Below are 144,179 nucleotides of genomic sequence, written 5' to 3'. Positions count from 1 at the left end.
CCTTGTTGATGCCGTATGTTATCATTTGCTTATATTGGTTCAAATTTGAAATCTTCGATTGTTTTGTTCCTCTCTCGCCTATCCTGTTAAATCTTGCCCATAATAAGTCGTTAACTTTATCGTTTTCCATTTCTCATCTTAATTATCATGATTTCTTGTTTTCTTTTAAAAAATATAAAAATATATATTCAATTTCGTAGCATGTCTTGAATTTAGCTTATCATGTTACTCTTGGAAGCCATTGTTTAATATCACAAGTACATTAGTCGCAACTACAGTTTTTTTGTTTCATATAGTTTTTCTACTGTTTACTATAGATCCTCTTCCCATTTCAATTTAATTAAAGGACGATAAGTTAATATCAAGTTGTCATATTTTCATTTCATTTTGTGATATTGACGTAATCCATAAAATAATTTGGGTTTGTTGAAGTTTTGTCACCAGTAGTTAAGTTTAAATATCATCCCTGCCCCTCTAAGTTGTATCAATTGAGCCTTATTTTTCACTTTAAGACTAAATATAAAATGATCTTAATGTTATCTTATGTTCATCCTTCATAACAATATTAGTTGGATACTAATGTTTTCTTATTCTTTCCATTGCATGTGAAACCGTTTGAGTCCAATTGAACTCCTATCATCTTCCTTTGCTTTTAGAGAGAGTCAGAAAGGCTCAAATTCCATTTATTGAGTCGACTAGTTGTGAAAATCGATGTACAGATCTCGAAGGGGAAAAAGGCAAAGTGGAAGAGTTAAAGAAGTTGGGACAAGAGGCCTACTTTATTTATTTTTATTATTTTTTGTTGTTTTTGGGTCTAAGCTTTTGTCATCATTGTATTATTATTTTTCTAGAATTTAGGACATGTACAAAATTGAATGGGCTTAAGTCCCAGAAATAAATGGTCCAAATATCGGTCCAGGCGAACAGAAACCGGATTTGGACCCCAACTCTCTCTCTCTCTCTCTCTCTCTCTCTCTCTCTTATTTTGTTGGTTATTTATTTGTTATCAATTTTCATTATTTTTGGGTTACAAATTCAAAATACCCGCAAGACGCCACTTTGTTTTAATGACTTAATAAAATCAAGTAAATAACTTAAATAAATTTTACAAATTAAAATTTACTTAGATAGTAAAATTCGTACTTCACTTCCAAACAACTCTAAATTACTTTTATCTCAAAATATTAGTCATACATTTTGACCAAACAAGTTAGTTATTGGACAATCGCCAGTTAGTGAGTATTTTAGGTGTCGTAAAAACCTTCCTAAAATATAAATAAGAATCTCGAACCTCCTTTTAAGGTTTTCATTAGATGCCTCATTTAATCTATTAAAAACTAAGTTTTCTTGATTTTTTTTAAAAATTAAGTGGCGACTCTAAACCAAGTCTCTAAAAAATAAAATATTTTCCATTTTGAATAAAACAAGTATCCTCTCCCTCGGAATGATGACTTGTTTGATCAACTCCAAGGGGCAAGCTACTTTTCCCAAATTTACTTGAGTACGGGATATGACCAACTTCGGGTGAGAGAAAAAGATATTCCCAAAACGTCCTTTAAAACAATATATGGTCATTATGAGTTTAGAATAATGTCTTTTGGGTTGATTAATGCCCTAACGACATTTATGGACCGAATGAATAGGGTGTTCCAAAGTCACCTAGATTCTTTCGTGATTAATTTCATATATGACATTTTGGTATATCCAAAGAATGAGGGTGAACATATGGACCATTTGAGAGTGTGTTACAAGTCTTGAAGGAAAACCAACTATTTTCAAGGTATAACAAATGTGAGTTTTGGTTAAGGTCAGTGGAGTTTCTTGGTCATGTCTTCTATAGTGATGGTGCAGAGGTTGATCCATAGAAAAATGATGAAGTTAGAAATTAGCCAAGACCTTTGGCTCCAACAAATATAAGAAGTTTCTTGGGTGTAGCCGGATACTATAGGAGGTTTATGGATAGTTTTGCGTCCACTGCATCTCCTTTTACTACTTTGACCCAAAAGAATGTGAAGTTTGAGTGGTCGGAGGCTTGTGAAAGAAACTTCTAAATCTTAAAAGATAGGCTTACCACTGCTCTGGTGTTGACTTTACCAAAAGGTACCAAGGGTTTTGTGGTATACTATGATGCATCCCGAGTGGATTGGCTTGTATCCTTAAGATTATAGCCTATGCCTCTAGGCAACTTAAGGTTTATGAGAAGAACTACCCAACTCATGATCTTGAGTTAGCAGCCGTGGTGTTTGCATTGAAAATATTGAGGCATTACCTATATGGTGTTCATGTTGATGTATATACCGACCTATATAATCTTCAATATCTTTTTACTCAAAAGGAGTTAAATCTCTGACAATGAAGGTAGTTGGAATTGTTGAAGGATTATGACATGTGTGTTCTCTACCACCCCAGCAAGGCCAACGTGGTTGTGGATGCTCTAAGTCGTATGACCATGGATAGTGTGTCTTATGTTGAAGAGGACAACAAAAGACTTAGTGAAAGATGTCCATAGATTGTCTCGTTTGGGTGTTTGATTGGAATATTCTCCTAATAGTGGTTTTATGGTCCATTATAACTATGAATTGTCTTTGGTGGTTGAGGTGAAGTCTAAGAAATACTTTCATCTATCATTTATGGAGTTAAAGGAATCAGTTCTTGGTAAGATTAATGAGTCCTTCTTCTTAGGGGGATATGGTGTTTTATGGTACCAAGGGAGGTAGTGTGCCAAATGTGGATGATTTGAGAAATCAAATCCTAGAGAAAGCTCGTGGTTCCCGTTATTCGATTCATCTTGGTTTTACTAAGATGCATCAGAACGTAGAGAAGTATTTTGGTGGGATGCGTTGAAAAGTGACATCGAGGAATTTGTTGCAAAATGTCCCAATTGCCAACAAATGAAAGTTGAGCACCAAAAGTTGGGTGGCTTACTTCAAGAAAATGCAATATCCCTATCGGAAGTTGTAAGACATTAATATGTACTTCTTAATAGTTTTGTCTCAAAAAAAAAGTAAAATGACTTCATACGGGTGATTCTGGATAGGTTGATGAAATTCGCTCACTTTATCCCTGTTAAGTCTACTTATTCGCCAAAAGAGTATGCAAGGATCAATATCCATGAGATTGTGATTCTTCATGGGATCCTTTTATCCATTATTTTATATAGAGGTGATCAATTTACATCTGGATTCTGGGGTCATTCCAAAAAGGGTTTGGTACTCAAGTGAAGTTGAATACTATTTTTCATCCCAATTTATGGTCAAGATGATCATGTTATTCAAAGCCTTAAGGATATGCTTAAAGCTTGGGTAATTGATTTCAAGGGAAGTTCGGATGAAAACTTGCCTTTGGTTGAGTTCTCTTATAAAAGTAGTTACCATTAAGTTATATCTATGGCTCCTTTCGAAGCTTTGTATGGTAGGAAATGTTGATCTCCGGTTGGTTGGTTTGAATTTGGAGAGTCTTCACTCTTTGGTCTCGAATTGATATATAGGACTTTGGGGAAATTTCACATCATAAGGAACCGATTGAAAACAAAATATACCCGATAAAAGTTTTATGCCGACAATAGGTGAAGGGACATAGAATTTGAAAAAGGTGAGAAGGTGTATTTAAAATTTTTACCTATGAAAGGGGTGATGAGATTTGGGAAGAAAGGGAAGTTAAGTCCTCGTTACGTGGGTCCTTATAAAATTTTACAAAGGGTTGGCAATGTTGCATACGAGTTGAGATTACCTAATAAGCTAGCTTCAATTCACCCAGTATTCCATGTCTCCATGCCTAAGAAGTGCATTGGTGACCCCAAGTACATTCTTCCTATTGAAGGTCTAGATGTGGATGAGAATCTCTCCTACGAAGAGGTTTCGGTGGAAATCCTAGATCGACAAGTGAAGAAGTTGAGGGACAAAAAGGTCACTTCCGTAAAGGTGTTGTGGAAGAACCACCTAGTTGAGGGAGCAACATGAAAGGTTGAGGCCGACATGAAGTCTTGTTATCCTCATCTCTTTGCTAATTAAGATTATTTGTTCCTATTAATAATTAAAATAATAAAAAATTGAATTTGACTTGTTTTGCAAAGATGCGCATAAAATGGTAAAAGTTTTTGCCAAAATGAATTCTCAAGGAAAGATGCTCTTTTGTTTGATTTGCAATTATTTGTGTATTTGGTATGTTTTTGCCTTAATGAAATGATATTTAGCATGTTGATGTGTTGAAGTGAGTTTTAGCATAAGTGATTCTATATGTGTTGTTTAACTCATGTTGTTGTTGAGAAGGAAATTCCTCATGTTGTGATATTGAGCTCTCATATATGGTAATTGGTATTTTGAGTTACTATGTGTACATCCCATGTTGTTATGCTGATTTGAGTTGTAACTCATGTTTATGTTATATTGTTGTAGTTGGGCTGCTATTATTGAGTCTATCCTTTCTGTATAAAATATTTTAGTGTCATTCGGGGACGAATGTTCTTGGGGGGGTACTGTAACACTCCGAAAGTCCAAGACCTAATCTAGAGCCTCACATTATTATCTAAGGTTTGTAACACTGTTTTAAGGTAAAAATATAATGGTTATAATTCATTTATTTTGTTTTACAGTCAAGACGTCAAGAAACGTTCTTGAAGTCTGGAGACTAGTGAGAGAGGTGCTAGTGTGCCTTAGCCTATTTCACAAGGTTTTAGGAGTCGGATTTTGATGAAATTTGGTGGAAGGTGTCAAACATATATTAGATTATTTTTAGGGTTGAAACGTCTGGGTACGACTCCCCAAGTACCATCCTAAGGGTCCTTGAGGAGGACCCTTCTATTTTGGCCAAAAAGTTGTCACTAGGCAGTGTCTACCCTAAGATTGCAGGACACGAGAGTTAGGTGGAATGAAGGAGCGCCGATGCCTCCGTTGTTGGAAACTTAGACACTTCTACAAAAGTGGCAAAAAACGTGGTCTTTGAACTTAACTAAGGATGTGGAGGACGGTGGGGGACAAGGTTGTCGACTGACCTATGGCCTGTAGGTTGGGATCTTGTATGTCAGGCCTGCATTCACTGTTATGTTTTAAGGGAGTCAATTAATTAGTTAATATTTAGGGGTTTAATTCGGGGTTAAGGTGTGGTTAATTAAGTTAGTTAAGTGGCTATATAACCTACCCTAAGTCTAAACCCAACTTAACACCCCACAATTCCCATACCCCAATTGTTATTCCTTCTCTCTACTTTCTCTCTCCCAAAGAAGACTTCATACAAGACCAAGGTCTAAGGATTCAAGGGCTTCAAGAAGATAACTTTTCTTTATAGATCTTCAAGGGATATCAAGGTATGGGAACCTTTTAACTTTGAAATTCCTTTAGCCAAAAGGTTCTTTCAAAATTGATTTCAAAAAGATGAATTCTATATGGGTTTCTTTCTAATCCGAAATTGATCTTTTTAATTGCATTGTTCTTGATTCATAATGATTATTATGATTATATTATGATGTATTTTTTTTATTATAGTAGTTCTTGATGTTTAACCTAGTGTGTTGAATAGATCATGAATTGACCGAAATTCCCTAACCCTAGGTGATGAACTCATGTTGAATTGATTAGCATTGATGAAATTGTCTTAGTTATAGTGTTAATTACTATTGAATTATGTAATTACACCTATTGATGGATGACTTAGATTGGTTGAGGGTAATACCAATGATTATAACTTCTGAGGAGAAACTGGTAAGACTTTGTGATCTTGACCCTTTACTTCAATTGTGATGGCATTGGCGATAAAATTCAATTGAAGCATGTCTTGTGATTGGATTAATTAGTTGTGGGTATGATTATGAAATTGAATGTCTTGATTATGTGATTGTTAGATTATGCTTAAGATGTAATGATATAAGGTTTGTTATGAATTGCCTATGTGCCTTATTATAATATGATGATGATAATGTGGTGATCTCACATAAAAGGTTGTATTGAAATGATATTCTCATAAAATTCCTAATGAGATAATAATTATGAATATATAAGGGGTTATTCTCCTATGGTCTAATCTAAGTTATGCTTTTTAAAAGATGATCTAAAGACATTTTAAAAAGGGACTCTAGCTTAGCACTGAGTGAACTAGTATTGAGGAGTGTCCCTTTTCAATGTGGGAAGGTAGGTTCACTATTATAGTCCTGAGAATGGAAACTATAATGAAATATGCATAAACAGGTTCCAAGCATATCTCCTAGTTCTTGCACTATGTTTCTCCTATAGGAATACTAGCTAGTAGATCCACCTAGAATGTTATTTTAATGTTTTGTAGTTCCTTGACAAGTAGTCCACCTTCTTTCGGTGTAGGATTTCATGACACCGATTCCATATTTAGCTCTTGTGGTCTATGTCGGCTAAGGAAAGTGTTTCCGAAAGTAAAATGAATTGAAGAAGTGAATACTAACTAGGGTGACTTGAGGGGTTAACTTAGTCGAGGTAAGGGTATGAGACTCTTCCTATACATTGCACTAGTTGGCGTTGAGGGAGTTTCTAGAAGGTTGTTCTTATGTCTATAAAGTAAATGATTATGTATATTTTGAGTCTACATATTGATGATCCTATATGATGTTAGTTTCATGTATGAACATGCTATTGGGCTATATTGTTAAATATGATGATGACTACTCTTGATGCTATGTTTTGTGAGTTTAGACATTCCTTGTGGTCCTTTGTCGGGTTTACTTTGTTGAGTAAGGTTATGTGTCTTTACTTTGTCAGTGCACTTATGGACTTGATGATGGGTTATGAGTAAGGGTCTTGTATATGTTCTAATGTTATGAACTCTTATATATGCTTCATTGTTATAATATGATGTTGGAGTTGTATTGATTATGTACTAAACGATACTATTAAACATGTTGACTTGGTTATACTTGATGATGTTGGTCTTGTGTTGTATATGGCTTTGACTTAAGGAATATATGATTTGTATAAGGTTTTTCAAAGTAATTTTACACTGTTTTGAACAAATGTCCCATTTTAGCATGATTGCAAATGTTTTATGTGCATGTTTCCATACTTAGTACAAGAATGTACTAACCCATATTTCTAAGTTTCTACAATTATGTAGGTTCCGTCCATTGAGATTCTAGAGGACCATTGAAGAAAACTTGGACTCTCATTCTCCAAATTTGGTAGGACCTCACCTTCCGAGGATGATGTCACTATATACCTATTGGATGTTTTTATAGTCTTAAAGACAAATTAGTTCATTCTCTTTCATTTGAAGACTATTATTGTATATGCCTATATGTGGCTTTTGTTATAATGAAGAAAGGGATCTGCCCGAATGTTGTACTCGATTTATATGGTTTAAATGTGAGACAATTTCCTATTAGAATTTTTTATATATTATTTATGTGAAATAAAAGTAGAAGCCTATGTAATGTTTTCTATGTGAGAAGTTTATATAAACTCCCTATATATATGATGTGTAAGCGAGAGGTCTATGTAAACCTCACTTGTAGACGTAGATGAAAAGTTTTAAATTTTCTGTAATTTAACCTATGATATGCAATGACGAATGCTAAGAGGATAGTCTTAGTCCTCTCTGAGGACGACAACACTGGTTACGTCTAGGAGGTTCTCCCCATATGTGACATATTATCAACTAAATAATAACACTAATTCACATGTAGATGAACTCTCAAAAGTAAGTGAAAGTAAATAAGACTTCCAAATATTTACAATAATAAATCTTCATCATGATCTTGTTATTGTGATTCGTTTTCTTCGATGATATCATCAGCTACAATAACATCGGTGCCAGTAACATCCAGATCATTTCTTTTCCAATTTATGAAGTCTTCATCATCCACAAATCTATGCGAGAAATCATTACAAGCCTCTTGTTGAAAGGTCTCTTCGTCAATAGCACCTCCAGTAAAGTAACTAGAATGATCATTCAAAACAATTGACCAATTGGGATGAAGATTGTCCTTCACATTAAAATTTGTTCTACTTGAGATGCAAGTACAAATGGTACATTTGTAGCTAATTTTAACTAATTTTCTCTTAGTTTTAACACTAACATAATCATGTTTATATATTTTCACTCCATTTCCAGTATTATTGACATCCCACTAATCACACTTAAACAAAATAATCTGCTTACCTCCGAAATATTGAAGTTCTACTATTTCTGTTAAAACATCATAGTAATTGATATTTTTACCATTCACCACTCCTCTTACTAAAGCACCACTATTTTCCGTCCTCGTATTTTTCTTGAGTAATTTAGTGTAAAATTCAAAACCATTTATTTCATACCACTTAAAGCTTTGAAATCCATCAAAAGGACTTCTAGCTACAGAATAAATTCACTGCTTGCAAGTGAAGTTTCTTCTTTGAGAATTTGGACAACTTATACAAAGAATCAATTAATCAATAATAATAAATAATAATTGCTAATTTAATATATTATGAAGTAAAAAATACTCTATGGAAAAACCAATCATCAAAGTTCATGCTCTTATTGCTCTGCTCATATTCAATGTTATACAAATAAATCTTAATTATATAAAAACTAAATGTCCCGTTCACTATTACTTTATACTAGAAGAGGTTATGAAAATGTTAGGTAATGAAAATCTACTATCAAAAACTAAAGAATCAGAATTTTCCATGGAAAGATTAAAAAACTATTTTTGCAAATGCACAACATGATAACTTAGAATAATGTTAAACAAAAAAATAATTAATGAATTTTAGTTCGAGGTAACTCTTAAAAATAACTGTACGAAATGAGGGAAAGCTAACAAAACGTACCGTAGATATGGTTGAACTTCTTCACAATTTCTCAAGGCATAAAGATGAACTTGTTTTAGATCAAATTGTTCAAGATTTGTTGATGTATCTCTTAATAAAGGAGAACCCTAGCACTGATAGTCCATTGTATTTATTAAAATGATCAACTTCATAATTCTTGTCCATTCGATTATGCTATTTTGCACTTCCATGTAAATACGTTGAGCAAAGTATTATACATTCTTCAACAATATGACATTCTCTTATACACCCTTTTGGATTATTTTTATTACACACATAACATTTCAATATGCGTAAAAATCAGCATGATATAACATATCCCTTAAACTTCTTTCTAACATGATAAATTAACAAGCAACATAAAATTAAATCAAATTATATATTTTAAACAGACAACTCAATAGGATACATCCACCTATTTTGTACAAGTCCGATAATCTTAGCCTCTCTTGAAAGATGAATGACTAAATGAATCATAACGTTAAAAATACTGGTAGAAATATTTTTTTCTAATTTGCTCAGTGTTATTGGAATTTGAGCTGAAAGTTGATCCAACACATCAACCCTTAGTGTTTTCGAACACAATTCTTTGAAAAAAATATTTAACTCGGTGATAGCATCATAGAAATTGCTTGGCACGACTCCACAAATTGCAAGAAAAAGTAGTTGTTCCAATAAAATATGTGAATCCTCACTCTTTCATCTATTAATTTTACGATCTTCTGACTTCACACACCGTGATATATTGGAATAATAACTATTTGGAAGCTTAATCACTTTCAAGAACTTGCATACTTTAGACTTATCATCTCGTGATAAAGAATAAATGTTGCTGGGTAGTACCATCTTCCATCTCTATAAGTTGGATGCAAATCTTTTCTTATACCCATTTTCTTCAAATCGCGACAAGCATTAAAATTATCTTTTGTTCTTCCTTCAATATCTAGTAATGTCTCCACAATATTGTCAGACACATTTTTTTCAATATGCATTACATACAAATTATTGCATATTAAATTATTTATCCAATAAGGAAGCCTAAAAAAAGCATTTTTTTCTCCGATTATGTATGCATTTACTTTTTTTGTACTTTCTTTCTTTCTGGGTCTGACCAAATTTTATGTCTCCCAAAGCAAGTAGTTGACGTACCGCATCATCTCCCGAATAGAATAGTTGGAGCAGGTTTTCTTTCAACTTGTCCATTGAAATCACGTTTATTATGCCACCACTTAATAATTAGATGCTAAAAACCTCCGACCACCCATGTAAGATAACGTACGACCATACTTCAATCAAGTAGATGGAGTATCTTTGTTGCATGAAGGACAAGCCAAAAGCTCCCCTTGTGCTCCATCCAGACAAGTTTGCATAAGATAGAAAATCATTGATAGTCCATAAGAGTGCTGCTCGCATACAAAAGTTCTCTTTTCTTTAAGCATCAAATGTATCGACTCCATAATATCATAATTCTCTCAACTCATCTATCAATGGTTCTTAGTACACGTCAATATCATTTTCAGGGGCTTTGGGACCAGGTATCAACAAAGACAAGTAGCAATAGGGTTGTTTCATGCACATCTAAGGGGATAAGTTATATACAGTAATAATCACTTGCCAAGTCCTATGAGAAACACTTAAGTTACCAAAAGGATTTACCCCATCAGATGCAAATCAAAGTCTAACATTACGCATTTCATTCAAAAATAACATACGATAATTTTAACTAGCATGTATCTTTTCATACCGAAGACCTAAATTTTTATCACTTTTTTTACTCCATAGAATGACTCTGGTGAAGTTTTACCAGAAGGAAGTGCTCGTTTGATCAATTTCAATATGCTACCAGTTTTTTTATCACTCAAACCACGAAAGCATTTGATTTGGAAGAATTCCACAATTAGTGATAACTTAAAGAATGTATCACAACCTCGATAAAGTTGTTGTGAAGCATCTTCCAATAATTTGATTTGGAAGTTGGTTCTGAAGCATCACCTTGTTGAAACTTTAATCCACTGGAACCATTCATTATTTCGGACCAGCAACATCATAATTCATTTCATAACATATCATCATCTCGCTCTTTTCTTTTCTTTTGAGATCTTTCACCTTTCTCTTTTTCTTCTCCGCCTTTTTCATCCTGATTAATAATTTTCTTTTTTGGTGCAAATTTTCCATGTTGAAGCCAACGTGTGTATGCTTTGACTATCCCAAAAAGTATTAAATCTTCCTTTACTTCATCTTTAGATCTATTGGAAACATTATTGCATTGAGTACATGCACAAGGAATTTTACCTTCTACTTTGGAGTTTTGAAAGGAAAATTGAAAAAAAATCAACTCGTTTTAAGTAAACATCACTCTACGTGTCAGTACAACGCATCCAAGTGTTATCCATTTTTAAATTTCCTAGAAAGAAACAAACAGATAAACATAGTGTTAGCATAAAAATCTCCCATAACAGGAAAAAAAAACAATAGAATGAAGAGGGGCAGAAGGTGACGATATATTATTAAGTTTTAGTTGAGTTCATTTCCCATTTCTTAGGTGATATAGGTTGTTTTCACTAAATCTACTCTTGAAATAACTAAATAACATTCATACTATTGTTGCACTTAATGTCAAAGTTAATAGGAGAAAGCCTTTCTTGATAAGTTTATATAATGACCCCTCATATTAATTTTTAAAAAGAACCATAAAATTATAATTTTGCCCCTCTCGATAGTTGTCTCACGTCATTTATGATAAGTCGGTGAAGTTGGTTTGGAGATTTTGAACTATTTGATAACTATAGTTATTTAATTGACATGTATTTATTGAATAGTTTCTCTTAATGTATTTGGTGGTTAATGGATCAAACTCTTATTTTATTCCCTTATTTTATTTAATGGCTTTCCCACTTGGCCCATGCATTAAGAAAATAAATTAATGAAAGCAGGGTTAGTATTTTTATAGATCATATGAAATTGTTATGGGTTAAGTTGTGATTCTCTACGACGTCAAAAGGAAACGAAGGGCTTGCAGGTAGCTGATTTCTCATTTTTCCATATGCCTGGTACATTAGATTTCTCCACTTAGTTTCAATTTCTAGGTTATATGTTAAATTATTATTTTATTATGGAGTGAGGAGCTATTGTTATGCATATATATTAGTAATTACTATTATTATATTAATTTACTGTTAGTATGATTGTTGATTGGATATGTCATTCATACTTTAAACACACGGGATGGCTTGATAATTGAATCACTATTGTATTGTGCGATTTTATTTTAGGATAAAATACAAGAGATAAAACTTGTAGCTAAATTAATTGAAAATAATAATAATAATAATAATAATAATAATAATAATAATAATAATAATAATAATAATAATGTCGGACTTTGAACTAATGTGGCTGCCACAATATTTTGGTGGTTTCTACGAATAAAGCAAACAATATTTGATGGAAAATTGTTTTAATAATCATGGAGTAATCATATAAAAACGATTAGGTGATGAGGGGAAAGTTGGGAATTGTCAGAATTAACACTTTCTCTTATGTCGACAATAACTAATTCCCAGGCTTAGCGTGAATTTGATGTTTAAGATTTTCAGCACCAATACACTATGACTCATATTTTGATATATTGAGGCTTAACCCTAAGCTTAAAATTTGGAGGAAATTGAATGATTTGACATGTTAATTGGCATCAAGGTTTAAGAACTTGATTATAAATTTGGAGTGAGCTTTTGTGTCAAGGGTAAACGCATAGTAATATAAGTGTTGTTAGTTTCGAAATCTTACTGTGGTCATTTATTTTAATAGATTGCTTTGAGTTGGAAATTGACCGAAAGGGGAAGAATCAACTTTAAAAGTGAATAGATTAAATGAGGCAAGTGGATTTCTAAACTCTTGCTAAGTATATGGAATGTGTTTATTTCATTGTGGTATATGTTTGGGAGTAACGGGATTGGTGATGAGTTGACTTGTCCACATTGATTAATTCTAATGATTAAATAAAAGGGATAAAAAAAGGCAATGTGATTAATTATTTATGTGTGATGTGTTCAGAAAGGTTTGTTGGCTTGTTGAATCATTGTTCATGTCATTTCATGTTTGTGTAGTTGTGAACTGTGCAATGTTATGAAAATGGTCATCTTCTCATTATTTATGTGAACATGTCATTTGCATTATTCTGAGACATAGTTGTGAAAGTGTTATGTGCATTGAGAAAGAATGATAACTTAAAAAGGATGTACCATTACGAGGGATGTATCGCGCGCTGCGATGGATACTTTATTTCGAGGGACGTATCGCGCGCCACGATGGTGACTATTATCGAGGGTTGTGTCGTGCGGCGCGACAGATGCATGGACAGATATGTTCCCCATGGGTCCCGGACTGAGAGACAGTGGGTGTGTATCACTAGGTCAGACATGCATCATTATACTTGACATTGCATTCCATTACATTGCACATACTTATCATTAGTGAACTTGATATTGTGTTTTGCTGATCTAGTGATTGCCTTTTTTCGAACTTGTGATTGTTGAATATTGAGCTTGTTACTGAGGATATATAATTTGTTCAAGTGTTGTTGTTGAGGATATGTAATTTGTTGAAGTGTGTTATTGAGGATATGTAAATTTTTGGAAATTTTGCTATTGAGGATATCTAATTTGTTTAATTGTTGTCATTGAGGATACGTAATTTGTTAAAGTGTTTTTGTGGAGGATATGTAATTTGTTAACGTGTTCTTGTGGAGGATATGTAATTTTTCTAAATATTTTTGTTGGGTTACGTTCTATGTAAACTGTGAGCTATTAGGTTGGGCTGATGTTTATGCAGGTTGTAGTTGTGGAGGTTCGGTTGGGGTGGTAGGAGTACCCGTATTTCATCCCCTTAGCTTGTGTTTAGAGATTTACTTGCTGAGTACCGTGTGGTTTGGTACTCACCCCTTGCTTCTACAATTTTTTTGTAGGTTACTAGCCCGGACCTTTATGATATATTCTCTTCTTTTTTGACGCTTCCTGGAGATTTTGTGAGGTAGTTGTTGGTCATCTAAGCATCCCTCCTTGCTCTTTTTTATGATTATATACTACTCTAGAAACAATATCATATGAGACTTATATTTTCTTTTGATCCAATTGTAATACTTTAGAGGCTTGTACACATGACGACCAGGTTTTGGGGTATAATGTAAGTTGAAAGTAAATTTTTCGCATTTTTATTGTAATAGTTGAGTTTTAGGCTTACTTGTCTTGGTGAGATAAGACGAGTGTCATCACGTCTATTTTTGGGTCGTGACAAAATGGTATCAGAGCCCCAGTTTCATAGGCCTCACGTGTGTACAAGTCGAGTCTAAATAGAGTCTCGAGGATTGGTACGGAGACTTTATACTTATCTTCGAGAGGCTATGGTGACTTTTACAAAATATCTTCACTTCTTGGATGTCTATCGTGCGTACTTGGTCCATTTTGATTGTTATATCTTCACTCCATTCACTCATATCTATGTGATGACTCATGCGTAATTCCTTTTGTGAATAGTTGACGTGTTGTGCATTGATTTGATATTAGATCTTGTATTAAGGTGGAAATGATATATATGAAATGAATGTGTGATCATATTTGAAAGGGTTTACTAAGGTTAATTATCATAGTAAAATAATAATAATAAACACATTACTTATCTGGTATAAGCAATATATGGAGTGGTTTGACAATTAGAAGTTAAATGTTTGAAGAATTAAATATAATAAATAGTGTAACCTTGTAAAATACAGTTGATATAGTTGTCATACCATTAATGGGTTGTAATTATGTTGCACCAATTCAGGTCAGAATCCCTTTTGTTGTTTCACAGATTGAGTCTATACCAAACAAGGTCATGATACGACTATTGCAATGGTACTGATAAGTACTTGGTCAAAATTGTGGTGTGTCTTGCTTTTCTTATCGAAATGCCCTACGAAAGAATACATATATCTTGGGCTTGATATGGAGGGGATTTGATAATACTTTAAAGTTATTCGATAGGTGAAAGTCTGTGGGCTATTTAGATACAATTATCTCGATAGGTATGATATGTTCTACTGGTGAATCTAACGAACTTTTACAATGTTGTACTAGTGGCATATGAAAACGAATATGTTGATTTTCTAGTGTTAACACAAACTACTTCAGGAGTTATCAATTGTATCACATTCTCATATAATAAGATTCGATGTTACCTTCAAATTTGAGAGACCGACTAGCTTGTTACTACAGAAGAATGAGTTAAGCTTTATTTATAAGTAAAATCTTAGTGGTGGATCTTATGTATGATATTAATGTGTGTGTAGGTCATGAAGTGTATCCTTAGGATTCTAAATGAGCAGTGGTGATTTTATCATAAGCTCCAATTGAGTGAATTGAACTTATATGTAAAGGAAGTCCCAACGAGTTTACTTGGGTGAAGGCAATTGAAAATTTTATTAAGAAAATGTGTATAAACTTAAGTTAGTCTGTCGAATATGATTGATATAGTTAGGTTTGAGATTTCATGTCGATGACAAGGTTGACTTTGTGGTGTTGACAAGGGCTGACTTGTCATAGTGATAATCAAATTTTATATTGAATTGTGATTAGGATGCAGCTATATGACATGTTTTGTTGGTCAAAAGACTTTTGTAGTATAATGGTGACTTTAGAGCGTCAAAGTTATGGTTTACTACTATTTTGTGAATAGCATGTTTGTATGGTAATTTTTATGAGGAGTTAGGATGTCACTCAAATAGAATTGGAAGGGCTTGAGCCATAATCACATAAATTAGCAGGATGTAGTTTAATCTTCGGATTGAGGTGAGAGCAAGTATAGTTTCTCTTATTGCTAAGGCTAAAAAGGTATCTTAAAAAGGATTGAGATTTGGGTTCAGAGACACGTGATTTTATTTGTTTTGCTCTACTTATGATAATAGTGTCACAGATTCATCATATTGGTTAAAAGCTATTGGATAAAATTTGAGAAAGAAGTTTACATACGTTCAGCTCGAGTATGACGATAAATTTTTCTTTTCCTGTGTAATTTTTATTTGTGTAATAAGTACAATTGACTTTAAGTGAAAAATATGATAAGGTCGATGGAGATGATATCAATGATAAGCTAAATATGTGGATTCGAAAAAAAATCTTCAATGTATGATCTAATGTTGATAAATGATGAGATTGTGTTACATAGTTGGGAAAAAATCATTTTTTTAATTGTGACTCTATGTTCAGGTTGTATATTTTTTCAAGGGATGAATTAGTAAGGTAAGAATGATCGATTGTACTGAATATTGACTATTTGGAAGGACTTGTACATGATTTGAGTTATATAGTCTATCATTTTAATTTTCAAAGGACCTAAAGAAGGGTTTAATATAAAGATTGTATTTAGAGGATAAGGTCAAGAATTTTTTGCCAAAGAATAAGATTGGTAAGCGAGTTAACACATAAAACAAGAGTGAGTCTGGTGTGTTCAAGCATTCAAGGTATTTTTAATGTTGTGTCATTGGAAGAATTTCAGAAAGAGAAGGAATAAGACCTCTCCGTATAAGCCTCTGATTTATAGTTCGAGGATATATTTTTTTGCCTATGAGTAGAGATATGATTGTGAGATTTGAATTAGTTCGGTACAGACTTAAAATAAATTTATCATTGATTTTTTTAAACATTGAATTTTAATTTTGGTGACAAACAATGATGTGTGAAAGATTCTATTGAATTATATTTTTAAATTGTTAATGAGGACTTGGAGGGGACTGAAAATATTTTGTTGATGGAACTGCACATCTATTGTGATGTGATAAATAGATACGTGATGGATAGGGATACTCATAGTATATAGAAATTGAGGTGACCAAAGATCTCTTTAACTGTTGACATAAGGTAAATGATGATATGAATGATAGTTGAAAAACGGTATGTGAAAGTTCGTGTGAATTTAATATTCATGTGTGTGATTCAATTATTTTATCTTGATGTAAAAGTACTTTTAGAATTAAAAATTTTACTATCAGTCTTGGGTGCGACCCATATCTATCGTGTAATGCTTAAATAGAAAGAAAGGGAGCCATGTTTTTAAATTTTTTAGAGGCTAAAATGTGTGTGCCAAGAAGACTTTGATACTAGCGACAATTTGAGAGTAAGGTAAATGGTTGGTGTATTTATGATGTTTGTTAGTATTAAAAGTTTTATCTTCAATGGAGAGTTGTGAAAAGTAGGTGGGGTTTTATGAATTGAGTATTTGGAATATTATAACGGGTGTTGTACTGGTTGATTGTCGGTGACAAAAAAAATGAAGGAAATAGAGTTAGATAAATGAAAATGGTTGATATGGGCACTATGGAAGGAGTATCTAGAGTTATTCGACTTTGATTTTGCATACTCTTATGATCAACTACTTCATTTTAAACGTGGTTTAGAGTATGATCAACTTTCTATGTTCATGCGTGTTTTCGCTATCATAGGTGAGTTCCTAGTGGTGGATCAGATGTACCGATCCTGCGATTGTTCTTTTGATATGGTGACATACTTGGGCAGTGATCATATTAGATATGACATATTGGTGTTTTCTTGAAGTAGTTGAAGTATTCTAGTTATTTCACACTCATAATTTTGCTTATGAAAACTTATAGAAGAGTTACCTTAGTAGTTATAGTTGTACGATAGTTTTAATATTCATATCATCATCGAGGTCACATTCTCACTAGGTGTTATTGGATATGGGTACCATTGGATCTAGTTTTACCAAACTTTTTAAGGTTTTCTACGACCATATCTACTGATATGTTATTAGATTTCTTGTATGGTAGATTGTACAGCTTGTTAGGTGGTTACTTGATCTTATTCTTCTTTGGGTTAGATAAGTTTTATTCTCCCTTGATAATTATCCGATGACTAAAGATTAATTTTGATTAACTTATGCTCATAAAAAGATTATGTACTGAAAAAAGGGAATTTTGATAAGATCAGTGATGATTTGTGCATTATTAGCATGTAGTGTGGTGATAACTCTTAATTTTAGATAAACCAAATTATCATTTGACAATTCAATTCTTAATAGTTGATCAGGATGGAATGGTCTTAAGGAGAACGTCATCACTTCAAGAGAAACTCTAGAAGATCATAATTCAGGATTTTGGTAATATCGGTTATTCTTTTTTCTTCTTTATGTTCGAGGATGAACATGGTTTTTAGTGGTGGATAATATAATGACCCGTCACACTAATTTTGAAAAAGAATCGTAAAATTATAATTTTGCCCCTCTTGATAGTTGTCTCGGGTCATTTATGATCGGTCCGTGAAGTTGGTTTGGAGATTTTGAACTATTTGATAACTATAGTTATTTAATTGACATATATTTATTAAATAGTTTCTGTTAATGTATTTGGTGGTTAATGGATCAAACCCTTATTTTATTCCCTTATTTTATTTAATGGCTTTTCCACTTGGCCCATGTATTAAAAAAAATTAAAGAAAGTAGGGTTAGTATTTTTATTGATCATATGAAATTGATATGGGTTAAATTGTGATTCTCTGCGACGTCAAAAGAAAATGAAGGGTTTGCAGGTAGCTGATTTCCCATTTTTCTATATGTATGGTACATTATTTTTCTCCACTTAGTTTCAATTTCTAGGTTACCTGTTAAATTATTATTTAATTATGGAATGAGGAGCTATTGTTATGCATATATATTAGTTATTACTATTATTATACTAATTTACTGTTAGTATGATTGTTGATTGGTTATATCATTCATACTTTAAACACACGGGATGGCTTGATAATTGAATCATTATTGTATTGTGCGATTTTATTTTAGGATAAAATAGAAGAGATAAAAATTGTAGCTAAATTAATTGAAAATAATAATAATAATAATGTCGGACTTTGAACTCATGTGGCTGCCACAATATTTTGGTGGTTTCTGCGAATAAAGCAAACAATATTTGATGGAAAATTGTTATAATAGTCACAGATTAATCATATAAAAACGATTAGTTGATGAGGAGAAAGTTAGGAATTGTCAGAATTGACACTTTCTCTTATGCGGGCAATAACTAATTCCCAAGCTTAGCGTAAATTTGATGTTTAAGATTTTCAGCACCAATACACTATGACTCATATTTTGATATATTGAGGCTTAACCCTAAGCTTAAAATTTGGAGGAAATTGAATGATTTGACATGTTAATTGGCATCAAGGTTTAAGAACTTGATTATAAATTTGGAGTGAGTTTTTGGGTCAAGGGTAAACACATAGTAATATAAGTGTTGTTAGTTTCGAAATCTTACCGTGGTCATTTATTTTAATAGATTGCTTTGAGTTGGAAATTCAACGAAAGGGGAAGAATCAAGTTTCAGAGTGAATAGATTGAATGACACAAGTGGATTTCTAAACTCTTGTTAAGTGTATGGAATGTGTGTATTTCCTTGTGGTATATGTTTGGGAGTAACGGGATTGGTGATGAGTTGACTTGTCCACATTGATTAATTCTAATGATGAAATAAAAGGGATAACAAAAGGCAATGTGATTAATTATTTATGTGTGATGTGTTGAGAAAGGTTTGATGGCTTGTTGAATCATTGTTGATGTGATTTCATGTTTGTGTGGTTGTGAACTGTGCAATGTTATGAAAATGGTCATCTCCTTATTATTTATGTGAACATGTCATTTGCATTATTCTGCGACATGGTTGTGAAAGTGTTATGTGCATTGAGAAAGAATGATAACTTAAAGAGGATGTACCATTTCAAGAGACGTATCACGCGCCGTGATGGATACTATATTTCAAGGGACGTATCACGCACCGCGATGGTTACTATTATCAAGGGTCGTGTCTTGCGGCGCGACAGATGCATGGACAGATATGTCCCCCATGGGTTCCGGACTGAGAGACAGCGGGTGTGTTATCACTAGGTCAGACATGCATCATTATACTTGACATTACATTCCATTACATTGCACATACTTATCATTAGTGAACTTGATATTGTGTTTTGCTGATCTAGTGATTGCCTTTTTGCAGAACTTGTGATTCTTGAATACTGAGCTTATTATTGAGGATATATAATTTGTTGAAGTGTTGTTGTTGAGGATATGTTATTTGTTGAAGTGTGTTATTGAGGATATGTAAATTTTTGGAAATGTTGCTATTGAGGATATCTTATTTGTTTAATTGTTGTTGTTGAGGATATGTAGTTTGTTAAAGTGTTGTTGTGGAGGATATGTAATTTGTTAAAGTGTTCTTGTGGAGGATATGTAATTTGTCTAAATATTTTTGTTGAGTTACGTTCTATGTAAACTGTGAGCTGTTAGGTTGGGGTGATGTTTATGCAGGTTGTAGTTGTGGAGGTTCGGTTGGGGGTGGTAGGAGTACCGTATTTCATCCTCTTAGCTTGTGTTTAGAGGTTTACTTGCTGAGTACCGTGTGGTTTGGTACTCTCCCCTTGCTTCTACAATTTATTTGTGGGTTACTAGCCCGGACTTTTATGATATATTCTCTTCTTTTCCGAGACTTCCTGGAGATTTTGTGAGGTAGTTATTGGTCATCTCAGCATCCCTCCTTACTCTTGTTTATGATTTTGTTTCACTCTAGAAACAATATCCTAGAGACTTATATTTTCTTTTGATCAAATTATAATACTTTAGAGGCTTGTACACGTGACAACCATGTTTTGGGGTATAATGTAAGTTGATAGTAAATTTTCCACATTTTTATTGTAATAGTTGAGTTTTAGGCTGGTGGGATAAGACGAGTGTCATCACGTCCATTTTTGAATCGTGACAGTTTAGGTGTATGAATGTGATATTAAGTAGACTTGGAAATGATCCTTTTCTCGTAATTCTACATGAAGTAGTGTAACAACCCTTAATATGTAAACCTAGAGGGACTAATATTTTATCATTAATGAATTTGAGTGGACACTGTTAATTGTTGTCAACTGATTTGAGTGTTTTGTGTTTGGTTGGTGCTCGTAGAATAGCCTAGAGTTTGTCTCAATTAGACATAAAGCAAGATCAAATAAAGATAGACGAAGCAACATGAGGACATAATTAAGAACATAAAAAAGATAACAAGGAACAACTGTCAAATTCATTCCCGATAGCAGTAGCCTTGGCTATTCCATTTTTATTGGGTATCATTGTACCATTTTTTACTGCTGCATTTACAGCAAATTAAAAGGTGAGACTGACAGTTATGCTTAGGATTAACAATTATGAAAAAAGTCGTTCAAAAACCACTAGCAACATATTTTATGCAAAAAAAAAAAACAAATAAGTCAAACAGTAAAAGACACCAAATCAACATTTGGAAATAACATTGCAAGATACGAGTCCAGAGCATGATATAAACAAGTTGTCCCACATATTATATACTCCGTTCATACTTTTTTTACTTGGTCATAATTTGACTTGATATACCATTCGCGAAAAAACAAGATATTTGTTACACTCAATTATAGTAGATGAGAGTGTAATCTCGATTCAAATAAAGAATTTGGCTGAGATAAACTATCAAATAAAAGTTCTTCTCATTCTTAACATTTCCTCTATGGTCCATTAATAAATAATCGATTTTAAAATATGATGAGAAAACAAGTTAAAGTAAATTTTGCAGTAAAAGAATTTTAGATAGACGGAGAGGAAATAAAATTACCCTTGATGTGATGATGCAGGAGGAAATGAGAATAAGTTTGAACTTGAACTTCGAAAGACAAATTGAAGACATGAAGGCTCACTTGAGCTTTGTGATTTGAATTTTGAGAGAGATGCAGTGTAAACTTTGTCTCTCAAATTTAGGGATTTAGAGAATTTTTTTTCATAAAAAGGGAAGAAATAACTAATAAGGTCTATATTCTATCAAAATAAAGTAGATATAGTTGTGTCTTATTTAGAATATTTTACATTTCACACTATTATATGTACATTTTGTCATTCACCTATTAAATGTACATATATATGTCAAAGTTGTACAACATACACTTTGGTTCCCAATATATGTGTATATATAATTACATTGTTTTTTCTTTTATTTTTTACTTAAAAAATATACAAAAAAAATCATGTTTTACCTTTAATATTAATTACTTATTTCTAAAAAAATCAAGCCCTAAACATCGATTAATAAATATATATATTTTTATAAAATAGTCATACCGATAATTTTTTTAATAAATGTGAAACGTTCAATGTGAATAAGTACATAATCCAAAGGAAATAATATGTGTAATTTCCTTTTGTTCAAATTTCATAATTATCAAATTAATTAAATAATATATCAATTGATAATAAAGATAACTAAAATATTATTTATTATTGATTTTTCAAAAAGTGTGAGCACAATTGAGGTGAGATATTTTATATGATACACGATTAATGTAAATCTTGGGGTGCTATATTTTTTTTCCAAATCTTTTCTATCGAACAATACATTTATATAACTAATTCAATAAGAGATGTTATACATTCTATCTTAAATTTGATTGATTAATTATATCAAATTTAAATAAAATCAACTTCTCTAATTCCACCACAAACTTCATCTTGACAAGTGCTTTGAGAATTGGTACTTGATTAGAACTTGTTGTATCAAAGCAACATATTTTGGTGTAATAATAGGTGTTCATTGTTAAATTTAATTCATTTTTAAAAATAAATATATTTGTAAGTTTCAAATAGTGAAAAAAGTCTGAAATATATTTGAATTTTGATTGAAATTGTTGTAACAATAATAAACTTTGGAAAAGACCTTTTACCCTCTACACTATTTAATAGTGTATCTTAAAGGTATATATGTGTCTACGTAGAAATCATAAATATTTTATAATTATAGTAGTAATGCGTCCACGTCGGAACATATATACCTTTAAGATACATTATTAAATAGCACAGGAGGTAAAACATCCTCCATAATATTTTGTTTCGTAACAACGTATTCGACCAAAGTTGGAATATTTTTTTTTTACTCTTTTCCCTTTCAAATATAAATATTATTACATTAATATCATGATTAATTCTTATCTTTGTATTGTCAATATATTTGAGAATTTGGCTGTGCAATTTATTCACTTTTTGATAGTTGAACTTTGAAAAACACATTTGACTATAAAATTTTGGAATCTAACTTGAAGTTGAGTTGTAGAATTTCCAAAACTTAAAAACAAAAAAAATACGTTTTCATTTTTTCCCCATTGTTCGGCCAATTTTTGGGCGAGTCATTATGTTCTAAATAGAAAAAAATCACTTTGCATTTATGACCAACACAAAATATTTATTCACTTTAAAAATGATTATAATTTTTTCAAATTTAACAATAAAACATGATCAAACGCACGCTAAAAACTACTAAAAAAAAGTTTTAGTGACAAACAATTATTGTAACTAAATAGAAAAATGTCATTAATTATATTTCTCATTGAATTGATAACAAAGTTCTCTTAACTAAGAGAAACAAAGCTTTGGACATGATAAAGTCCTAGCTAATTAAAATAATTTACACATCAATTTTAGATTTTAAATAACATTAATCGAATAAGTGATGAAACTTTTTATTATTATTATAGTTATTTGGAGGGAAATCATGATACACAGTAAATTCCCTATCATATACTATAAATAATGTTGTCATATATATTTTTGGAAGAAACAACACAAAATTAATTTTAGAAAAATCAAAATAGAAGTAAAAATATTACAATCCAAACTTTTTCCCTCTCATTATTTCATGCCTAAATAGCACTTTCTTTTCCTATTTTAATATAAGCCAAAGTTTAATAAAACTAGCGCCCAAAAGGAAGTAAAATCACCCTAACATCACTTATTCTCTGTATTTAAATACATATTCTAACTTCTTCTTTTGGTTTTGTGACATTTTACAGTAAGTACTTCTTCTTCTTGTCTTCTTCTTTTCTTTTCTTTTTTTTCGTTTTTGTTTTTTTTTTTTTTAATTTCTGTCACTTTTTGAATCTATTTTTTTCACTTTTTAAATTTTATGTGTATAATTTTTTAATCAAAGAATGATACATTAGCAAAACACTTATTCTTGATTGGTTATATTGTTTATATATGAATTCTTTATTTATTAATATGTATCCATATATTGATTTTGAGTTACATGTTTTTTGTTTTTATAATTTTTATCAAAATTGATTATTAAATATATTTTTATATCTTACAGATACTTGTTTGCAACGGTCTTCGAAAAAAAAAAAGTTTCTTGATTGATAATGATGATGTGAAACTTGTGGAACTTCGTAAGAGTTCTAAAACAATATCGATAAAAAAATCCCACCAAACAACATGTTGAGGAACTTGTTTATAACGGTAGTCGAGGGTGGAGCTACAACCATTGATGGGTGTGTAGATGAACACCCTTTATTGAAAAAATATATTGTATATAGAGGCCAAATCAATGAAATTGTAAATATATACATAAGTTTGCACACACTTGACGTAAGTAGAGCCTCTAGCTCAGTAATAAAGATTGAGTTAGAAGCTTTGAGGCCCGAGGTTGATTTAGAAGGTTCAATTCTTGATGGCTTTAAGTTTATAACATCACTTTTTATTCGTCAAAACTCACTAAATATATTGTGGGTTACATTTTAAAATTTTGCAAATCCTTCATTGATAGAATCGGTAATTCTTCTACAAGAATATAAAAATTGGTGTTTTGATGATAGACAAGAAATGCAAACAATTGTAGTAGCAAATTGACGTAGACAAGCATTGGAATTAATTGTCATAGCCAAAATTAATATATTGAAGATACAAGTTGATACAAATAAGGAAACTTTAATATATTTTATTAAGGAAGAAAGTTGTATATAAAAAGGATTGTACAATAAAAGGTAAAATCAGTACTCCTTGTTTATACAATTACAATTTCCTTACCTTATTTGATAAGGATTCATGGCAGGAGAAAACTCTATAAGAAGAGGTCAAACGCAGATGAAGAAATCATGACTTCACATAGAGAGAAAAGTGAGAATTATTCATCAAGTAAAAGTCTTCAAGATCGATAGGTTTGCTGAGTTCAAGAAGTTCTTAAGTTAGAAAGTCTTGAACGTGTAAAACTATTTTCTTGTTTCATTGTTGAGTGTTAGTTACGATTCTTTGTACAAGAAGTGGGTTTGACTTCTTGCAGAGTTGAGCCTTGGTGAGGTTTGTAACAAAAGGTGGGTTTGGCCTTTTGGAGAGTAGAAGTAGTCGATTATAGTTAATCGAGAGTCGTTGTAGTGGTGAGGTTTTTGATTATTTAGTTGTAATCATAAAATCATCTAGTTGCATTAATAAAACGGGGTTTTTCCTTCCTTGATTGAGGAAGGTTTTTAATATAACAAGTGTTTGTGTTCTAACTTAAAACCAACTTACAAGAACCTGGTTCTTGTTCTAGGGGATAGGTTTCTTCATTTGGTATCAGAGCAGGTCTTTTCGATAAAAGATTCACACATTGAAAAGACTCAATGGAAACACCATCACCCCACAAGAAGGAGCTTCACAAACATGACAACCACTATTCAATGGCAAATACTATGGATTGTGGAAAAATCGTATGATGGATCATCTTATTGGCGAAAATCCTGCTCTATGGGGAGTAATTCTAGATAGACCAACTATACCAATGAAAACTGCAACTGATGGAATCACCAAAATTCCAAAGGAAAGAAAAGAATAGAATGCTGAAGACAAGCTCGCAATGCAAAACAATGCCAAAGCCAAGAAAATTCTGATCTGTGGTATAGGACCAGACGAATACAATCGAATCTTGTCTTGTCAAGATGCCAAAGCCATATGGGAAACACTACAAACCGTTCATGAAGGAACAACACAAGTCAAGATGTCCAAAATTGATAGCTTAAATAGACAATATGAACTATTTAGAATAGCACAAGGAGAGGCCATACAAGACATGCATACCAGGTTCACTTCAATCTTCAATGAGATGTACTCCTTGGGAGAGATAGTTTCCAATGGAAAGGCAGTAAGGAAACTCTTGAGTGTCCTTCCTTAAACTTGGGAAAGCAAAGTCAAGGCTATCACTGAAGCCCGCGACCTAGATACACTGGTCATGGATGAGTTAATTGGTAATCTCATCACATATGAACTCAAGAAAAACCAAGAAAAGGAAATTGGAGGAAAGAGGAAGGAAAGGAATCTGTATCTAAAGGCAACTGCATCATCAGATGATTTTGAGGATGAAAGTATTTCCCTTATAACCACAAGGTTCACCAGAATGCTAAAAAGAGGACAGAAATTTCAAAAGAAAACTCCTCAAAAATCCAATGAAAACACTAAAGACCAGGTCTGTCATAAGTGTGGAAGTCCGGATCACTTCATCAATTTTTGTCCACTTTGGGCTTTAGAGCAGAAAAAGACAAACTCTGAGAAAGGAAAAGACATCAAGAAAGATAAGTTTGTTCCCTCAAACAGAAGAATAACAACTCAAGAGGCAGAGATCTCAATGAAAAGGGCCTTTGCAACAATGGAGAATTCATCTGATGAAGAATCTGAGGTTGATGAGATAGAAAACAAATCCCTTCTTGCACTAGATCAAGAAAATGATTATGACTATCTTGCTCTAGTAGCAGTGGAAACCAAGGAAGAAAAGGAAACCTGGAGATCAAAAGAAATCATGTTAGCACTCATGGATAGATCAGATTCTGAAGAAGACAAAGAAGAAGAAGAAATGAATGAAAAAGGTTATTCTTCATCACATACAAGATAATCTAAACTCATATTCAAAAAGGGAGCTAGAATCTTTACTCTACACTCTCATTGATGCATATAAAACCATACATTCAAAAAAGTAATTGATAATGGAAGACTATGCATCACTAAGAGAAGAAAACAAGACGCTTGAAAAGCAAAATCCTCATATATTATCCAAAAATACTGAGTTAAGGAAAAACCTAGACTTGGTAAGTAAAAAGAATGAAGAACTAACCAAAGAGCTTCTTATGACTAAAACTGAGGCTGAAAATGGAATGAGATGGACCAGGTCCTCCATATTTCTTGACAACATTCATAAGAATCGTACATCTGAGAGACATGGAATAGGATTTGATAGAACTAGCTCTCAAGTAAAAAATCCCAACATAGATTGTCTATGCATGCCCTGTGGGCTGGTACGACATAAAAGTTATGATTGTTAAAGAAAACTAATTGCTCATAACAAAAACTTAAAATCTCTGAGAAAGCCTCATCATGAGAAAACCAATGAACAAAAACAAACCCTACAGTCAACTCTCTTTCCAGATGGGCCAGAAAAAATCTTATTCATCCATTCTTTAAGCATAAATCAAAGTGGATCTGGGTACCAAAATCTAACCCCCGAAATTAAGCTGCAGGGATCAGTGAGAAGGAAGCAACAACAGTGGTACTTGGATAATGCATGTTCCAGACACATGACTTGAGATAAAAGGAGCTTCCTCTCACTCAAAAACATCAAAGGTGGAAACGTCGCCTTTGGTAATGTAAAAAGTGGGGAAATTCAGGGAATTGGAAAGGTTGGGTCCATGGATACTCATGCAATTGAAAACACATACTATGTAAATGGCCTACAACATTATCTATTGAGTGTATCCCAAATATTTGATAAAGGAAACAATGTTCTCTTTACAGAAAAAGAATGCAGAGTAAAAAATTCAGTGACTGGGAACCTGGTTATACTAGGTAAGAGACACAAGAATGTGTACAATGCCAAGATTGTTGACTCTAAGGAAGATACTCTTAAATGTCTAAGTGCAGTTTCTGATTGCTCCATGCTCTGGCACAAAAGAATGGGACACATTAGCATGACAAAAATAAATAAACTCATATCTAAAGACCTGATTAGGGGACTGCCAACCAAAAGATTCAGGGACAACCAAGTATGTGGAACCTGCATTCAAGGAAAACAGGTTAGATCATCCTTCAAACCAAAGTTGACAGTCAGTACTACCAAGCAACTAGAACTGGTTCACATGGATTTGTGTGGACCAATGTGTATACAAAGTAGAGGTGAGAAAAGATATGTGTTTGTAATAGTTGATAATTATTCAAGATTCACTTGGACATTGTTTCTTGCAACAAAGAATAAAATATTCACTATGTTTGAAATCTTTGCAAAGCTGGTTCAGAAAAAATTCAACAAAGAAATAATTAGCATCAGATCTAATCATGTACTGGAGTTTAAAAACTCACTATTCCTACAATTTTGTATTACAAATGGGATTGAGCATATCTTTTCAGCACCTAGAACACCACAACAAAATGGTGTAGTTGAGAGGAAAAATAGAACACTGGAAGATATTGCAAGAACAATGTTAATCTCAAGAAAACTTCCAAAATCCTATTGGGCTGAAGCAGTAAACACAGGATGCTATCTAATAAATAGATGTATGATCAAATCAGCGTCAAACAAAACACCATATGAGCTGCTAAAAAGAAGAAAACCAAATTTAGCACATCTTAGGGCCATTGGGTGTGTATGCTTTATACACTACAATGATAAAGGAAATTTAGGAAAATTTGATGCCAAGAGTGATGAAGGAATTTTTCTGGGCTATTCGTCACAAAGCAAAGCCTACAAGGTACTCAACAAAAGAACAAACCGTGTTGAAGAAAGTGTTCATGTTGTCTTTAATGAAAATAATAGTAAAGTTGAAGGAAATTCAGAGGATGAACAAAATGAAGGAACCTGCTCCAAGTCATCAGAACAAAAAATATGGGAAGAAGAATCCATACCCTCTCATAAAACACCTGAAATAGAAGATAAGTCTACTAATGAAACTGGTCCTTCTGCATCTCAAGAGACAGTAAACATCCAAACTCACAGCTGGGAACATCAAAGCTATCATCCTTTACAAAACATTCTTACTCCAATTAACTCAGGCATCTCAACAAGATCCAAATTACGTAGCATGTGTGCCTTCTCTGCCTATGTATCCCTGATTGAGCCAAAAAAATATGAAGGAAGCACTATTAGACTCTCATTGGATTAGTGCTATGCAAGAAGAACTTAATCAGTTTGAAAGAAGCAGAGTATGGAACCTGGTTCCAAAACCTCAAAACAGAACCGTAATAGGAACAAGGTGGGTGTTTAGAAATAAGATCGATGAACAAGGTCAAATCGTACGCAACAAAGCTAGGCTGGTTGTACACGGATATAACCAAGAGAAGGGATAGACTACGATTAAACTCTTGCACCCGTAGCAAGAATTGAGGCAATCAGAATATTGATTACATATGTTGCTCACATAAAATTTAAACTCTATCAAATGGATGTCAAAAGCGCCTTCTTAAATGTTTATCTGCAAGAAGAGGTGTATGTAAAACAACCCCCACGTTTTGAGAATACCAAGTATCCTGATCATGTATACAAACTAGACAAAGCACTCTATGGGCTAAAGCAAGTACCTACAGCATGGTATGATCGATTGTCCACTTTTCTTCTCATATATGGATATACAAGAGGAAAAATTGATAATACACTGTTTCTTCGAAAACAAGGTGAAGATCTGTTCATATTCCAAGTATATGTAGATGATATCATATTTGGAGGAACTAATGACTCACTAGGAGTAGGATTTGCTCAACTAATGAATAGTAAATTTGAGATGAGTATGATAGGAGAACTAAACTTCTTTTTAGGACTCCAAATCAAACAAACTCCAGTTGGAACATCAATTCATCAACAAAAATACATCAAGGAATTACTGAAGAAAAATGATATGAATGAAGCTAAGTCAAATGACACATCTATTGGGACAACAACAAAACTTGATAGAGATGAGCCAGGTTCACCAGTAAATGACACTAGATATAGAGGTATGATTGGATCACTCATATACCTTACTGCCAGTAGACCTGATATAGTGTTTAGTGTTGGTCTATGCGCACGCTTTCAGTCCTGTCCTAAGGAATCACATCTAAAATTTGTCAAAAGAATCTTGAGATATTTAAAAGGCACAATGAACTTGGTTCTCTGGTATACAACTAGTGACTCTTTTGATCTAAAAGGATTTGCTGACGCAGATTATGCAGGACATATGGTAGATAGAAAAAGTACCTCTGGGATGGAACAAATGTCTAACATCTTGGGCAACTAGAAAACAATATTCAGTTGCTTTATCCACTGCTGAGGCTGAGTATGTAGCAGCTGCTTCTTGTTGTGCCCAACTTCTTTGGATAAAACAGCAGCTTAAAGATTTTGGTATAAAAACAGGTTGTACTCCCATTCTTTGTGATAATACAAGTGTTATGAATATGGCCAAAAACTCAGTTCAACACAAATGCACCAAACATATAGATGTTAGACATCACTTCTTTCGTGATAATGTTGAAAAATGAAACATAGTAATAACGTTCTGCAAAACTGAGGATCAAGTTGCTGATATTTTAACCAAAGTACTCGGAAGAGAATCATTTCAGAAAAATTGACTTGCGTTAGGGCTCATCTTTTTAGACTGATTTCTGTCTAACCAAGTTCACAGGATATAAGAACAAGGTCCAGTCTGGTTGGTTCTACAACTGCTTTACACTAAGCAAGGAAAATCAGCAGTCAAAAATTAAAAAAAAAGGGAAAAAATATTTCTTCTTCTCTCTCCTATGACACTTCTCTGAAAAGCAAGTGCAACCATCAAAGCACACGTCTCTTCGATGTCAATCACTCATAATTACTAAAACTCCTCGAATATAACATCAAATCCGTTCCCAATTAATCACTTTCTCCAAACAATCAACCAACTCTTTCTCCTCTTCCATTTTTAAGAAAAATCCTCTCCATCACCATGTTTGATCCTCTTGCAGCTTACTCAGATGATGAAAATCCATCTTACAGTGCATCTTCTCAGGGGGGAGAGAACCCCATCATTGATACAATACTTGCCCAGGGGGGAGAAAATTAACCCACAACCAAACCATCTACACCCCCCCCAAATCAGATTAGTCTACAACTCCACCACCACCAGTTACAGAAACACCTCCACCAACAGTAGCAGAGTCTCTACCACCACCAACTACAAAAACATCTCCACCACTAGTCGCAGAGTCACCACCACCACCTGTCATAGATTCACCATTACCACCAAACCCAGAAACGCCCATAACCACTATCCCAAAAAATCCCTCTTCTTCCCCATCTCACAAAACCACCCCTTAAAATCTACCACCATCTCCACATTCTTTAAATAATGATGACATCCTTCTAAGCACATTTCACCCTAAAAAACCAAGACGGCCAAAAAAACACATTGCAGTCAAACAAATTCCTCCGCACAGGCCAATAACTCGGAGTGTGAATGTAGTCAAACCAACTGATGGTGCAACATCCAGTGTGAAACGTTGTTGTCTGGGTAAGTCTCTTGTTCACTCATCTATCACTCCAATGGTTCTTGATTGTGAATCTGATGATGTATCTGAGGGTAAAAATTTTGAAACCTCTCAGTCGAAGTCAAAATCTGCAAAAAGAAATGCGGATAAATTTCTCAAAGTTGGAAAAAAAATATTTTCAAACCAAAACAGTGCTTAGGAGTAGAACTTTTATCCTGATATTCTATCAATGGTCATAGTCAAGCAGGTCTGTGAGTTATTACGGTTTCAGGGGTGGGAGGAGCTATTTCTTGAACCTAATCTGATTTATGAACAAGAAGTAGTAGATTTTTACACAAATCTAACAATCTTGGAAGGGGATGTAGTATCTTCTAGTGTGAAGGGAGTTGAGATTGTTTTTGATGCAACTAAACTTGGGGAAATTTTACATATACAATCTATTGGTATTAATGAGTATCATTGGGCTTTTGAAGAACATTCTAACCTTCCAGGTAAGTTTTCTCAAGGTAGAGTCAATTCTAGGGCCCAGACTGTGTTAAAGGGTATTATGAGATCAGTTCATAAGCTTCTCTTTGAGATAGTGCATAAGAAAATATTGCCCAGGGGTCACCATCGTAACAAAGCTTCCATAAGGTACATAGGAATTATGAATGCTCTTGAATGTAAAGAACGTATTGACTAGGCCACACTGATCATTAAACACTTTGCTAGAATTGTTGATCCTAAACTAGGTTCTCATCAATTAGCATTTGGGAATCTTTTAACTAGAGTGTTTGATGCATTTGAAATACCATTGGGAGAAGGTAGGGTTTTGACTCGTGCAGGTATGTTTACTCAAACCATTCTTGCTGATTGTGGTATTCCTATGGAGTCGGAGAAGGTCTCTAATGCTTCTCCACGTACATCTGGTCTTATTGCTAAATTACTCAGGGAACTCAAAGTGGCAGAAGAAAAGTATGCCACTCTTGAATTGGAAAACCAGAATTTACATGCTCAGCTTCATACTTCAAATTCTCAGATTCACAGGTTGAAAGATCAGTTGGTGCAACAGCAGCTTGCTAACAATGCAAGGGTTGACAGAGTACAAGATATGCTTGCTTCTGCCTCCACCAAGCCTAGTCAATCTTCAACTTGAAAAGCATCTTGTTTGCACCTGGTTCTTTTGATTACTTAACACTGTCTTGTTAATCTTCTTTTTGTTGCCAGAACATTTTATTTTGCACAACTGGCTGAGCATCAATTGTTGTTGTGGATTTTATCTGGTTTTGTTTAGCTGTTATTGGACTCTTTTTTGATTTGTCAAAAGGGGGAAGATTATTTGCATCATACAGATTTGTCTTCATCAAAAAGGGGGAATATCATAGAATCGGTAATTCTACTACAAAAATATAAAAATTAGTATTTTGATGATATAAGAAATGCAAACAATTGTAGTAGCAAATTGACACAGCCAAGCATTGGAATTAATTGTCACTACCAAAATTAATATATTGAAGATACAAGTTGATACAAATAAGGAAACCTTAATATATTTTATTAAGGAAGTAAGAAGAGGTCAAACGCAGATGAAGAATTCACGACTTCACATAGAGAGAAAACTGAGAATTATTCATCAAGTAAAAGTCTTCAAGATTAATAGGTTTGTTGAGTTCAAGAAGTTCTTGAGTTAGAAAGTCTTGAACGTGTTAAATTATTTTCTTGTTTCATTGTTGAGTGTTAGTTACGATTCTTTGTACAAGAAGTGTGTTTGGCTTCTTGTAGAGTTGAGCTTTGGTGAGGTTTGTAACAAAAGGTGGATTTGGCCTTTTGGAGAGTAGAAGTAGTCAATTATAGTTAATCGAGAGTCGTTGTAGTGGTGAGGTTTTTGATTATTGAGTTGTAATCATAAAATCATCTAGTTGAATTAATAAAACGGGGTTTTTCCTTCCTTGATTGAGGAAGGTTTTTAATTTAACAAGTGTTTGTGTTCTAACTTAAAACCAACTTACAAGAACCTGGTTCTTGTTCTAGGGGATAGGTTTCTTCATTCATAAAATATTTGGCTTTGCCATTCAGGATAGTATAACTTTCTATAATATTAACTTTTTATTTTTTTTCAATTACAGAAATTTACAAAATCATATAGAGCTAACTCGTGTTTAATAATTTCGTAGGAAGCATGGACACTCACGTTGATATAGAAATTCGCTATAATTATAGTGTTTATTTTAAAGGTCCCAACATTGTGATAAAAAAATGTAGAGAGCCTACACAATTCATAAAAATAATCAACTTATGGAAATGAAAAAAATTATCTGTAGAATTTGATGAGAATAATCAAGCTATTGGTGAGAATGCAACTAAATTTATTTGGTTTTTGGGACAAACAGTTAGAAGCCGAAGCTGACCTTTAAAAGTAGATGGTTGAAAAGAAATTGAGGACAATAAGATTGACCACATATGGGATATCATATTGGTAAGAATAAATTAATAATTTTATAATTTTGTTTAAGTTTTTAAAATTTAATATCTATAAGAATATATTATCGTAAATTATATTTAATATATTTTTGTAGGAAAAATTTACTTTAATGTGTTTGAGGACAGAAAATATGCAATCATTGGTCATATGAGTGATCTTTATAGAGACTATAGACACAAAATGAAAAGTAAGTATTTTGATTCAAAAGCATCTTATCAACTTTACTTGCGAAATAAGCCTAAGCGTGTTACAGCCGAAGACTGGAAATATTTGGTTAATCTTTGGAGTGATGCTGATTTCCAGGTATGATGTATTTGATTAAAAAAATTGTTTTATTAGAGAAATGGTTTTATTTTATCAATTAAATAAAGGAATGTTTAATATTTTTTTAAAACTTCATTCAGAAGAGATGTATGCAAAATAAATCGAGTAAATAAAAACGTTCCTTACTTCCATATATTTGGAACCCAAAGTTATGCAAGACTTAGACATGAAATGGTACACAAAATATATTTAGAATTAACTTAGAAGAATTTATTGTATCTAATTAATTTAAATAACATTAATGATTGTTAATTTTATAGGCAAAGGACGGGAGAACTCCTTCCTGTGCTGAAGTTTCATGGAATTTCACAATTAAAAAATAGGAAAACAAGTAGATTCTTTACAACAAGATGTCGTGGTAATTTTAATATGTTAACTTTCCTCTTTATTTGATTAATAATTATTTATTTTCATATACTTTTGACTGTACGATCAATTTGACCAATTAAAAAAGCAACAATAAAATAGAGAAATATCTCTAAATGATGATGATATGTTTTAAAAATGTACTTGGGGCGGAAAAAAGTTGATATCTTCACGCATATGGCCCTAGAAAAAATATTAGTGAATATTTTGGTGGTAGACCAACAAAATTATAATTCAAAACAATTAGAATCAGCAAGAAAAGAATCAAACGAGCATTTGGAAGAAGTCAAAAGAGAAGCTAAGGAACAAATTGAAGAAATGAAGAAAGAAACAGATAACAAATTAGAAGAGTTGAGTAAAAGGTGGGAAAAGAAATTTCAAATGATGATTGAAGCTCAAGGTCAACAATCAAATGATACTTTTAGCATAAAAATGTTCTTTTTTTTTTTTATAGTTTTTCATATCATTGATTTAGTAAATATGTGAATTATTTTTTGAAAAAATCATATTAATAACTAAATTATATATTTATTGCGTCGTTTTCTTATGTAATATATTGACGAGACAAATAACTATTATGTCTTGTAAAAAAATTATGTGTTTGAATAAAATGATGTTTCACTATTTTGAATAACATTTTTGAATCTTTATTAAGTCTTTTCTCCATGTATTGTATTTATTATACAATATATTTCACACATTTCTAATATAAATTTCATGTTAAATTAGCAACTACATTGTATGAATTTGTAGAAATGAATATTATTTTAGGTTGAAAAATATATATAATTGCCACAAAAATATCTTGTGAAGAATATATAATTGCAAATAAAATATTTTAGAATTTTCAGCTACAACTTATATCTTGTGACAATGAAGTGTTAAATTTTAGTTATGAAATTTTAAATCTGTAGCTATATCTATACTCCTATAATTGCCATGTATAGAGAACTTGGCTAAAATAATTACTTTTTAATAACAAATAAATTGGTACAATGCAACCCCTTATGGCAATTTTACAAATATATATATAAAATTATTTATCATGGCACAAGAATAAAATAATTAGCTATAAGTATACTTTTTCGTGGAAGAAGTTTGTATCCATTGAGGCTATAAATAATTTTATTTTGTAGTTATAAGTATAAAATCTTAGTTACGAACCATTTAAGTTTGTAGCTAACTATTAGTCACGCTACATCTTGCTACACATGCTACAAAACAAAAATGTAGCTAAAGTGTTTAGCTATGCAAACTTTTATATTTAGCTACAATGTATTTTGTAGCTTAAAGTACGTTTTCTTATAGTGAGTGGGTTTTGACCTTGAGACTCAATCAATTAGCATGTCATTAGCTTCATAGTAATTACCCTTTGGATGATAGACAATGATTGGGTAGCATATTAAATACCCTAAATTCGATTGTTTAAGTATAAATGTCAGTTCCGACCTAGGGTTTAATGCTTTATACAAATCATGGGTAGAAAATTTTATGAAATCGAAACCATATGAATGATGAACTAACATATGATATGTTAAAATGCATGTATAGACTTAATTATTTTTAGAATTGGTCCCGGAATAAAATCAGAAGTTGAATTAAAAGACGCCTGAAATTTGGCACCTTCCTTAGTTACGAGACCTCGTCTATGGTCCGTCTTTCAGTCGACGGACCATCGATGGGGTCCATAGTTTTCCACGCCCACAAGTAAGAGCAAGTTTCAAACGAAGGATGTGGACTACGGTCTGTCGATTAATCGATGGTCCGTTCTACATATATGTTGCTTCTATCTGAGGGTAGGTTTCTGAACCTATCCAATAGACAAAAGGGTCCATGGACCGTAGATCAGTCAACGGACCGTCAATGGTGCCCGTCACCCTAAATTGCTACCTAAAGTATTTTTTACTTATTTTTAGTGTGTCGTAAGTTATTTGGTGCTAATAAATGCTTCACAGGTACAATGAAACCTAAGAAGAAAGTGGTCTATACCAAAGGGGTAAATCCAAGTCGTTCGCCCCGTCGTATCAATTAATTGATGAATACACCGACACAGAGAAGGACCCAGCCTTTGTTCCTCCGGTAAATCAAACCCCAGCAGCATCATCCTAAGTCACTAGGGGCACCCCCCCAAGAAGGTGAACGTTGACGTAGTCACTGCCTCCCGGTCTGATGAGGAGCGCACACTGATTGGTTCACCAACCGGGGCTGCTTCAAGTATCGAAGGGGGCTCAACATCCGGATCCGAGTTTTCCATGATCAAGGTCAACCCAGTCTTCAGGGTCCAAGTCAGCCACTGCATCCTGATCCATCTCTCATGTAGCCATCAGATCAGGAGAAAAGGAATAACATGCATCGTTTGATGAGGCCAGTAGCTCAAGAGCTGCACCTACACACCACACAGATGACCCTACTCTGGTAGCAGAGGAACCAAATAGGTGGTGTATTAACTAGGAATGGCAAATCTACAGTACGATGATAAACGAAAAGTGGATGATGACCCAACTAATAGGTGAGGAACTTCGAGTCCTCACATGGAGTCTACATACAGTGCCAGAGGTGCACCGACTTTTAATCTCCACAAGTGCGATTATATGTCTTGGGACTTGGGCACATATAGCGAGAAGATTGTGCGGTATTTCTATGCTTCGTATGAAGCCACTCTCCTAGAATCCATCAAAAGCAGGCAAAACACTCCAAACAGGACCCTCTCACTTCTACACTAGTCCAAAGTTGTTGGGTAGACATCTCTCAAGCCACCATCAGCTGATATTTATATGGCCCCCACCACTGGTATAGAGTCGACTTATAATTCTTTTTAGTTTGATTACCGGTGGGACATTGTTTGGGGTGTTGATTTTTAGAGGAGTGTCGAGAAGTGAGGCGGTGAAAATGTGGTTGGACCAATATATAGCAGCAGATAGTGAGCAAACTGACTGGGGCATAGCACCCTAAGTAGGCATCCGGATGACCCCACTGAATTTTGTGGACCAATTTTTGTGTCTTCTAGTACAAAACAGAAAGTCACCTACACAGGCTGACAACGTACTCACATGGGAGATGACAATCATGGTGGCAGCGCTGGTAGTAGGGCTAGAGATTTACTTCTCCCAGATGATGTCGGCAAAGATACACGAGAGGGCGTTTAAGACCTCCACTAATTAACCCTTTCCGTGATTAATCTTTCAGATATACCGGGATGCTGGAGTTCCTATATGGCACTGTGATATAATTCTCTATCCGATTGGGATAGGTCTCATCAAGTATGAGGATAATGTGGCAGCACTCCGCAGAAGGCCCCGATTCGAGGTTCCCCCATTTGGAGAGAATTTTGCAAACACGGTGGAGCAGGCCCAAGGGGATGACCCTTCCATACCATAACATGCCGACCCCACTCCAACCTCTTCTACTCATGCAGCCAGCAGGGCCCCCGACTCGTTCAGATCCACATCACCAGCTGAAGCAGCAATCTCTCTAGCTAAAGTCCAGAAGCTAGAGGCGCAGATGGCCACCCTGCTCCATCATATTTAGTTGTGGATGCAAAAGTCTATAACGAAGGCAGAGGAATGCATAGAGAAGCGTGGGACCGAGCAAAAAAAGTAACAACTTCATGCCGTTCACAAATGCCTTGATGAATTTGAGTTGCGTGTTATAACATGACTAGCCCACTCCACTGATCTCACTACCATTCAGACTGAGCTGGCAAGCCTGCAGCTGATGCTGATGTTTTTTCCATCTTGGATTTGCCGGGGACTGAGCTGGAGTATGCCTCACAGATCTAGCCAAATATATAAAACACGAACCCCGTGTTCCCGGCAAGAGACAACGTTCTAGCCGCACTACTAAAGCGGAGATGAGGCTCGTGCAATAAAAAATGAGTGGGAGGAGCTAGAACAGGCTAGGAGGGTGCATGAGTTAGATTTAGGGGTATCAAGTTCCGTGCCCGTGAGAGGAGAAAGAAGAACTACTATATTGATAGAGTGGTGGATGGCACTATTGATGGTTTCATCCTGAGAGATGTAGGCACTACTAATGGTGACTCTATTGCTGATCTTGCGAGCTCTGGAAAACTGTACCCACCCATTTTTTGATAGGTTTTCAGCGTTATGCGCAACAGGTTTGTTTTACCTATCATCATGATGTTTATGATTTATTGTTCATTGGGGACAATTTCATTCTTTTTTTGCTGGGGTGGGACAAATGGAATGTAAGTGATAGGGTGAAGTATGAGTATCCCAACTCATGGTCCTCTCTTAGGTTTTCTTGCTTGTGTTCTTTTTGCCCAAGAGATTGCTTAAATTTCTGTTGAACTGAAGCATGATGGTTAGTAAAAAATGATACCCCGTCAAATTTTAGTGCTTGCATTTATAGGTTCAGATAAGTGTAATGTGTTGGCTCTAAACATGTCATGAAAAGGCACCAACTGCATGACCTTCAAGTAAAACTTGAACTGGGAATTTTGATAATCTGATAGACAATGATGTGCCAAGTGAGTGTGAGGATATTTGAGTGTTCAACAATTGTGCCTAACTAGAACTTGTTTGGTTAGTCCTGCTAATCTAGAAGCTAGCAAGTGACCATAGGCACTTGTTTGAAATAGCAAACATCTAGCCTAAAAGAGGTTGGCCAAATGAAATAAATGTACCTTTTGATCCAAATATGTTGAGCCTGTAATAGGCTATTTTTCTTTTCTTTCGCCAACTCACCTTCCCAGCGTATAATGTTTTGGCACTAGTCCCTCCTAGGACATGTGCACCTCGACTTAGTCCAAAAGCCTAAATTAAGGATGGCTAATGCAAAAAGTCATCTCACTTTGGCCCTAACCCAACTCAAGTATTGTGCACCTCAATTCATGGAAAAGTGAGTTGGGGGTGGCTATTATGAGAGAAGACCCAAAAATGGGTGTGAATAAAGTTGGATGTTAAAAATAAAAGCATAAGTAAGAGAAGGATGTGACTTGGTTAAAATGAAAGAACAGTTGAAAAAGAAAGGAAAAGACATAGTTTTCGAAGAAAAAGATATAAAAACTGAAAGTCACATCTAGAAGGGAAATAAGGCAAAAGAAATAAGAGAAAAGAAATAGGGGGTCAAGAACATTAAAAAGAGGTGGAAATCTTAGTGGTAATGTCAAGGATGGAAGATAGTCACTAAATGTACTATAATGTATCACATCCGACCCTGTGCCTACATTACAAACCAAGAAAGTACTAAAGTGATCCTAGAGTCTAGTTTGGTGAACCCAAGAAGCAAAGATAAGGCAAAGCCTATGGCGTGGAGCACTAACTGTATTTGAACTCATTTTCCAAGCACGAGTGTTGAAATAGATCCTTGTACCCAAAATGTAAAATAACTTTGTATAAACTAACGATTTTGTTTGAAGTGAGGGCAATAGTTATATTATGAGAGAATTGGTACCTTGGTGAGAAGAAAACCAATAAAGGTGTTTGTTGCATTGTGAATTCATGTCAAGATGTGATCCACATGATTTAGCTTACCGAGACTAGATGTTCAGGCAGAAAAAGGAGAAGACAACTAAAAAAAGTATAGAAACAGACCTACGGAGGCAATCGATGGACCATCGTTCAATCGACGCTCCTTAGGTAAAGGTCATAGAAGAGCAAACCAAGCATTGGAAGAAATCAGGAAAGTTTGACCAAGTGTGGAATCACGGTTGGCATCGACCGTACTGGCGAACCATAGTTTGTGAATGTGAGGGTTCCAATACATTATATTTAAAGAATCTAAGTGTGGACTAATGGAGGAGCATCGACGGACTGTAGATGGAAGGATAGACCGTGTTGTTGGTCCGTCGTTTGATTTAGAAGGGTTCCATCCAGAGAGAAAAATATTTCTACGTCCTTGCTGACAGAAGTAATCCACGGACCGTCGATCAGCCGATGGACTGTAAGTTTTCTTGTCGATTAAATCCGTGTTCCTGAACAAAACATTCCTTATTTGAATTTATTTTTCATTAAGACTTTGTTTTCTATAAATACGGAAAAAATCCTCATTTTTAGGGTTAGCTACTATTACTTTTGTTCTAATTCTTGTTTTGGGAATTTCTGTTGGCAACCTTACCAATTTATAGGTTTCCAAAGTTTATTTAAAGATTTTGATTTGAAATTTAAGTTGGATTTATGGATTAACAATTCCACTTACGTAAGTTCATAATTCTTTCCTCTACAAACGTAAAAATGGGTTCTTGCTAATATGGTTAACTAAATCCACAACTATGGTTGCGGGAACCATGACGGATGAACAAAATATAACTAGTACTTAAGAGATTCTTGAATAGTGTTTTTGTATGCATTGATAATTCTTTCGCTTAGAAGTCTTTTTAACGAGTGCACGCGTTAAAACTTGCCTTGTTGCTACTTGCTGGACCAAGGATGTAGTTAATGAGAAAAGAATTCTGAACATAGATTTAGTATGATATTATCTAATAGGCTAGTGTCGATTGCTGCAAAGTAATAACTAAGTTATACATCGATTATGATGTCTGATATGAGGTAATTATAAGGGTTGATAAATTATACACACTTAGTCGGACCAAGGTGTGGGGTGAAATTCTCTAGATATCGGATCAAGGATTTAGAGATAACTAAGTTATCGCTTTGCATGTAATACGCTAGGAAATGATTGCTATTACTAGGAATATCGCGTTATGAACTTATGGGAAACACACACACCTTAATTACTTTCTCATCTTGATAACAATCAAAGTTTCCTTTTGCTTACTTGATAATCACACAATTGAAGCAATTTGTTTCACAAACACCCCCCTTTACTTACTTGTTTTGGAAATACCTTGACTAAAAATATATAATCGTGGGTTAAAGATAATTCTAAATCATATTTCTCAATGGATCGACCCCAACCTACTAGTTGGGTTCTTTACTTGATAATGATCGCGTATGAGGGAGGTGTAATTTGAGCGTATCAAATAGATAGTTATAAATTGTTAGCTCATGAATCTTTTCCATTTTTCATTTTAAATGTTTAAAGACTTTAATTGTCTCTTTTAGCCAGTTGAATGTTTCCTTTATAACATTCTAAGTTCAGTACATGACTTTATCTCTTGAGTTATTTTATATGTTGAGTAAAGTCTTTCGCTGAGTTGTAAGTTAGGCCAAGGGTTTGCTTGGGGCAAACAGTGGTTCTCAATTGAAAGTCCCGCCCAGGTTTATCATGATCTGAGAGAAACCCCTAGTCGTAACCGCGTACTCGACTTCAAAAAGGTCTTATACAAACCTCATTGATCATTCATTGCATACGATACTTAAAATAAGGATGAATTTAAAACTTTCTTCACACGAAGAATATTTTCATTAATTAGCAAGGTGAATACTTCTAAAACATTAGAATATGTCTCATAATCATCTAATAGTTTAGAGTTTAACATAGGGACTAACCTCATACAAAAGTTAAACAAAGTGCCATGACCAGGGAGCACCCCGTAGAAGTTACCAGCGTGGTCGACCTTTCGGAGGTCTTGGACAAGCCTCTTAACATTCATCCATCACATTGTCATAGAAATTTAGCGAAAAATTTAAATCTTTTCAGAGCATAGCATAAAGCTAAAACACCATTTCATTTAATAATCATAAGTACATAGAAAAAATAGGGATACTCGCCCCTTGAAAACATAAATGAATAATCTATACTATTACGTGAAATTAAATCACATCTTGACATGAAAGTCCTTGAACCATAAGGACACACTTGAACTTGGAAATAGCTATCCAAGCTCTTCATTCTAGAAAAGATCCTCTAGCCATCACCACCTACACTTTGTGTAAAAGATTAAGAAGAATGGTATAAGTACAAGAATGCAATAAGTATGATAACCATGCAAAAACATGCTTTCAAGAGGACATTTAGTTAGAAATCATGCATCATGTCTTTTAGTAACGCATGAGCATTTAACACAATAAGCATAATATAGTTCACATTATGGGCTAATTGAAATATTAAGGAAATCATGGGTTATTCATGGAATTATATTGAAAATCATGTCAAAAACATTTATTAACCATATATCCATCATTATAATGACTTTGAAAACAATTTGACAATGAACCCATGTTAGATTGAAATTTAGGAATTTTAATCATAGAATCTCTTTGGTAAACCTTTGAAAGAACTCCTTGGATGAAAGGTTAACTTAGGGTAAAGGGTAAACATACCTTAATAGAAAAATATCCACGAAAATTTTGAGAAGAACCCACTCGGAATCCATCCCCTAGCTTGATCTTGAGTTTAGTCTTCAATGGAGGTTCTAGCGAGAGTTTATAAAGGTTTGATTTGAAGAATGAATTGTAAATAGGGTTTACATTTTTAACTAACTTATAATACCCAAAAATAGGTAAACAACCATACATGGTTTAATTGGAACGTGGGGTGAATTTTCCAATTCACTCCTTGGATGGCCGTGTCTAGACAGAAAGTTCCAGGTCCAAACAACGGCCCCAATGACGGAACATAGATGGAATGACAAGGCCGTTCTACACTCCATTGTTTGTGAATGAGACTCTCTCATTTTGAAGATAAGATCCCTCGTCTATGTGTGGAGACATTCCCCTATTTGACGGGGCATCAATCACACCACTAGTCGTCGATCATGGTTGTAGTTTGAGACTGTCTTGGCAAAATTTTGCCAATCTTTGTGTCCTTCTCAATCAATCCTAAATACAAACATATAGATGTAAGGGTCCTCTCCTATCATTTTATACACCAAACAACACGTAAAACATGCAAAGACACACTAGCACATACACACAACTAGTTTCCAAACATCTTGGTCATTCCTTGACATTTGACTACCAAACATCTTCAAACGAACTATAAAAGTTGTGAAACACTTTATTGACATGTTATTAAATCTTAAATCATATGTGAGACTATAGATTAACCTAGTTTATTTTAAGGGTCCTTATACAAAGACTAAAAAGACATAAAAAGGAACATGTGGGTTCTTGTCCTCGAATCTAATAGGATTCACCACAAAATCCATAGCATACCAAAACTTCAATACTTACACTTTAGTCAAAAATAATAAAAGAAGGGATTAGCACAATTAAGCACTAAGTATGGGAGACATGCAAAGATATGCAAAAAGGGACATTCAGTATAGAAACATTATATCATGAAATTTTGATTAAACTTTTTGTCATAAGAGTTGAAAAGTCATAATACAAGTCAACATTCACATATAAGACATATTTGATACGCTCAAATTATACTTACCTAAAGAAGTATAAACGGTCGTATCAAGTAAAGAATCCAATTGTTAGGTTGGGGTCGATCCCACGAGGATAATGGTTTAGACTTAACTTCAGTCTACGATTAAGTCTATTTAGTCAAGTACTTTCCAAAAATAATTAACTAAAAGAGGGGTTTAGTGTAACAAAATATTTAACTATTTCTAAGTTAGACTAATAGCAAGTTTATAAATTTGGTGTTTATCAAGTGATGAGAGAAACAAGGGTGTAAGTGTTCCCTATAGGTTCATAACGCGGTAATCCTTGCTATAACAATCTTTTCCTAGTATCTTGCATGCAAAGTTGTAAGTTATGTATACCTAATTTCTTGGTCCGGCAACTAGAGAATTTCAATTCGTGCCTTGGTCCGGCTACGTGTGTCTACTTTACTAAACCTTACCTTTACTTCATATTAATCATCATATTCGATGTATGGCTAAGTTACTACTTTGAACCAATTGAAACTAGCCTATTAGATAGTGTATACTAAATCTATGTTGATAATTCTTTTCCTATCAACAATCTCCTTGGTCCGGAAATTATAAATAGGACAAGTTCTAACGCGTGCACTTGTTAAAAAGACTTCGAAACGGAAAAATTATCAATACATGCAATACCCTATTCTAGAATTGTTATTTAGGAAGTTTTAGCTTGTTAATTACCATGGTTCCCATAACCCTAGTTGTAGATTTAGTTACCCATGCTAAGAATTACACAATTCATAATTGTTAAACAAGAAATCATGTGCTTACTTTAATAAGTTTGAAAAAAACCCAGAAATATCGCTTGAATTCACTAAAATATTGAAAGAAATGATTCCGGAAAATTAAAGTGTTTCCCAAAAACAAAAGTTTAACTTCCAATAACACAAATTTGAAAAATTGTAAAGAGTCTAACCTTAAAAACGAGGGGTCTTCCCTATTTATAATGATAATGTCCTAAAATAAAAAAGGGTTCTAAATAAGGAAATATCTATTGACAGCTTCCGTCTATCCATACTTTAATTTCCATCAACGGACCAGCAGCATGGTCCGTCAGTAGACCTACGGTCCATCAATGGCCTCCGTTCCTCCATACTTTGTACGTCGATGTCCCCCGATTGACAATGTCAAGCATATTAAGACACATTAGGTTCATATATCAATTAAACCATCATTTGGTCAATCCTAGGGCATCAATTAGTGAAATTTCAATCCTACAATCTAAAGTACTAAAAAGCCCTAAGTCGGAAAAACTAGAAAACTCATAACACCATTCATAAAGACATTAACACCCCTAACCCATTCACTTTCCATCATACTAAGGGACTAGGGACCCAAGCAATATTTTAATCATGCAATTTCGTCCTAAGTCAAGACCTACATACAGATTTCATCAATTTGGTATGCTTACATTTAGGTGTCCAAACAAAGAAAATGAAATCAGAAGTAGATGAGATGAACATACTTGTGTACTGTAGTGGATTGAATGAGGAGATGACTTTGTGCACAAAACAATATCAAGCCCACATTTGAACACCGAACGGAAGGAGTACAAAAGAATAGGGGTAGTTGGGAGAGAAAAGTTTTGGGATTGAGGGGAATTTTGGGGAAGATGGGTAATCAGGAAATGAGTAGTGAGAAATAGAATTGTGAGTGAGTGGGGGAGTTGAAGGAAAATGGAGACGGAAACAGTTGGGAAAAGGATTAGAAAGGGTGGGAGGTAGCTAAAAAGTTTTAAAAATCAATAAATAGCCGGTCGGGTTATTGGGTTTGGGGAACTAATGATTCCCCATCGACGGACCATAAGTCCATCGACGGTCCGTCAACTGTTTCGTCGACTGTGTCCTAACTTAGGAAAAATTAAAAATCATACCTGGGATCCACGGACGCCATCGACGGTCCGTCGGTTGGTCCGTAGATCAGTACACCAGACCAATTTCTATAGATTTCTGGTGATTTGAGCCCTGCATATTGAACACCCAATAAGCTAATCTTTTTGTGTTTTCTGGACACTTTTTAGACACGGACCCTAGCTTACTATCTAGCCAACACTTCTAAAAGAAAGTCAAGGAAAACTCATATACGACATGAAGTAAAAACATAAATAATGCAACTACTCCTATATAATAAAAAAAACCTATTGTTGGGTAGACGATACATATTGGGTTGCCTCCCAATCAGCTCTTGATTTAACATCGCGGCACGACGTAAGACTCTTGATTGCTCAGACTTCATCAAAATGTTATGCCTCAACCACTTCATTTGCATTTTCCACATGCCCGAGGTATATTTTGATTCTTTGTCCATTCACCTTGAACCTTACACTCTCTTTGTTCTCCAACTCAACCGCACCATGTGGAAAGACTTGAGTGATCAAGAATGGACTAGTTCATGTCGACTTGAGTTTGCCCAGAAAAAAATGCAACCTAGAGTTGAATAAAAGCATCAAATCCCCAACCACAAAGTCGCGCTTCTCAATTTTTTTGGTCATGTTACTTCTTCATCTTTTCTTTGTATAGGGATGAACTTTCATATGCCTTCAAGTGAAACTCATCAAGCCCATTTAACCCTTTCAACCTCTACTCCGCTGCTTCATTCCAATCAATCTTCAGTTTCTTCATTTCCCACATGGCCTTATACTCTAACTCAACCTGAAAGTGACAAGCCTTCCCATATACAAGTTGGTAAGGAGACATACCTATGGAAGTTTTTATGTTTTTCGGTAGGCCCAAAGATCATCATCAAGCCTCATTGACCAATCCGTTCTACTGGCATTCACTATTTTCGCTACAATCTGCTTGATTTCTCTGTTTGACACCTCAACTTGCATACTAGTCTGAGGATGGTAAGGGGTGGCCTCATTGTGGCGAACCCCATATTTCTCTGATAACCCTTTGGTCAACTTGTTGCAAAAGTGGGATCCCCCATCACTAATAATGGCCATTGGGGTTCAAAATCTGGAAAATATGTTCTTTTTCAAGAACGCGGTGACACTCTTTCCTTCATTATTTGCAAGTGCTATGGCTTTCACCTATGTGGACACATATTCAACCGCCACAAGAATGTACTTCATACTATTAGAACTCCCAAAAGGGCCCATGAAGTCAATGCCCCACATATCAAAAAACTCAATTACAAGAATGGGAATATAAAGGAAGCGCTTGCCTTCTAGAAATACCTCCATCTCTTAACACCTATTACATGCCTTGTCAAAATCATGAGCATCTTGGTGGATGGTTGTCCAATAGTAGACACATTGCAAGATTTTATGGGCAGTCCGGATACCACTACGATGTCCACCCACAAGTGAGGAGTGACATGCCTCCAAAACACTCAACATCTCAACTTCCGGCACACAGCGGTGAATAAGACTATCATCACAACTCCTATATAAATATGGCTCATCCAAAATGATTTTTTCACATCATACATGAAATTTTTCCTTTGATGAAAGGACAAGTCCGATGGGTCGATATCACTAGCCAAGTTATTCACAAAATTGGCGAACCATGAGATCAAGTCTTGAGACGCGGTATTATCAGGAGAAGTATTATCAATTTCAACCTTTTCACCTAATTCTCGCATAGCTTCATCTTCTAATCTGGACAAGCGATCGGAAACTTGATTTTAGATCCCTTTTCTATCCTTCACTTCAAAGTCAAACTCTTGCAACAGTAATTGCCATCTAATCAACCTCGGTTTCACATCCTTCTTTGCCATCAAATATTTCAAGGTAGAATGATCAGTATGCACTATAAATTTCGTGTCAAGCAAATAGGACCGAAATTTTTCAAAAGAAAATACCCCCGCAAGTAGCTCTTATTCAATCACAGTATAATTCTTCTGAGCTTCATTAAGAGCGTTACTATCATAATAAATGGGGTGAAGGATTTTATCCCTTCTTTTTCCCAATACTACACAAAGAGCAACTCCACTAGCATCACACATAACCTCAAATGGTTTGCTCCAATCCAGACACCAACTCTCCTTCAACTCTCTAAATGCTTTCAGATAGGATTCATCAAAATAAAATTTACACTCTTTTTCAAGTAACTTGCAAAGAGGATGTGCAATTTTTGAAAAATCCTTGATGAACCTCCGGTGGAAACCCGCATGCCCAAGGAAACTCCTCACATATTTTACAGAGATGGGTGGAGGAAGTCTCTCTATCACCTCGACTTTAGCTCGATCAACCTCTATACCCTTATCTGAGATGCGATGGCCCAATACAATACCCTCTTTCACCATAAAGTTAAACGTTTTGCAATTTAGAAGGTTGCAATATTCAAATCTTTTGAGAACTTCGAACAAGTGATTCAAACAATGATCAAACGAGTCACCAACAACAGAAAAATAGTTCATAAATACCTCAATGGTGTCCTCCACCATATTGGAGAATATGACATCATACATCTCAGAAAATTAGTTGGTGCATTACACAACCCGAAGGGCATCCTCTTGAAAGTGAAAGTTTCATAAGGACAAGTAAAAGTGGTTTTCTCTTGATCTTCCGGTGCAATAGAGATTTGGTATTAACCCGAATAACCATCAAAAAAACAATACCACCCCTTTCCTTCAAGCCTATACAACATCTGATCCATGAAAGGAATAGAAGAATGGTCCTTCTCAGTCCATGTATTCAATTTCCGGTAATTCGTACACACTCTCCATTCGGTCACCGTCCTCATTGGAACAAGCTCATTTTTCTCATTAGGGACCATAGTCACTCCCCCTTTCTTGGGCACACATTGAACAGTGCATACCTAACTACTATCACCGATCGAATATATGACTCCGGGATCAAACCACTTAATAATTTCCTTCTTCACTACCTCTTGTATAGGTGGACTTAAACATCTCTGGTGCTCTATACTTCGCTTATGATCGGGTATGAGTTGGATTTTGTGTGAACAAATACCGAGTGGAATCCCAATAATGACCGCAATAGTCCAACCAATGGCTTGTTTGAACCTCTTCAACACCTCTATAAGACACTCCACTTGCTCCACATTCAAATCCGATGCAATGATTACCAGCAAAATGTTACATTTTCCCAAGAAAACATACCTCAAATGAGGTGGTAGAGCCTTAAGCTCCAATTTTGGGCCTCCTCAATATATGGTTTCGCTGGGGAAGATTCGCGATGTTTTATATCTAAATTCAATTTCTTTGGCTTTAACCGAACATCACCTCGATTAAGTGCCGCAAAAAATGACCCATACTCTTCGATACAATCACTCTCAAAATTCATGATCACTGCCGCTAGTGCCTCACCATCATGACTCTCTTCTATTTGTACCTCGAATGAACTCTAAACCTTATAGGATATCACAGATACCGATTGGAGCTCACTATTCTGCCTCATGGACCTACAAATGTTGAAATACACTTTTTCATTGTTCAACCGGAACTTCATCTGCGCTTTATCCATATAAACTAAGGCACGACCGGTAACAAAGAACTTCCTCCCAAGAAGAATAGGCACCTCAAAGTCCACCTCACAATCAAGAATCACATAATCGTACAGAAAAATAAATGAATCCACTTTCACTAGCACATCATGGAGTATCCCGATAGGCTTCTTCACCGTTCGGTCGGCCATCAGTAGCCGCATCGGAGTGGGCTTTGGGTCACACAAACCTAACTTCTTGTAAATAGAGAGAGAAATGAGATTTATACTTGCCCCAAGATCGCATAATGTTTTATCAAAGTCCAACAAATCGATTGTACATGGAATAGTGAAACCACCCGAATCTTCTTTCTTTTGCACAAAAGACCTTGTAGCAACAGCATTAAAGTTTTGCATCCGATCATCATCCTCAAACCTAACTGATATCTTCTTAGTGACCATATCTTTCATGAACTTGGCGTAACCACACATTTGTTCAAGAGCTTCCATCAAAGAGACATTGATGGAAATTTGTTTCAACATACTAATAAAATGTCGGTATTTACCATCCTCAGTGTTTTTCACCAATCTTTGCGGAAATGGAAGTGGTGGTCTAGGAATGGGATTCACTTTGTGGGCTTTCTCGGCTTATTTCCCCAATTTATGTACAAACTCACCACTAACTTTCTCTACCTCATTATCTCCTCTCTTCTCATCTTCAACGCCAGACGGCATAGGTTGATTCATGGTCTGCTTACCCCCTCGAGTAGTGACTACCATAAAATGTCCATCATTTTTCGGATTCTGGACAGTATTGCTAGGAAGAGTATCCGATTGGCATGGGTTCACAGTAGAAGACAATTGGGTCATTTGCAACTCAAGATACTTGATTGAGATTGCATGTGCATCCATCTTTTGCCCAATATTTGCTAAATCACCTGTCAACTCTTTGGTGTGCTCATCACTAGCATAAACCTCCTCGTCATCTTTTGCAACATGTCTTCAACTCGCTCCATACTACCTCCACCATCCCTAGGAGCAACTTCCCAATTTTGAGGTGGGGCATAGGGCCCACTCCGATCGTTTTTGTTACAATAGTTACACCGATTCAAGTTGTTGTCGTGGTTGTAATTGCCATATCGAACATAGTGACCCTCTTGGTTATAATTTCCATAGTTCTGACCTCAATTTCTCTAACCTTGGAGCCAATTATCCTGATTGGAGCCTTAGGCGTTCGGCCAGAAACCCCCCGTCTGCTTATTCACTTCATAAGAATTTTCTTCATAGTAGTACTCATCAACCAGTATTGGTGGTTTAGCAAAATAGTTTACCGCATTTACCTTTTCTGCACCCCCGGTGACATGTTTTAACACCAACCCAAGCTCAGTTCTCATTTGAGTCATCTCTTCATGAATATCATATGCGGCTGGGCTGTGTGAAACTTGCACTACAAAAGTGTTTCTCCCAGTATCCTATTTCCTAATGCTCCAAGCTTTATTATTTCGAGAGATTTTCTCTAACTTCTCAGCGATCTTTGCGTAAGTACACTCTCTATAAGAACCACCCACAATCGTATCAAGCACCACTTTATCATATCATATTGCCCCCGATAGAAGTACTCTTTCAGTGACTCATCATCAATGCGGTGGTTTGGGACACTTCTCAAGAATGAGGTGAACCTATCCCAAGAACTGCTTACTAACTCTCTTGGTAATGCCACAAAGTTGTTCACCTTATCTTTGTGGTTTACCTTCTTAGACATCGTATAGTAACGTGCTAAGAGCATATTCCTCAATTGGTTCCAAGTATAGATCAAGTTATACAAAATCTGAGTAAACCATATAGCAGCCTCTCCCGTCAATGATAGAGGGAGCACACTTAAACCAATGACATCAATGTCCAAGTCAGGTATCCCTACACAAATCTTACACACGGACCTCAGTTTTGGCAATGTGAGTATGTGGGTCCTCATATGGAAGCACAGAAAACAATCCTCTAGCTTTGAGCATCTGCATCAAGCTACTAGCTACCACGAAAGCATGACCATGTGGTATAGAAGGTAGAACAAGTGTCCCGTCAGAGTCAGTGATGTTAACATTTCCCCTATAGTACTCTTGAGGGCGTGGGTCATGAGGTTTCCCCCTCGATTACCTTCACCAAGGTTATCAACAATTACATGATTATGAGCATCAACCAGCGGAAGTTGAGGGTTGATCTCATCATCGATATAAGTGGGATTGTTTTGAATATTCATTCCGCGTAGTGTACAATTTAGTTCCGGATCAAGTGAAATTATTAGTTATCCTCGACTATGTGTGCTTGTCATATACTAAATCTAGACCTGCGAGAGACAAAAACAAAAATAAAAAGTAAAATAAGGAAATTGTTGACCAAAATTCAGTAATATGCTTAAAGTTAATCTAAAAGTCACTCTCCCTGACAGCGGCGCCAAAATTTGATATGCTCAAATTATACATCCCTAAAGAAGTATAAGTGGTCGTATCAAGTAAAGAACCCAATTGTTAGGTTGGGGTCGATCCCATGAGGAAAATGGTTTAGACTTAACTTCATTCTACGATTACATCTATTTAATCAAGTCCTTTCCAAAAACAATTAACTACAAGGGGGGTTTTGTGTAACAAAAATATTTAATTATTTCTAAATAAGACTAATAGAAATTTTATAACTTTGTGTTTATCAAGTTATGAAAGAAATACGGTGTAAGTGTTCCTCATAGGTTCATAACGCGGTAATCCTATCTATAACAATTCTTTCCTAGTATCTTGCATGCAAAGTGGTAAGTTATGTATCCTTAGATCCTTGGTTCAGCAACTAGATAATTTCACTATGTTTCTTGGTCTGGCTACGTGTGTCTACTTTACTAAACCTTACCTTTACCTCATATTAAGCATCATATTCAAATGTATGGCTTAGTTACTACTTTGCACCAATTGAAAATAGCCTATTCGATAGTGTATACTAAATCTATGTTGATAAATTCTTTTCCTATCACTTACCTCCATGGTTCGGCAAGTAGAAATAAGGAAAGTTTTAACGCGTGCACTCGTTAAAAATATTTCTAAATGAAAGAATTATCAATACATGCAAGACCCTATTCTGGAATTGTTATTTAGTTAATTTAACCTTCTTAATTACCCATGGTTCCCACAACCCTAGTTGTGGATTTAGTTACCCATACTAAAAATTACACAATTCATAATTGTTAAACAAGAAATCATGCGCTTACTTTAGCATGTTTGAAGAAAATCCAGAAATATCACTTGGATTCACTAAAATATTGAAAGAAACAATTCCAAAAAATTAAAGTGTTTCCCGAAAACCAAAGTTTAACTTACAATAACACAAATTTCGAATATACTAAAGAGTCTAACCACAAAAATGAGTTTTTTTTCCTATTTTTGATAATAAAGTCCTAAGATAAAAAGGAGATCTAAACAAGGAAAAATCTGTCCATAATGCATCTTCAGTTGACGACCCAATTGACAGTCCATCGATGGAACGATGGAGCGTCGACAGCTTCCGTCGGTCCATACTTCAAATCTTTTTCAACCTCCACTTTTCAACACTCTCTTACAATCGACAACCACCAGCACGGTCCGTCAATAGACCTACAGTCTGTCGATGGCCTCCGTTCCTCCATACTTAGTGGTTTCTTCAAGTCGGGTAGTGGACTACTTTCTATCACAGCCAACAATTTGCCAACACGGTCCGTCGATCAGTCGACGGACCGTCGATCCTTCCGTAGCCCCACACTTGGTCAAAATTCCCTGATTTGATTTCATCTTCATGAACCCCTAGTCGACGATCATCACCTACGGAGTGTCACTGAGTCGACGGACCATCAGTGTCTCTGTAGGTCATCACTTCTGCACTGATTTCAGCACAATCTTCAGCATTTCCATTCTGGACAATTTTCTGCAAACACAGATAAAAATGCATTAAAACTCCTACAAAAAGGTGTAAGACACACACTAAACTTAAGGAAAAAGCATTGAAAGTACCATAAAACCATGGGACATCAATATTCAACTAGCATCAATATATAATACTTGATTCCATATTAATCAAGTAACCTTTTCATCATTTAGACCCTCTACCTAGGGCTACTCTAATACCAACTTAAGTAAGACATGAAAGGGCTGCACATACAACATTTTCAAGCACAACATTGTGTTTCTCAAATCCACCCTAGGTAAGAACCTCTCTATTTGAATATACTATCATTAATTTTCAAGCACAACTAAGTGTTTCTCAAATCCACTCGAGGTAAGAACCTCTCTGTTTTAATAAACTATCATTAGGAAAACATTCTTTACTTAAAGTCATTTAGGATTCAATTATACAATTAGGGGACGTCAGAAAATGGTCTTTAAAGACCTAAGGAACTCACTTTAGCATCTTCAAGAGCTACTCGTGCCATATGTATATAGCATTCCATAATACTATCTACACATCCTAAACATAACCAATAACTATAGTGTAAATCCCACATGATGGGAATAGACATTAACCAACATACACCATACTAGCTAGGTATGGAATCCAGAGTTTACCCTACTCCGTTGAGAGTGTTCTACTTGTCAAGGGTATAACTAGGACACATCCCATGTTGGCACATGGTTTAAGTGATATCAAAATACTTCTTTGTACTCTAGTCTCACACTCAAGTAGAGCTACTATCTTAAGCATATCCACTCGGAGCTTTGTCTTAGTTCACATAGAGTAATTTCATTCACATATATGTATTAGAGAGGATTTCATTTTTAGGCCTGCCAACTCATAATACCTTTACCAAGAAGAGAACCACAGAGTATCTACCGATCAAGGTTCATAAGGATAGCTCATTGACTTCTGTTGAAGGGGTGACATAGGGCTACCAGTTCAAGACTCATCATTAAACCTTCTTAGAAAGGCTGGCATAGGCCTACCAAGTCTTTACAATTACTAAGGTTTCTAGACGCATCATAAAAGGGCATCATGCTTAGGTCTACCGGTTCAACACATAGCCGAAAATGCCTCATTTATCATTCATAGGATAGCTCCAACTTTAGGTCTACCGATCCTAAAAATTCATCCATTCATTTATTTCTCAAGAATAAGATGCCTAAGCTTACCAAGTAAGGAGATCACATTCAACATAACTTTCATGCATCAAGGAGGAGGCACCTAAGTCTACCAAGTCCAAGAGTTCATAGTTAAGAAAATGTCAAGTATCAAGAAGAGGAACCTTAGTCTACCAAATCAAGACACAACATCACTATATAAAGATTCTTAATAATCTATCATATTCACATATGACATTTAGAGATCTCATGCCTTTCATCACGGCTCACTCACTTTATACAATATCACCTTCACATTATATTCACATCATTCATATGATAACTTTCAGATTATACAACTATCTATACAATAACATGATGACATCCCTTCAATTCACCACATAGTACCTTTAAGGTCATGTTCACAATAAAGGACAAGAAGTAAACACCTTCATCATAACTGGATTAAACCATACTATAGGAATTCTATATCAATTCTACGCTTAACAATGACCTTAGATCAACTTATCATTCTCCAAAGTCAAAATCATCATCATTCAATTCCAAACAATTCTATCATCACAAAAAGACTTATCTCTAAATTTCCCACCAGTCCATAATTCACAACTCATCCATATACAAATAATTTATCATCAATAGGTATAGATAAAAGCAAGAATCAAGAATATAATTCAATCTAAGTATAATCCATCAATTTCCAAACATATCATAAAAACCACTTCTTAAGACAAATTTAGGAATTTAGGGAAGATCATGGGTTTATGGAGTTCTCATCTTAAAAACATCAATATTAATGTATATAATAGTTTCATGTAAGAACCCATGAGTTTGATTGAATAAATGGCTTTTTCATAATCTTTGAAATCTCTTTTGAAATTGGCTCTAGGGTGATAGATAACCCTAGATAAAGAAATAAAATACCTTATTAGATGACTCCACACGAAAATTGAAGAAGAAATCCTTTGAAATCCACAACCCTAGCTTGAGCTTGAGCTTGACCTTCAATGGTGTTCTAGAGAAAACTTTAGTGAGGGAAGGGTTTTGATTTTTGAATAATGAAATCTAATTGGGGGTTTAAATATTTGAACCAACTTAAAATACCTAAACATGCATAAAACAACCAAACATATATTTAATTATCAAAGGCTGGATTTTACTAACGAACTTTGGCTTGGCCAAACAAAGACAACAATTGCAGGCATGGATTTACGACCACCACCTACAGACCGTAGGTGGTGTGACATAGCATGATGCCCCTCCATCAAAGTTTAATAAAGATTCAACATGGAGCCTTGATCCCTAGACTAAGGCAGGACTTATGGAGTAGGACCTACTGTTCGTAGCTTGAGCTACTGTAAGTATTGGTCATAGTTCACCCTATTTTGCAGCTTTTGGGATTTAACTTAGGGTCTCCCTCAAGGACCCTTAGGGTGGTCCTTAGGGATTCGTACTCGAACATTCAAACTTTATACATGACCATATAGGTACCAGGGTCAGTTACACTAGTTTTAGACACAAAACAACACATTCATTTCAACAACACACATTAGAACACAATAGCACACAAAAGGTGAGTTTTCAAACGTTTTGGTCGTTCCTTGACGTTTGACGTTGAACACAACCAGACTGAATTATAAACTCATTTTATAATTAAATCAAAAATTTAAAAACTCATAAAACTCATGTGAAGCTCTAGTTCATACTATTTTATTTTTAGGGTTATTATATAATCCCCCACTTGGGTACAATTCATCCTAAAATGACACTTAAAACACAAAAGTAAGAACCAAAGTAAACAACCCACATTCATACATACAATATCATATACAATTCACATAGTTAAGAGGAACATAAACTCCACATGAAAAGTCTCATTCATCTTCATGCAATTCAAGAAAGTAGGAACACTCCCACCAACTCCTTATGCATTATCTTTACCATTTTCTCATTTCTTTGGAGGAACTTCCTTATCCAAGTCACATCATGCTCATTTAAACATAATTATCATGAAAATTTCTCATCAAAGCACAATTATACAACATTTTCAATAAGACATATTCAAGAAATTTTCTCATAAAGGCTTTACATGCAGCTTTTCAATAATACAATAGGAATGTTCAACAAACAACTCATGAAACATCAAGGCAACTCATTATAGATGCATATCAACATGGGGAACATAAATTTCCTTTTTGAAAACTCATCTCTCCTTTAACAAGAATTCAACTTAAACATGCACAACATAAGGACACCATATGGAAACTCTTTTTTTCAAACAAGATTCCAAACATGAACCAAGATACTAAAAACTCTTTATTATAGGATTAAGTAACCACGTAAGGAAAAGATAAAGATATTTCACTCTCAATAACATTACTACTACAGATATCATCCCCCACTTTGGGTAAAACAAACTAAGGTTAACATGACAAGGGAAACTCATTAAACAAGTCTTGCTCAACTCAATCTTACCAACACCACTCAATTTCTTATATAAGTCCACCACACCAGGTCTAAACTCCTCAACTCACTATGCCTCTTAAAATACAAATATCAATCAAACCTAATTCATGAATACAAAAGACTCTCAAAATGCCTCACCATCGCGCCATAATATCCCCCGCTTAGGAGAAACTCATACTAGCTTTTCCAAACATCATCTCCACCCATTCTAAGTCGGATCAAGACAACATTAAACATTTCAACTCATCAAACCTATATATTTCTAACACCATATTTCATCATCTCTTTCAACCTACCTCAAAATACAACACATCTAAGTCGGGTTCTACCAAAAATACACACCATCATAAGGAAACTCATTCAACTTAAAGTCAACATTTAATCGTGCATCTCTCACCTAACAAGTTACAAAGCCATAGTTCGCACCACAACCAATTATTCTCTCCCTCAACCCCTTCCAACACAAACTTTACAAGGGGATCACACTAAATGTACCATCACATAAGGAACAAAGAAAGACAATATAGAGTAAAACACTTAGGCATGACTAAAATAATATTAATAAGTGAAACTTTCTTAGTACACAATAGTCTCTTATTCATAATGTGGAGCACTTCACATTATGAACAAGAATATATTAGATATGGTTTTGAGAAAACCTAAGACCATGTTAAAAACTATATGCTCTTATACCATGTTTTTCATAATTTGAGAGCAACCCCTAGACGTAATCGGCGTACTTGACCTCGAAAAGGTCTTGTACAAGCTTAAAGGATGATTTTTCATGCGATATTTAAAAATAAAAAAGAATCGACAATTTTCTTCACACACGAAGAATATTTTTATTAATAACCAAGTGGAAGACTTCTAAAACTTAACAATATGTCTCATAACCATCTCATACTTTAGAGTACAACGTAAGGTTTAAGCCTATACACAACTTAAACAAAGACCAAAAAGGCGTCAAAGAATCATGTGGGGTTTTGTTCTCGAATCTATGAGAACTCACAATACTTCATCTTCAATCACTGTAGGAACCTAATAAACATCCACAATTAGGCAATAAATATGGAAGCCATGCAATAAGGGACATTTAGCAGGGAAACATGCTTTCATAACAATGTTATAATACCTTTATCATAAGAGTTTAAGAGGCATAATACAACTAAACATTCACACATAAGACATTCAACTAGCATCAATATATATTACTCAATTCCATATTCATCAAATAACCTTTTAATCATTTAGACCCTCTACCTAAGGCTACTCAATACCCATTTAAGTAAGACATGAAAAGGCCTCCTATAGAACCTTTTCAAGCACACCCAAGTGTTCTGCAAAGCCACCCTAGGTAAGAACTTTTCTATTTCAATATACTATCATTAGGACAACATTATTTACTTAAGTCATTTAGGAGTCAGTTATACAATTAGGGGACTTAAGATAATGGTCTTTAAAGACCTAGGTAACTCACTTTATAATATTTAAGGCCTACTCGTGCGAAGTGTAAATAGTATCCCATACTACTACCTACACGTAATAGAACCTATCCAATAACTAGAGTGACCACATGATGGGAATAAGCATTAACCGACATAGACTACAATAGCTAGGCTTGAATCCGCAGCCTACCCTACTCCATGAAGGGTGTTTTACTTGCGAAGGGTAGAACTAGGACACATCCTATGTAGGCACATGGTTAGGGGAAACATAAAGACTTCTTTGTACTCTAGTCTCATACTCAAGTAGAGCAACTATCTGAAGCATATCCAGCCGGTTCTTTGCCTTATTTCCCATAGAGTGATTTCATTCACAAATATGTATTATAGAGGGTGTCATTCTTAGTCTTGCCGACTCATAATACCTTTACTAAGAAGGGCATCATAAAGGATCTACCGACCAAGTTTCATACGAATAGCTAATTGAATTCTCTTGAAGGACTTCCATAGGGATACCGGTTCAAGAATCATCATTAACCTTCTTAGAAAGGGTTCGATAGGACTACAATTCATGGATATATAATTACTTAGGTTTCTAGACTCTTTATAAAAGGGCACCACGCTTAGGTCTACCGGTTCAAGACATAGCCTAAAATGCCTCATTTATCATTCATGGAAGGGCACAAACTTTAGGTCTACGATCCTAAACATTAATCTATTCAATCATTTCTCAAGAAAATGATGCCTAAGCTTACCAAGTCAAGAGAACACGTTCAACATAACTTTCATGCATCAAGGAGAAGGCTAAGAAACTATTATGTGTCAAGAAGAGGCACCTAAGTCTACCAAATCAAGACATAACATCACCATATAAAGATTCTTCATAATCTATCATCTGCACATAGAGAGATTATACCTTTCATCGCCATTCACTCACATTACATAAGATCACCTTCACATTATACTCACATCATTCATATGATCATTTTCACCTTATACAACCATCTATACAATAACATGATAACCTTTCAATTCACCACATAGTGCCTTCAAGGCCATATTCACAAGAAAAGACAAGAATTAAGCATATTTACCATAAGTGGATCAAAACATACAATAGATATTCTATATCAATTCTGCACTTAACAGTGAGATTACATCAACTTACCATTCTCCAAATCTATAATCATCATCATTAAATCCCCAATAATTTTGTCATCACAAAACGACTTAACCCTAATTTGCCCACAAGGCCATAATTCCCAACTCATCCATATACTAACAATTTTTCATCAATAGGTAAATATAACAATAAGAATAAACTATACAATTCAATCTTAGCACAATTCCAGCAATTTCCAAACATAATAAAAAAAACTAAACCCTTAAGAACAATTTAGGAATTTAGGGAAGATCATGGGTTCATGGAGTTTTCATCTTAAAAGCATTAACTAATCATCAATAGTAACGTATATTGTTATTTGAAATCGTTTCATGAAAGAAGTCAAGAGTTTGAGTGAAAAAAAGGCTTTTTCATAATCTTTGAAATTGGCTCTAGGGTGATAGATAACCCTAGATAAAGAACTCCTATACCTTATTAGATGAATTCATGTGAAAATTTAAAAAGAAATCCTTTGAAATCCACAACCCTGGCTTAAACTTGACCTTCAATGGTGTTTTAGAGAGAAATTTAGGGAGGGGAGGGTTTAGAATTTTTTATTTTTGAAGAATGAAATCTAATTGAGAGTTTAAATTTTTTAACCAACTTAAAATACCTATAAATGTATAAAATAACTGACCTTATATTTAACTAGCCAAGGGTTGAATTTACGAAACCACTCTTGGCTTGGCCGAACCAAGAAAAAAATTGTTGGCACAAACTTACGCCCACCACCTATAGATCATAGCTTTAGCTACTGGCCATAAGTCTTGGCCGTAGTTCACCCCATTTGGAAGCTTATGGGGTTTAACTTAGGGTCCTCCTCGAGGACCATTATGGTGGTCTTTGGAGAGTCGTACTTGGACGTTTAAACCTTAAACATGCCCATATAGGTACTAGGGTCACTTCCACTAGTTTTTGACACCAAACAAAACACTCATTTTAACAACACAAATTAGAATACAAAAGCACAGAAAAGGCTAGTTTTCGAACGTCTTGGTCGTTCCTTCACGTTTTACCTCAATTACAACTGCAATGACTCATAAACTCATTTTATCATTAATCAAAACGTTAGAAACTAATAAAACTCATGTGAAGGTCTAGTTCATTTTTAGGATTGTTACAAGGGTGCAGGCTTGAGACGTGATAAACTTAGTATCAGAGTAAAGAGTTCAAAATTCCAAAGAAGTCTATGAAGTTGTGCTCGTAGTTATCAGTGTTATAATTTAGAAACTATCTAACTTCTTTCATACTCTTTTTGTGCGATATAGTTTATCTTTAAAAAGTTCTTATAATTTATGCTTGTGTGTATCTTTAAGATCATGCATGTATGAAGAGTTTTCAAAGGTCGTTTTGCTAGGAGGAATGTCAAGGAACAAGGAGTACCTAATGCACCAGAATCGCAACCCCAAACAGAGGTCATCAATGTTGAGTTCTATGAAGCTATCAAGATGTTGAGCCAAGTTGTGACAAATAATGTTTGGCAAAAAAAGAGAGAAATGATAGGGAGTGGCTGATGCTTCAAGGATTCATGAGTTTTTAAGGATGAATCCTCAAAACTTCACTAGTTCAAGTGTCAATGAGGATCCGAAAAATTTTATGGAAGAGTTGTAGAAGGTATTTGAGGGGATGCATGTTGTTGATGTTGAGAGAGTGGAATTAGTTGTATACCAATGGAAAAGAGTTTCTAGGATCTTCTTTGAAAAATAGAAGAAGGGTAGACCTTCAGGTGCATTGATTTTAAGTTGGGTTGTTCGAGAGTTACTTCATGATGCAATTGTAAGGTCCCTCAAAATGAATTAATGTATCTAGAGACTCACATGTGCCTAACAACGTCTAATAACATGGTAATTAAGTTTTTTATAGTGTGTATACTTGATTTGAGTGATTTCGAGGTCAAACGTCTAAGAACGTTCGAGACGTTCGAAAGTTAGTCCTTAGACGTGCTAGTGTGTTCTAGTGGGCCTGGGTATGTTTTACATGTTATTTGATGCTAAAATTGATAGGGAAGGTCCTTATTATGTTAATTATCGTACTTAGGTTCGAAATGTCTTGGCACAACTCCCTAAGGACCACCCAAGGGGTCTTTGAGAAGGACCCAAACACTGCCTAGACACTATCTTGGAATGTCAAACGATAAGTTGCCATCTACAGACCGTACCCCAGTCTACGCCCCGTAAATAGGGTCGTTACTCCACATTTAGTTTTGGGAGCTTAAGACTCCAAAATGCAGTATATCTCACCATCTACGGAAGTGCAGTACGGCGCCTGCGTTCAAAAGACAGTCTGTCAGTCTGCATATAGGTTGAGCCTACGATTTTTGTTACAATGTATGTAGACACGTAATTTTTGACCGAATCTACGTTTTTTACCCTTTTTAGAGCTTAAATATTTTTTTATAAATATTTTGAGTTTTATCTTATTTTATTAAGTTTATTTTTAAAAGATATGAAAACCACAAAACTAGAATCACACTTTAAGGTATATTTTTATTTATTCATTCAAAGTTTTATTAAATTAGTAATTTTAATTTTTATTTAATCTAGCTATTTAATTTTTATTAATTATTATTATTATTATTTTATAACAAAAGAAAAATAACAAAAAGAAAGTAACCTACCCATTATCCCAACCCCACTTCACCATTTCTCTCCACTCACCCCACACCCCACTCCACTAATTCAACTCTTCCATGTACATATACACACATTTTACATAAATATATATACATTAATAATGGGAGGGAGAAGAAGAAGAAAAAGTAGTACAAAGGAAAAGAGAAGAAGAAATTTTAGAAATCCAAAGAGAAAAAAAATCAGCAAAAGGGAGGAATAAAAAAGAATCAGCAAAAGAGAGGAAAAGAAAACAAAAAAGAAAATTTTTTACCCTTTTTTTTCCTAAGGAACACACGCACAAAAGAAAAAACTCAAAAATAGTGGAATTCGAGGCTTCAAATTCGTGGTCCTTATCGAGGTCTTTTCTTTGTGAATTAATTTTCACAAAAGGTAACTCTTAATCTTTATTACATTATTTGGTTTCAGAATCATGCAAGATATGATTTCAATGATATAAAGTGTTTTAAATTTATGTATGCTTAATATTTACATTATTACATGAAATAGATTGAGATTTTATATTATTAAATTTAGAGTAAAATCTATATAACGTGTATTTATTCTTGCTTGCTTTAAAGTTTCCTTTTTTATCTTGTTCTTCATTAAAATTTGAAGCTTAATATTCTACGGTATGCAGTTAGTAATAATTATATGAAATTTAGTTCTTATTTTTTAAGTTACTTTTTCACTTTGTATATTTAATAAAACTGTATTTATTTATCTATTTAAAAGAGAAGAATAAAAATAAAATTAAAATAAATCAAACCTACACTATCTTTACATTTCTTTTAATGCGAAATTTTTTTAAAAAATCAATTAATTTATTCATGTTGAAAGAATAAAAAATAAAAATTTATATAAAAGGAAAAGACGTAAAAGAAATTTATAAAACATAAAAGTATAAAAATAAGTAGGAGAAAATATAAAAGAAAAATAACGTAAAGTATAAGAAGAAAGAGAAAAAAAATTAAAAAAATGAAAAACAATATTAAAGTGACCCAAAACGTACAAAGTAAATAAATAAATAAAATTGATATTAATTACTGGGTTCTTTTCATTTTAATGACTAAAATAAGAAAAAGTAAAAAATTATATGAAAAGGTGTATTATTTTAATTTATTTTTTATCTTATGTTCTTAATAATATATTGTTCATTTCTTTTTAAAAAAATAAAACTAAGATAATGTATAATTTAGGCTTATGATAATGATAATACTGATAAAATATTAAGATCCAAAAAACATTAAACTACTTTTATTCTTTAAATACAAACAAATAAACTACATACTAATAAAATATGACAATTTTACAAAGTAATTTAAAATAAATCAAAAAAGCGGGACATAAGTAAATTGTTAGGTAATAAACATAATATATTCAAAATTAAGTCAAGTCATATAAAAGTCAATAAAGCGACCGTGCTATAACCATGGGACTCGAGAGGTGCCTAATACCTTCCTTTCGGTCAATAGAATTCCTTATCCGAATTTCTGGTTCGCAAACCAAACAAAGAGTCATTTCCTTTTGATTAGGAATTAAACAAAAAGGTGACTTGGAACACCGTAACTCAATTCCAAGTGGTGACTCTGAAAAAATTAAAATAATCTCTTAATTAATAACGTCACTTAAATTGAAAAAACTCTTATGCCGCAGCGTAAAAAAGGGGTGTGACAATGTGTTGTCTACTTAAGGGGTAAATGGGAAATTAACCCCACGTCCTAAATAGACCCTAGTCAGTACTTTATCTATTTTAGGGTATATTAAGTTATTTCAAAAGATCAAAACCCCAATTCTAAGTCATACTTTAAAATTAGACTTTCCCTCTCAAAACAAATTCTCTCTAGAAACCTCCATTAGATATGAAGCTCAAGAATAGCTCACAGATTGGATTTCCATGGAGTCTTCATCAAGTTTCTGTGGATTTCTCATCTAATGAGTTATGGTAATACTTTATCCTTAATAGTTCATTCATCTAAGGAGTTCCTTCCAATGTTTTCAAAGAGATTTCATGATCAAATTGTCCATCTTGTCTAGCCATGGGTTCTTTCTCAAAATAATTTCAAAAGAATAATTATTATGAATTGATGATTATCTAATGTTTATAATTTTGATTTCAATCCAAATACATGATGAACTCGTGTTTCTCCCAATTTCTCAATTTAGACTATAATGTCGGTAATGTGATCTTGAACCAATGATGATTGAATTATTGATAACATTTATTTTATTGTACCTTTAGCTATTGTTTTGTGTGTGAATTGTTGATGAATTATGGTAATTGATCAATTATGATAAAGGCATAGAGAATTGCTAAAATTTCCCTACTTCTTCTACTTTTCTAAAGAATCGATAGTTGAACTAGCCTTGAATGGCATTGTGTGGTATGGTCTACTTATAGTGGCGGGGTTAACTTTCTTATTGTTCTCTATATTTTTTGAACATGGAATTGAATAAAGCTTATGAAATTTTAAGTATGGTTATGAGGATCATACAAAGTGAATTTTTTGCCTAGTCTTTCAATCAAGTATTATGTGATAGGTGTTGATGGTGTATTCTACATCAAAAGGGAGTTGTGAGGGTATGGTATGGTTTTTGTGCTGCCAATGATGAAGTGCTTATGGTGAATGACCCCTACCTATATACCCCTATATAAATGTTTAATCCTAGCCAATGTTAGGAGTCTTGGATGCAATAATGAAGGCGTCTTCTCTCCTATGCTATGATGTGGGGTGTGGTCTATGCATGAATATGTATTGTGGTCTTAAGAGCGTGGCTGCCTCAAGTATATGTTGATATCCATTATGTTATCATGTTGTCCAATGTACAAACAATTCATGCATGTCTATAAGTAGCATACATTCATGGTGTCTAATGAAAGGAATTCTCATATGTACTTATGTCTATTACTATGCATGTTAACTCTATATATATGTGTGTGTGTGTGTGTGTGTGTGTATTGGTTAAAATATGAACATGAAAGTATATGATATGATAAAGTATGCATATATGTAGTGTCTAAATGTAGTGTGTGAAATGTTTCCTCATATATACACGCACATGAATGCATAAATCAAGTATGTATGATATTCTTGTAAAGTAGGGTCTTTTGAAAGGTTTTTTCAATTGTACTCTAAACTAGACTATGTTTGAATATGCTATGTCGATGTGAAAGATTTTCTCACATGATTTAAGTTGATAAAAGGACAATTCTTATATATGACCTATGAGTTAAGAATATGAGAGGTAAATACTCCTAAAACCTATTTTTGTGAGATAATGTTAATAAGGCTTTTCAATAAAGGGAAATTAACTTAACACCGAGTGAACTTGATAAATGAGAGCTGCCCCTTCCTAATGAGGAAGGCTTGTTCACAAAATGTCCTCATGAGGTGGAAACTTTAATGCCTAAGGGCATAGAGAGGGTTTCAATAAACATATCCTAGTTCCTTAACTTTGTTGTCCCCATAGGACCTAGAAAGTGGATCCACCTAAAATGCAAGAATGATGTTAATGTTCTACCTTAGCAAGTAGAGCACCACATATATACATACATACATACATACATATATATATATATATATATACATATACATATATACATATACATATACATATACATATATATACATATACATATGTATATATATATATGTATTCATATATATATATATATACATATACATATGTATATATGTATATGTATTCATATATATATATATACATATATATATATATATATGTATATATATATATATGTGTATATATATATATATATATATATATGTATATATATATATATGTATATATATATATATGTATATATATATATATATGAAGTGATGATTCTAACATATGATGTACTATGAAATTTTTAAATTTTCTGCTAAATTTACCTATGGAAATGCAATGAAAGATGACTATGGTCTTGTATAAGACCTCCGAGAGGTCAAGTACATTATGTTACTTCTAGGGAGTGAATCTCAATTGTGAAAAACATGGTATAAGAGCTAGAGGTTATAAGACTGGTTTTAGGGTCCAAAAGTCTCATATTGCCACGTCTAGTAGAGTCTTGTTCATCGATGGTGAGTCATGATACATCTATGAGCAAGAGGCCATTGGACTATAGAGTTTCACTTTTTTCACTACTCTTGTGTCGTGCCATATAACTTAACTCTACATGATCTTCTTGTCTTAAGTTTTCTTGTTCGATGATCTTTTACACTTGTTTGGATCATTGTTATCTATTGTAGTTTTTTGTATCCTTACTATACCTACAATGTTTGTTTTGCTTGTTCCTTAAAATATATTTTATTATATTATAAATTTCATTGTTACGTAACAATGAAAACTCCTATTTTATGAAACAACCAATTTGGTGTGTTTACTTAATTTCTTTTTCTAATTATATATTTAATAGTATATCAAAATACTATTTTACCCTTATGTTAATTATCTAAATCTAATTAAACTTCCTACCCTAGAATAATTAAGGATATTTTAGTAAATTTATGAATTACAATACAGTATGATACGATCAAACCAAACAATTAAAATGTTATTAAATAATAACAAATAATACAGTCTAACCAAACATTATATCTATCATACAATATTGTACAATAGAGTACAACACAATACAATACATTATGAAACAATGGGTAACAATGATCAAAAAAAGTGTCAGATGTGATTGCTTGGATTAGATGGTATCTCTATGCTTGAGGGGAAAAAAGGTGAATTTGATGCTTATCTTTGTTTTATGGTTTGATGAGTATGTGTGAAGGTGAATTTTGAATCTATGTTGATGTGATGCCATTTATGGCTATATATGTGAATTATGTGAAATGATATGTTATGTGAGAATTTATGTCATGATATTGTTATAACTTGTTAATGGTTGTTATAGTTGAATGGAGTTCCCTTGGAATTATAGATTGTTATAGGATTTGATATATGATGATAATGTAATGCTATGGTTTAGGCTTGAAATGCTTTGATTGAATGTGATAAATAGCTAAAGATGCATATTGTGTTTATATATGTATAATGGTTCAAATGTTGCCCTTTTATATGTGTGATTCCTTCTAGTTGCCTTGTGTGGTTTGGAGTCTTTTGTGTTGGCTTGATCCTAGAAGGTAAGGTAGTGTGATTACCTTGTAAGATTATTGTAGAGTATGCTAGTTAATGGGAGAACCCTTATGACTAGGTGGCTAGTTTTCCTTATGAGCCGATTCTAAGGGTGGGGAAAACGGGAAGAAAAGGTTTTGTTTCATAGGTTGAAATTATGTTTTGGGCCTAAGGTTGACTTAGAGGGTAGTATTTATCCCTTAAAACCTTAAAGAGAAGGAGAGAATTGATGTTGACTTACTTTGAGGTGGTTAGTGACTTTTAAGATTGACCATTTGAGGAAGTGCTTAGGTTGTACCTTGGTGTGGTTGGTTAGACCTTTCCTCCAAAGTTGATGATGTGGGTTGAAATGACCTAGAAGTTACCTTTCTTAGTGTTAAAAGAAAAGAAACAGATCTTTATGGCAAAGTTTCCTCTATTGATTCCCCTAATGTTTTCATGACCATTGGTATTCATGGTGTAATTAAAGCCTTATGTGGTTGGGTAGCATGACCTAACTTGATTGTCATGAGTTTCCTTTAGGTGTTAGACCTTGAAGAATGATGGTTCATGGGTGTTACCTCTTGAAGGTTAAGATAAATCCTTCTAAAATGAGTCATCCTTATGCATCTCGATATGATAATTGTGCATTATTTTCCATGAGATAATGTAAAAGGCATGCTTAATGACACTATTGAGGTTTGGTTTTTTAGACCACAATGAGAATTTGAGTCTCTTAAAAATGTGTGACCTTTATGACTTGAGATGTATTAATGCAGGCTCATTCTTGAGAGGTGATAGTATGTCTAGACAATGTTCTTCTGTGTGCCTATAAATGCAAGAATTCCCCAGATTGGTGCATGTTATGAAAATAAATTCCATGCTAAAACTTGAAATTTATGTGAAATGACTTCCTATTGTTGTTATGTGTTGATGTGAATTACCAAGTTGAATTCATTAGGAAGAGAGTATGAGCACGCCTTGGTTAAAAGTGGCGAAGTCTCTTTAAAATGAATTGACCTTTGTGCATTGCTTGTTTTTGAACTCATATAACATCTCTGTATGCTTAGGACAAGGAAATTTCACCTTAAATATAACAAAACATGGTAATGTTAAGTATGGCCATAATGGTACTATGACTAAATGATAAATATCCTTGTTGGTCTACATTACTTGTGATCTATGTGCATTTAGTGTGAGTTACTTGTTTGCTTCGTTAGTGATGTTGAATCGTATGTGTGACTTAAAGGTTGTTGCATGTTGAACTCTTAAAGAAATAAGATGTAAAGACCATGTCATGATTAGGAGAATGATGTTCCTCCTATGAATATGAGAAGTACCTATATACTTGATGCATTAAGGAGTGAGTGAATAGAGGTTTTACTTGCTTGTTTTGCCTTGAGTGCATGATGGTATGAAGTTGGTGTTCTTTGTAAGTTTGGTGTATTGACTGCTATGTGATGATATGTAGAGTGTTTTGAGTTGCTCTATGGGTCATTGAGTCCTTGTATGTGTTTGAAATATCCCAAGTTTCATTCGAGGACGAATGTTTCCAAGTGGGGGATATTTTAAGGTCCCTCAAAATGCATTAAGGTATCTATAGCTTCACATGTCCCTAAATAAGTTTAATAACATATTAATTAAGTGTTTTACAATATGTAGACTTGATTTGAAGTGGTTGGAGGACAAACGTCCAAGAACATCTAAGACGTTCGAAAGCTAGTCCTTTGACGTGCTAGTGTTCTGGTGTGCCTTGGTATGTTTTACATGTTGTTTGATTCCCAAATTGATAGGGAAGGTCCCTAATATATTCGTGTTCGTATTTAGGTTTTAAACATACGGGAAAAACTCCCTAGGAACCACCTAAGGGTTCCTTGAAGAGGACCCAAACACTGCCTAAATACTGCCTTGGCAGTGTCAATCCACGAGCTGCCATCTACAGACCGCACCTCAGTCTACACCCTGTCAATGGGGGCCGTTGTTCCACACTTATTGTGGGAGATTAAGCCCCCAAAATGGATTTTTTTCACCATTTACGGAAGTGCAGTACCATACTGTCGTTCAAAAGACGGTCAGTCAGTCTGCATATAGGTTGAGCCTGCAATTTTGGTTGTAGCGTGTTGTCTACTGAAGGGGTGAATCTAAATAGACCCTATTCAGTTATTTTATCTATTTTAGGGTATATTAAGTTAGTTAAAAAGATCAAAAAACCCTATTCTAAGTCATTCTTACAAAGTAGACTTTCCCTCTCAAATAAACTCTCTTTAGAAACCTCAATTGGATATGAAGCTCAAGAACATCATGGAGTTTGGATTTCCATATATTCTTCATCAAGTTTTTGTGTATTTCTCATATAATGAGGTACGGTAATCATGTATCCTTAGTTATCCATTCATCTAAGGATTTCCTTCCAATGTTTTCAAAGAGATTTCATGATCAAATTGTCCATCTTTCAATCTAGACATGGGTTCTTTCTCAAAACAATTTCAAAAGATATGATTATGATTAATTGATGATTATATATTGTTTATAATGTTAATTTCAGTCCATTTTTATGATGAATCCATGTTCCTCCCAATTTCTTAATTTAGACTATAATGTAGATAATGTGATCTTGAACCAATGATGATTGAGTTATGGATTTTGTTTATGTTATTGTAACTTTAGATACTATTTTGTATGTGAATTATTGATGAATTATGGGTATTGATCAATGATGATCAACACATTCTTCTACCTTTTTTATAGAATTCATAGTTGAATTAGCCTTGAATGGCATTGTGTGGTATGGTCCACTAATTGTGCGGTGTTTAGTTTCTTGTAGTTCTCTATACGTGTTGATCATGTACATGAAGGAAATCTTATTAATTTTGAAATATGGTTATGATGATCATACAAGGTGAATTATAAGCCTAGTCTTTCAATCTAGTATTATGTGCTAGGTGTTGGTGGTGTCTTCTAAATTTGAATGGAGTTGCTAGGGCTAGGTATGATATTTATGCTGCCAATGATGACGTGATGATGGTGAATGACCCCCTACCGATGTATCCCTATAAGATTGTGTGATCTTATCCAATGTTAGGAGTCTTGGATGCAATGTTGAAGGCATCTTGTCTCCTATGCTATGATATGGTGTGGCCTATGCATGAATGTGCATTGTGGTCTTGAGAGGGTGGCTGCCTCAAGGATATGTTTATAGTCATTATGTGATCAGGTTGTTAAATGTACACACACACTTCATGTATGTTTATAAGTAGTATACGTCATGGTGTCTAATGAAAGGAATTCTCATATGCACTAATGTCTACTACTATGCGTGTAAAGTCTATAATCCATGAAAGTATGATAATGTATCTTAACTAGGATGACTTGATAGGTGAACTAGTATGGGTAAGCGTATGGGACTTTGCCTATACATTGAACATGTCTACCTTGATAGAATAGCTCCTAGGGTGATTACCTTATGTTATGAATATGAATACATGGTTAAGCTATGAACGTGAAAGTATATGATATGATGAAGTGTGCATATGTGTAGTGTCTAAAGGTAGCATGTGAAATGCTTCCTCATAGATGAACATGTACACACACATGAATGAATAAATGAGGTATGTACGATATTCTAGTAAAGTAGGGTCTTTTGAAAGGTGTTCTCAGTTGTACTCTAAACTAGACTATGCTTGAATATTCTATGTCCATGTGAAAGGTTTTCTCACATAATTTAGGTTGATGGAAGGATAATTCTCATCTATAACCTATGATCTAATAATATGAGGGGTTAATACTCCTAAAGCATATTTTTATGAGATAATATTAATAAAGGCTTTTCACTAAAGGGAACTTAGCTTAGCACCGAGTGAACTTGACAAATGAGAGGTGCCTCTTCCTAATGAGGAAGGCTTGTTCACTAAATGTCCTCATGAGGTGAAAACCATAATGCCTAAGCGCATAAAGAGACTTTCAATATACATCTCCTAGTTCCTTAACTATGTTGCCTCTATAGGACATAGCAAGTGGATCCACCTAAAATGCTCAAACGATGCTAATGTCTACCTTGGCAAGTAGAGCACCTCCTTTCAGTGTGGGGTTCCATGACACCAGATTTCACGTTTAACTCACATGGCCTTGTTGTCGGTTAAAGCTAGTATTTCCCTATAGTAAAATTGAAAATGGACGTAATGTAATGGACCCTAACTAGGATAACATTAAGTAAGTTTCTTAGTGTAAGTGAGGGTACAGGACTTTACCTATGCATTGCACAAGTAGTTGTTGAAGGGAGTTCTAGGGATGTGTTCTATATGTATAAGTCCTTTATGCATGATATTATGTTATTGACTTACTTTTATTATAATATGAATAGTATGAGTCCTATTGTGTCTATATGATGAGGTCTTACTTTAGATACATAATATTGGTCTTATTGACTATATGATAAAGGTCATACCTTGAATATGCATGAGGTTGGTCTTACTTGCTATATGATGAAGGTCCTACTTATGCATGTAGTTGACTATAGTTGTAATTTTTATGTATGCAGTAGATGTTGATACTGTCATATTACTGACTCTTCTACGATAGAAAAAAAATATATTATTACTTTATTACAATATTTTGTTATTGTTACTATTTATAAAAGTCTAGGAAGGAGGTAGGTGGTCATTAACATGCTTGCTTCTTAGACATGGACAATTTGACATATTGTTCTTCTTTTTTCTTGTAATAAATAAAAATTTAATTGAATTTCATCACCAAAAAAAATTTGCAAAAAATGATAGACAAAAGTGATGGATTGCGTTAATTTTTTTTTTGTAAAAATCGATGAAAAATCGAAAAGTCGGGTTAGTCACTTTTTTGCTTAACATTTATAGACTGCATCATTTTTTTAAAAAAAATATTTTCTTGAATAATGCGACTTCATTTTTAATAATATGTTAGGGGTCAAAACTGATTTGGTCAGTTTTCACAATCCTAAATACGCTTAGGGGTCGTTTGGTAGGCCGTATTATAATAAATAATCCATGTATTATGTGTGTATTATTTAGTACTATGTTTGGTAGGAATTTGGTCCTATGTATAACTAATTCATATTTAGTTATACATCCTACGTGGTATTATAGGATGTATTATTAATACCTTACAATTTGAAGATGTAATACTATGAGATAAGTCTATGTAAAGACAAAAATATCCCTCAAATCATTTTAATTATTTTCTTGACTTTATGTTTTATATTTTTACTAATAATTTGCTTAAATAAATTAGCTTACAAAATATTTAGAGAGAGTTGTTTGCTACTAAATAAATTCAATATAAATTAATACAATATTTAAAATAAGAGATGTTTAACATTCATTAATTAAAAAGGTAAATATATCACCACATAATGTTTGCGATCTTAATTGAATATATATATATATATATATATATATATATATATATATATATATATATTTGCATTTTGAACAATTTATAAAATTTATGATGAATTTAATAATTTAAGTGAAAAAAGGCAAATATGACAACAAAATTGTTCTCCTCATAGCTAGATAGAAGGGCCTAAAAGATAATGTTGTCCGACAATTATTTACCTTAACCAATTACATAGCAATTTAAGGATATAATTGGAAAAAACTTTTTATAAAGTATTAATCCAAACATAAGATAAGGTGAAAAACAATGAACCAAACACTTGATAAAAATAAATCATGCATTACTAATCTCCGCACTATTAGTCCCTACATTACTATCCCAGCATTACAAAGCCATGCATTATTAATTTTTGTACTAAATGACCCCTTAGAATTTTGAAAAGAGTTCAAGACCATAAAAGAGGAAAGGTTCAAGACGTTCGTCAAGGTTCTTGAGATTTGTTGAGGAATTTCGCCAAAGGTTGATCCCTAAGAGGTATGTAAACTCTCATAGTGTTGGGTTCATTCACCCACACATCAATCATGTGATTTTAAATCCGTAATTTCTTTCTTGAGGTTGGATGACTTGAGTTCTTGATCGTGTATCATTAATAATGAGTTTGATGAGTTCTTGAGATGAATTTTAGGAGTTTGAGGGTTGTTTTTTAGTAGATTTTTGTGTACTTAACGTAAGAATTCGAATCTAAGTGAGCTAGGAAGAAACTATTCGATTCTAGGTGAATTAGTGTAAAAACTAAAAGGAAAAATATTTGTTGGAATGTTTTGGGAGGGGCTAGGGGCAGCACACCTCAAATGCACCAAGGGAGATAAGGCGACGCTCCACATTTGAGTCTCTGCAGTTTAGGGGTTGGTGCCTCTTTCCAGCACTACTCCAGGGTCGCCTCCCTCCACCATGTTTCTGTTGTTTGTAAGTTCTTTTGAAGTATACCTTTACTCCCTTCTAACTTTTACTACTCTAGATTACATTTAAACTTTGGAAATTCCTCCATAACATGAATCATTATCACATCCCAAGCCTACATCCTACGAAAATTGTTTATCCCAAACGAACCTTTGGCCTAGCATACAACTTAGTGAAAGACTTTACTCGTTTAAAATAGATCAAGAGATAAACTAATATACTGAACTCAGAATATTATAAATGAAACATTCAATTGACTAAAGAGGCAACTCAAATCTTTAAGCATTTAAAACTGAAAATGGAAAAGACTCACGAACTAACAATATCTAACTATCTACGAAGCCTCCAATAACTATGATGGACGTCAAGACAAGAACCACGATATCCTAAGAAAAATAGAATGATAAAGAAAATAAAAGGGATCCTCTGAAAGCAATGAGACTAACAAACAACTATGAAGCTCAACTTGATCAATGAAGTGCTGGATGTTGATCCTGATTACCTATATCTGCATCATAGAAGATGCAAGCAAAATGATGTCAGTACATGAAATGTATGAGCATGTGAGGAAAATTCTAAAACAAGACATAATCTTGAAAGGGAACTAAATAAACTTACCTCGTCTAAACTCAACTCGACCCATTTAAGTATAAATATGTAATAAAGATGCAGTATAAAAAAACATTAAAACATGTAGATAACAACTTAGTGTATTGAATAACACAATAGTAACTTAGTTTTGTATATAAAAATACAAGTAACTTTGTGAGAGATTCTCTAACCGGCAACCATCACGCTGAACTATGTAATGATACAACTCTTGCCTCACGCTGCCAGACCTTCCTACACTATGCCGGAGTATAAAAACTTCTACTAAGTGGATCATCTAGGTTATACTTAAATCATTAAGGAATCACCTAAAATTATGACCCTTTGTACTCATGTTGTCTACACGGTTTATGAAGACTATGAGTTATCTGAACTCAACCCTATATCAGTGCTCAATACTACTCCCAAAAACGTAACTAGCTCATATGTTTAAAAACATAACTTCTCTGTGGTTTGAGATTATTACTCAAAGCTCTTTCTTTTAAAGAGATAGTACTCAGATCTACTCATGAAACCTACTTTAGAAATTGATGGTTTCTCATCTTAAATGTGAAAACATTTACTCTTTCAAATACTTAGTTCCCATATAATCTTTCAAAGAAATGAACTCGGCTCTACTCTTCCTGAAACTCAATGTTTAATTCTTAAAACAAGTTTTAAAACAATTGTAAAAGACTTTTGAAATGTCTCGAAGAACTCTTCAAATACTTGGCTCTTAACTCTACATTGGATTTGAATTATGAATTCAAGGCTACGATTGGTGATACGAAAGATATCATGATGATTAAGGTTGTTTTTAGATAGTTAATCATGAGAAACGGTAAAATCTGTCACGCAGAGCTGAATTTCAATAAGTGGTCGCAAAATAATTTTGAAACAATCGATTCAGCGTCCTCTCCGAGTCGTGAAAATTTTTTTCATTAGGGGATTAGTCTATGACGCAAATTTGCGTGCAAAATTCTGGTGGACTTTTTCCTTCCTATTTTCTAACCCAAGTTCACCTAGAATTGAATGGTTTTTTTCCAATCACTTAGAATCAAATATTTTTTTCTCCAATAACTTAAAATCAAATACCTAACAATAGTACACAAGAATATACTTAAAGACAACCTTAAAACTCATACGATTATCTCAATAACTCATCAAAAACCGCAACAATCAAGCTTATGAAAGAAATCGCAATGAACTCAACAAGAACTCAAATCCTTTACTTTCAAGAATGAATTATGCTAAAATAATCATGATTAGCATGTGAGTGAAAAAACCTAACACTATGTGAACTCACATACCTCTTAGGATCAAATCCTTGGCCAAATAACCTTCGAATTTGCATAAAAACTACAAGAATGCCTTGAATTTTCTCCTTTTATCCTCTTCGTGAACTCTTCTGAATACCTTAAGTGTATATCACGAACTCTTCTCAATACCTTAAGTATATATTTGTTTAGAAAATTGAACCAAATCAGTTTAGATCCCTAATTCATTACTTAAAGAAAATTAACCTGATTGGTTAAGGGAAAAATCAAAATACCCCTCATAAATTTGGGTATCTTTTCTTATCTGGACAACCCAACTTCAAATAGTCATATCTCCCTTATACGAGCTAAAAAATTAGCACTTAGTGGATTTGGAAAGAGGATTCCAAGACCTTTAATTTTATATCTTATTGTCCATCTAAGTCCTCATGTGCTGAAAGTTATGCTCGTTCTTAGTTGACCCAAAAATAATACTTAGCGTAACTTGCTATTTTCAAAAATAGTTCTTTCTAATTTTAGTTTTTTATAGGGCGGGATGTTATAAAATATCCATTTTGGAACATTCTTCCTCGAATGAGATTACTCTAAATAGAACTAAGGGTGGTGACATCTAACACCCAATTGTAACACCCAACATCCAAATCTAACACATTCAATATATCAATTAAGTAATACTACGAAGAGAATTATTACCTTGATGTGGAATTTATCTAGGCTCAAAGATATGTAGGTATCTATTCTTCATATCTTCCTCAGCCTCCCATGTGGCTTTCTTAATAAAATGATTCCTCCGTAGGACCTTAACCGCTGCTACCTTATTGGTCTCAACTTACAAACTTAACGATCTAGAATCTGAAGAGGATAAAATGAATCTTCTCATAAGATAAGTTATCCTTAATACCAATATCTTCGGTGCGTATAATAAGTGACGGATCGCCTATACACTTCTTCAACATAGAAATGTAACACTAGATTAACTGCTGCTAACTCTTGCGGTAGCTCCAACTAATAAGCTATATTACAAACCTTATTGGATATTTTGTAAGGACCAATATATCAGGGACTAAGCTTTCCTTTTTAACAAACCGCATGAAACCTTTCATGGGTGAAACCTCCAAGTACACCCAATTATCTACTTCAAACTCTAAGTCTCTTCTTCTAACATCAGTGTAGGATTTCTGATGACTCTTCATTGTTTTCGAACTCTCTTGAATAACTTGCACTTTATCTATAGGTTGATGAACTAAGTCGGGTCTTATCAACCCAACATCAACAACCTTGAACCATCCAATTGGATATGCATTTTCTACCATAAAGAACCTCATTAGAAGTCATCTGGATGCTACAATGATAATAATTGTTGTAAGCAAACTCAATGAGAGGTAACTGATCATCCCAATTACCTTTGAAATCAATCACACAACCCCTTAACATATCTCCTAAAGTCCTAATTGTGAGCTCTACTTGAAACATCTTGAGGATGAAAAAAAGTACTCATGTTCACCTTCGAACCCAAACCTTTTTGGAAAGACTTCCAGAATTCTGCAATAAATTGTGCACCTATATCTAAAATAATTGACACTAGGAATATATGAAGTCTTTCTACCTCTTGAAGATATAATTTGGCATAGTCATCGCCTGAATGGGTGGTCTTTACCGTCAAAAAGTGAGTTGATTTTTTCATTCGATCAACAGTCACCCAAATATAATCATGTTGCTTGTGATACAACAACTAGCCAGTAATAAAATCCATATTGATCATCTCCCACTTCCATTCCGAAATTTCTGTATTTTGAACCATACCACCAGGCCTTTTGTGCTCTACCTTAACTTGTTGAAAATCTAGGCATTTAGCAACAAACTCTGCAATACACTTTTTAATGCTTCTCCACCAATAGACTTCTCTCATGTCACGATACATCTTTTTGGAACCCGGATGGATAGAACATTTGGAGCTACGATCTTCCTCCATAATACTCTATTGGAGTTCATCCACCTTTGGTACACACAACCTACAAATACACCATCTCCCCATTGTTCAAGAGCCATTACTTTTTGCTTATGAACATTTGCCTTCAATTCAAGCAAAACAGGATCTTTGTCTTGTTTCTCTTTCACTTAAGACACAAATGACGATTCAACCCCATTCATCACCGCTACTCCACCATCATTGGAATCCAATAAGTGGACTCAAAAATGTGCAAGTCGGGGTGCACATTCTTGGCTAATTATTTCTTTTATTCCTCAACAAGGGTGGTGCTAACCATAGACAATCTGCTCGAAGCATCAACAACAATATTAGCCTTACCTGGATTATATAGACTTCTTATGTCATAATTTGGGAGTAGTTCTAAACACCTACTCTATATGAGATTAAGCTCTTTCTGACTGAAACATATTGAAGACTCTTGTGATCGGTAATCACATCCACATGAACACCATAAAAGTAGTGATGCCATATTTTTAAAGCTAACAACATAACAACTAACTCTAAATCATAGGTAGGGTAAATTTTCTCGTGAACCTTAAGTTGTGTTGAGGCATAAGTTGTAACCTTGACATTAAACGTTGATACACAACCAGTTCAACTCTAGACGCATCACACAATATACCGCAAAATCTTGCATACCTTCTGGTAAAGTCAATATTGGGGCATAGTCAACCACTTTTTTAATTACTTAGCCAAATCGGGGTGAAATGGATGAGAACCCCTTGATCAACCTTCTATAATATCCACTTAACCCTAAGAAACTCATAATAATTGTTTGGAGATGTGGGTCTAGGCCAATTCTGTACTACCTCTATTGTCTGACTATCAACTCAAATTCCATCACTAGAAACAATGTGACGTAAGAATACCATGGATTAAAGCCAAAACTCACTTAGGAAATTTAGCATATAAAATTCTCTATCTTTGAGAGATTGGAAAACTACTCTGAGATGACTAGCATGATCTTCCTCATTCATGAAATAGATTAGAATGTAATCAATGAATACGATAACAAACATATCTAAATAAGGTTTGAGTTCTCTATTCATAAAGTCCATGAATGTTGCACGCACATTAGTCAAACCAAGCGATATGATCAAAACCTCATAATGACCATAACGGTTCCTTAATATTGTCTTAGAAATGTCACTTTCCCTTAGTCTCAACTGGTGATAGCCTCATCTGAGGTCTATCTTAGGAAAACAAGTGGCTCCTTGAAGTTTATTGAAGAGATCATCAATTCTCAGAAGAGGATAATCATTATTGATAGTAACCTTGTTCAACTGATGAAAATCTTTGTACATTCTAAGAGAACCATCTTTCTTTCTCACGAATAAGATCAGGTGCCCCAACGCGAGACACTTGATCAAATAAAACCCTTATCAAAGAGATCTTTCAACTCAGTTGGAGAAATTTTATATGGAGAAATAGAGATATGACAAATATATGGAAGAATATCTATACCAAAGTCTATTTCTCTCTCAAGAAAAACCCTAGGAAGATCATCTAGAAAGAATTCTGGAAACTCTCTTACTACTGGAATTGTGTGAATAGGCGGTGTATTAACACTAAAGTCAATAACTCAAACTAAGTGGTAGACACAACCACTGGAAACTAACTTTCTCGCCTTAAGGTACCTAATAAAACGACCCTTAGGCACTACTGAACTACTCTTCCACTCAATAACTATCAACTATGGCATAATAGGCATGAAGCCAGTCCATACCAAGAAAAAACATTAAATCTACCATGTCTAACTCAACTAAGTCAGCAATAGTGTTTTTTTCATTGACGTAGATGGTACAATCACACTAGACTTTCTCAGCTAAAATAGACTCACTTACAAATTTAAAAATACTGAATGACTCAAGAGATTTCTCAAGAAGAACATCAAAATTCATAGAAGCATAAGGAATCACAAAATATGGACTCACTCTTGGATATAGCAAAGTGTAATCAAAATTAAAGACTTTGATCATACTAGTGACAACATCTAGGGAATCCTTTTTCTTTTGGAATAGCAAACGGTTTTCTCCTCCGCCTGCCCTTGAATTGGCCCCTTTAGATGATGTTATGTCTTATGGAGCAACTAAATAAGATTGGGCCCTATTTCCCCCATTTCCATTACCTTGCCCGTTCTTAGGGAATTCTTTCATAAAGTGACAGTTCTGACCACATTTGAAGACACCATTAGAGATATCACGATACACCCTTGAGTGGTTCCTATCACACTTAGCACATGTAGGAGTCCCAAAACCCTATTGTACAAAACTACCTTAAGATTTTGCATGTTTAGCTATGAAATATTGTGAATTCTAATTGTTGAACTCACCTCTGTTCCTTGGTATAGGTGCACTAGTAGATGATGGAGTATGTCCCTTTTGCTTATATTTGAAAGATAACCGGTTGGCATTACTCTTCTGTTGTTCGGGATTATTTCATTCTTAGATTTTTTTTCTTTTGGAACTATTCTTATCTCTCAGCTTATCTTCCTCAACCTGTCGCACATGGATCATCAAACTTTCTATGTTCATATACCCAATTAGCATAGTTGCGTTGTCCTCATTACTTGACAAACAAGACAACCTAGCAACAAATAGACTCATCATACTCCTCATGTCAACAACTATATCTCGAGAAAAATGGGAAAGTTGGGTGAACTTAAGTCTATACTCATGCACACTCATGGACTCCTTCTTAAGAGTGAGGAATTCTCTTACCTTTGCCTCTCTTAGATCACTGGAAAGAAACGTTGTCACGGCCTGGGAGAACCCCATAGAAGTAACATGGCATACTTGACCTCTGGAGGTCTTATACAAGCCCATATTTATCTTTGATTGCATTTCATAGGTAAATTTAGCGGAAAATTCAAAACTTTCATAGAACATCATATACTATAATCATCACTTCATATATATATATATATATATATATATGTGTGTGTATATATATATATATATATATATAAAAGTCATAATACAAACTTAGACTCTAAGTCTCTTTTGTCATCTTAGACTCAACATCTAGAGGGAAGAATAGGGACACGACCCTTACCAACATATAACAATAACAAAACTATTACATAACTTTAAATAAGAACTTTGACATAAGCAATCCTTGAATCTTAAGGAATCCTTTTTCTTGAGCTTGTGAAACATCTATCAAGCCTTTCACTTTAGAGACATCCTTTAAGCATCCATAACATACACTTTGTGTAAAAAGGTGAAGAAGAATGGTGTTAGTAAAAGAATGCACTAAGTATGACAATCATGTAAAACATGCATTTAAAGAAGACATTTTCTTAGAAAACCATGCATCATGACGTTTAGTAAAACTTTATAAAATCTCGATGCAATAAGTACAACATAGCTCATATACTTCACATAGGCATGGACGCTATTCATAACATCACACCATGTAACATTTATTGCATTTAAAGCACATCAATCATATTCATATCATTGACTTCCTTTAGCTTAATTCATTAACCCCTAAGTAATCCTCAAGTAACAATTGGTGCAATGCATGAATAGTGTCTCATTACACTATCCAAACTAAACTGTCACCAAGGTGAACATTCACATAACTTTTATTTACATCAAACACATATGCATATACATAGAGGCATAGCATATCATGACAATACAATCTTCACATATACCTCAACATAATGTATCAACCTCATATAAGATACATTCCAAGACAACATGCAAGGCAAGTCTTCCAACATAATCATAGCAAGGCAATAGTCAACACAACGTACTTGGACTTCATTTCATAAAGACATCATAAGACCTTACTCATAATCTCAATCTAAGCCTACTAGTGCAATGTATATGAAAAGTCTCATAACCTCACACATCTCAATTTTTCCTCGATTTCTATTTTTGGCCGAATAGATTTATAAAATTCTAATTTTAGCTTTAATTAATGGGTTGATGATGTTTGAATGTAGTGTAGTTGAGTATTGAAATTTAATTCACTGTCCAACAACAACGTGGTTTTCCTCTGTCCCCAAAAATTTTTTATTAGTGCTTGTGTGTTCCTCAATATTCAATTTTATTTGTTGTGTTTTGAAGAGATTATCACCATGGATTCATCACCATTGATGATCTTCAACTTGAGCTTGAGAGATTGAACTTGAGAGCAGATTGTGAGGAGAAAAAATGTATATTGTATTGATTGTGAATTAGTTAAAAATGAATACAATGTGAACCTATATATAGACCTTGATTAACAACCCAACTAACTTCTAACTAACTATTGGAAACTAACAACTTGAAACTTGTAACTAACTATCAACTAACTACTTGATTTCTTACTAACAAAACTAACAGAAAGCTAATGTAATTAATGTTATATTCTCATCACCCCCCCCCCCCCTCCCCCCTTAAGTTGGAGGTGATGCAAACACAGACAACTTGTGCAATAAAGAATTGTGTTTAACTCTAGTTAAAGCTTTGGTGAGGATGTCTGCCAACTGTGAATCTGTGGATATGTGATGAAGTGTGATTAACCCTTGATGAAGCTTAGTCCTTACAAAATGGCAATCAATCTCAATATGTTTTGTTCTTTCATGAAAAACTGGATTCTTGGCAATGTGAACTGCTGTTTGGCTATCATAATGAACATGTATTGGTAGAGAACACTGCACATCCAACTCATTCAGCAACCTCTCTAACCATACCAGCTCTCCCACAACCTGTCTTATTGCCCTGTATTCAGCTTCAGAAGATGACAATGATACTGTTGCCTGCTTCTTGGATTTCCAGCTGATAGGACTATCTCCCATAAGAACTAGGTAACCACTAACAGATCTCCTTGATTCAAGGCAAGCAGCCCAATCAGAATCACAGTATGCAATCACAGTAAGATTAGCCTTGTTTGAAATAAAAATGCCCATAGTTGGATCTTGTTTCAAGTACCTTAGCACATGGTAGGATGCTTTCAAATGTGGTTCCCTGGGTGATTGCATGAACTGACTCAAGTGTTGTACACTATAGGATATATCCATTCTAGTGTTAGTTAGGAAGTTGAGTTTGCCAATCAACTTCCTATATTGAGAAGGATCAGTTAACAACTCACCATCAGTGGCCTTCAATTTTTCAGTTGAATCAAGTGGTGATGAAGTAGTTTTGCAACTCAACATATCAAAATCTTTCAGAAGATCAGAGGTGAACTTCCTCTGAGAAACAATAACACCATCATGTCTATACAATATTTCTAGGCCTAACAAGTAGTGTAATTTTCCCAAATCCTTTATTTTGAATTGGTCATGCAGGAAGCTCTTTAAAGAGTTGATTTCATCAACATTGTTTCCAGTCATGATTAGATCATCCACGTATATAGCAACAAATACCAAGGAACTCCCCTTCTTCTTGTAGAATAAGGAATTGTCACTGTCTGAATGCTGATACCCCCTTGAACACAGACTGTCTGCTAGCTTCTCATACCATTGCCTACTTGTCTGCTTTAGCCCATACAAAGATTTCTTTAATATGCACACCATGTTATCACATCTTGTTGTAAGACCTTGTGGAGGTACCATGTAGACTTCCTCATGTAAATCACCATGCAGAAATGCATTATTCACATCTAGTTGATACAAGTTCCAACCTTTCTTAACAGCCAATGAGATCAGTGTTCTAACATTAGTCATCTTCACCACAGGTGAAAATGTCTCATTGTAATCTACTCCAGCTTGTTGTGTATAGCCTTTTACTACCAGTCTTGCCTTGAACCTTTCTATACTTCCATCATCCTTATGCTTTATTTTGTATATCCATTTACAACCAATGGCCTTTTTTTTCATCAGGTAACATGACCATTTCCCAAGTATCATTAGCATGTAAGGCTTTAAATTCATGTGTCATGGCTTGCTGCCAAGCAGGGTGCAATATTTCCTCTTCAAATGTATTAGGTTCACATTCATGTGAAATAGCTGTGACTAGTTGCTGGCTATCAGAACAGAGACTGTTGAAGCATACATGGTTATTGTGAGAGACAAAAGTATTGAGGGAATTTAATTTAGGTAGGGTATAGGTATAATCCTTTAGATAACTAGGAGTGTTTGTTGTTCTGGAAGTTCTTCTAGGTTCTTGTGGTTCTTGTGTTGTAGAATCAGCAAATGTTGTTTCATGCATGTTAGTAATATTGGTTACTTGATTTTTAGTGACTTCATGTGGTGTAAGATTGTCCAGCATCTCATCAGTAGCAAATATGTTTATTTTTCCAGGACTACAAGGCATGTTAACAGAATGAGTAAGCATTTTTAAAAACAGAACTGAAACTAGAGTCATCATCAGGAACATGAACAAAAGGAAACATTCTTTCATGGAAAACAACATCTCTGTATGAACTTTCTTTGTTGCTAGATTTAAGACTTTGTATCCTTTTGTATTGAATGGATAAGCAACAAAAACATGAGGAATGGTTCTTGGTTAAAATTTATCCTTGTGAGTTTTCAAAACAGTTGGAAAACAAAGGCAACCAAAACTCTTTAGATGAGAATAGGTAGGTTGTTTAAGGTATAATATCTCATATGGAGATTTGTTTTGGAGAAGTTTAGTTGGCAATCTATTTATTATATATGTGGTAGTCAATACACATTCTCCCCAGTATCTCAAGGGCAACTTTGATTGAAACAATAGTGCTCTTGTTGTTTCAAGTAAGTACTTATGTTTCCTTTCTACCACCCCATTTTGTTGAGGTGTATATGGACAGGTCTTTTGGTGTATAATGCCTTTGGTCCGAAAGAAATGCACAGCTTCAGATGAGGTAAACTCTAAACCATTTTCTGATCTTATGGCCTTCAACTTGGTTTGAAACTGGTTTTCTATGAGAGACACAAAAGCTTTGATGGTTTGAAGGGCATTACTTTTGCACCTTAGTAATTGTGTCCAAGTAGACCTACTGTAGTCATCAACCATAGTAAGAAAATAATGGTAACCATCATGAGTAGGAATGTGATATGGTCCCCACAAGTCAACATGTAGTAATTCAAAAATTTTGGTAGTTATGGATGTACTTTCTGGAAACGGCATCCTAGTTTGCCTAGCCATAGGGCATATATTGCATGTAAAAGGTTGTTTAGGAGAAAAGTTTACAGGTATGGATGTTATATTCCTCATCTTTACAAAGGGTACATGTCCTAATCTAGCATGCCATAGAAGTTCATCATCATTGTATGTGTGACTAGAGACATCAGCAAATGAAAGACATTTATCATTAGAATGAGAAGAAGCCATAGTCTTACAATCTGCTTTATTTGCAGTAGAAATTTGAGATTGTCTTACAGAAGATACATTGTGAAACTTTGAGACAAGATGACAATTAGAATGAGATGACTTTTCTTCAGCAGACTTGCAGCAATTGTGACATTTTTGACACAAGAAATATAGACCATTCTTGGCCTTACCAAGCTCCAGAGGGCTCTTCAGAGAAGGGCCATGCAATAAGCAATAAAATTTATCAAAACTGATGACTCCATTAAGTTGTAGTGCTAAACAATGAATAGAAATGAGATTAAACTTAAAGCTAGGTACAAACAGCACTTTGCTTAGAGTTAACACTGGATTTAAACAAGCATCACCAACTTGAGTCACTTTAACCTTGTAACCATTTGGAAGTGATATTAAGAAAGGGTATGGAAGAGTTCTAATATTTGTGAGTGTGGTTCTATCATAAGTCATATGATGTGATGCTCCTGAATCTATTATCCAAGAGTCAGCAGTCAGCTTAACACATTCACAAGAAAGATCACCTATATCATTTATAGAGGAGTAACAAACAAGTATACCTGCCAAGCTCACAGCCCCATTCATCATGCTGTTTGAATTATCAGAATTAGAAACACCATTTCCAGTTTGTATACTTCCCAAGATGTTGAGTAATTGTTCATACTGATCTTTGGACAGATTTATTGGCATCAGATTTCCCATTTGAGTCTCTTCCTCAGATTGTTGTGCATTCAAATCAGAAGCACACATGTTTGCTGTAGAACTTGTTCCTTTTCCCTTTTAAAACTTTGGATTGGATGGATATCCATGAAGTTTATAACATCTATCTCTCGTGTGTCCTGACTTCTTGCAATAATCACATACTAAGGTGGACCTGTTGATACTTGAATTTCCTCTGGACATATTGTTACCAGAACTAGATCAAGCCCCTTTAGATGAACTGTAATTTGTTCTGAATCCCTTGTAACCTGCATTATTATTGTATTGTCCATAAGCATTGAGAGAAGTAGAATCCAAGGCTGTATGATTATGAGGCTTTACTTCTCTTTGCTTTTCCTCTTGGCACAGAATAGCAAAAGCTTGAGCCATGCTAGGAAGAGTGTTCATCATGAGAATACTACCTCTAACAGTAGTATACATTTCATTTAACCCCATTAAAAAATGTATCAATCTTCTATCTTGCTCAGCCTTTTGCAACTTTGTCTTTCCTCCACAAGAACACACACATGTGCATTGAGAAATAATGTCAACTGTGTTCATCTCCTCCCACAGCTTTTTCATTGTTGTGTAGTACTTGGTGATGTCTAAAGTACCTTGAACAAGCTCATTTATCTCCTTCTGTAACTGATACAATTTACATCCATTTGTTTGATCATATCTTTCCTCTAATTCTGCCCATAACTCATTGGCATTATTCACATATTGCAGGCTGCCACGCAACTCTGGAGACAAGGAATTCAAGATCCAAGATGTGACCATATCATCACATCTTTCCCACTGCATGAAGTTAGGATCAGTAGATATAGGCTTCACAATTGCTCCATTAATAAAACCTGTTTTGCTTTTAACTGATAATGCTCCGAGGACTGCTCTTCGCCAAGATCTATAACCAGTACCATCGAAAACTCCAGGTAACAATGATGATCCAGCATTCTCTGAAGGATGCAGATAAAAAGGACTTGAAAAATCCAAAAGAGATGTGGTTGAACTAGAAGCAACATCTCCAGCTTGAGTGCCAGTCATTGTGTTTGAATATCTGTGAGAAATCTAACACGAAAACAATCTAGAACTTTCTAATTTCCAGCTATGTATGTGTCTCCTCGATCAGAAAGAAAGAAGAAGAAGAAACCAAAAAGAATTCACAACATAATCAATTAATCGAATCAGTTGATAACAACAACAAAAATAGCTCACAGTTCGACTTCGAAATATGAACAATTAGACTCCCTCGCTCTGATACCATGAAGAGATTATCACCATGGATTCATCACCATTGATGATCTTCAACTTGAGCTTGAGAGATTGAACTTGAGAGCAGATTGTGAGGAGAAAAAATGTATATTGTATTGATTGTGAATTAGTTAAAAATGAATACAATGTGAATCTATATATAGACCTTGATTAATAACCCAACTAACTTCTAACTAACTATTGGAAACTAACAACTTGAAACTTGTAACTAACTATCAACTAACTACTTGATTTCTTACTAACAGAACTAACAGAAAGCTAATGTTATTGATGCTATATTCTCATCATGTTTTTGAGTTACTTTTATGCTTTACTCACCAAGTACAACTTCAATAAATAAACTTCTATGAGACAACTCCTTATGTTGAATCAGTTGTTTGATTCGACATATCATTTTTTGCAAGTGTTATGAAATGCATACTATATGTTTGGTTAAATGCATAAATGTGCTGTTAATTAGGACATGAATGTTTACTACCTGTTCGGTAAAATGCATGAATGAAGAGCTTTAGTTGTGAAATGAATGTTCCTTTAGTGATCGATGTATTATGTGTTTTGCAGTTTATGAAAAAAAATTTAGTTATCCTATAGCTCATGTAAAACATCCTTATATAAAAAATAGGAATAATGCACAAGTTCTCTTAACCTATGCCCGAAATTCCAGAGACACACTTATACTATACTAAGGTCCTATTGCTTCCTGAACATATTTTATAACTAATTTTCTACCCCTTTTCGGCTCACATGGCACAACCTTGTGGGCCTAATGTTGGTTGACTTTTTTTTCAAGCTAGTGCCACATAAGCCGAAAAGGGGTAGAAAATTACTTATAAAATAAGTTCAAGAGGTAACAGAACCTTAGTATAGTATAAGTGTGTCTCTGGAATTTTGGGAATATGTTGAGGGGTACTTGTGTATTTTATCTAAAAAATAACTACAACTAATACAATTGGGAGCTGAATATCTAATTGCATATGTCCCAATCTAACATTTCGCTTGAATACCTTACACGTAACATTCACCATGCACTAATACAGAACTATCATCGAAAATGTATACTTTCATTGCAAAGATATGTGTTACCAGTCATTAGTCTCTTATTATTTGTTTAGTGATTTTGTTTTGAATTGGTTATTTATTAATTGAACTGATAAATGTTGGACCTTTCTCTGAAGGTTACAGATAATCATGTCTTCACTGGTAGTTTTCCTCATGAAAAACAGAACTGCTCTTAGCACTTAGATTAGTGTATTTTCTCATATTTAACTACCTCTTGGGCTATAGTTGTCTGGTATCTATACTTTATTGCTTTTTTTTTTGCATTTTATTGTCTTTTTGATGAGTAGCTTTCTAGCTATATGTATCTATTCGCCGTGCTAGCATATACCTTCACAGATGGCGAGAGAAAACTTTAGATAAGAATTTATATAAATTATGATGAGGAAAACAGACTGTTTATTATATTGGTTCCTCTTATTTATGTTCAACCATCTTTCTTTTATTGTTTATAAATATATAAACCATTTTTATTCTTTTAGCAAGGAAAAGGGGCATGCAACTTCCTCAAACACCAATTCAAATTTTATTACATCGTGCAAATTATTGAGGAAATTGTTTTGTAAAAAATGACTGTCATTTGAGTTTGTTAATAATATATAATTATAAGCTGGGTATTTATAAATTGTAGAAACGGTTTTAAATATTAAATAAAAGTTAAAAGAAAAACTTAATATTCTTTTTGAATTTTTATTAAATAGAGATTTAGTTAAAATTTAAATATATAATTAAAATTTAAAATTCTATCTGAACGTACACTTTATTGCTATGAAAAAAATTGTAATCGACGCAGACTGACCCATATCAATTTTGGAACTTCAAGACCCTTAAAAACTAGTAATCATATTTCATAATAAACAATAAATTATTCTTTTATTTAATTAGAAAAAATAATCCAAACATATATATCCAAAAAGAGCTGAGAAAATGACACGCTTTACTTAATTATTAAGAAAGTTAAACGTAACCAATGAAGAAACAAAATATAAAACTTCCAAATATATGATTGTCTCTTCCAAATATTATTAAATATCTAACATTTAGAGACAACTGACATTTGTTCAGAACAATTTGTACCCACATGAACCATCAAATAGTATATTTACAACTTTTGATAGTACGTACCGCAAAAAAATTATTAATTTCTCCTAACTTTGCCTTAAAAATTAAGCTTTCTTTTAAGACTTAAAAATATTTATGTTATGCTATAATTTCTTTTATCATTTAGTTTACCTTTTGTTATTATTTTTTATTTCTGTAAAATTATACATGTTCTTTTTTATATTTATACAGTCAATTTTTTATGAGAACATAAATACTATTTTTGAGATTAAAAAAAAAAGCGAGACATGTTGATTGAATTTTTTTTTTTTGTACAAAGCGGTACTTATTTATTGATATATATTATGCATTCAAACAAGATCGGTGCTCCGAAATACTATAGTAGCATAATTAATACTATTTGATATTACGGAAGATATGCATAACAAGGCTAGTTATTTTTTTACCTATTCTTAAGATATAACAATACGATTTTTTGAAAAATTATTTATATATACACTTAAAATTTTGATTTAAATTGATATATATTGTACTTTTGGACACTTCAAAATAACAAAACAATGCCTAGTTAAAATTGTCGTAATCTCATTCGTTGCATCAGTTTGATTCCCCGCATGAGGATTTTTATTTTTTATGTGATTATTTTACCTTGTTGGAGTTAAAAAGATGAATAAACATGAGTAACTTTAATATAAATATTCAATAATTTTTGTGGTAAATAAGGTCAATCTTATCTTGAGTGACCCAATTACGAATCTCTCCTTCAATAAGGATTTTTTTCAATAAAAATTGACTTATTTCTACTTATATTTCGTTTAGTAAATTTTTACAAAAATTGATGGAGATAAAGAAAAATTTAATTCATCCACTTATATTTGGCTTAGTGAATGGTTAATAGAGTTTTCTTAGTAATGAAAGTATATTAAAAATGACTTACAAAATCAAATGTATGATGAGTTTTTAAATAGTTGTACAGTGTCTTGTGTAAGAAAATAAAATATTTTATACTATTTCTTATGAATCTATTATAAAAATGTTTCAGGATATAAAATTCTGTGGAGTACAAAGGTGATAATATCTTTAAATTATGTTTTCAATGTGATATAAAATATTCTTATATTTAATTAAATATTAATTAACTTGATTGTTTGTTTTGGTAATTTAAATCATCGTTGAAATGGTTCAAGTTTCAAATATTAAATTAAATTATTTGTGTGAAATTTTAAATTTATAAATCAAAAAATTAATAAATTTTAAGTGTTTTGTGTTATAAAATCAAGAATATAAGAAGAAGACAAGAGAAGTAGATGTAGGAGAAGACTTTCTTCTTATTCAAGTATATGTAAATTTCATATGTATATATTACAATAGTGAATGAACAACCCTATTTATAGAGTGAGAAATCACTTCAAAGGTCATCATATTAAGTATCATAATAAATAGATACATTCTTATCCAAAAAGGTTCATGTAACCTAGTGAATATGAATAATTGTTCATGTACTAACTTTATGAATTATCTACTTATTTAATAGATTTATAAAATTTTGAATTTTTTCTTAAATCATTTGATTCTTTTCAAATACTAAACTAAACTAATTATGTAAAATTTTTAAAATTTTAAATGAAACCAAACGAGGAGTTTGTATCCACATGATCCATCAAATTACACTTTCCTTAGTTATTAAGAAAGTTGAAGGTAACCAATGAAAAAACAAAAATATAAACTTCCAAACGATTGTCTCTCTCAAACACATTAAAATATTTAGAGTTCTCTAAACAACTGCCACTTGTTCAAAGTTCAAACAGTTTGTATCCACATGATCCATCAAATATAATATTTACAACTTTCGATTGTACGTACATGCATTGGCATATTGCGTAATGTGTAAAAAATTATTTATTTCTCCTCACTTTGCCTTGAAAAATTGAGCCTCTAAACAATAATTTTCTTTATCAATAGTGTATATATTAAGTGTTCGAACCGTTTCCTATTTGTTGAAAAATAATTTTTTTCTAAAAAAAAATTAAATCGTTGTTTATTGAAATCATAATTTTCAAATTGTTCATCCGTGTTTCAAAGGATAGTGAAGAAATGGAATAAGCCTATAGGGAAAGTGCTAAACTGCTGTTTTTATATTAATTTAATTGAAATTAAACTGATTGTTTTGTTAGTATATCTACTTAAATGAACAATTTTATTAATTTTTAATTTAAAAGTTTACACAAATTTTAAAATTTTAATCTAAGTTAAAGAAGAAATCGTTGTTGTTGTTGTTGTTGTTGTTGTTGTTGTTGTTGTTGTTGTTGTTGTTGTTGTTGTTGTTGTTGTTGTTGTTATTTTAAGTATTTTTATCAGTAAAAATAGAAAATGTAAATCATAGGTTATGCTTTATTAAAAGCTGAAATGCACAACTATCCCCTCAACCAATACCCGAAATTCCAGAGACATACTTATATTATACTAAGGTTCTGTTATCCCCTGAACTTATTTTATATGTAATTTTCTACTCCTTTTCGGCCTACGTGGCACTAGCTTGAAAAAATAAGTCAACCATCGTCGAGCTCACAAGATAGTACCATGTAGTCTGAAAAGGGATAAAAAATTATCTATAAAATAAGCTCAGATGGATAATAAGACCTTAATATAATATAAGTGTGTCTTTGAAATTTCGAACATAAATTAAAAATTATTTATACATTATTCCTTATTAAAACCGAAAAGGGTCCAAAATACTTCTATCCTTTGAAAAATGAATTATAAGTACCCTCCTTTCACCTTTGAGTTCAGAAATATCCTTAATATTTATTTTTTGAATCAAACTTATTCCTCAAACTAATAGAACTTAAGTCAAGTTTTGACTCTTTTAAAAGAGTTGCGTGGCACTTTCAATTGTTCCACAAATTTTAATTTCATATTAATTATATAAAATTCACAACGACCCAACCTACTGACCCAATCAAAGAAATCGGGTTTTGCATCTCTTTGAGTGTTTTCTTCTTCCTTCAATTTATTGACTCATTAAAAAAATACATCATAAATATTGAACTGTTAAACACTAAATTGTTGAATCCTACCACTACGTAACCAACATACAAAAGCAATTTTGTGTCGTTAATAACTCAAAATCACCATAAAAGATAGTCATTGCCATAACATTTGACCGGACTAATTCATAAAAAATCATCAAAATTAATTATTTTTAATTTCTTACAGAATATTATAATAACTCAAACATCATAATATAATTATATACACAGTTGCTTTCATGAATACAGTAACCATCAAAAAGTTCAACTTCAAATTGTTTAAAGCCTTACGAGAAGAGTTTTATTTACCTTAAAATGGGTCAGCGGAATGATATTTTTCTTTTTGCACTTATAAGAAAAATATTTAAAAAATGTTATAGAGAAATGGCTTCACAATTTATTCAAAATTCTTACTAATAATATCCCTTTGTTACCGTCCCCCTCCTGCATTTCACATTTCTTAATTTCTATTGTTTTTTCGAGAGAATCCAAGAACTTTTTAACCTCTGAAATGGGTTGGGTTCTAAAAGTTGGATGGGTGGCTTTTTATATAACTATTTATAATAACTTGAAACGTTATTATTTTTGAAATTTTTACAAAATTATCGTTTTATCCATCTTGGTAGTTATCCCGAATTATTTTTGATTCGTTCAAAAAGTTAATTTGAGAATTTTACACTATTTGATAACTTCAATTATTAGTTTGATGGTATTTATTAAATAATTAATTTTTATTAATGGGTGGTTAATGGGCAAATTTGTAATTTTATTTAATACCCTAGGTTTAACTCTTTTATTAAAATAAGTTACAGAAATTTAGTAATTTTCTATCATAACACAAATAAGAGCCGCATGATACAAAACCGTTTGGGATAGCACGCGATCTTTCGTCTACAGGTAAAACTAATTCAAAGTTTAAAAAAAAAATTAATTTATGATAGTGCGTTGAGATCGTCCGCACAGACAAGTGGAGATAGTCCGTGTCGGTATATGGACCTCGCGAGTCCCCCATGGGTCATGAACTCTCAATGTATTTTCGAGGAGTATTATGTATATACGGTTGAGAGAGAAATTGATATTCTGAGGCATATCACTTCATGGTGTTATATTGCATTGGATCCCATTACATCCTTCATTCTTAATGTTTATGTGTTTTATTGGTGGTTGGAAAGTACTTGATATTTGATTACCTCTATTTGACGAAATTGATCTTGTTTGTTACTGATATTGTGAGTGCCTTTTTTGTGAAATTTGTGATTGTTGAATATTGAGTTTGTAGTTGAGGATGTGCAAATTTGTTAAAATAATTTTGATGAGTTGGCTGCTATGAAAACTGTGAATTGTTAGGTTGGGCTGAATTTTATGCAGGTTGTAGTTGTGGAGGTTCGATTGGTGTGTAAGGAGTACGTGTATTTTATCCACTTAGATTGTGTTTAGAAGTTTACTTGTTGGGTACCATGTTGTTTGGTACTCATCCCTTGCTACTACAATTTTTTTTGTAGGTTACTAGCCCGGACTTTGTGATAGGTTCCGTTCTCCTTGTCTAAGTCTTCTTGTGGAGAATTGTGAGTAGCTGCTTATTATCACATCAAACTTTCTTACTCCTATTTATGATCTTGTTCTATTCTAGAAACATGTTCATTTGAGACTAATATTTCTTTTTAATCAATTGTAATACTTTAAGAGGCTTGTACACGTGATAACCAGATTTTGGGTGTGTTTTGAATTGATTCTGAAATTTATTCATTTATTGTAATGGTTGAGTTTTATGCTGACTAGTCTTGTTGGGATAATATGAGTGTCATCACGTCCATTTTTTAATTGTGACAACATGGTATCAAAGCCCAAGATTCATAGGTCTCACGTGTGTAGAAGCTGAGTCTAAGTAGAGTCTCAAGGATCGATACGTAGACATCTTTACTTATCTTCCAGAGGCTATGGTGACTTTCAGGAAAAATCTTCACTTTTTGAATCTCTATTGTGCGTCCTTGGTCTAATTTTTTTTTCTTATCACTTCATTCTACTCTCTCGATGTTATTTGATGACTCGTGTGTGGTTCCTTATGTGAGTAGTTGATGTCGTGTATGATTTTAATGTTAAATATGATATTAAGACGAAAGTAATGTACTTATGGAAAATATGTGTGGTTAGATTTAGAATCAACAATTTGAAAGGGTTGTGTAAGGTTAGTTACCCTAGTAAAAAAAATAGTATTTGTGTGGTTCGATAATTGGAAGTGGACGAATTAAATTGATAGCAAGATAATGAACAATGCAACTTGAGTAAATATATTTAGTAAAGTTGTGATAACATGTATGAATTTCGTAGCGAATGAGGAGAATGATGTTGGACCAATTTAGTTAAGAATCACTATTGCAGTTTCATAAATCGGGTGAATGTTAAGAAGGATCATAGAACGACTACTACAATAGTATTGATGCTTACTTGTGTAGAGTTATAAAGTGTCTTACTCATATTATTGAGCTGATCTACAAAGGGATGCATGTCGCTTTAGACGAGAGACCAAGCAAATTTGGTAGTTTATGTTAGTTACTTTATGGGCAGAAATGTGTAGGCTATTTGGGTTCAATCTTCTCGGTAGGTAAGATGTGTTCTAGTGGTGGATCTAACGAACTTTCATGATGTGATACTAGTGGTATATGAAAACGGATACATTGATTGTTAAAGCGTGAATATAAAATACTTAAGGAATTATCAACTGTACCACATGATCGTATAACGAGATTCAATATTGCATTCATACTCATTTGAGAAAACAACTAGCTTTTTCACCACGGACAAATAAGTTAAGCATTGTTTGTAAAGGGAATCTTAGTGGTGGATCCTTGGTATAGTATAAATATATTTAGGTTGTGAAGTGTATTCCAAAGGTTTTAGATGAGGGCTGGTGATTTCATCATAAGGTCCAAGAAAGTGGATCAATATTGAATGACCATTTTATGGGTAAAGAGAGTCCTAAAGAGTATACTTATGTGAAGGCAATTGAGAATTTTTGTAAGAAAGTATGCATGGAATTAGGTTAATCCTTTTAATATGATTGGTATAACTGGGTTTAAGGTGTCATATGGATGAAAAGGTTGACTTTTTGGTGATGGCAAGGGCTAACAAAGAATAACGCTAATAAAATTTTGTGATCGATTGTGAATGAGATGCAACTATATGATGAGGATTGATGGTTAAACGAATTTTGTATTGTAATGAAAACTTGAAAGTATTTAAGGTTGTGGCTTAATACTAATTGGTGAGTAGCTTAGTTGCATGAAAAGTTGTAGGGGGTGCTGAGACACCACGAGAATAGAATTGAAATGAACTAGAGTCATAAATGAAAAGAGTTGGTGGGAGATAGTTTAGCCTTTGAAAAGAGGCGATGACCACAAGGATAGTTACTCAGATTGTAAGAGACAAAGATATATCTTCAGAAGATTGAGAATTGAGTTTAGATATACGTGATCTCACCCATTTTGCTCTGGTATGGTAATATATAGTATCATAGGATCATCAGATTGGTTAAAGCTATTGGATAAAACTTGAGAAATGAGTATACAGACGTTAAGCTTGAGTATGATTATCAGGTATTTTGTGGTTTTGAGTTTGATAATGAGTATGGTAGAATTTTCTTTTGAAATATATGATAAGGTCGATGGAGAGGTGATCAATGATAAACTAAGATACACGAATTCATAAAAATCTTTAAGGTATGAGCTAATGCTAATAGATAAAGGGATTGGGTTACACGGTTAAATTCAAAATTCAAGTTTTTCATTGTGAGCCTAGGTTGGTGGTAGTGTGTTGTCAAGTTATGAATTAGTAAGGTAAGAAGTGATCGATCACATTGAGTATAACGTAATTGGAAGGACTTGTATATGTTATGAGTCATAAAGTGTATTATTTTGTTTTTCAAAGGACCTAAGGAAGGGTTTCATATAAAGTTTTTATTTAGAGGATAAAGTAAAAATGTAAAGGGCTTTGGCAAAGAATAAGATTGATAAATTAGTTAGTGAAAAGAATAAAGGTTGATATATTGAAGAGTTTAATCTATTTGATATTTTTATCATGGGAATAATTTAAGAGACGTGAAGGAATAAGACCTCTCATATAGATTCTTGGTTCGAACTTAAAGGATGTATGAATTTTCATATAAGTTTTAATATGACTATTGTTGTGAATTAGATTGGTATAGACTTATTAGAGATTTATCAACAATTTTTATAAAGATTGGGTTTTGATTTGGGCGAAAAATAGCAATGTTGTATAAGATTATGTGTTCTTATGTGGAGCTAAATTGTTTAAATTATATAGGTAACTTATTGATGTTCAGCGGTGTGAACCTACAATTTTACATGATAAATGAGGATTTAGGGGATTGAAACTACCTTGTTTATCAGACGATACAGGTTGTTATGATGTGTTACATAGGCAATTGATAGTGAGTACAGGTGAAGAGCTAGCTTATAGTATACCGAATTATTCGAGTGATCAAGAATATTTCTTTGAGTTTTGACATGAGGTGCATGATGGTTGAAAAATGACATGTGAAAGTTTGTGTGACGTTGACATTAGGTGTGATTAAGTTATTGTACCTCGATGGGAAAGTACTTAGATTTGAAATTAGTGCTATCAATCTTAGTTTTGACTCATATCTGTCATGTAATGCTTATATATATATATATATAAAGGAGCCATATTTTGAAATTTTTAGAGTATACAATGTGTTTGCTAAAAAGACTTTGATACTAGTGACAGTTTGAGTGTAAGGTAAATGGTTGGTGTAGTTATGATGTTTTTTTTATATTAAGAGTGTTAGTTTCAACGAAGTATGGGGAGAAGTATGTGGAGTTTCATGAATCGAGTATTTTTTAGGTTGTGATGGGGGATGAGACTGGTTGATTGTGGGTGATTAAACATCGAGAGATGGAGTCAGATGAATGGAATTCTATTTATATGGGCCCTATGAAAGGAATATCTTGTTTTATTCGACTTTGCTTTTGTATATTCTTATGTAACCACCTTCTTCGTATTGGGAACTATTTGGAGTATGATTCCCTACTTATATTACGCGTGTTTCCACATCTATGGGTGAATTCTTAGTGGTGGATTGGATGAAACGATCCTCTTATGTTTCTTGATATGATGAGATCCTTGGGCAGAATTGATCATTTCGGTTGAGTTTTATTTGGAATTTGAAGTATATAAGTAGTTTTACACGTACAACCTTGCTTATGAGAACCTATATAAGACGTATGACGATTTACAATTGTCTAAGAGTGTTGATGGAGGTTCTGTTAGCTTAGGTGTATCTCTAGCTATGTGGTTGCTTGATCGTGTTGTTTTTGGGTTAGGTAAGTTTTATTCTCCCTTGATTAGTACTTGATGTCTAGAAGATCATTTCTCAGGCTTTTGGCAACGTCGGTATCCTTTCTTCTTCTTTCTTATGTTCGAGAACGAACAAGATTTTTGGTGGTGGATAGTGTAATGACTTGAAACGTCATTTTTTTGAAATTTTTACAAAATTATCGTTTTACCCATCTCGATAGTTGTTCCGAATTATTTTTGATCCGTTCAAAAAGTTGATTTGAGAATTTTACACTATTTGATAACTTCGTTATTCAGTTTGATGGTATTTATTAAATAATTAATTTTTATTAATGTCGAGAATCTTTCCGAGCGTCTGTCTTCGCGGGGCGATTGGAAAAGAAAGGAGTATTTCATTCTTTTACTGCCTTCCATTCCACTATTCTGATCGAATTAATTGTTCTTTCGAACAACCAAGTCATAATGAGATTAAAAATCAATGCTTCCTTGGCCGTGTGGAACATGAATTAGCGTTATATCATTCATTAATGGGCAAATTTGTAATTTTAATTAATACCCTAAGTTTAACTCTTTTATTAAAATAAGTTACAGAAAATTTAGTAATTTTCGATCATAACACAAATAAAAGCCGCATGATACAAAATCGTCCGGGATAGCATGCAATCTTTCGTCTACAGGTAAAACTAATTCAAAGTTTCAATTATTTTTTTTGATAAATATTGTTAGTGGGGAGGGAATTATTAATTATTATTAGTAAAAATTTAAGGAATCTCATAGTGTAATTCAATAATTACACTCTGTCCCGATAAATTTAGTATTTACTAAAAATCCCTTAAAATTTTTGTGCCGTGATACATTAGACTCTAGTAATACATGGTAAATGATACATGGTAAGTTTAAACTGTTAAGAAAAAAATGGGGAAAATGGTACATTTAAACTTGTTAACTAAAATAGCTTAATTTACGATAACAGATCATTAATCAGGATTAAATTAGCACGTAATTGGATATTAATTTCAAATTTTGTAAATCAAAGATTATATCATCTATTTTGAATACATTTTTTCTGAACAATCTGTTAAACTTTGAACTGCAGTAATTTTATTGTTGTTATTGTGGATGTTTCATGATGAATACATCAATTTTGATGAGACATTATGATACACAACAAATTTATGTATCAATGCATCGTCTAAAACACTATACACACTGATTCAAAATGTATCAGCAAGCACACTTGATGGATTCAAAATGTATCAATGCATCATCTAAAACACTATACACACTTGATGGATTCAAAATGTATCAGGGAGCACACTGGTTCAAAATGTATCAGCAAGCACGCTTGATGGCGCAATTATTGAAATTAATCACTGATACATGATAAAAAATTTCAAAAACCCTTGATACATAGTAAATCATATGATACACGTCTAATTCATGTATCAAATCATAGACTAAACATTATAATCCACTTAGTAGTTATGTATTACACCTATTGTCTGATATATGATAATAATTTTCATAATTTTTTGATACATATTGGATTCCTTAAAAATTTTACTAATTTCAACAATAATTTTCAAAATAAGAATAAAAATACAAACCCGAAACAATGTAGGCCTGACAACAATATTTGCTGCTTCTTTTTTCTTTTTTTGTTGTATTTTGACAACCTTTGATTTTGATGTTTCGCCAAAGTCTTTGTTTGAATCTTTCTGAAGATTCATAGGATCATGCAAAGAGTTTTTTCTATTTTCTTTTCAATTTTCATCGTCGGTATCATATATCCTTCTATTAATCAACGGATCCATTAATATGATGTAATAGAACAATTAACCAAAACCAAAAAAGGAAGAAAAGAAGAAATGATGATGGAATAATAAGAAAAAGAAGAAACCAATAACAGATGTTGGGTTGAGAAGAAGAAAGACGATGATGGAGTAAGAAGAATTGAAGACGTGATGGAGTAAGAAGAACAATAAGAACGGGAGAGAAATTGTGCAGTTTTTTGAAATTTCAAATTTTTTGAATTTTGAAATTCAAAATTTCAAAATTGGGTGTTTTAATTAAAATTAATAATTCAAAATCCAAAAACTGATTTAGAAGATTGAGTATTTTAGTGGAGAAAAAATAGGCATTATATTGGGGGATTGTGTATTATAGGAGAGAGAATGTTATGTATCTATACACTTCTACTAAAATTAAAAAAAAATTATGTAATATTTAAAAAAAGAAGGAAAAATTAGAGAATATAAAACTTATAGTTGTGTATTTAAGTTATTTTTCCTTATTAATATTACATTATATAGTGGGTATGTATAGCCATTTGACATTATTGGTTTGCTGCTATGCAGCATTACAATTTTAAATTGTTAAGTTTTAATTATTACAAATATTTTTCAATATTTTGGGTGGCTAATGAGGGATAGAAGTGATTATCTGCAATAGGCAGATTGCTACATATTTCGTGTGTTTAGCCATTGATTTTCTTGGTTAATGAACTTTGCTTTAATTTCGATTCTTATAAATAGTTATCATATTAGGATTATTGTTATATGAATTATATATTAATTGTACTTTATTACATTAATATTATTAGATTTATGAATATTGGAGAAATTAAGGTTTAATCCTAGACTTGAAATTTAGCAAATATGAGTACTGACATATTAATTGACATCAAAATTAAAACATTGATTATGGATTTGGATAAATTTATGTGTTCGGCTAGCATATGGCTGTTGTTATTTTAAAATCTTATCGTGATTTTATATTTGAACAGATTGCATTTATTAGGAAGTCCAATGAAAGGAGGAGACTCAAGTCCCGAGAGTGATTGTTCGACTATTGGAGGCAAGTGGATTTCTAAACTCTTGCTAAGTGTATGAAATGTGTGTATTTCCTTGTGGTATATGTTTAGGAGTAATAAGACTTGGTTATGGATTGACTTGTCCACATTGATTAATTCTAATGATAAAAAGGGTATAAAAGACAATGTGATTATTTGTTTGTATGTGATGTATTGAGAATGGTACGAGTACTGGTATTATAATGGGAAGATTTATTACCATAGAATGCGGATTGAAATCAAGAATGCCAAAACATATGACATTTAACTGATATATTATTGATTTAATTATTATGTATGATTGTGTTCTTTACTGAACTCATATAATTGTGATAATCGATGTGAATATATGTCATAGCGACATTTGATTTATTGATATTTTGCATCATTTACTTTATTTGATATCACATTGTGCACATGCATTGACATGAGATTGGGTATGAGTAAAAGTCTAACACGTAGAGATCATTCATGTTGTTGATCTAGTTATGATTATTTGGGCATGTGGAGATCATCCGTGCGATAGAAAAGTTATGATTATGATTTGGGCACGTGGTGATCGTTCGTGCGAAATTTGTTTGATTTATGATAGTGCATTAAGATCGTCCGCACAGACACGCGAAAATCGTCCGTGTCGGTATATGGACCTCGCGAGTCCCCCATGGGTCATGAACTCTCGATGTATTTCCAAGGAGTATTATGTATATAGGGTTGAGAGAGAAATTGGTATTCTGAGGCATATCACTTCATGGTGTCATATTGCATTGCATCTCACGACATCCTTCATTCTTAATGTTTATGTGTTTTATTGGTGGTTAGAAAGTACTTGATATTTGATTACCTCTATTTAACGAACTTGATCTTGTTTGTTGCTGATATTGTGAGTGTTTTTTTTGTGAAAGTTGTGATTGTTGAAAATTGAATTTGTAGTTGAGGATGTGCAAATTTGTTAAAATGATTTTGATGAGGTGGGTGCTATGAAAATTGTGAACTGTTAGGTTGGGCTGAATTTTATGTAGGTTGTAGTTGTGGAGGTTCGGTTGGTGTCTAAGGAGTACCCGTATTTTATCCCCTTAGCTTGTGTTTAGAAGTTTACTTGCTGGGTACCCTGTAGTTTGATACTCATCCCTTGCTACTACAATTTTTTTTGTAGGTTACTAGCCCGGACTTTGTGATATTTTCTCTTCTCCTTGTCTAAAGCTTCGTGTGGAGAATTGCGAGGTAGCCTCTTATTATCTCATCAGACCTTCTTACTCCTATTTATGATCTTGTTCTATTCTAGAAACAAGTTCATTTGAGACTAGCGTTTCTTTTGAATCCTCTATAATACTTCAGAGGCTTGTAAACGTGACAACTAGATTTTGGGGGTGTTTTGATTTGAAATTTCTGCATTTTACTATAATTGTTGAGTTTTAGGCTAACTTGTCTTGGTGGGATAAGATGAGTGTCATCACGTCCATTTTTGGATCGTGACACTATTTGGAAATAAATTCGTGGACAGTAAAACAATATCACGTGGCTCTTTTTAAAGGCGTCAAAACTTAACCTTATTTTTATTAGTTTGAGGGGTAAGTTTGATTCAAAAATTAAACATTAAGGGGTCATTTGGTTTTATGAACCATTTCTCAAAGGATAGGAGTATTTGTTTATTAAAATGTAATTATTTAAAATTCAAATAAGAAAAAAGATCAAAGATAAAACTTAAAACATTAAATAATAGTAAAATAATAAAAGAAACTTCCCTACAATGCGTTTTTTTAAAATAGATAAAAAAAATTTAAAAAAAATCTAATTGAAATTTTTTTGAATTTGTTTAGAAGTGGGAAATTAATATGATGTTTTGAAACTCCTTAGTGGGATGATTAAAAATGAAGATGATTAGCAAATTTAAATTGCTAATTACTTTAAACGATTTTTAAAAAAAAAGTGAAAAGGGCCTAAAATATCCTTGAAGTATTGAAAATGTTATAAAATTACCCTTCATCCGCCTATTGGATCCAAATACCCTTTTCACCCAGCTATTGGCTCTAAAATACCCTTGTCATCCACCTTTGTGTTCAAAATTGATCATTTATTTAATGGTTTCAAATTTAAACTATTTAAATATTTTTAAAATGCTTGACGCTCAATTATTGGATAATATTTAATTTATTAATATAATTTATAAACCAACTCACTACCCACCCATTAGTAATTAAGCTCCACCCAATTAATATAGCATTTCTAATGTCAAAATCGCCCTAAACACTACTAAAGCACAAAGAAATTACCGATTTCTGAAAATGACATTCAAAATTATTTGAGTCCGAATTGAAACCCTAATTAAATTTAGATTGAGCTGTTTGTTTAGTAGGACACTTCCAATAGCATCCTTTTTCAAGTTTGAATTCAAAATTTATAATTAGAGGTAAAGAGGTAGCACATCTCGAATTAATTCATGCACTTTTTAAATATAATTTTATAAATTTTTGTTTTTTCTTTTAAATATTAATAGTTTAATATATTGTTTTAAAAAAATTATATGTTATGTAACATCACATAATTGAGGCGAATGAATAATTAAAATGAACATAGTCAAACTTTTAAGTTTGTCGATAATTTTTATTTAGACGCTTGAATTATAATATGTTTTTGACTGAGGACTTGAAAGTATAATAATGTACTTTTATAGGCATTTTCGCCTCAAATTTTTAAAAAAATTCATTGGTAGTAGTTTTCATATTGTGCATGAGTAATGAGGCGGGTTTGTTAATTGGGTATGGTTTAATTAGTAATGGGTGGGTAGTAGATTGGTTAAAAAATTATATTAATAAGTTAAATTATAACAAATAGTTGAGGGCCGTGTATAATATTTAATAGTTTAAATTTAAAATCATTAAATAAGTGATTAATTTTCAACCCAAAGGTGGATGAGAAGAGTATTTTGGAGGCTGGAGCCAATAAGTGGATGAGAAGGGTATTTTGAAGTCAATAGATGGATGGAAAATAATTTATACCATTACTGATACTTCAAGTGTATTTTAGGCCCTTTTTCATAAAAAAAAAATTAGAAAGTGTCCACAGTTAAATTAACTCTTTTCTATTATTTCAATTTTTTAATTTAAAATATATTTATCCCTTATGTTTAATTTAAAATTTGAATTTCAAAACAAAAGTAACTTACCTTATCCCTATCAAAATAACCAAGACATCTTCCAAAAAAACTACTTCCCACAATTCAATCAATCTACTTTTTCATAAAAATCTATTATTTACAAAACTTTTCTTTTTTATGATGAGGTTGCTACTTGAGTTTAAGTGATTTCTTGGTTATGTAACTGAGGAGTGTCATTCATATTGATATAAAGGTAAATATTTTCAGTTAAATAGGGATGTAATTTAATTTCTTCATATATATCTTTTTATAATTTTATATAATTGTAGTTATTTTTTGAATTATGAATATGAAGGTGAACAATGAATTATGAAAAAATTGTAAGGAGTATATTAGGATAAATTTTAGGATAAATTACTTAAATACACACTTTTATTTTTGATAATTTTCATTATTCCCTACTATTTTAAAATATCTCCAAAATCCCTTCTTTTCCTTTCAAATCCCATTGTTCTAGAGACATTAAGTTTCACATTCAAGCACACGTTTCTATTCCTAAATTCACTCCCTTAATCCCTCCCTATTTCACTCCCTTTAACCTCTTCCTATTTTCACTCCCTCAATCTTTACTTCCTTCATTTTTTTAATTTTCAGATTTATTCTCTCTCCATAAGATTTTTCAAGAATCAAGTAAGTTTTCGCTTCACAATTTTTTTCGAAGAACTACCAGATCTCCCCCATTTCCACATTTTTACAAAATATATAAGGAAAAAGTGAAAGAGATGATATATCCTCATTGCTCCTTACAACATCATCGTTTCCAGTGATCGTCTTTTGCTGATGAAATCATTTTCCATTGTTGACAGTGTGACAAAGATACAGAAGTTTGTATAGAGCAAAGTAAAAGTGTAGGGGGATTTCTTCGTCATTTATTTCTTTTTGCTTTCAACAAATCCATTGTTGATTTATTTTTTTTGTACTTCATCCTTTATAATACATATGATTTCATATTTAATATATCTAGTTGATTTTGTTTCTTAAACTAATGTATAATACCTTCATTGATTTTTAATGTAACTCGTTGTTTAATCGATGTACTGATACATGTATTAGATATGTATCACATGTTATAATGTTTAGTCAATGCACTGATACATGTAGTATATATGTATCACATGTTTTTCATGTAGTATGAATTTTCTGAAAACTGATATCATGTATCAATAAGGTATTAGTTGTTTAGTTGATGTACTGATACATGTTTTGAAAATTGTTATAATGTATCATTCACTAAGTTTAATAACTGCGTCATCAACTATGCTTGATAATACATATAGAATCAGTGTGTATAGTGTTTTGTCGATGTAGTGATACATGTATTAGATATGTACCACATGTTATAATGTTTAGTCAATGCACTGATACATGTAGTAGATATGTATCAACAACGATAGAAAACGAAATTGAATCTCCAACAACGATTCCGTTGATTTTGTAACTTTCATACTGCAATTCGTTCACCTAAATTCCGGAATGTCTCATCAAAATTGAAGTATTCATCTTGAAAAATCCACAGTAACAACAATAAAATTACTGTAGTTCGAAATTTAACAGATTATTCATAAAAATGTATTCAAACTAGATGATATAATCTTTGATTTTCAAAATTTGAAATTAATATCCAATTACGTGCTGAATTTATGTTGATTAATGATCTGTTACCGTAAAATAGGTTGTTTTAGTTACAACATTAAATTTATCGTTTTTTCCCCATTTTTTTCTCAACTGTTTAAACTTACCGTGTATCATTTACCATGTATCACTATAGTCTAAAGTATCACGGCACAATAAATTTAAGGGATTTTTTGTAAATATTAAATTTATCGGGACAGAGCGTAATTATTGAATTACACTATGGGATTCCTTAAATTTTTACTAAATTTTATGAAGAAGTTTAACAAATTTTTTTTAATTAAACTGATATTCTTTTACTCACTTTGAATTTATTTGGATAATTTCACAATTTTTTTGTTGATTTTCTACATTATTGTATAGAATGAGAAAAATATTGAAAAACATCAAGTTAATTTAGTTATTTTTGTTGTTTGCTATTCCAACGTTTTATCTTAATGGTGATAGTTAAGAAGAATTTTATTTGAAAGTCCTATTTTTAAATAAAAAGATCCAAAAAATTAAATTAGAATCCAAAAAAAAAGTAAAAATAAAAAATACAAACGGAAAAAGGAAAAAATTTGAAAAACCGGTTGAGTTATTCTTTTTTAAAAACAAAAAGTGGGCAACTTTCACATATAGCAAACAAAAAATTTATATTTGTATGCTATAACAATCTTTGCATAATTGCGCTCCATAGCAAACATAAAACTGTATAATTTGCTATACATATACAATTGTATAATTCGCTGGCCTAAATTGTATAATTCGCTGGCCTATTTCGCTGCAATTGTATAATTTGTTTTGCATACAGTTGAATCGAATTAAAATGTATGTATATTGCATAATTATAAGTGTATAGCAAGAAGATATATGTTTTTCTCGCTTTATACAAAAACAGAAACACAATATATACTCTTCTGTTGTATAAAAATAGAGAAAATTGTATTTCACTGCAATTGTATAATTCGCAATTGTATAATTCGTTGGTCTTTTTCTCTGCAATATTTGAAGTAAAATGTTTGTGAATTGTATAATTAAGTGTATAACACGAAGATATACATTTTTACATGTGTATATACAATTTTCTCTCGCTTTATACAAAACAGAAACAGAATTATACACTTCTGTGTATAAAGAGAGAGAGACGAGCGAGATTTTTGGGAGAGAGACGCTGACAAATTTTAGCTAATGTTTGCTATGGAGTACAATTAAATCAAACCCTAGCTATTCCATTTAATTTAGGTTATTAGTTTGTTATTATATACAATTTAAAGTATAATTGCCCACATTATCCAAAAAAAATATGGACAAAATCTAAAATGTAAAACTTCTCAATTTTAAAGAATTGAATTAAATGTATAAGTAAATTAACTAAATCTTCCATTTATGTATAATAGGAGAAAGTAAAAAGTAAAACAGAACAAGATAAATATGGATGTAATTTGATTTCTTCATATATATCTTTTTAGATTTTTATAATTGTAGTTATTTTTGACTTATGAATATGAAAGTGAACAATATAATGGTGAAAAAATTATAAAGGGTATTTTAGGATAAACTTCATAAAACAGCTTAACGAATTTCTTTTTGATTGAACTGGTTATCTTTTACTCACTTTGAATTTATTTCACATTGTTTTTATTGATTTTCTACATGATTGTCTAGGATGAGGAAAATATTTGAAAACATGTTTGCTATTCCAACTTTTTACCTTAATGGTGATAGTTGAGAAGAAATTCTATTTGAAAGTCCTATTTTTTTTATATAAAAAAAAAACAAATTGATATTGATAATTGCATGTAATAGAGATTAAACAATAAAATATTTTGCTATTTTTATTTTTATAGAAAAATTAGTAGTTTTAAAACTTACTTAAATTAACTTTTATTAAAGAATTTTACTTTATAACATAAAAAATAGAAAAGAAAAAAAAATGAGTTCTGCCTAAGGCAATTTAAATAATTAAATAGGAGAACTGCCCACTAATTAAAAAACTATTAAATTAAGATATAAATTGTAATTAATTAAATTTTTCTCTAAGGTTTTCTTCAAAATTCAAATTCATAATAGTCTATCTTTACTGATTAAAAAAATCAAAGTTATAATAATAATAATAATTACAGTGTAAACGATAAAAAAAAACATCCAACTAAATAGTGCATTTTATAATAATAATCTGAATTTATAATTAAATTAACTAAAAACATCCAACTAAATAGTACATTTTACAATAATAATCTCAAAAATCAAAATTTATAATTAAATTAAATAAATAAATTTAGAATCCAAAAATAAAATAAAAAACAAAAAATTACAGAAAAAAAACGGTTGAGTTTTGAAAAAAAAGTATAACTTCCACGTCTTCTAAAAAAAAGAATTATGGACAAAATCCAAAATTTACAACTTCTCAATTTTAAAGAATTGAATTAAATTTATAATTAAATTAACTAATAAAACATAACAAGATATTATCTAATAAATTCCATGTTTATCAAACTTTCCATTTAAACGTGAAAATTTACTTAAAGGACTAAAGGAAAAATTAGTAAACTATTCAAAATAAATAACATATTAAGTAAAAATATTCATACTTTATAAATATTAGCAATAATGTCAAAAAAAATTTCAAATTGTTAATTCTCTCTCCCATTTAATTTTTTCTCTCTCTCATGGTTATCTTTTCTGATTTTCCTCCAGCATTCAAGTTGCAAATATTTTTTTGTCATATATTTTGGTTGTTTTTTTTAATCCAAAATTGAATCAACAAGAATCCTTTTATTAAGGTATCTCTAATCTTTATCCTATTTTCAGATTTCTTTTCTAATTTTATTTTTGTTTAAATCTTAAAAAATCTTGTTTATATTTTTCAATTTCCGTTATGGTTTACTCTCCAATGGCTGAATCCAAGAGGCTTACTAGAGGTATTCATCTTAATTAACCAATTTCTAGTGATTTTTCATCCTTTAATTTATTTATTAATTAACAAGTAGTGTATAATGTATGATCCGCTGCTAAAATGAGGGAAGAAAGAAGGTAAGAACATTTACAAGACTCATTGGTGTGCAAAACCTTCCTCAACTTCAGAACGCAAATGTAGAATCTTTGTCTACTCATGAGGATCTTGAAAAAGATGACGAAGATCGGATAGTTGTCGAACAATTTTCTATTAGTTTGTTTTGTATTTATAGTTCTTTTTTAGAATTTGGTATGCTTTCTTAATTTGTATTCAAATCACTATGTATACTATCAATATTTGTATTTATTAAAAATTTCATGTTGCATGGTTTATGAATCTTGTATTTGTCCTTAATTTGTATTCATCCAAATGTATGTCAACTAGTTATGTATTTTATTTATAAGAAGAACAACTTTCTATTAGTTTATTTGTATTCGAATATAAATACAAATACATATTGGAATGAATACGACTTAGAAAAGGAAACAAAATTTTGAAAAGAAAAATAAATATACAGTGAAAAATATATACGAATACAAATGTATTTCTTAAATAGTTACATTTTATTTGACATACATATTGGAATGAATACAAACTAATAAAGGTATGTCAACTGAATTTGACATTTTTTTCTAATTTGTATTTATTCTAAAGGTATGTCAACTAGTTATGTATTTTATTTAAGAATGAGTACACCAAATATTCAATTATTTCTTTTCAATTTTATATTTCATTCACTTTTTCATCATACTAATTTTATGTATTTTATATATTATTATACAAAATTCTAAATAAAAACTAGAATAAATAGAAATACAAATAAAATACATATTGAAATGAATACATACATGATTTTTGAAGAAGAAAAAACTATATAGGGAAAAATATATGAAAAAACAAATATATTTCTTAAACGACTATATCGGCATACCTATTGGAATGAATACAAACTAATAAAAAACTATAATAAATATAAATAGAATATATTGTGGAATGAATATAATTTTGAAAAGGTAAAAATTCTGGAGAGAAAAAAACAAAATTTAAATTTTATTTGAAAATGTAACTGGTGAGAAAATTAAGGATGCTTGCCTTTTTTTTTGAAATATTCCCCCCTCAATTTTCTCTTTTTTGTTATTAAATAATTATATTCTTTAAATAAAAATAAATAATAAAAAACATAAATAAGATACATAACAAACTAAAATGACATTTTTACTAAATATTGAAATTATTGCTAATGAGTCCTCTTAAATGCTAAAATATTGACATTTTAAAAAATTTCTCATAATTAAATATAATTTAATTTAAATTTGAAAAAAAACATATGTGAAGATAATATTTGTCTTAAATATGTAACCACCTTTTGTTTTTGAATTCCTATACTAAGGACAACCACCTACTCATTTATCCATGCTACATTCATTTTTATATATGTCTTCTCTTTAAGAAAAAAAATATTTATTTTTAGTGATAATCTATTAGAACAATCATTTTAGAAAATGGATCAACATACCATCTAATTTTATGATCTCAAATATTTCTTATGGAATGTTAGAATTAATAAATTAATAACATATTTTTTTATTCAAACGATATATGAAAAGAATAAAGTACACACAAGTAAAAATAAGTATTTGATATTTAATCAAAGATAAAAATGATTATATAATTAAATGCATAATATATTTTACTAATTATTTTTTATTATAAAATTATTACATTTTAACTTCTTTTTTAAGGTTTTCTTCAAAATTCAAATTCATACAATTATTAATCAAAAATTATTATACTCAATTTACTCCTGCTTTATAGCAAAAAAAATTGCAGATTGTCGACATTTTTAAAACTTAGAAATAAATTTTAACTAACATATGAATTGAGATTCTATTTTTGTGAAAAATTATCAAATTCTTAATTAAATATTCAAACTAACTTTCTGCACTAATTTTTATAACAACAAAAAAAATCCAAATTATTTAAGCATTTACGAAATATACAAAAATTAAGATAACTTTCCATAGCTCCTCATTCTTTATAGCAAAAATAAAAACACACTCTTTTTTGGTGAGAAGTTATCACACTTTTCAAAAAGTAAATATTTGAACTACATGATATGTCTAAGGAAATCTGTTCTGTTTTAAATTGTGGAGTCTTTAAACTGAAAAATAATTAAAAATATGTAACATATTTTAGTTTTCACATTTTCCAAAATTTTTCTCTGCAAATTGTATGTACCCTTAACGTGGCTACATATTTGTTTCTTATATATAAATATATTAAGAAAATTTAAGGAAAATCAGTTTAAAAGGGAAAAAGAATAGGCAACGTGGCTGCCAAAAAAAAGGAAAAAAACTAAACTAACTGGTGCTTTTTATTAGGAACTCAAAATTATTTAGCCATTAACAATTATTAATTTATTATTAAAAGTTGAAATTAAAAATCTAATCATTGTCTCACGTTTAATATATTCTTAAACTTATTATAAATCAATCTTTTTTGTGGTATTAAAGTTTTGACTTTATCTAACTTATACTATTGAAGTATTTGAATTTAAAACAGATTATAACTTTCAGAGTTTTAATTATTTGTTTTTTATCCACTCTATGAATACAAAATACATAATTTATGTTCTTTTTTTAATGTGATTTTATCTTTGAATTTTTTTTGATTGTGCTTCATTATTTTCAGGTATCCAAATTAAATTATGGTCTCTTTTTCCAATGAGTTTATCTCTTTCCATTATTTCTGTAACAAAAAATTGAATAAAGAAAATATTCATCATAAATAAATGGAGAAAATCTTTATTAAACGATTCAAATTTAACATAAAATTGAAATAAACATATTGTGACTTAGTTTTATAGGTGTATATATTATGAATATATAAAAAAATTGATAAACTTTCTCAATGAATTAACTACATTATCCATGAATTATATTTAGTAATGTTTAAGTATTATTACGACATATATTGAAGATTTTTTTCGTCTCTTATAAGTAGAATTAAAGAAAAGTCAACTTTCAATAATTTCAAATAACACAATAATTTATAAAATCTTAAAATTTCTCCTCATATTTAATATTTATTTAAAGATGATATCCAGACATACTTAGGAGAAAATGCACACTTATCATCTATAACCAATTTGGACGATAGCTATATAACAAAACATTAAATCAAAATTATTATGCATATTTTCGTGTAATTTATTTTATTTATACTTTTTGATAAATTTAGGCATACTAAAATTTATCATCGATATTTAAAAATCAATTATTTCAATAACGTGTTAGTTATCATTTTTCAAGTACTCTTTAAGGCGTGACATTATTACTTACATGTCAAATTCACAATAAATGATCTATCCCTCTGAATTGATATATAAGTGATATTAAATTCACTTAAAATTTAGAAAATAAAAATATTAAATTCATCCTTGAAATCAAATTAAATCATTAATTCAACAATAACAATATATTATAATGGTATGTTACATATTTATTCAAATTTTCTACCTATAACGAAAATTATTTTGGAAGTTTGTGTATTTAAAATTTTATTCACAAGTATACATAAATAGATGGCAAAATTAAAATTAATGCACGATTATAATAACAATTGATTAAAAATAAATTTTCAGTTTCCTTTGTTACACAATATACACGTCTATATTTCCACAAAATATGTCAGAGATAAATAACATTTCTAAATTTAATTTGTCTACATCATATTCTACTTAGATTTTAAACAATTGTTAATTAATATTAAATTTTTTATATGAAAAAACTTCGAACCAATAAAATTACTACTAAATAATCAATAAACAATTGACATTTCTAGGTCAAACCTTCAAAGATTTGTATTTTAAAAATAAAAGTCTTTTTAAAAAAAGTGCAATTGTTTTCTATTTTAAACTTAAAATGGTAAAACCTAAAAAAAAACTTTTTAAATTGGGTTGCATCTATAACAATGTGCCCAACTTCTCATATCACTTTGATGGACAAAAATTACCTATAACAATTACCTTCCCTTTTAATTACCACAATAATAATACATTCAACAACTTGTCATTTTTCAGACAAATTCATACACTGCTACCACATTTATATAAGAGAATGGAGCAAATTAATTAGGTAAATTTCATGACTTTCAGTTAAAATTATAAAACATTTTGTTATTCATCATCATATCATCACTATAGTGCACTAGGACTAACCCAATGTCTTACCTATATAAAAAACACCTTTAGTCATAAATAATTGGGACTTGAACCCAACTTCTTATTATCATGGTGTACTAAGACTTTAACTCTATGTCTTACCCACTTGGTGCAGTGAAACTTGAATTTACCGTCTTACCCTCAACCAATGCCTTAATAAACCAAATGTATTACCAAAAAAAAAAATTATCGAAAATCATAAATATAATCTCAACTTTACTTCATATACAAGAAAAATGAATAAAGTCAGTTAATTAGAACCACATGTTAGAATCATATAAAAGACCCAAGTTAATATAAATTTAAATATTTTAATAGTCCCTCTCAACATTGTTATGAAGATTATTATATTTTACTAATCATTTTAGAATAACTATAAAACAAGCTTTGTTTATACAAATAATATATAGGTTATGAAGTATACCATGCAACAAAAAAATTAATAGAATAATTCATAAAAATCACCTACCATTGATTCTTGACGGAGAATGAGCAACTCGTGCTATAACGTGTTGTAAAACTTAAGAATAAAAGAATAATCTAAAGATGAAAACAAGCAGAATATAAGACAAGAGGAAAAATATGAGATAACTTTCTTTCTTTCAAGTATTCACCCAATCTTCAAGTTCTACAATATGAAACCTTATGCCTCTATTTATAGTGTAACATAGAGGCATACAAAGGGATAGCCATAAACATGACATTAACAGACATTAACATACAAAGGGATAGCCATAAACATGACATTAACAGACATTAACATGAATATAATGAGAAGATTATGAAAATAAAAAGTTACAAGAATAATGATTATAAAGTTAGAGATTATAATTACCTTCGTAACGAAGGTGGTTATGTAGTAATATCTTGGTATATTATACAACCACATTATATTACTTTGTAACATAAAAGACTTTGAAAAGAATTAAAAATTAAAAATGTTATAATTTCCCACAAAAGAGGGAATCACACATCCTATTTTTTGGAACCGTTTAAAAAGTATAATACAATAAAAAGTTTTATTGTCAAAATTTATATTTTAGATATTTATTTTTTAAAAAACTAATTAACTTCTCAATTCAAAATTTAAATAATTCTATAAAATGACATTAAAAATAAGTAAAAATTAAAAATGTTATAACTTCCCAAAAAAAGAAATGTTTTAAATAATAATAATTATAATAATAATAATAATAAGAAGAATAAGAAGAATAAGAAGAAGAAGAACGTTTATATCTACACGTTATATTTTAGATATTTATTTTTTAAAATTATTTCTTAAAACTAATTAATTTCTCAATTCTCAATTTAAATATTTCTATAAAAGACTTTTAAAATAATTAAAATTAAAAAATGCGATAATTTCCCCTAAAAAAAGGAATCACACACCCTATTTTTGTATCTTCTGAAACTTCTGGCAATGTGTAATAGTGGATAAAATTTATTTCTATTTTTTCTAAAACTTCTTAATTGTTACTTAGTTCTAAATTAAATATTAAAGAATCTAAAATCGATTATTTCTTTATTGTTTGCATGTGTTTTTTATTTAAAAACATATTTATTTTTTAAATTTGATTTTCTAAATACTAAAATTTCAAGATTATTTATGGCGCTGACACGTATGTTATTTTTTCCTCTTCTATTATATATAGACAAATTTTATAATCAAATATTAAAGAATCTAAAATCGGTTATTTTTTTATTGCTGACATGTTTTTTTTAATATTCAAACTTATTTTTTAAATACTAAAATTTCAAAATTAATTGTGACTGCTATACGTATGTTCTTGTTGTTTCTCTCCTATTATATATAGTTAGATACGAGAAGAATTCAACGATTTTCACTCACCTAGCCAATGAATAATGATGATTCGCTATATTCTGCAACTAACCCTAAAAGAAATGGGAAAGAAATCAATCTTAGAAGAAACCTAAGAAGATCAAACTTTTAATTATATTTACTTGTTTTGAAAATCATTTTTTTTATGAGGAGTAATTTTTTGTTAAAAGAAAAAAAAATTACTTTTAGAGAGTAGTGTTTTCTATTTGAGTTATGAATTTAAAATGCATTTTATATCCATGTGTTAAGTAGAATTTGTGCTTGGCTATGATTCAAAAAGTGATATCTTTTCTAAGAAAGAGATCATAAAGGAAAGGAAGCAGACTCTTTTTAGCTATTTTTTTCTTTTATTTGTGGTACCCCTATCTTCAAAAATAGTACTACTAATGAACCTTCTTTTTGGTTAGTATTCAAAAAGTCCTATATATTTTTTTGAAAAAAGACCTCAAATATATTTAAACTTAGATCAAAAGGGCTGACACAAAATTAAATTTTATAAAAAAATTTTACTCTTTCCACTATTTAATAGTATATTTTAAAGGTAAAGGTATAAAGTTTTAACCAAAATTAAAATATCTTTCAAATTTTTTTCCTATTTTTTTTCAAGAAGCTCGATCAAATATCTTAGTTTTAAAAAATAATTATTTACTATTATTAAAAAAACACGTTTGGCCCAAACAAATCTACATATAATTTGTCCTTCAGAACAAAATCCAGCCACCTATTCTTTGAGTAACAATGTAGAAAGTCATAGCCCATGTTATTTAGGTCAACATTCTTGGTGAGCACCAATAAAATGACTAAGCAACTAGCAAGTTAACCCGTCATCGATATGGATTGTGATACACTAGTGAAAGTGTTTCTCTCATTTATTACTTTCAAGTTTTAGTATTGAATATGAAAAAAATCATACTAAAAGCTTCATTTCTGAATAGATCTTGTGGAGCGCCACTCAAATTTAGTCGAAATTTCAAACGACAAAACAAAAAAAAATGACAAAGTCAAGCTCCTTTTTTTTTCTTGAGTCATCATGAATTACTATATTTTATAGTCAATTCCTTTATTGGCTCTTCATTCTTTTAAGTTGTATTAATATAAAACTGTCATAAACATCAACTACTTTAGTACCATATGATTTAAACAAATCAAAAACTCATCTACCGACAACACCATAAAAAATGGATAAATTATGATTAAATATGTTCCTCCACCTTATCCGTTCAAATAGAACAGCCCATAGATGATAGAAATAGAAATGAAGTTTATTTAATCGTTGTTGGAACAATATAAGAAAATTGAAATAGTGGATGAGTTGTAATAATTATGAAAATTAATATATATTATATATTATACTAAATAAACATGTATCCACCTCAAGAGAAATACACAAATTAATTTACAAAAATGTTTAAGAAATATACATATATATTATTAGCATTAGTACTAGCTAGAGGTCAATTATCCTTTTGTTTATCCGCTCCAATTTTTCTCTTCTTCTCCAAATGCAATTTGACATAGTAATTAAGGAAGAAGAAGAGAATAGCAGCATTGAGTACTGAATTGAGAATCCAAGCACCAATTCCATTACATCCCCCTCTTAACAAATGAAGCAAAAGTACTCCAATATGACAAATTACATTACAACTCAACAACACAATTTGACAGTGATTCACAAAATGAAAACACTTACTCGGTAATCCAACAGCAGTCCAAAATCTGTAACCATAAACCACTGAGTAAATTGATGTGGTTAATATTATACCAAGTACTTGAAATGATTGGGAGAATTCAAGCCATAAAAATGACATGAAAATTAAAATGGAGTGATTGAATAGCTGATAAAACGACAGTTTACGACGACGGAGGATGGTGAAAAACGTACGCAAACTGTGAACGAATCGAGAGAGGTAGAAGATGTAGGACCAGAAAAAAACCCGACCCGATGGACGAGTACCGATAGGGAAACACAGAAGCCATTGAAACGCTGTCGTTTTGTACCTCCGCCAGAACCAACGGGTATCACGGATCTCTGCCGCAGCGGAGAGGAGGATTCCGGCGAATATAGTAAACGAGATTAACGCCATGGAAAGAGAGTGAACAGCAGGGATCGGACCCAGAGGAAGAGGACGACGGTGACGGAACACCAGGAGGAGGAAGAGATGGAGGAAAACTGATAAAATAATGTAGGCCGATATCGAAATAAACAGGAAAACCCACGTGTTGCCCCATGATTGGCTATCAGTCCATCGGAATCCGACGATTGAAGGATGTTCAGAGAGGTAATAACGTAGGGTTTGAATCATCGTAGTTTCAGTCATATGGACGAAGCTGATTTTACAACAAAATATCTTCTCTGCCGGGACCGTTGCCGGGGCCGGAATTACGCCGGCGAAGATCAGTATTGTTTGGTTCTAATGGATAAATTGAATTGAAGGGGAAAAAAGGAGAAGGTCAAAATTGGAATAGCGGTGAATGAGCAAAACCCAAGAGCTTTCTGTACCTCTGCTCCTTTACCAAACTCCCTTATTTATATATGATATATGAACCAGGGATACCATGTATAGGAATAATAAAAATGAGATTTTTTTATGCATAAAAAACATTATGGTATTATTGGGATGATGAAAATGGGCGGTTTAAATACAAAATAAATGGAGTTGTTATTTTTTTTTTTACAAGTGTTGTCGATTGGATTATCGATTTAATTTATTTATTTTTAAATATGTTAAATTAGATATTATTTTTAAATATGTTAAATTAATATTTAATATATATTTTATTAATTTTTCGTTTATTATTTTGGTTCGTTGCTGTTTGATTTTTTGATTTAATCAATAAAAAATGGTTGTAAAAGAAATATATAATTATTAGACAATAATATAATTTTACAAACAGTCGTTAAATATAAAACAATAATGACTAACATAAAATGAACTATACAAATATAACAAAAATTTAAGAGAAATAAGATTTTTATTTTATGTTTTAATGTTTTTTATAATGTGATATTGTGAACTTAGTCACTGCAAAGTGTCAATCAAAGGCTATAAAAGTAAAGATAGTAACTTTTAAGGTATTGAGAGTTATATAACATTTATATACAAATAAAAGTGGTAAATTGTTATGGTCTTAATGAGCTATCTATTTACCAAATAACTCAATATATATATATATATATATATATATATATATATATATATATATATATATATATATATATATATATATATATATATATAAAAGTTAATAAAAATCGTCAACCTAATTGTAATAAACTAAAATCACTTCTTTTTATTTGATTTATTGCACACTCCTATTTTTTATATATTAGAAAGGTTGGTTTTAACTAAGGGTTGTGCAACAGTCGGTTTGATTTTATTTTTAAATTTATTAGTTTGAGTTATTGGACTATAGATTATGAGTTTTTCAATATGTTAGATTGTTATAAAATCATTGAGATATCAATTTATTGGTTGTTGATCGTTATCGATTTAATTATTTAAATTTGATATTTAAAGACACTAAAAATTACTTAGAAACAAAGTATTTGCAAATAAAAAAAATTATGCATATGAATTGAAAGATTGCATATTTGCTCAAAATAAATATTGACACCTTGTAGAATTATCGAGAGTTTGAGAGAATTAAAAATAAAAGTATGAAACTAAATCTTTACTCAATGACTTTATATAAAAAATGATATAAATATAATTTACTATTGAAATATCGATTTAATCCATTAAAAAAGACTCAAATTATAAACATAAAATAACAATAAAATAATAAACTTATTTAATTTCTTAATATATATAAAATAAAAAATGATAACAAATAGGGCTAATCTATTAGTGATAAGTCAGTAACTGCTTTTTATTTGAGTTATTAATTTTAGTTCAATCTTCTTGCAACTCGGATTTCAACATATTAATTTTTGGTCCTAAAATGAAAAATATGAGGATATTATGGTGTTCAAAACTTTTTTGCAAAATTAGCTTTGCTTAAGAGGACTGCCTTCTCTTTTTAGCAAAATTCAGACCTTATCAATAATTCCAAAAGAAAAAAACCTATTTTCTACAAATCATACCCTAAATTGAAATGACATTAAAATATAAAGGGACCCATTGAAGTTTCCAAAGATGACGCGTATTGACTTAAAAATTGTGCTCTAATTTCTTCCATATATACTTATTTTCCATTTTCATTTGAATTTGGTGAAGCCAATTATTTGTTCATTTTCTCTTTGAAACTGATGAAGGAAATTTACGTATTTATACCCAGGTCTATACGTATGTTTGTAGACTAATTATAGTTATGTAATTTAATGCGACTATAGTTTATGATAACATATTACTAGATTATGTAAACATAGTAATTATGTTTGCTTAGTTAAGATCATTAAAACAATTATTTTGACCTCAAATTTTTTAGGTCCCGGTTTTATACACCCTCCATATTTTAATTAAAGTTTTGAGGTATTTTTTATTTTACAAATAATTATTTGATTTTATATTCAACTTATATTTTAATCTACTTTGTTTAAAGATCGTGAAATATCTCAAAAGTTCAATTAATATGTAATGGATGAAATATATATGATGTATTGCTCAATTTGAAAAGAATCTTTTGTATAGAAAATATAATAATTAGTTAATGACCATTTACTTTATTTAATGCAGAGGTCATTGTAATAATTGAAAAATAGTAGTGTTTAGTTAATTGTTGCCTCCTTTAATTTCTTATACTACTAACTATTTTGTTAACTTTTTCATATACGGATGATTATCATGAATTCACATTATTATTCTTACATTTATCTTTTTATTACTTTTTTTATTTCTATTCTCTCTTAAATATTCTAAACCTTATCAAACGATTAAATTTTTTGCATTATGCAAAATCTATTGTTGTATATTTATAAAATGATCAAATTTATTTTTAGTATATTCTCTTTGTTTCAAGTACTATAACAAATCAATACTATTTTAATATCATTATATTAACTTATAAGTTCAACACACGTATTTCACTATCATTATTTTAAGCTTTTTAAAAAAATTAGCCAAATTTTAGTATTCTAACCTTATAAGATATTTTTTCATTGTTTACATTCTTACTTTACAAGGTCTGTGTACTTCCTACTTTCTCGAGACTTCACTTGTAGAATTATATTGAGTATGTTATAATTAGTCAATTTATATGTGACAACTCTAAAAAAAAAGGCCTCTATGAAGTTTGGTTTTAGGCCTAAACTTGTTGAGACGACCCTTCTTAGTTATATATATATTTTTTCTAGTAGAAGTGTAACACCTTGGTCTTAGAAAGAACTAATTTTAGCAATAACCAATTTGGAAAGAACTAAATTGAAAATTTTGTGAGTTAGCCTTAAATTATAAATTTTGGGTCAACTTCAAACAGTCGTAACTTTCCGTACAAGATGAGTTAGGTGACCCATAAAATATCAAATGAAAAATCTCTGAATCCTCTTTCCAACTCCATCAATTTTGCTTAAATCTTAGTTCAGATGAGGGAGATATGTCTGTTTGAGTTCAGCCTGTCCAATTATGAAAATTTACCCGAATTAATGAGAGGTATTTTGATCTTTTCCTTACCCCAACAACTTTATACGTTTTTAGCAATAGTTTTAAGGGTCTAAACTAATTTGGGTTAGTTTTTATAATTTACAATCACGTTTAGGATTTCAGAGAGAAGTTCAAGAGGATAAAAAGGGAGAAAGTTCAAGCGTTCTTCGAATTCGAGGATTTTCGTCAAGGATTTCTTTCCTTCGAGGTATGTAAATTTTCATAGTATTGAGTTTGTTCACCCACACGCCAATTATGTGAATTCCATCCGCAATTTCGTTCTTGAGGTTGAATGGTTTGAATTCTTAATGGGTTGTTCTACATGCCTTGTTTATAGAGTTTGATGAATTCTTGAGGAGAAAATTTTGATCTTTGAAGGTTGTTCTTGAGTAAAAGTGAGTAGATTCTCGTGTTCTTGTATTAGGTAATTGAAATTTGAGAAAATGGATCGATTTTAGGCGAATCAGGGTTAGAAAATGAGAAGAAAAATTTGTTGGATTGATCTAGGGAAAGAATTGGCGCGTCGTGCCCTAGATGCACCAAAAGGGATGGTTTGGCATGCCAATAGTGCGCCCAAATGAGGTCTCTGCAGTCTAGGGGTTGACGCCCCATACCAGCAGCGCCCCAGAGTTGCTCGCCTCCACTCATTTTCTGTCGTTTGCTCGGTCTAAGTCCTTTAAAATGTATCCTTACTCTCTTACGAATTATAAATAATAAAACTACATCTAATCATTGAGAATTCCATATATCCAAATCATAACTATTAAATTCATAATACAAATTCAAGATCGAGAGTTTGATGATGTTCTTTTGACTCATTTGAGAAGTCTCTTGCAAACTTTTAAAATTTATTTTAAGACTTGAGTACTTGAGTATGAGGATTAGAAGAGTTGAGTTTCATTTAAAAAAATAAATATACGAGAACTAAGTATTCCAAGAATAAATATTTATACTTAAAATGAAAGGAACATCAATTTCCAAATGAGTTTATGAAGAATTTTGAGTATAATCTCTTTTAAGAGAACTTTTTGAATAATAATCTCAAAGTTTGAGGATGAAGAAATATTTTTAAACGTATGAGCTGAGTTATATTATTAGGAGTAGTATTGAGCACCGATATGGGGATGAGTTCCAACAACTCAAAGTTCTCATAAACAATGTAGCCAACGTGTATAGAAATAGGGTCATACTTTTTAGACGATTTCTTATTGCTTTTAAGCATAACTTAGCGGATCCACTTAGTTGAGGATGTCTTACACTCCAACAAGGTATAGGATAGTTCTGTTAGAGTGGGTGAGACATTGTATCATCACAAAGCTCATGGTGATGGTTGTTTCTTCTTAGAGAATCTCTCAAATAAAAGTTATTACTGATTTTTAAATACATTGAGTTTTTATCTACAGTTATAAATGGTTTATATAAACTGCATTTTCATTGTCTTTTTTATATTGTATTGAGTTAAGTATCCTTGAGTTGAGTTGAGATGAGGTGAATATGTTCTTCCATTTATCAAGTTCAGGCTTAAGTCTGTACTTTAGAGTTCCCCTTGCATACTTGTATATTTCATATACTGATATCATTTGGCCTGCATCTTTAATGATGCAAGACATTGGTAACTAGGGTCACCAGCAGGCACTTCGTTGATATCACTTGCAGTTCGAGTTAGCTTTGATGAACCTCATTACTTCTGCAGGATTCCATTTATATTTTTTATTTTGTTAGGATGTCATGGGTCTTGTTTCGACTACTTACTACTTTAAAATGATCTTTAGGAGCAATTAATTAGAGGAAATAGCTTAATTGCTACTAGATATGTATATTTAGCTGCAATTATCACTCTTTGTATATGTCCTAAAGCCTTTAGCGACACTGAATCTAATGATACTTAAATAATACCGGTAAAGACTTTATTACTCTTTATTAATGTGTCTATTTATTGCCACTAAAAGTTTTTTTTGTTGTAGTGTCCATCGTCTTATTTTAGAGCTTTTATAAACAGTAGTAGTTGGGGAGTCCTTTTCATTTCTATTTTAATGTTCAAGACTTGAGTTACCTTTTTCTTGTAGGTGCATTGGTTTAATACATTATGAGTTATTTCTTTTAATTAAATACATTGTGAAAAGTTTTGTTTTGAGTTTAGTTATTGTTGAGTAAGTCTTCCGTTGAGAGGTGAGCTAGGAAAAGGATTTGTTTGGGGCCAGCAATGGTTCTCTGGGGCCAGCAATGGTTCTTGAGTTCTGGCCGCGTCCATGCTGTAGGCTCGGAGTATGAAAAGACGTGCAATGACCCAAAAGGTTATTATTGGAAATTTTCATAAAATTATCATTTTACTCAAATCGATAGTTGTTCTGAGTCATTCTGTTTGGTTAGCAAATTGATTTTGAGTTTTGAATAAAACGTTGTGAAGTTTGAAACTTTTTAGAGTTTCGAAAGGCTAAAGTTTTTGAAAAGTGATTTTCGGTGTCTTTTGAATCTTTGAGTCTGAGAATGGAATTTTGTCAATTCCACAAGTTCTATAATGTGGAGTTTAGTCTAAGAGAGTCATCAGTTTAAAATTCAGAGTCATTTCATAGATTAGAGGTTCTAAATTGAAAATTATAAAGATTTTAGTCTTTAAATTAACTTTGATCAGCATTCAAGATCGGATGCTCGGATCAAATTTCCAAAAATTTCATTGTATTCGGGGGATGATTTTTGGTGTAGGGGTCTCAATTGATCCCAAGCTTGATTTGATCATTTTAGGCATTATGTTTGACATTGCAAATTTTACTGATTCAGGTCAAAGAGACAACAAATATGTATTTTGATGGTTCTATTGAGTCCAAAACGTCGAGTTTAGTCAAGTAATATATTTGGTTTATGGGAAAACAGTTCCGAACAAATGGCGAGGCTCCATTCAGAAATTTTTTTTGGTATTTGTGGTCCTCGTGTTCGTGAATGGTCAGAAGGTCTAACGCTCGTTTTCATGACTTTCACGTTAGCGAAGGCCGACTCGCGAAAGCAAGGCTGGTTACCTGTTGGGGGTTTGCTTTAGGGTTGGCGATCGTGATGATCGCATAATCGAACCGGAGTTCGCGAAAGCGAGACTTGAAATATTTTTTGTCAGAACTTTTAGGGTTTTGATCCTATTTTTTTAATTTTTGAGTTTTCAATCTCGGCCTTAGAAATTTCAAAATGGGTTTTAAGAAATTTTGACTGGGTAATAAATTTTAACTTTCTTTTATTATTATTCCATGATTATGACAAGATTTTATTCACTTAATTTGCTAATCTAAATTCAAACCTTGGGGTTTTGCAAGAACTTGAATTTTACGAAGAATTGGTTATTTTATGTGAAATATAACTCCATTTTTCATAATGGTTTTACCAGTGGAGTCCAAATGCTTTAATTGGGTGACATATTTATGCAACAATTTCATATTCAAACTTATTCCCAGAATCAAGTTGTTGAGCCGATGTGACTCATTTATTCAAATTGATTGATATGGTTGTTGTTAGTTTCAGAATCTCATTGTAAATACGTGTTTGATTAGATCATGTTAATTTGGATATCGTTTGAAAATGAAAATCTCAAGTCTCATATTAACTTTTGATAGATAAAGACAAGTGAACTTTAAAACCTCGTAGAATCTTGAATCCTCCTTTTTGTGTGTGTTGGAGAGTAATGAAAATAACGTGATGGGGTCAAATACTCAAATTTAATAACCCTAGTGACGGAAAGTGGATCAATAACTAATCAACATGTTGATAATGTTATATTGTAGTGTGAATTGTCCCGAGTGTCGAAATTAAATTGGTGGTTGATGAAATGCTATTGTGTTGTTGTGGACGTGAAACGATAATAACATAAGAGTGGAAATCTTAGTCATTCTAATATAACGCCGAACCCGATTGTTATGTGAACAAGCCACTAATGTTTTAAAATAGGATAGAAAGATAATACATGTCTCAATATCTTTGTAACTCGAATAGCATAAAATATAAATCAAGGAATAAGAGGTTCCGCCGGAATGATAAATAGCTACATCTCAAAGTCCTTCGAGAGCCTAGGGTATAGATGGAGAAGAAGGGCAATCACACGATATTTGGAAATTATATAAGTGGAGAGAAATGTGTGAGTATCAACCAAAACGGTACTTAATAACCTAATAAATAAAGCAAAACTGGCTAGAACACGAGTGCTCCTTTCATCCCTCTACAACCTACATAGAAAGCAACCCAATCGAATAATTTACTATACATAGTTCACAAGTTCTCATAATCGTAATTTAATAGTCATAGTTCAACAATCATCAAGTATCAAGTATGAAAATCACAAGTTTCAAGTAGATCAATAACGAGTATCAAGTTCATCAGGGCACAATAATCAAGTACATTGAACACAAATTTAAAGGTTCATCATGCACAATATTAATCGAAACTCATAGGAGCCGCCTATAGTTCAAGAGCTCATTGGCAATGACCACGACATTAATAACACTGACTAAAGTTGACCTCGACGTCAATATCATATTTCAAAAATGACCTTGACATTAATAAATTACATCAACAACCATCACATGACTCATCATGATATATAAAAATCAATGCAAATAAGCAATTGCATGCCACAAGAGACAATAACTCAAGCCATTTAAATATACAATAATGCCATCAAAACATTCATCAATCAACCTATTAGAGTTCACAACATGGCAATTCATAAGATATTATGATCAAAACGTTGCATTTTTTTATTCCATTATAAACAATTAAGTGGAATCATTAGACTTGTCACCTCATTCTAATTGCTCCCAACACACGCAATGAAAGAAAATTCAAGATTCTACAAGTTTTACAAAGTTTAGAAAGTCACTGGCCTTATTTCAATCAATAGTTAATCCAAGACTAGAGTTTTCCCTTTTCGAACAACGTCCATAGTCACACAACTAATGCCGTTTGAAGAAATGGGTCAAATCTAACTAAAAAACCTAATACCAAAAATAAGGTTTGGTTAGACATTTGAAACTCATTGATGAAAATCATTTCGAAAAAGGATTGGAGTCTAGCTCAAAATCACCATTTTTATCAACTTCTTGGGTTCTTGAAGAAACCCCAACTTATTTTTTCAAAAACCTTATTTGAACACTTAATTTCACTAATAATAATGGGTAAATGAAGATTTAAGATTAAAAATCGTTACCCAAATATTTCTTCTAAAAATACGAATTCAAATCGTCACACCAAAGTTTCAAACTCAAAAAAAGGTGAAACATGATTGAAACCCCAATTTTGAAAACTAATTTTACCCAAGCATAAAATGCTCATCACGATCGTGATGACTAAGGCTTTGCAATCACGATGAGTTAAATGAGTCAACTCATTAAGGTTTGGTCATCGCTATTGCGACTTGACACATGTAATTGCGATGACCAGTTCACACAGAGCTAAGTGATATTTAGGGTTGTCCATACGATCACAATGCACAACACACACAAGTCATCGCGATCGTTTGGGTGGGCCCATGATGAACAATTTAATACTGCACTTGAACTGAACACCAAAATCGCACAAGGCATAAAATGTTTCTAAAAAGATCCTAGAACTTCATTCAGAATCTTGTACATACAAATCATATATGCAATTTTAGTATAAATATTCCGGACACAATAACACAATCGAACTACGAATTTGAGGTTTCCTTGACCCGAGTTTTGTGTAAGTCACAAGAAACTAATCAGAATGCTTAAAAGGCTAAATCAAACCCGGATCTCTAAAAATTCAGCCAAAATCTCATCTAGCCCTAAAGTTATCTCCTGAATCCAATGAAATTGTCGGAAATTCAATTCGAGCATTCTAACCCCGACCAAAGTCAACCTAAAGTCTAAAATCTCAACAATTGACCTCAAATCCTCAAAATTACTCCGAATCTGATATTGAAAACTCTATTAGATCAAATTTCATATTTCTGAATTGAGGAGATTGACGAAATATTTTTCCATCACTCGAAACTCCAGAAGACATCGAAAACCCATTTTTAAAACAACTATAGCCTTTCAAATTTCCAAAATTTTTATAATTAACAACTTTTACCTCAAAAATCTAAACCAATTTCAAAACTCATTCAAAAATGACTCAATGTCAATATCGAAAAGAATAAAACGGTACCTCACGATTTTTTTTTTTTAAAAAAGACTAACCAAATCATTACAGGTATGTAGACTTATTAACTTCACAACAATAAAGACGTGTTAGTTATGTTTAATGTATGATTCGCTCAATATGAAAATTGTTGGGTGTTGCTTACCAAATTCGAGAATTTGAAGGCCTAACATATTTTATACTTCTTCATGTTCATACTATATGATATTTTTATTTTTTATCAAGAATATTCAAGTAATTGAATAAAAAGTCGAATTATACTTTAATTTGGTGTTAAAAAATTGTTCACACTTAATTTCTTTTGGTATTAAAAAAAGGGTCAAAGGGAACTCAAATCGAATCGACATAGTGTATGTATATGTCATCTAATTTTTTAAGATCTTTTAAAAATTACTTTATTGTTTTAATGTTTCAATATATTGTTTCAAATGTGATCTTGTAAATATTTGTAAATATATTTTGTATTGTGTTCAGATTGAAAAAAGTTAATGATCTGTATAAATATTTTCTTGATATTCAAATTGAATTTAGCCTTTAAGCTTATAAATAGAACATATTTAACTTGATATTTCATGAAAATATTTTATATTCATGTGAATATATTTAACTTGAGGTGTACGTTATGTCTTGGTAACCAACGTGTCTCACCACTACTTTATTAGGTATGGCCGATGATATTTAATAAATACTCTTCATATTTGTTCATCTTTTTTTTCTTTCCTTACATTTAATATATATCATAATAAAAAATAAATAAAGAATAAGATGTTCGTCTATTTGTTAACTTCCCAAGGAGATTATTAAATATATATATATATATATTTTGGACAATTAGGTGGTATATAATTAATTGTGCATTCTAATAAACAAAAGTGCAATGGAGGGTGGTCGTATTCCTTGCATGTGATCCTGAGTTGATTCATGAATGTCATTTTCAATTTGTGTGAACACACCATTTACAAGTTGCTGTTTTCGAAAATTAAAAGAATAACGTACAAATGAGAAAGTCAAGAATCAAATAGGAACCTGCAATGGTTCTTCATATGTGTTTTATACAACCTCAACCATTAAGCTATTTCTTGCCACGGAAATTTTAATAATCAGTTGGTTGATTATCTGAAATTTCATATTGTGGTGGGAGTTTGATTTTGTTTACTTTTATTTGTCATGGTTTCATTTTTAGAGTTAAATTATAAGAGCTTTGATCAATATTTTAAAACGTAATATTTCATCATATTAATATGCAAAAAATTGTAATTTATAGTATTTTTTGAATATATAAATTTTTTGTTTAGTATAGAATTAATGTAATTAAATTAAAATTAGTAAAATTAATTTTTGAAAAGTGCAACATGACAATCAAAATTGGATAGAGGGAGTAAAATGTCTTGAAAATGTAATAAAGAATTGACTATAATACTAAGTGTCAATTATCCATTGATTTCATAAACTTGACAAATATTATTGAACATTTCAAAATAGTGTAGGGTACAACTATTGATGGACAAACAAGTACTTCTTCATATTCATATTACTAGATATAGAAGCTCATGCTAACATAGATATATTATGTTCTCTGTTCCTAATTACTTATCTACTTTTTCTTTTTAGTTATTTCTAATTATTTGTTCATTTCAACAAATCAAGAAATGACATTTTTTTTACTTATTATATCCTGAAATAATATTTTGCAAACAGGTAAAGCTTTTTGAAAATCTTAAGTTTTTATTTCATCTACTTCATATTTAATAGGGGTAAAATGCTAAATTCACTATATAAATAATTGTTTTCTTAATTAATAGGTGTGTCAATACGAAAATGAACAAGTAATTAAAGATAGGAAAAGTACTTTTTTTTTGAATAATTACATAAATCTCATTACTTAGAATCTATACTTAGATTCAAACTAATTTATAATATTATATTATCATATTTTTTTTTGTTCTCAGATACATTTATCTATCTATCAATATACATGTATTTCATATCAATTAGTGTGTCTAATTAACAAGTGTATTTAATTAAGAGATATGACTGAAAATCATTAACAGAGGAGAAAATCATGTTTGCAAGAACTTTACTCCTAAAAGAAATATTAAAACAATCAAAATTATTCTTCTTCTTTATTAGGATATAACAAAGTTTAGACTTCTTTAACTCAGAGTCACAAACTCTTAATCAAATATATGCGTAATATTTATTAAAGTATATACAATTAATTAAATATATTGTTAAAATTAGTTACATATAATTTTAACATAATAAAGTGTCATATACATGCATATAGTTATTTAAATACATATACATTTAATTAGATACAGTAAATAAATAAATAAATAAATAAATATATATATATATATATATATATATATATATATATATATATATATATATATATATATATATATATATATATATATTAATGTGCCTGACACATCAATAATATTCAAGATAAATCAATAATTTCAATATGATCCAAAAAATCCCTTTCTCATCTGCTTCCTCATTAAGATTTATCATAATTACTGTATAAACAATCTTTCTATTTACAACAAATTACATACTCACTCCAATTTTAACTAATTGAATAGTTAAGATGTTTTTCATTTTTTGAATTAATTTGATTTTCTATTTTCAGGACTCCTTTAGAATGTTTTTTTTTTAAATTTTATTATTTATTAACTAGTTATAAAATTAGTCATTAATTAATGTTTAGTTATGTTAATTAGGGTTGTTTAAAATTGAATCGAAATCGATAATCCGAAGAAAAATTTATTAATTTATGAGTATTGGGTTATTGATTTAGCCGTTTAATAACAATTTTAAATTTTTTATCATCGGGTTATCGATTTTTAACGTTTGGAATTTTTTTTAATGGATCAACAGATAATCCAACAGTAAATCAAATGATTATATATGTATATGAAGTCCTTGACTTTGACTTAGAGTATGGTTTTCTACTTTTATTTTTGGTTGTCTCAAACACTTGGTTATTCTACAATATAAAAATATTTGTTTTTGAGTAAAGACGTAACTTGTAAACTCATGTCATGGTTCATTTGGTTTTTCACCTTGTTTCTAAGTGTTTTCAATGATTTTTTTGTATCAAATCTTTGAATCGATAACCGAACCAATAACGATAAAAAATTGATAAAATCAATAGCCATGATTTTATATAACAATTTAACATCTATACAAATCGATAACCAGTAAGCCAAATAGATATATTTCAAAATCGAATTGAACCGATCGATACACAACCCCAATGATAACTATGAATTTGATAGTCATGCCTAATTTATGTCTTTATCTTCTTTTCTTAAAGGGTGTGAAACACCTCATCAGTTCAATTAGTTTAAAATGGAGGGAATGCTACATTTCTTTTGTTCGTCAAAGTTATTGCATTTTTAATTTTCGAATTTAAACGACTGAAAATATCGAGAATCACAATGGTGATTTTCATATCGTTTTTAGAGCAACAATAAAAAACATTCCTCTCCATTAGAGAATTCTGGCCGTGAAAGCAAACTCTAATTCAATGAATTTCTACCTTAACTTAAAAGAATATAGAAGACAAAATAAATAACTTAAAAGAATTTAAAGACAAAATAAATTGAAATTTATTAAGAATACATGAATTTAAAAATAATTAAATAAAAACAAATTTCAAATTATTGTGTTGTTGTTTCAGATTTTTATTTAAAGGTTTAATGGTGAAATTTTTGTGGTGGAGAGAAGGAAGAAAGAGACAAAACGGTGATTGAGGCTGATGTGTGCGAGAAATGTGATTAACATGAAAGCTCGAATTGGGGATGGTTTAATTATGCAAATAAAAATAATTTATCCTTACTTTTCTCCTCAACTTATGAGATTTGGAGAGTCTATCAAATTCTTAAAGATATTTTAAGTTTTTAATATAAAATAATTGTTACATAATTTAAATTGATATTTATTATTTTTATCGTCTCATTTCAAAAGTCAAATATATATAGAACTATTGAAACACTAACCATCAAGCCACAAACGACTATTCGTACAAAAGGACAATATTAGGATCTCAAAGCAAGACGCTAAAGTAGCTAAACTGCTATTTTTTCTAAAACAAGAGAATGTGAGATTTTTATATATTATATTAATTATTATAAATAATGTTTACATAATTAAAAAAGTATTAAGGACATATTTGGACAAGTTTTTTAAATACCTTTAAAAGTTTAAAATCCAAAAAAATCTAAAGCTGAGCTATCTAATTTTAGAACCTTTTTCTCTAATTACTTTTAAGCCTAAAGTAAGATAATTTGAAACACCTCTAAAAAATTTAAAAAGTACTTAAAAGTCAAAGTACCTTAGAATTAGTCAATCTAGACATCCTTTAAGTTTTACTTTTATTTTGATAAGTAAACTTTTCTTGTTCTTTTTTATTTCTTATATTTCACTTAACGTACTATTTTTATGTTGTTATTTTTTTAAAAAACTTATTTTATACTATTTAATAGGCCAAATCTTTCAATAGTCACCTAAAATTGATATTAAGTTTCACTTAAACATCTTAACTGGGTGATGTTCAATTTAGACACATCATGTAGGGTCTCGTTGTGTCATTTTGATACTTTTTGCTGACATGTCAAAGTGAGTGTGATACACTCAACAATAGAGCGTGAAGTTTTAGTTTAACTATTTTTTATTTTATTTGCTCTTCTTCTCCAATTTTCAAGCTACCACATCCCACCATTTTTTTTGTAACGACCCGATTTTATTCGTTAGGGAAAAGCCAATGGGGAAAGAACTAGGACTAAAAAGCTTTTGAGTATTAACTTGTGATTTTTCCAACCTAGTCTAGATTTGGACGAAATCGGAGTTATTAAAGTCTAGTGAAATTTGATAACAACTGGGTGATCTTATTATGAATTCAATCACATGAATAGTTACCTAAGTCGTTAAGGAACCCGTACGACTTTATGGAGTTAAATTCGGGTGAGTAGAACTCTCGAAATTAATCTTAGCGTGAATGGATAGTTATTGAATATAGGTGTGTGGTGAAATGGGGGTTTGGAACTCAAAGCTGGATGGTTACCGCCGTAGCGGGACATTCGCGACTTAAATTGGGTAAACCTCCCCAAAAACGTTATTTTCTTCTAAAGTTCGTTCTTGAGAGCTAAGAAACGACCCAAAGATATTTTTTTGGATGTTTTCCACCTCCTCTAGCACTAAAGCTAAGGATCTCACTCCCCTAATCTGTTTTTCGATCCGTGGAACTTTGATTCTTGGTTAATAACTATTAGGGGAGAGTTTTAATTTGAAACTAATCGTGGGAAAAGCCCTATATTGAATATTAGGATCTTGAGTTTCTTCTAGGATTATTGAGCTTGTATAATACAGATAATTTGACCTTTCATTGTTGATTCTTGCGTAAAGAATTTGGAAAGGGAAGATTCAAGTGCCTTAGGGGATTCAAGCTTGGATTTGAGGTAAGTGATGGTTGTAATTTCATGATTGTGTGATATGAGTTTGTTCTTGCTTCATTATAATATGTGTATGTATGTGAATGTTGCATTATTGATCACACTAGCTATAAATGAGATAGAAGAATGATGAATGCCATGAATCATGACTTAGTTGTGTGATCTTGATAATATACTTGTGATTGTAATTGTGGCTTGTTAAGAGGATTGAGTATTGCGTTTCGACTCACTAACTTGGATTGGTTGCCACGTTCCGGCATAAACATGGGATCTATTGCCATGTTACGACATAAATATTGGATTGGTTGGCACGTTTTGTCATAAACATTGGATTAGATACCACACTCCGATATGCTAACAGTTTGAATTTGGGATCCATGAGATGACCATGACCATTGATTTGACATATTAGTATATCTTGATAAATATAAAATTGTCCTTTGTTCGTAAGTGATGATAATATTTTATATATTCGGTGTATGCATGTTATTTTAATGTTATTTTGACTTATGTATGTCGCACTAGGGGATAGTCATGTGATCCTACCAGTACACTGTGGTTGTATACTGATACTGCACTTGCTCTTTCTTTGTTGAGTACAGGGTATCTTCAGGTGGCTATTGATAGACTTTAGCTAGGTGACTATTGAGCGTGACCAGATTCAAGGGTGAACGAGTTCTTTCAGGCTGCCATGAATGCTTATTGTTTAAGTCCACTCTTTTCGGATTCAAACTTTTACTTAAGTTGTTGTTTTTAGAGTTGTCGTTAGTAGAGTTTTGATACAATGAATTTCACGTTCTAACGGTTGTTCTTTCGGATTAGTTTGGTTTGTTGTTTATTAGAACTTGGATTTTATGGGGACTCTATTTTTATTGTCATTTAAACTTGCTTTTGTATCTTTAAATGCCTCAGTTCTAATAAAATTTATTTGTTTGGGTTGTAGTAATGGTTGTCCCAGCGGAGGGTTAATGTGAGTGCCAATCATGATGATCTGGGTCATGAAAAAGTTGGTATCAGAGCTCTAGTTTCATTGATCTCATTATACCAAAACGATTCTAATAGAGTCTTGCGGAACGGTACAAAGACGTATGTGCTTTTCTTCGAGAGGCTATATGACTTTAGGATTCTTTCTATTCCTTGCTATGACTTGTATCCAATTGGTATCTGTGTGATACAAATTGATATCTTTCCTCCTTCACTCTATGGTCCGAACTAGAGCAACAAAAGTGGGTACAACATCACAAGCAAGTGAAGATGTGCATAGGCTATCAACAATTGAACAGGGTCACCATTCGGAACAAGTATCCACTGTCTCGAATAAACAATATTTTGAATAGTTACAAGGTGCATCAATTTATATTTTTACTCTTGTATTAGAAGATCAGTAATGGTCATCTATGGCACAAAATGATTTAGAAATCATGCTTGTATGTGAGTTGTAACTTAAAATGGTGAATATGTGTTCCTTATTGCCTGAATTAACAAAGAATGTGGGAGTTGTATATGCTTGAAAGTGATAATATGATCATGTGCACAATAAGTGTGGGTCTGAATTTTGATATGTGCAATATGTTGGTTGAATTGATTGAACTATGCAAGTTTTAACTGTTGACTATCGTGAAACTTGTTGTGAAAAGAAGGTCATAATTAAGTTCTATACAAATGTCTAGATAATGTATTAGGTGATTCGTAAGAAAGATCTGAACGTCTCTTGCGATTGAGTATTAATCACGTGAATGTATGGGTGTATCTTGGGGGATGTATGAGTTATGGTGTTGATTTAATGAGAATGAGTTGGATTGTGTATCTTTGTTTTGACTCGGGGTAGACAATGATTATTCTAGTACAGAGGATTATCCTAAATTGCTCAGTAAAGCTGAAAATCGTTGGGAGATTTAGAACAGAGAAAAATTACAGAAAAATTTATTGCCTGGATACTGTTTCTGATAGGGCCGTTGGGGAGAGATTTTCCTAGCCACATTGAGACCGTCAGTATGGGATTTCTCCTGCCAGAGTGGAACAGGGCGACTTGGAATGTCAGCCCTGTCACCTATGTTTTCCCCTAGTCAAAATCATGGACCCAAAATCGTAACCAAACTAACCCCCATGATATAATTCAGTATTCATCAATCAAATATAAGTTATATAATTTTATTAGATTGTGAAAAACTTAGGCATACGAGGAGGTAACCGACGAGGCTGTGGAGGCCGAGGAAATGGAAATGCCAGGAAGAAGATTAGTGCAACCAGGCGATGAGGTTGCCCGTTGAGATGACAGGGCAGTTATATGCTTTTTGGGGAAAATTGAGTTTGAGGTGTGATGTAGTGGTCACTAGTGCTACTCTTGTCTGTGGCCGAATGAGTATTATTTTGTGTAATCTGGGTTCTACTATTCGTACGCGTCAGTTCAATTGCCTTGGGATTCGATGTGGTCTATGTTATACTTGATGCCTTCATCTATATTTCTACCCAATTGAAGATTCATTCTTAGTCACCATTCTATATCCTGTTTGTCCTTTTGTGTTTATGAATTTCCAGACTTGGGTTATTTGGTTAGTGGATATGACCAACTTGATATAATCTTAGGCATGACTTCGTTTTCCCCTTATTATACCCGGTCTTAATTGTAATGCTAAGTCGGTAACTCTAGAGATTCACAATAGGAAAACATTAGAGTGGAAAAGGATGTGCAAGCCTAAGCTAGCTAAGGTCATATCCTTCATTCGGTCTAGGAAATTAGTAGGGTAGGGTTGTTTGGCTTATTTGACTCATGTTCGGAATGTTGAGGTTGAGTCTCTCTCTATTGAGTCGATTCATGTGGTGTCTAAGTTTTAGAAGTTTTTCCTACGGATTTGCCTGGTATGCCTCCATATAGACATATCAATTTCTGCATTGACTTGGAAACTGACACTCTCTCAATTTCCATCTCTCCGTATTGTATGGCTCCAGCAGAATTAAGAGAGATTAAGGTTCAAATCCAAGAGCTTCTTGATAAAGGTTCATTCGTCCTAGTGTTTTCAAGTGGGGTTCCCTTGTCTCATTTTTTAAGAAAAAGGGTATAATGAGAACTAATGATTTTATCTTAATCCATTAAGGAGTGGATTGATACCAGAATTACAAGCTTATGGAAAAAGAAAGTCCTAGTGAATATGCTTGAATGAAGGAAATCGAAGTATTTTAGTAAGAAAATGCGTATAAAAATTGGGTTAGTGTTTTGAATTTGATGAGTTCACCTGAGTTTCAGACGTTGTTTTGATGAAAATGTTGACTTCATAGAGATAGTCAAGGTTGACTGAACGTAATGTTCATAAGAGTTCACGATGTATGTTGAGAGGATGGAACTATATAATAAAATTTTTGTTAAGCAAATTTTTGTATAGTAATTGTGATTTGCAAGTATCTAAGGTTGTAGTTTTCTAATACTTGGTGAGTAACATGGTTGTTTGAAAATTTTAAAGAGATGGCGGGACATTATTTGAGTAGAAATTAAAGAGCTAGAGTCATAATGAAGAAAACTAGTGGAATGTAGTATAAGCTTTAGAGAGACGAGAGCAATAATATTTTATTTGATTGCAAAGGCTAAAGAAGTATCTTCAGATGGGTAGATAATTATGTTCAGAGACGCGTGATTTCATTTGTTTTGCTGTGGCTATGGTAATGGTATTACACGCTTGTCAGATTGGTTAAAACTATTGGAAAAGATTTGAGGAAGGAGTGAACATACATTAGCTTGAGTGTGATGTTAAGTGCATATCTCTGTTTTGAGTTTAGTAATGAGTATGATTGATTTTTTTTGCGAAAGGTATTGTAAGATTTATGGATGCAATCAATGATAAGCGAAGATACATGATTTCATAAAGATCTTCAAGATATAAGCTAATGTTGATAGATAAGGGAATTGTGTTATACAATTGAGTTTACTATTGAAAATTTTCATTGTAAGTCTATACTAATGGTAATATATTTTGTTAAGATAATTGACAATGTGAGAAATTATTAATTGTATCAGTTATTGAACCTTTGTAAGGGCTTACACCTGGGTAAAGTCTTAAAGTAAATTACTTTTGATTGTTAAAATATCATTTTCATTTTAAAAGTGTTTGTGTTAAGTAAGGTAAATGATCGGAGTGGTTATGATGTTTGTTGGTATTGAGAGTGTGGGCCTTAGTGGAATGATGTGAAGAGTATGTGGAGCCAAATGAATGAAAATTGTTGGTATCGACCTTTCCAAAAAAAAAAAACCTTTCGTGTTATTAGATAAATTCTTATGTGATCATCTGTTTCTTTTTGTACATGGTTGTGAGTGTGATGCATTAGATATACACACATGTGTTTTCATTTTGTGGGTGGATCTCTAGTGGTGGATCAGGTGTACCGATCTTGTGATGTTCTTTTGGTTGAGTGGGATGATTTGAAAAGATTTGGTTATTTTAGATGAATTATGTGGTGTTTTTATTTCAATGATTTTACATGTACCATCTCACTTATGAGAGTATATATAAGAGATACCATGCGTATTTATGATTGTTTTAAAATCTTTATATTTATCTATTAATCGAGGTCATATATAGATTATGTGTGGTTAGACGTAGGGATCACTGGGTCCAATTCTATTGTTCTTGAGAGGTAATCTACAATTACTAAATCTAACATTTCAATAGCGTTATTGGAGGGCTTGTATGCTTGGGCATATCCCTCAATGAGTATTTGATGTCTAAACATTAAATTTTCATAACTTAAGATCATGAAAATGTTTGTGGAGAGAAGGAGATGTTGATAAGAATTAGAATTGTTTGAGTATTATGAGTGCGTGGTAGTTGGTTCAGGTCCAACTCTAATTATAGCGTGTATTGATTTAGAATTTTGTCATGGTTATGTGAGAAAGGATTCGTCCTAATGTTTGTGTCAAAATCCTTGATAACATGTTGTAGACATGTGTACAATCAACTCTGGTAGTTATTAGAAATAGCCTTTTTGTAGTTAAGTGTACATACAACAATAATTATCAGTCGAGTATGGTGATGACTCCATTGAGGCATTGTATAAAAGGATGTGTAGGTACTCAATTCGTTGGCTGGAGATGAAGATTATATCATAAAGTAAGACTCAATTTTGTTATATAAAACCTTTGATATGAAGAAAAACCGATTGAAATTCTTGATCACGATGTCCGGAAGCTAAGGACATGCAAGACAACTGTCCTCAATAATTAGGCATTTCAGATACTACTCCACCCTATTTAATCTTTCCTAGTTGATCACTCAACGATGAATGACGGGTAAATTGGTAATCATTGTAATGACCTGATTTTTGTTGTCAAGAAAAAGCCAATAGGGAAAGAGTTGGGACCAGAAAACTTTTGAATAGTAACGTGAAATTCTCCAACTTAGTCCAGATTTGGATGAAATTAGAGTCATTAAAGTCTAGGAAAATCTTGTAACAACTGGTTATGTAATTATGAATTCGATCACATGAGTAGATAGCTAAGATGTTAAGAAACTCGTAGGACTTACCAGAATTGAATTTGGGTGAGTGGAACTCCCGAAATTGATCTTAGCGTTGAATGTCAAGGGTTGTAGGTGTGTGGTGAAATGGGGATTTGAACTCAAATTCCAACATTTTGTTTCCGTGCATGCCACTGTAGCGGGATGGGTTCCGCTGTAGTAGGACAATCGTGACTTAAATAGGGTAAAACTCCCCAAAAATGTTATTCTACAAAGTTCATTTGTGAGATCTAAGAAACAACCTAGGACTATACATTGAATGTTTTCCAGCTCTTTTATCACTAAAGGTAAGGATCTTACTCCCCTAATCCATTTTTCGATTCGTAGAACTTGGATTCTTGGTTTATTACTATTGGGGAAAAAACTCTAAATTGGATATTAGGATCTTGTGTTTTGTCTAGGGTTACTAGGCTTGTTATAAAATGGATAAATTGACCTTTTATTGTTGATCCCTGCGTATATAAATTGTTTGTAGACCTAGAACAAGCGAAAATAATTTGAAAAGTGAAGATTCAAGTGCCTTAGGGGATTCAACCTTTGATTCTAGATATGTTATGATTGTGATTTCATGATTGTGTGATATATGTTTACTCTTGCTTCATTATAATACGTGTATGTATGCGAATATTGCATTATTGATCACACTAATTGTAAACGAGATAGCTGAATGATTAATGTCATGAATCATGATTTAATTGTATGATCTTGAGTATATACTTGTGATTGTGACTGTGTCTCGTTGAATGGATCGTGTGTTGCATTCCGACATACTAACTTGGATCGATTGCCATGTTTTGACATAAATATAGGATCGGTTTCCAAGTTCCAATATAAACATTGGATCGATAGCCATTTTCTGACATATACATTTGATGGGTACCACGTTCCGATATGTAATAGTTTGGGCTTGGGTTCCATGAGAAGACCATTGCTTTGAGATAACTGTATATGTGGGTAAATGTGAAATTATTCGTTGTTGATAAGTGATGATGATATTGTATATGTTCGATTTATGCATGTTATTAATGTTGTATTGACTTATGTATGTTCCACTTAGTGGGATAGCCGCGTGATCCTACCGATACATAGTGGTTCTGTACTGATACTGCACTTGTTCTTTCCTTGTTGAGTACAAGACATCTTCATGTGGCTATTGATAGATTTCAACTAGGTGACTATTGAGTGTGACCTGCTTCAAGGGTGAACCAATTCGTTTAGGCTGCCACATATCTTTCTTGTTTAAGTCCATTCTTTTCGGACTCATACTTTCTTTTAAGGTGTTATTTAGTTTTGGGGTTGTACCCCTTGTTCTTAGACTTGTCGTTAGTAGAGTTTTGATACGATAACTCTATGATTCTAGGGGTTGTTCTTCCACATTAGTGTGGTTAGTTGTTTGTTAAAATCTTGGAGTTTATGGGGACTCCTTTATTATTGTCATTTAAACCTGCTTCCGTATCTTTAGATACCTTAATTTTCATAAAATATGTATGTGTGAGTTGTAGTAATGGTTCTCTCATCGGATGGTTAGTGTGAACGTGTCAACCACGACAGTCTGAGTCGTAATTTTTTATGCTTAAACTTTTTCAATGAAGGTCGAATTTATCTGTCTTCAAGTCATATTTCCTCTTCTTCATTGTATTACTTTTCTAAATCTACAATCACACCCCTCGATCCTTTTTACCGAAAAATGAATATCAACACTCATCTTTCATATTTATTCTCTTTCTTTCTTCCTCCCTCTTTTCTTTCCACAAAGAAACACTAAAATGAAAGAAAAAAAAACAATTTAAAAAGTTGATAAAAACAATAAAAAAATTGTTGGACACACAACTACCTTCCGGGGGAGGGACGGGGGGGGGGGGGATAAATTGTTTTTTTTAGAATAATATTTTTATGTTATTTACTAAATAGATTTAAAAATAATTTTAATTTGAAATTACACATGCAATCATTTAATTTGTTGTTTGTCATGTGATCAACGAGTGTATTACACTATCCTTCAACTTTTTACTTATTATCAAAAACAATTTAAAATAACAAAGCGGGATACTATATCAGCTGTCTAAAATAAACATTGAATCAATTGAGGTATCTAAGTAAATTTTGATGCCAACTTTAAGAAATCATGATGAACTCAGGCTACTTAATATAAGTATTTTGTTATAACTTCTTCGCTTGCATATTTTTTTGTTGGATAGCTTTGTTTTGCTTTAGTCGAGAGTCAACATCTCTATTTTTTAAGTTAAAAATAAGATTTGTGCCAGTCATATCTTTTTTTTTTCAAATTCTACCAGTACAATTAGACTATACCATTGTTATTGTTTATTTCTGATCAAGATTAAGAAGACTAATCCTCTCGTGTATGAACCAACGGAAGAAAATAGATATATCACTTGCTTGTCCTTTTCGATATACAAAATTATCACTATCAAATGATATAGTATTTTATATAAAACCCTACTTAATAGATAACGTATTCCCCTAATAAGACCTTTCGTAAAATAAATTCAAATTTTTTTTACACTCTTTCAAATTAAATAATGATGTGTATTGTATGGTAAAGTGTATTAACAAAAATGATGCTTACATTGGCTTTTTGCATTACTAATATCATAAATTTTTAGGTATTAATAATACAACGAATTTATACATGCATTAGCATGATTAAAAACTTAATTACTACTCAAAACAGTACTTCACATATTTTTCACCAAAATAGTGGAGGACGCTTTTATAAATAAACACTTCCTACAAAGCTAAGTTTTCATAATTCACCAAATCAAACAAAGTATAGCAATATTCTACTTATAACTAAGATAAGCATATTTAGTACAAATATTATTAATATAAATATTATTAATACATATGCACTATACTAAACAACCATGTTAAAAATTCAAATTAATTCATCAACCTTCTCCACTACTTTTCAGACTTAGTATCAGTTTACTGATTTCACATTCATTTGCTCCTCAGCATCAATTATCAATCACACCGGCAATAGAAAATTTCTTAATAATCAAGATAAAAAGGTCGGTATTGGATAAGACACCTTAAATTAGATATATTTTTGTGGCAGTACATGTTCCGCCATAAATTGGGGGTCCATGCAAATTGAATATATTTCTTAATAATTAAGATATATTGAATTATCCTACACGCTCATTCAACACATACACATGTTATTTTCTCTCTCTTTCAATTTATTCAACTCTCTTTTTTAAAAAAAAAGAATAATCATTTAATTTTATCTTTTCATAAACATTCATTAAATACACTTAGAGAAATTATTATACAATCTCAAAAATAAATTAGTGAAGAAATAAATCAGGTAGAATTTGAAATAAAAGAGTTAATAGAAAAAATAAAAGTAATTAAAAATAATCCTTATTATTATAACTCAGTAGGTTAATATATGAGAAAACCATATAAAAATACTAGAGAATATAAAAAAGTTAAAAAAGAATTACTAAGTTTATATTTAGAATCAGATAGATTATTAAAAGACTTAAAACAAATAACTCAATAAGCTCTAAAAAAGAAATAAGTAATAGATTAGATCATATATTCTTCTTAGCTAGAATACTAGAAAAGAAATTAACAAGACATTTTATATCTAGAAAAATCCAATTAAAGTTATTCTATGAAAAATCTTCCTTTTGTTAAAAATATAAGAGTAAAATATTGGATATTATATAGAAATATAAACGAAAAACAAAGACTACAAAAAGAAGCAAAGGAACTAGAAGCCTATATATATATTTGTGAAAACGAATTTTTCAAACCAATAGATTTTGAACATAATATAAATAACGAAGAATATATAAACGGATTAAAGTGGGAAATACAAGGTATTAATACAAGTATTTATAATTGTACTAAAAGGATTAGACAATTTAGAAAAAATTATAAATTAGCTACGTTAGGATAAAATAGCAAAAATAGCTTCCTTAAAAAATATAGAATATTTAGATTTACAAATAACCTCAGAAAAAAAGATTTAAGAGAAAAGGAGAAAACATTATTAAGTGTAATTTTGATAGTGGAGAACATAGTCTACACACAGAAGATCCTCAATATAATACTTTAGTAGATTTATTAATAAACCTTAGTGAAAAAATTAAGGAACATACTTGTAAAATCATACAGATATTAAACGAACAAGAAGAAATTTATAATAGACAAAAACAAATTTTCAATAAGATAGAGGAAAATTTAGATTATCTGAAAGAACAAGGAATAGAGTTAACTAAAAAATTAAATAATAAATTAAAAGAAGAAATTAATAGAACTTTAATCATAAAACTACAAGAAATAAAGACAGAATTAGAATCAATAAAAGAAATAGTTCTTTCATGATAGATTTAATAGAAGCAGAAACAAATAAAGAAGCAATAAAATTAATAGAAAAAAGAATAACCCTTCCATCAGATTATAAAGATTTTATCCCATCTTCAAAATCAGATCAAGTTATTATACAACAAAATAATATAATAATATCACTTTTATTACAATTACATAAAAACATAGATAAAAAAGAAAAATCTGAAGGTAAAAATATAAGTACAACTTGAGTAGAAGAACTAATAGAAAAGTTAAACAAAATAGAAATTACTCCTCAACAAGAAAAAATTGTTAAAAAACAGAAAAAAGGTCATTTTTCCAATTAGATCAAGAGATAAAAGACCAGGACCTAGTTACACCAAGAATAAAATAGGTAATAACTTTATATCAAAAATATTAAATAGAAAGGCAAGAGAAGAAAATAATCAACAATTAGACGAAATAATAGATACAGATAAAGATATACAAATTTTCCAACAGAATCAATTAAATTTATTAAATCCAAAAGTTTTATATAATACAAATTCAAAATCTCAATTATATAGACATTATAGAGAATAACAATTATCGGTATTAGGAAAAAACTCTGTATCTTTACCCCTCATAAATGAAGAATCTGTAAAAGAAATAAAAGATGTTAAAAAGGATTTAATGCATTTAGGATTATGTCACGACCCAAATAGGGCCGCGACTGGCACCCACACTTCCCTCCTGTGTGAGCGAACCAACCAAATCTAAACCTTAACATTTCAATGCACTATCAACATAAAGTAATGCGGAAGACTTAAACTCATTTATAAAAACCAATTCAATAACTATTATTTCCCAAAATCTGGAAGTCATCATCACAAGAACATCTACTTCAAATTACTAAATCTAAGAGTTTCTAAGAAGCTAAAAATACATAAAAGCTAGTCCGTGCCGGAACTTCAAGGCATCAAGACATGAAGAGGAAGATCCAGTCCAAGCTAGAAGCATTAGCTCACCCTGATATCCGGAGTAATGAAGACTGACTAGAGTTATTGTTGAGTCGAAGATGACGGCACGTTTGCTGCACTCCACAATTAAACAAGAAGAAAACATAAAAGTAGGGGTCAGTACAAAACACGGGTACTAAGTAGATATCATCGGCCAACTCAAAATAGAAATCAATATATACCAAGTAATATCATAAAATCAACTATGATACTCAACATGTAGCAACAACAAGTACTATCTCATAATCAATTACCGTCAAGTTCACACATGAGGACTCAAGCCTCAATACCATACTCATTTGGGAATTATGTTCATTAGATTGAGTATATTAACATCTTTCAAGATTCATTATCTTTATTTCTCTTGTGTCGGTACGTGACACTCCGCTCCCTCATATTCGTTAGTTCTCTTGTGTCGGTACGTGACACTCCGATCCCCTACATCTACGTGTCGGTTCGTGACACCCGATCCACTAATTCTATGTGTCGGTTCGTGACACCCGTCCCACTAATTCTATGTGTCGGTTCGTGACACCCGATCCACTAATTCTATGTATCGATTCGTGACACCCGATCCACTAATTCTATGTGTCGGTTCGTGACACCCGATCAACTAATTTTATGTGTCGGTTCATGACACCCGTCCCACTAATTCTACGTGTCGGTTCGTGACACCCGATCCACTAATTCTATGTGTCGGTTCGTGACACTCGTCCCACTAATTCTATGTGTCGATTCGTGACACCCGATCCACTAATTCTATGTGTCAGTTTGTGACACCCGTCCCACTAATTCTACGTGTCGGTTCGTGACACCCGATCCACTAATTCTATGTGTCGGTTCGTGACACCCGATCCACTAATTCTATGTGTATGTTCGTGACACCTGATCCACTAATTCTATGTGTCGGTTCGTGACAGCCGTCCCACTAATTCTATGTGTCGGTTCGTGACACCCGATCCACTAATTCTACGTGTCGGTTCGTGACACCCGATCCATATTGTATCCTGGTGTCGGAATGTGACACTCCGATCCTCATTCTATCTTGGTGTCGGAATATGACACTTCGATCCTCATTCTATCCTGGTACCGGAACGTGGCACCCGATCCATATTCTATCCTGGTGTCGGAACGTGACACTCCGATCCTCATTCTATCCTGGTACCGGAACGTGGCACCCGATCCATATTCTATCCTGGTGTCGGAACGTGACACTCCAATCCCCTACATCTACGTGTCGGTTCGTGACACCCGATCCACTAATTCTATGTATCAGTTCGTGACACCCGTCCTACTAATTCTATGTGTCGGTTCGTGACACCCAATTCACTAATTCTATGTGTCGATTCGTGACACCCGATCCACTAATTCTATGTGTCGGTTCGTGACACCCGATCCACTAATTTTGTGTCGATTCGTGACACCCGTCCCACTAATTCTACGTGTCAATTCGTGACACCCGATTCACTAATTCTATGTGTCAGTTCGTGACACCCGTCCCACTAATTCTATGTGTCGGTTCGTGACACCCGATCCACTAATTCTATGTGTCGGTTCGTGACACCCGTCCCACTAATTCTATGTGTCGGTTCGTGACACCTGATCCACTAACTCTACGTGTCAATTCGTAACACCCGATCCATATTCTATCCTGGTGTCGAAACGTGACACTCCGATCCTCATTCTATCCTGTGTCGGAACGTGACACTCCGATCCTCATTCTATCCTAGTACCGGAACGTGGCACCCGATCCATATTCTATCCTGGTGTCGGAACGTGACACTCCGATCCTCATTCTATCTTGGTACCGGAACGTGGCACCCAATCCATATTCTACCCTGGTGTCGGAACGTGACACTCCGATCCTCATATACTATCCTGGTACCGGAACGTGGCACCCGATCCCCTATTCTCCTTCTATCAATTCATCAAGCCTTCTTTCTTACCAAGGCATCATCAATCTCATTATTTTAGTTCATCACACCTTCTTTTATACCAAGGCCTCATCATTAACAAAGAGATTAGGGTTTTTCAAGATTTGGGATTCAATAACTTCATCATGCTTATATAATCACAATTATATAATTACATTCATGCAAGCATACAAGTAAGCACATAGCAGGGTTTACAATATTATCAATACATATCATTCGCTATTAAGAGTTTACTACGAATATCATAAGAGAAACCATAACCTACTTCCACCGAAGATTCTTGATCAAGCAAGCAAATTTCCCAAGCTTTTGTTTTTCCTCTTCGTTCGTCTCTCTCTATCGATTCTCCTTCTCTCTCTTTCTACTCTTTTCTTTTTCTTATTCAAACCCTCTTTCTTTTACCCTAATTAACATGTAATTAAGTGTAAAAGATGACAATAATAACCCACAATTTAACTCAAGGTTACCTCTTTTATCCTCCAAGAAATTGAGTTATTAATATAAACCCACAAAATATATAATTATAGAAGGAATAGTCCAAAACGCCCCTTTAAAACTTAACTAGAAATCCGACTTTGACTGGGATTACACAACCTGTGACGGCCCGTCGCGCCTGCGACGGTCCTTCATGCAGGTTCGTTAGAGACTCGATTTCCTTAAGGAGTCTATGACGGCCCGTCGTACCTACGACGGTTCGTCCTGCACTTCCGTCACGACGTTCAGAGAATCGTTCCCTGTACCAAATTCTCAAGAGTTGAAGTGTTTCGAAATGGTGGATCACGATGATTCGTCGTGCCTGTGACGGTCCGTCCTGCAGGTCCGTCACAGAGTTCAGAGAGTCAATTTCAGCACTCAAATTTCAGAATTCCCAAGTGTTTTGGAACGAGACACCCTCGACGGTCCGTCGTACCCATGACGGTCCGTCGTGAGGTCCGTCGTCTCAGCCAGTTTTCCAGAAATAAAATCTGCTGCTCAAAATGACTAAACAGGT

At 32.3% G+C, this 144,179-nt stretch overlaps 3 protein-coding genes and 1 pseudogene across 3 annotated transcripts; 1 reads left to right on the top strand and 3 right to left on the bottom strand.

Moving 5' to 3' along the window:
- Positions 1-25,845: 25,845 nt before the first annotated feature.
- LOC138347404 (uncharacterized) lies at positions 25,846-26,502 on the top strand. The gene has a single exon (XM_069295702.1). The coding sequence runs from the start codon at positions 25,846-25,848 to the stop codon at positions 26,500-26,502; it is 657 nt and encodes a 218-aa protein (XP_069151803.1).
- A 48,976-nt stretch (positions 26,503-75,478) lies between these two features.
- On the bottom strand, positions 75,479-76,965 carry LOC138347403 (uncharacterized; annotated as a pseudogene).
- An 8,114-nt stretch (positions 76,966-85,079) lies between these two features.
- LOC101253065 (uncharacterized) lies at positions 85,080-85,901 on the bottom strand. The gene has a single exon (XM_004234690.2). The coding sequence runs from the start codon at positions 85,899-85,901 to the stop codon at positions 85,080-85,082; it is 822 nt and encodes a 273-aa protein (XP_004234738.1).
- A 28,667-nt stretch (positions 85,902-114,568) lies between these two features.
- LOC101253978 (fatty acid elongase 3-like) lies at positions 114,569-115,853 on the bottom strand. The gene has a single exon (XM_004234635.5). It carries the CDS (start codon positions 115,563-115,565, stop codon positions 114,702-114,704), a length of 864 nt encoding a protein of 287 aa, XP_004234683.2. The 5' UTR covers positions 115,566-115,853; the 3' UTR covers positions 114,569-114,701.
- Positions 115,854-144,179: the final 28,326 nt, after the last annotated feature.

This window comes from Solanum lycopersicum, chromosome 3 (assembly GCF_036512215.1).
Source record: "Solanum lycopersicum chromosome 3, SLM_r2.1".
Lineage (NCBI taxonomy): Eukaryota > Viridiplantae > Streptophyta > Magnoliopsida > Solanales > Solanaceae > Solanum > Solanum lycopersicum.
This window is presented reverse-complemented; position numbering and strand designations above follow the sequence as displayed.

Coding starts and splice junctions, on each gene's coding strand:
- LOC138347404 (XM_069295702.1), top strand. CDS start 25,846: ATGGATGAGTTAATTGGTAATCTCATCACATATGAACTCAAGAAAAAC.
- LOC101253065 (XM_004234690.2), bottom strand. CDS start 85,901: ATGACTGGCACTCAAGCTGGAGATGTTGCTTCTAGTTCAACCACATCT.
- LOC101253978 (XM_004234635.5), bottom strand. CDS start 115,565: ATGACTGAAACTACGATGATTCAAACCCTACGTTATTACCTCTCTGAA.